Below are 137,973 nucleotides of genomic sequence, written 5' to 3'. Positions count from 1 at the left end.
TTAAGAGGGAAAGGCAGGAGTAAAGCCTAAAACATGCCTATGAAATCCACCCACAGTTTTTGCTTTCTGTAAACTGCACACATATGGGGAGAGCAGCGGGAGCCCAGCAATAAAGCAGCAGCTGGAAACTAAAAGAATGAGCAGAGATTTCAGTTGCTGCCCAACACAAGGGAGACAATCTGGAGTAAGAGTTGAACCAAGCCGTCTGCTAGAACAAAAATCACATTACAGGGGAATACAACAGAACCCAGGATCTCTACAATGTATTAGAATATCCCGTATCCAGTAACAAATCACTAAGTGTAGTAAGAAAAAGTAAAGTGTGACCTATACTAAAAAAAAGTGCAGTCAACAGAAACCAACTCCAAGATGATCTAGATAATGCAATTAGCAACGACAAAGGACCAGTATCCAGACTATAAAAAAAACTTCAAAATAAAAATAACCCAGTTTTTAAAAAGAAGCAGAAGACATGAACAAACACTTCACAACAGAAGATTTACAATGGCCAATAAGTATGTGAAAAAGTGCTCCACATTGGTCATCGAGGAAATGCAAGTTACTACTACAATGACATGACCCTTCACACCCCCAAAATGGCTCCCCCAGAAAAGACCAACAGCCAAGGCTATATATGGGGAGCAACCAGAATTCTCACACTTTGCTGGAGTGAATGCAAATGGTACAAGCACTTTGGGAAAACGTTTGCCCGTTTTTTATAAAGTTGACTATACACTGAGCTGCTCCATTCCTAGATATTTATCCAAATATCTACAAAAAGGCTTACAGCAAATATTAAAAGCGGTTTATTCACAATGGCCAAAACCCCAAAGCCTCCTAACAGGAGAATGATTCAATGAATTGTAATAAATTAATACAATGGGACTCCGAAATAAAAAGGGATGAACTACTAATAGCTGGCACAACATGGGTACATCTCACAGAGTGAAAGAAGCTGGATACAAACAAGTGCACACTTTACGATTCCATTTATATGAAGACTAAGATAACACAAAACTGCCCTAGCCGGGCTGCTCAGTGGACAGAGTGTGGGCCTGTGGACTGAAGGGTCCCAGGTTCGATTCCAGACAAGGGCACATGCCTGGGTTGCAAGCTAAATACACGGCGGGGGCGTGCAGGAGGCAGCTGGTCAGTGATTCTCTCTCATCATTTATGTTTCTCTCCCTCTCTGAATCAGTAAAAAAAAGACAAAACAAAACTAAGATTTTTAAAAATCAGAACAGGTCATACCAAAGATGAGTAACAAAAAAAATATGGTGGGTCAAATAGGAATTTAAACTTGATATGGAAAAGAAATAGAAGTTTGCTTTAATTTTTGAAGCAGGAAACTACTTACAAAGTAAGATTTAATACTTTAAATAAAAACTTCTTTAGGATGTGTCTAACTTGATTAGCCTTAGAGAGCTAGCTTAATACAGGTGAAATGTGTAATAAAATTTTTAGAGCAAACGAAGATAAAGGTATGGATATAGCCTGGTGACCATATAACTTCTTTAAAAGTGGTTCTGACTTCAAGTAAAGAGCAAGAAAACAGATGTTAGAGGAGGACCTAAGGTTTACAATGTGAATAATCTTAACACAGATTAAAAGATAGGATTAATATCTATTAAGGATATTATACATCTGATACAATGTTGGATTTGCTTTAAATATGGGGGTTTTACTTTGCTATTTATTTTTTATTCTGGCTACAGTAAATGCCCTTTGCCAAAGTTTCTATTAAGTTTAAGTTTCTATTAAAAGTTTAAGTTTCTATTAAGTTTCTATTAAAATATGTTTACTGTGTGGGGGAAAAGTTCCTAGTAATAAAATAAGTTCCGGCATGCATTACCTTGTCCTGAAGGGTTTGCTGCCATCTTCCTATTTTCTGTTTCAACTATGTTCAGTGGCAATTGGTCAGCACTTTACAATCACCTGTAAAAAATGTGTACATGCATACAGAATGCACCATACTTTAATAACAAATGAAAAGTTGTCGGGAACAGCTAGCCTTCCTACAATGAAACGTTTGCCACTATCTTCATCTCTTCAGAAACATAAATCTGAAAAGCACACAGACTCCGCAAGGTCAAGTGTTCAATTAGAGCGTGAAGGTTAAATCTCTATTCTTGCAGCTGTTGATATCAACATTAAGCATTGCTGCCTTTAATACGTCATTAGGTTGTTTACCAAACATCACCAAATGTTATCAATCACTTGATAACATCAATATGGTCACAGAAGGAAGAAACATCACTCATCTACGGTGCCTCTCGCTTCCCTTACTACAAAATGTAGCCAGCAACAACTGTGTACACTGAAAGCTAAAAAGGAGATCCCAAATAAGCGACGTCGTGCTCCTGCCCTCTAGGAACACATAATCGGAGGGAAAATAGAGTCTCATTCAAAGCAACCGTGCTAAAATAGGTTAACAAACGCGCTCTTTAAAAGGCGTAAACACTGCTCAGGAAGCAGAGAGCGACTGGCTCTGTGGGCGCGGTGAGGATGCCTTCAGGGGAGCCCGGGAACGTACAAGCGCTAGCAAACAGACGTCGGTTTGGAACAGAACATGGTTAGGTGTCTCCCGTGGCTGGTGCGCAGAGCTAGCGAAGTCCGCTTAGGAAGGCACATCTGCAGAAGGGAAACGTCAATCAGGGAGGTGGCGGGGCTGCACCTGCACCTCAGGAGGGTCCCTGCGTGCGGTCCCGGAGGGCGGGCTGGGCGGGGACAGTGGCGGAGACGAAGGAGAGGAGGGGTGAGAAACTTTGGAAGGCGAGGAAAGCCGAGAGGCCACTGCCCAGTGGCCACAGAGACAACGGCAGCAAGTCAGCCCCGGAGCCATACACCTCCACCCCCCGGAGCCGCCGGGCGGCCCTACTTACCGGGGACGCGAGTGCGCCAGGGACGGCCTCGCCGCGGGACCGCGCTCTCCAAGGGGGCGCGACCACTTAAAGACCGGCAAACCTAGCGCAACGTGCCGCTCTACAACCTTCCCGCCCCCGCCGCACTTCCGCCTCCCGATGACGTAACCCGAGGGAGCGGAAGTCCCGCCTCCCACCCGGGCCCAACAGCCGCTGCCCACGCCGATTCGTGATTTAGCTGCCGCCTCAGCGCCGATGTCACTTTTCTTCCGAAAACTGACAGCCGAAGAGGCTCATGGGAGATGCAGGCTGCGCTTGGGAGGCCCGGGCCGAGTGGGGCGGGACGCGGTGACCTAGCCGGCCGGCTCAGCGAGGTAGGGGCGGGGCGGAGGCCGCCTGGGTCCCCGGTACCGTCCCGCGGCCCCTTTCATTGTCGAGGTCACTGGCCGGAGAAAAGCCGCCACCGAGCCGGTCTTGCGACGGCGGGAATCCTCTTAGACTGAGACTGAGCCTAAGAGGGCGTGTCTTCCTGGGCTGGGTTCGCTTTCAAACTACAACACCTATCTCGGCTGCAGGTCCACACACGCAAATCCCAGGAATATTTTTCTTTTATGTAGTTTGTGTAATTATACACATAAGAAAAGAAGTAGCCATGGGGACGTTTTCAGTACTGTTCAATAATCTGTGTTTAAGAAATGGCTGAGCCACATCTCAGAACTCCTAGTGGGATTTCCACATTTACAGTAAAAGCTAGCCTTCGATGGATGGGTGCCGCCTGGTCTGTGGCCGTTAACCCAGTAGGCACCTTTTCTAGAACTTGAACATATGTTCTTCATAATGGATGTTTTCTCAGCAGTAAACGTTTATGATGTGCTAGTTTGTTGGGCATGGACCCGTGACTGAAGCAATAAGACTAACCAAGCATTTATCGAGTGCCTGGAGCGTGCTAGGTGCTCCCTGTGCGTCAGCTCCAGGCTTGTCATCTCTGGGCTGCAGGAGACTAAGAAATGTTTGAGTTCCTTATTCTATGCTAAGCAGCCAGCTGTTTCTAGAGACTAACGGGTCTGCCAGATACAAAGGCCCAGGTTCTTAAATCTCACACCTGACTTCTCTGGAGGAAGGAATTCCTCTGAGACCAGCTCTTGCTGACTAATCTAGATATAGTGTAACGTGGCGATGTGGTGGTTGGCCAGGATCCCTTTTCAGTTGAAGGCGTCTTTTATTCCTAGCGTGACTAAAAAGATGATCAAGATATACCGTCTATGCTGATAGAACCTTAGGAGAACCTTTGGGTTTTAGGTTGCCTGACTAGACAAAACAGAAACCAGGGCATAAGAAACCTCCCAAAAAAAGTTCCAAACGGACCTTCTGAACAAAGCTTATTTAAGGAGAAAAGGTTCTACCCCCAGAACAACATTTTGCAACTTCCCGGCAAGTTCATCCTCCCAGGGTTGGGAGACTATTACAAGGAGAAAGATCAATTAACTTGCTGCTAATCATTTTGCCCTTTACTTGGTGGGTGTTAGCCCTTGAACCCCTCTATCTTCCTTCTTGAGAGCTTTTTGTAATTTCTGCCTCACAAGAATTTTAACATATTGCTTAATAGTAGGTCAGTTTACTTGAGTTCAAATTCCAGCTCTGGCATTTAGAAGTTGAGCCCGTGTTTAACTTTTTGGTGCTTCAGTTCTGTCATCTGTAAAAGGGAAATAAAAATAAACGAGGAACCACTTCACACCCATTAGATGGCTACTATTTTTAAAAAAACCAACAACACAGAAAATAGCAAGTGTTGGTGAGGATGTGGAGAAAATGGAACCCTTGTGCACTGTTGGTGGGAATGGTACAGCTACTGTGAAACAATATGGCAGTTGCTCCAAAAATTAAAAATAGAATTACTATATAATCCAGCAATTCCATGTCTGGGTAATATCCAAAAGAATTGAAAGCAGGGCCTTAAAGAGATAGTTGCACACCCATATTCATAGCAGCACCATTCATAACACCCAAGAGGTGGGAGCAACCCAAGTGTTCATTGACAGATGAATGGATAAACAAAATGCGGCATATATGTACAATAAAATAGTATTCAGCCTTAAAAAAGTGCATTCTGATATGTTATAGCACACAGGAACCGTGAGGACATTATGCTAAGTGACATAAGCTAGTCACAAAAAGACAAATACTGTGTGTGATATTGCGATTTGTAAGAAATATATATTTCTCATATATATTGGTCTTCGCCACAATTCTGGGCTCACAGCTCCAGAAACCTTGGGTGTTTCCCAAGCGTTGAGAGTGATAAAGGTGTCTTTTGTTATGTTCATGAGGTGGCTTTTGGAAAGCACCTGCAGATGGGAACTGGTTGCCAGGGGAGCCAACCAAGGTTGGGAGCATTCAGTCCCACCCCAGCCTTCCTGGGATGGGGCAGGGAGCTGGAGATTGAATTCAGTCACCAACGGCCAATGATTTAATCAATCATGCTTATATAATGAAGCCTTTATAAAAACCTAAAGAGGGTGTTGGGAGAGCTTCCAAGTTGGGGAGCCAGAAGGCTTCCATGTGCCCCGGTGCGGGTCCTGAGTTCCATGAGGACAGAAGCTCATTTGTTTGGGACCTCGCCCTACGTATCTCTTCATCTGGCTACTGATTCATATCCTTTAATATCCTTTGTAATAAATCAGTAATCTAGTGAGTAAACACATTTTTCCTGAGTTCTGTGAGCCGTTCTAGCCAATAAACTGAACCCAAGGTGGGGTCTTTGGAACCTCCAATCTGTAGCCCGTCAGTCAGAAGCACAGGTAACCTGGGCTTGTGTCTGGCATCTGCAGTGTGTGTGCTGGGGAATGGGAGTCTTATAGGACTGACCCTTTAACCTGTGGAATCTGATGCTTTGGAGTTGGGTTCAGGAACTCTTATTTACTGTGTGATTCCATTCACAGGAAGTACTTAGAGTTGTCAAAGTCATAGGGACAGAAATCAGATCGGTGGTTGCCAGGGGTAGGAGGGAAGAGAAAAATGGAGAATTATTTAATGGTTATAAAGTTTCAGTTTTACAAAATGGAAAGAGTTCTGGGGATAGATGGTGGTGATGGCAGCAACTATGAAAGATCTGTGTTTTACTGGATATCTTGGTACTTGGTCAGTAGGTCTTAGCACCTCCATATCTACCAGGGGCAAGTCCAGGATAAAAGGAATGAATGTTACAGTCCTATGGTTCTGTCAAATGATAAGGAAACTTGAGGAGGTAGCAGTGTGTGAATTACTTCATCCTGAGCCATTATGTTTATTATAGACTTTCAGTATCAAAGTGGAGTTGATAATAGTCCTCAGTTTCCAATTGAAGCCACCCTAATCCTCTTTTGCTATTCTGTGATAAAATATTTATAGGAAATGCATTAGGCTAGACAGCCTTTAAAATCAAGTGTGGAGAGCCCTGGCCGGGTGGCTCAGTTGGTTGGAGCGTCCCTCTACACCAAAAGGTTGTGGGTTTGAATCCTGGTCAGGGCACATACCCAGGTTGTGGGTTTGGTCCCCAGTTGGGGCGCCTACAGGAGGCAACCAATAGATGTTTCTCTCACATCAATGTTTCCCTCTCTCCCTTCTTCTCTATCTAAAAATCAATTTTTAAAAATTAAGTGTGTAGAAATTTGAGACAATTACAGAATGAGTTACCTATTGCTTGTAACAAATTATTCCAAAAGTTCTTGGTTTAAAACAACAAATACATATTTTCTTGCCGTTTTCGAAGGACTGGAATCTAGGCAGTGGGATCTTTAGCTTGGGATCTTTTCTGAGATTGCAGTCAAGATGCCACCTGGAGCTATATGGTCATTGGGAAGCTCAACTGGATGGAAGGATCTGCTTGTAAAACTCACTCACGTGGCTAATGGCAGGAGGTTTCAATCCCTCATCACACAGGCCTTTCCGTAGGGTTGCTCATGATGTGGCAACTCACAGCCAGAGCAAGTAATGTAAGAAGTAAAGAGAGTGCCCAAGGTAGAAGTCACAGTGTCTTTTATAGCCTGAGTGTGGAAGTGACATTGCTTCTGCCGTATACTGTTGATCACACAGACCAACCTTGATACAGTGTGAAAGGGGACTGCAAAGCTGCGGATAACAGGAGGTGGGGTCTTTGGGGACTGCTTTAGTCCATTCAGGCTGCTGTAACAGAATACCATAGACTGGGCATTTTCTATACCACAGAATTTTATTTATCACAGTTCTGGAGGCTGGGAAGTCCAAGATCAAGGTGCCAGCATGACGGTGAGGATGCACTTCCTGGTTTATAGATGGCTGTCTCTTTTATAAAGGCACTCATCCCATTTATCAGAGCTCTGCCCTCCTGACCTAATCACCGGCCAGCAGGTGCAGATTCAGACCCAGTGTGGAGTCAGGTCTTATCCAGCGTTTGCAAGCCCAGTCTGCGTGGCACAGATACCAAAGCACGAAGCCCCTCTGCCTCTTTCCCCGTGGAGGGAGGTAAAGGGGTGCCTCCTGTCGAACATAATAAGAAAGAATCGGGAGGCTTTGGCTACAAATAAACGACAAAGATTTATTCATGGGTCTTAGAGTTTGCAAGCTGTAAACACAGCTAGAGGAAACCCAGAAGGGTTCCACAGAACAAAGAAAAAGTATGCGTTTTTATAATGTAACTATTATCACAAGAGAGAAAGGAGACCTGCAATCTTAGCTATTTGATTGGTTCATAAAGCTGTTTTATTGGTTCAGCCATATGGATCATGAAGATGATGAATTTCGGGTGGGCATCAAGAGGGGCATCAAGCAGTCTGGGCACACAGAGGCTTTCTTTGAGGAGGCCTTACACTGGACTGGAACCCAGGCCCACCAATGTATACTGCACTGATGATGGTCCGTATCATGCCTAACCCAGGGTTGGAGAGTTACAGAAAAGTTTAAAAGTTCAAATGTCAAAGATCAAATACTAGAACAAAAGAATTCTCCTGCTTATCACTTAGGAATTTACAAGAGTTTCAGGAGCTCTGTGCCAGGAATGGGGGTGGGAGGGGTGCGGGGCAAAGACCAATATATATATTTTTTTCTATGATCTCACAAGGTCAGAAATGGACACATTTTTTGGTGCAGGGAATAGGTGAGAAAAAACAAATTATTAACTTCCAAATACTTCCTCTGAGATTAGATGAATTCAATAAATTCTTACAAAACAATAATTAATTCTGGCTAGTGCTGAATGTCCATTCTTTGGCTTTTTTTTTTTTTCTTTCTATCATTTGTGATTCTGGAGTTGCTCATGAATTATTACAGTATCCACAACAGTTGTACTTTTGGCTGAGGAACATTTCTGCAATGTTAAGGAATTGATATTCTTATATTCCTTTGTACGTTGGTTTATATGTACCATGTGTTAAACAATAAAAATTCAGTTGAGTAAATATAAAGATTAAATTGGCTTTATTCAACAATTCATGAATCTGGCAGCAGATTCTCATTTAGCAAACAGAAAGGAGTACCAAAAAGCTGCAGGAAAGGAAAGGTTTTTAAAGGCAGAGAGGGGGGTGGGACAAGGAAGAAAAGGATTATTTCAGGCAAGGTCACCTTCTTTTGGGGGACAAAAAGGATCCATTAGGTGGTTACCCCACTGGTGCTGAACAGGAAATTTCAGACTGACCGATTCAGATTACATTCCTAGGGAAGGTTGAAACTGAAATTAAGTTAGGAACTAAGTTTTGCTTCGGTGATGTGGGCTTAGCAAAAGTGATTCCATTTGGGGTCTGTTGTTTCTTAACACATGAGTGAAGCATGACAGATTATTTGCTGTATGACTCTAGATACTACTTTAAGGGATGGTAAAAATTGCATTCTAAGTGATAATTTAGGATAAAGTTAAAATATAAACGAATATTCTGAGATAATGATTTATCATATGCATCACCATTTCAATGTGGTTTTGTTGTTGTTGTTGTTAATCACCTGAGGATATTTTTCCCTTGATTTTGAGAGAGAGTGGAAGGGAGGGGGAGCGACAGAGAGAGGGAAGCATTAATGTGAAAGAGACACATCGATTGGTTATCCCCCTGCACCTGCCCTGACCAGTGCTGGAGATCAAGCCTGCAATGGAGGTATGTGCCCTTGACCTGAATCGAACCTGGGACCCTTCAGTCCTCAGGCTGATGCTCTATCCACTGAGACAAACTGGCTAAGGCTCAATGTTTTAATATGATATATGAAATTTGTGATTCAGTTTTGAATCTAAGTATTCTACCTAATAAAAGGGTAATATGCAAATTAATTGTCACTCTGTCACAAAGATGGTGGCACCCATAGCCACAAGATGGTGGCACCCAGTCCTCTCAGCCCCGCTGGAGTCCCCCAGTCCCCGGGCGGGGGCGGGGGGGCGGCTGCTGAGAGCGGGCAGCGTGAGTGGCCTGTCGGAATGCTTGCTTCGTCACTGCGGCAATGAGGCAAGTATTCCGCACCGGGCCGCGGATGGGCCTCTGGGCTGCGAAGAGCCTCTGGGCAGCAGGCACAGAGCGGCCAGGCCCCGCAGAGAGCTACTGGCACTCAGATTCATGTGCAAGGCTACTAGTTACTTTAATAATTGGCAATTTCAGTTGCTTCCTTAACAGAGGACATGTTTTATCTAAATTGAAATTAATAAGAAACCACCTAAGAAGTATAACCACTTAAGGAAGTGTGTCCAATTGGACATTACTATTGTTAAATTGATTATACAAAGAGACCACTAGACTGAGGAGGTTCTAATGCTGTAGCAGCCTGCATAAGTGAACCAAAATCTAAGCATGCAAATATCTTAAGGTTATAGAATTGAAGCCTAAGGACAACCAATTACAAACAGCCAACTAGGCTTTAAGCTATACCCAATCAATAATTACCTTTTCTCTATGAAGTGTCTCCCCAGTTCCAAGCTAACCTATCAGTCAGAGCGTCTGCCCCTTGGTGGTCAGTGCACGTCATAGCTACTGGTCAACTGGTCAACTGTTTGCCCCTGGTGGTCAGTGCATGTCATAGCGAGCAGTTGAGTGCCCTAGCATATCATTAGCATATTACACTTTGATTGGTTGAATGGATGACCGGACAACCGGACACTTAGCATATTAGGCTTTTATTTTATAGGATAATAATGTAAATATTATTTTGCTCCTGTAAAAACAAGAAAAAGACATTTTATAAAGTGTTTATGTATGGATTTTATTACTCATATCAAATATCAACAGACCACCTAGACATGAAACATAATAAAGTAAGTTGTCTTTGATATTTAGCCAACTTTCAGTCATTTCGAAGCCATAGCTTTACACACATTTGCAGCCTTATTTATAACTTTCAAATATTTAGACAGACGGAATGTGAGCCTGCATCTGTAGTCTTGCCGCAGGTCCCATAGATGCTCAGATGGGCCTGACTAGGTGTACGTTTACCTGTGCTAAGCCTGTTGCTGTGCTTTCATCAGCAGCATAAGAAAATTAAAGTCAAAATATTTGTTTTTTTAAAATCTTAAGTATACATGTGGGCACTAACACCTATTTCATTAGTCGATTAAATAGTGGTCATCCAGATGGCTCATCATTTGCTATGTTATATTTTATATTCAGAATGTAGTCAGAATATTAAGAAAACTTTTAAGATCATCTTCAAAATAAAGATGCTGAGGACATACCAGCTCCAGTTAAAAACACATTATGTATAAAGTTAACAGCAAAGAGACATAATTCTGAAGCAGGAAAAATTCTAATAAGTAAAATTGAAGTTTTTTAAAAATGGGAAATACTTCTGTAGTACACCTCAAATTGTATGACATGAATTCAACCTTGCTTGTTAACACCTCTCACATCTGATGAAGGTGAGGTAGGATACAGAGGAACATGTCTGTCAAGTGGAAGAGAGGGTTGTGACATGGCCTAGGAAGGTGGAAGCCTAGGACTGAGCCTGGAGGTGTCCTTGGTGCTGCTGAGTATCGTATACTTTTAATTTGAAATAGAAAGCCATACCTGTCATAAGAGTGTTTTTTTTTTAAATGCTATGCACTTTTAATTGGGGTGTAAAAGGGATTTCTTACCGTTCTTTTTATAGTTATATCAATTTAGGAGTGGAAAAAGGCAAGCAAGAGGTCGGCTGACACAAATAATATTGCTTAGCTTTGGAAAAGAAGTAGGGGGCATTGTAAATGTTTAACTCAGATGTCTCATGTTTTGATTTAAAATTTTTTTCTTATTAGAATTTTTAAATTGCAGAAGAAATAAATGCTCATTGTAATGTGTGAAAGTAAACATTATGAAGTTATAGAAAGAAAATGGTAATCTGATCCCTGACTGCCCTGCTGGCCCCTCACCCCAAGTTAAAACCCTTAACAGCTTGGTCCATATCCTATCATGTGTATTCTGTTCTCATTTAAGCACATACTAGTACACATATACATTCACTCATATACAGTAATCCCAGTATACATATGACTTCAGCACTTGCCTTTTTATTTTATTTTTTAAATCTTTTTTTTTGCACTTGCCTTTTTAATTTATCATAGACCTCCCGATACATAAAGCTCTAATTCATTTTTTATTGCTGCATTATATAGTGTGGATGTTAATAGTAATGTCCCAGTGTTGCTCCTTAGTTGTGACAAATGTACCATAATGACCTAGGGTGTTAACTCTGGGTGAGGAGCATATGAGGACACTGTACTATCTTTGCAACTTTTCAGTAAATCTAAAAGTATTCTAAAATAAAAAGTTTAAATTAAGAGGGAGGGGAAGATCCTTTTGCTGGCCACATTCTTCCTGAGGGAGCATATCTAGGCCAAGAAAGCATCCTGTCTTTTGACAATGAGTTGCTTACTTTGAATAAATTATGTAGGTGGGTCAGAGAGGAATTCTGAAAAGTCATTTCCCCTGTCCAAATTCCCCCAGCAAGCTCAGAGAAGCCTTCCAGAACAGCAGATTCTGACTGTCCTGACCATTCCACGCACCCACCCCAGCAAGCACACTGATTCACAGTGGCATCCCGATCCTCCCCTGCCTCAAGACACTGCTCAGGATCATCAGAAGTCTTCTTTGCTGGACATGTTGTCCTGGTTCTTGAACCCTGGCTCTTTTCTTCACCATTGACACTTGCTTTGACCACCCTTTAGTGACCAATTCAGATCCCTTACCCTGTTTTGTTTTGTTTTTAATTTTTTATTTTTAAATCTTGGCTCCCCACTCAACTCTGCACAATCTCTATTTATTTATTTGTGTTTATTATTGACTAGTGGCCCAGTGCACGAATTTCGTGCACTGGAGGGGTGGTCCCGCAGCTCAGCCTGCAACCTCTCACAGTCTGGGAGCCCTCAGGGGATGTTCGACTGACGGCTTAGGCCCACTTCCCCCTTCCCCAGGGACATTTTTAGCGCTGCGTGGAGGCGGGAGAGGCTCCCACCACTGCTGCTGCGCTCGCCAGCCGTGAGCCCTGCTTCTGGCTGAGCAGCGCTCCCCCTGTGGGAGTGCACTGACCACCAGGGGGCAGCTCCTGCATTGAGTGTCTGCCCCCTGGTGGTCAGTATGCATCATAGCGATCAGTCATTCCACTGTTTGGTTGATTTGCATATTAGCCTTTTATTATATAGGATTTTAGAGAGAGAGAGGAAGGGAGAGAGAGAAACCTCAGTTTGTTCTACTTATCTATGCATTCATTGGTTGATTCTTGTATGTGCCCTGACCAGGAATCGAACCCGAAACCTTGGCATATTGGGACAACACTCTAACCAACTGAGCTACCTGGCCAACTGCACTATCTCTTGATTTCTGTACCACCTGAAGCCGTACTGGTAGGTGAGAGATATTCTTTCTACTGCCTTTCACTGCCCAACTAGCCGAAGGCCCCCTGGGTCTCATTTGGAAGGAGTGGACACTGTGTAGCTTCTCTTATCCATGTGATGGGATGCCATCAGCAGCAATATCTCTAATAAAAATACAGGAGCTGTCCAGACAAGAGTAGCTTTAAAGAGATACTATTCTCCTTTATTAGTAATTACACAAATTATGATTTTGTAGCATATGTTCCATTTTGTAAAGAGAGCAGTGACATGCTTTAGTTTCTGGTGTCCTCTTCAGTTTCCTGATCCCCAGACAGTACTGGCCATGTACCAGTGTTTCAACACTCCACAGGGTTCTAGACAGCCCTGGGGCTAATGGATGGAACCAAATCAACAGAGCAGACCTTAATCCTGAGGCTGTACAGAAATCCAGCAGTCGAGGTGAACCTAGAACTCTGCTCTCATTCAGTGTTAAATTACTTTACTTGTATCATCAATCACTTCCCAAGATCCCACTCCAAGGGACTAGATGTGTGGCTTTTCCTAGGAAGAACTTGGGTCTGCCTTGACTTGATGACAAGAAGCAGTTGAATGAGACTAACAACCTTATAAGGAAGGATGTTGACCTGGAGGAGCCAAGAACCACCATAAGCACTAGAAATTTGGCGTTGAATGAACCTCCATTCTGGTGTAGGACAGCATGGTTTAAGAAGTCTTGTAGAGGATGGAGTTTGATTTTGTAGAAAATGAGCGTTCCAACAGATGAAACTTCTAGAAGTTTCTGGGATGTTTTGGCCTAAGCCCAAAGGCTACTATTCTCACAAGCAGAGAGAATCAGATCAATGGGTGTGTAGCGAGTGCAGCTTCCTGAATCTCCCATTTTCTTCACGAGTGGTGGCGACGGTGTGCTGCCTGCCATATCATAAGAGGCCTGAGCGGGGGCACAGAAAACCAATCAGAGAATCCTGAAGCTTCAGCATAATTAATTACCTCAGGGAGCCGGGGGTGTGGGGGAAGCCCCACCTTTAGCAAGTCACCTCGCCTGGATCTATAACCTGGGTCCTGAGGATACTTTTCTTGCTGTGGCCCCAGCACCATCTTGCTACACTGCCCACAGGTTATACAGAAGGACAAGGCCTTTGCCTGAGTCTCACGACCTCTGTGTGACTGGGATGAGCCTGTGGGCCTGCACAGGTCACCCGGTTCACAAAGCGCAGGCAGGGCTGGCCGAGCAGGCTTGGCTGGAGCTGCCACAGTGGTGGAACCTGGGGCAAAGGTGGGGGAAGAGCTGGTGGAATTCACAGGCAGGAGCTCTGTTCCTCTTCTTATAGCTTTTTCTGCATCTTAGAGAGCAGTGTTTCTCACCTTTTTTTTTTTTTTCTTTTCTTTTCTTATCACTGCCTCCACTGGGGAAAAGTTGATTAGGCTTAAATTTTCCCTAATGAGAAAAAGTAAATACTAAGACATAAGATTTTGGCAGGTAACTTTGGAGGGCCACAAGCCATTGTAATATCGGAGAGTTTTTTGCCCCAACCCCACCCCAAGAATCAATTTCCCTTTTCGAGAATGCATGTGATAGAAGGATGGTTCTGCTGCTGAGAACACCACTACCCACAAAGGGAAGCTCGCTTCTCAGCCTCTCTCCTGCCTGCTTGCATTCCTCGTCATCTGAATCTCTAAGGATGAATTCAGCTGCGTGTTACAGGATCCCAATTAAACTGTCTGAGACCACAGTGGTGTTTATGGTTTGCTTATGACGTCTAGGGGTAGGTGCAGTGGCTCACTGATGCCCTCAGAACACAGGCTCTTACCCACTCCGCTATCCTCAGGGTATCGGGTATATCTCCACGCTTGGCCACAAGATGGCTGTAGCAGCTCCAGGCATCAGAACCTCACAAAACGGCATTTGTAGGGAGAGGGAGGAAGAGACAGGACAACAGTGAAAAGGGGCAGATGACTGGTAGGCAAATAAAAGTTGCTGAGCTCTCTCTTTTTCAATTTTAAATCCTCACCTCTCCATGCTTAGAGACAGGAATGGAGAGCGAAACATTGATGTGAGATAGAAACATAGATCGGTTGCCTTCCTTACACACCCCAACTGTTGTACAGGGCGACAATCAACCAACTGAACCACTCCAGCTGGGCCTCTTTCTTTCTTCACTCCTTTACCTTTTGGCTTTATCTGTAGTATTCCCCAAACCCACACGTGGACACGATGCATCCACTTGGAAGGGTGCACTAGCAATAGCACTAGCTGGTTGGCCTTGAACAAGTTACTTAATATCTCTGGGCCTCAGCTTCCTCATTTATGAAGTTAGGATCATGCACTAGATGCCTGATTATGGAAACGTATAAATAGCGCTGATGTGGAGATTCTTGAACCCATCTTTTGATGAATATACACATGCATTTCTGTTGTGGTCTGGGAATGAAACTGCTGGGTCATATGATAGCTGAATGTTCCTCTTCTAGATGCCCTTTAAGGATCATTCCTAGTAATGAACCCAAACACTTTCATGGAGCACATAGTCAGTAAATAGGTGTTTCTATCTTATCCAAAAATTCACGGCTAATAAGATTCAGTGCCAGGACTTGTCAGCGCAGTATCTTCTCCAGCCCAGCCCCTGCTGGGTAGCCACTACAAAAGGACACATGCACACCCCCACACTCCAGAGCCTGCTTGTGAAGGAAGCCAAGTAGCAGGTGTCCCTTGTGATGGGGGTGAATTGCATTTCTCTGGCCAGATGAGGCCCTTGTTACTAGGAGCCCACATGGCCAGCCCTCCAAAAAGAAGTTTCTGGAGCTCTGGAAAATATTCACTCCATCATGAGGCACTTCACAGCCAGCACTAAAAAATGAATGTCAACAGAGAATTTAGTTCATCTGAGCCCCTCCGTACTGGAAGCATCTGGTAGATCCTCAATAAAAATAACCATAAAAGTATAGGGTAAAGTTCGCTGCAATAGCATTTTGTAAGAGAAATTTGTGTTTTGAGCACTTTTCAGGAAACGGGAAATCTCTCCAAAGTAAGCACTTAAAATACTATGTACAAAAGGAGGTTTGGAATGTCAGTTTCTGGTTTAGAGAGAGGGGTGGAGCTCTAAGAACAGCGTCTGTCAAAGTACAGTCTATAGACCAGCATCAACGTGAGCATCAGTTGTTAATAAAAGACTTAGATTTCAGCCCCACCCCAGAATCAGAACCTCTTAGGTGGGGTCTAGAAGTTGGCATGGGAACAAACGCACAGGTAGGTGGTTCTTAGGCACCGAGCCCGTGATCTGTGCTGCATTACCCACTGCAAAGGGTCTCCATGTTTTTTGGGGTCCAGGCATGTCAATATAGAAAGATAAATGTCCTATCCTTTACCCCTAAGCATCTCTGTTGGTTCTGGGGCAAGGTCCAATTTCTTGTTTGCAAAACTCTTCAGATCCTAGCCTCAAGTGGACCTGCTGGCTTTTGCTTTTTCCTGGGATACCATTGGCTGAATTAAATCATCCACACAATTTTGCCTCTGTTGGTGACAGCGCCTTCTGAGTTGTCCCTCTTGTTTGAGACAGCCCTCTGTGGCTTTGTCCATGTCACTTCTGAATGCTCTTTGAAAACCTCCTTTGTCCTCATCAGCCGTCCACTTCAGAAGTGCTGGTGTTATTTTGAGGCAGGGTTTGGGATGCCATGTAGAATAAAGCCATGATTGTATTAAAAACCAGAAGAGGGTGAGCAGCTAACACAAACATGAATACAGCCTAAGCACATGCTGTACCAGGGGAGAGAAAGAGAATGCTCTGTTGTGGCTCTGCTTTGTCTCTGAGGTCTGGGTGCTCATGTAAAGTCCTCACAGACTTGCTAGTGAGATTTACAGGATTCCAGCTTGGCAAGCGTACCAATTTTGGGGCCCAAGGCCCTGGCCCCTGTAAGGCACAAGCCTAAATGCCTAAGATTCCCTATGGATGCGGGAAGGCCCCAGGCTCAGTTCTTGGGTTCTGGTGGCATCTTCCCTGTGCCCCCAAACACACATATCTAGTTTGTTCTTCCTCAGAGCTCAGCCCTCCACAAATTCCACCAAACACAATCATTTTCTGTTCTGATATAAAATTTTCAGGCCCTGGCCAAGTAGCTCAGTTAGTTGGTGTCGTCCAGATGCACCAAGGTTGTGGGGTCGATCCTGGTCAGGGCCCGAAAGAATCAACCAATGAAGGCATAAATGGGAGGAGCAACAAATCGATGTTTCTCTCTCTCCCTTCCTCTCTGTCTCTCAAACCAATCAATAAGAAATAAAATAAAATCTCATAAAAACTTCATATTTCCTCCTCAGCACCATGTTGCTTTGAGAACCTTTAGTAAAAGCATAGTCTTCTACTTTGGGACACTTAACGTTATTTCACTGTCAGTTTTCCACCACAAGGAACACTGCAATACAACAGGAAATGGTGAATATGAATAGGCAGTCCTGGGCTTAAAATGAATGGTGGAAACTTTTACCAAAATGTTTTCTACCGAAGTTCACTTTCTTTAGTTTTGATGACTACCCACTGGGTCATTGTGGCCAGATGCCACTGACCAACCAGGAAATTGAAAAATAAATAAATAAACTGTTTCCATTTTGAATCCAGCCTTTCAGGAACTCTGGTTTTATGTTTTTGTTTTGTTTTAGGGTTTTTTTGGCGGGATGGGAACATAGAAAATGGTACTCTGATCCAAACTGAGCAAATAGAGGAGTTTGGAGTGCAGCATGTTTAATTGTGAAAACGTTGGGATTATTACTTCCTAACAGGAGCAGAGAAAACTTGACAGAGAGGGAAAGGAAGGGAGGTCTATGCCACACCAGTATTTTGCTAGGAATACGATTTCATTCTCACAACACTACCTTGCTCCCTGTGCTCCTCCCTTCAGGTTAGAAAACAGGTTCATTAAGGTTAGGCAACTTGCTCAGGGTCACCCACTTGTGGTGACCAAGCAGGAATTCTAATGTCGATCACATTTTACTCTTCCTTGGTGTCCTTGAAGAGAAAGCTGTGTGGAGTCTTAATAAAATCCCCACTATGGTACGGCAGCCTGGTTGCTAAAATAAATACCGCCATTCAATAAGAAATCCCTATGCTATACATCTATAGAACACTCATTTCTAGTTATATTCATGCTGTGCATTTTAACGCCAATCAGAAGAACCGTGAATAGGGCCTGTGGTAGTTGTCAAGCAGCTGTTGGATATATAGTGTTAATTTTACCCAGTTCCAAGAGGACCAGACCTTGGCATTCCTGTGAAGAAGATGCAGCACTTGAAATTGTTCCCAGTGCCCTCTGAGCCCTAGTCTCCCCACAAGGCAGACACATGCGGAGGAGACAAAAGATGATAACTGAGGACTAAGGCCCAAAGAATCACGCTGGGGAGGATAAGGAAGGTCTTTGAAGCTCATTGAGTCTCTGAGTGATATTTTGGGTCAGCTTCAACTTTCTGCATTCTCCTCCTGCCGAAACATCACTTGTTTCTAGATTAAAGTGTGGTGTAGACCACAGTGAATCCCAGCTTCAAGATTTGTGGTGAAACGGGACAAACCTAGAGTTTGGGAACAGATAGGGGAAAAAACGTGCTCCCTCACAATAAGCCACCCCTACCTGTTACATTGTTAGTATTGATTTGTTCTTGCCTGGACTGATAACCTCTACTGACTTGGCCTAGAGCAAACGCTGCAGAGGCAGGTAAGGTGGGAAAAGGAAGTGAACTTTCACCCCACGTGGCTGAAGCCATGCCTGCCTATCTCCACTCTGCTAGCAAAGAAAGCTGAGAATCCAGCTCAGCCAAAGGCCCGAAAGCACAAAAGCATGAAAAAGAGCTTAAATCTCACTGTTCTTTCAAAAAGCTTCAGTTCAGTCCAGGTGTGAGTTTAAAAGTCGTGTCATTGGTAGCACTCCCTCTCTTTACTTACAGATGTTCACTCATGAGGTTTAACCTTACAGAAACCCAGCTTAGCTGCAGAAGCAAGATGGCACGGGGGTCTCAGCGTGCATTTGAAGAAACCCCAGATCATCTCCTTGAATTGTTTGTTCTCTCCTTCGAGCCTAGTACTAGTCCTTTATGCCATTCCTATTATGGCTCATAATTCCTTCCATTTTGGGTTAAAGGCCAGAAGATCCCGACCCACGTGCGTGCTCCAAAGCCCCCATCTCCAAGCGTGGCTGCCCGGGGGCGCACCAGTAAACGCGGGTGGAATGGAACGGGCTCCTCCAACGTCTTTCCCACCTCCGATTTCCGTTAAACATCTGCGCTGGGCACGGCGCGCAGCCTCCGCAGGGCCGGTCTCTCGGAGGCGAGGTTGGACACTAGGAGGGCCGAGGCCGAGGGCTCCGGGCGCACTTCCTGCGGGGCGGCGGGCGGGGCGGGGCTGCCCGCCTCCCGTCCTCCCTCCTCCGGTTCCCCTTGTCCCCTCCCCTCCTTCCCGGGTGGCCCAGGCGCCGCGGGGGCGGGGCGCGAGCGGGCTGGGCGGCGTGGCGGTGCTGGCCGGCCGCCAGCGGCCAAGGTGCGAGCGGACCGCGGGGCTCGGGCGCGGAGCGGGGGCGCGCAGCGCGGAGCAGCCAGCCCAGCCCAGCCCAGCCCCGCGGGCAGAGAGGTGCCGGCGGGCGGCGGCGGCGGCGGCGGCGGCGGCTTCCAGCCCGGCGGGTGCAGGGCCTCTGACAGAGCGGCGGCCGAGCGGGGCCTCGGCCGCGCGTTCCGGGCGGTGCTCGCCATGTCGGGCGGGCTCCCCAAGGCCCTGCCGTCCACGGGGCCCCACTCCCTTCGCGACATGCCGCACCCGCTGGCCGGCTCCAGCAGCGAGGAGGCCGTGGGCGGCGACAGCACGCCCAGCCCGGACCTGCTGACGGCCCGCAGCTTCGGCGACAAGGTGGGGCGCGCTTAGCTGGGGATCGGGAGGGTCGTGTCTCTCCCCAAGGGGATGATGGTCCCCAGCTCCCGTGGGCACCGGGCCTCGCCCACCCTGGCGCCCCTTCCCTGGGGGTGGGGAGGTGGAGGCGCACGGCCGTACCCTCGCCCCCAGAGCCTTTCCCTTGGAAAAGGCGTTTCCTCTCTGCCGCCCCCGTGGGGTCGCAGCTGCGGGGAAGCGGGCGGAGGGGACGGGCTGGCCGGGCTGTGACTGGTCTGGCGCGCTGGTGATAGCTGGTGGGAGGGGTCCCGCCTGCGGGTCGGGGCCGGAGGCTTGCGGGCAGTGCTCGGCGCCTGTGCCCTGGGATGGGGTCCCAAGTCCCTCCTGGCGCATCCCCGAAGGCTGAGCTGCAAAGTAACTTGTAGGTCCCTCCAGCTGGCTGGGGCTGCCGAGAAGTACGAGCTAATGGTTTTCTGCAGCAGGTCTGGGCAGCTTCGGTCTCACTGCCAGCCCTCTCCCCCCGTCTGTCATGTGGGGAGGGATCTTTGTTTAGGTTTGTTGTGTGCCCGGAGAAGTCACCTGACTCAGACCCCAGCGGCGGGAGGAGACTCAGCTGTGGTTTTCTGTCTGGGCTCCCTTCACCTCTGACGGCCTCCCACACTATTTAGGTTTGGCAGACGCTGGTTTTGTGGTCGAGGGAAAGAGAGCTCGCCCTTTGACCTTCTTTGTGCAAAGAGAGGCTCCTGATTTTCTCTGAGCAGCGAAACCCTCCTGCTGCTTTGAGAGACAGCAGAGTCCAGGGGCGGGTAAGGGGCCGCACCCCCCTCCCCCATCGCCATTTCAGCTGTGACCAGGGCTTGAGCCGCGATTGTACCAGCGCTGCGGTTGACATTTATTACTAGTTGCAGAAATTAGAATTGTTCTCAACCCTGGTGACCAGGATTTCCTTCTCCTAGTAAAATATGAAATGAATTCCTTCTTGTTCTACTACTAAGTGAAATTAGGGAACCTAACTTTCTTTCCCCCTTAGATGGGAGGGCATGTGGTACAATTAAAAGGAGCATGCCTGCACTGAGCACTCAAAATATCTAGGGAGGGTGCTTGATATACCTTCTTGAGAGGGTTTGCAAAAGCAAAGAGTGGGGAGTCAGGGGAAAAGCATTAGGAGCAAGAAGACTTAAAAAGCTAATAAAGCCAGTGGATTGAGCAACTTGAGGTGTGTGTGAATGGCTCTTTGTTTTTCTTTATTTTATAGATTATAAACTATATGAAGGCTTATGCCGGTTGGAAATACCTTCCTCATATTTACCTCTCAATAAGAAATTGTTGAAATGACTGAATAATTTGTTGCTTTCTCATGGAAAGAGTAATTGTCCTATATCAGTGGTCAGCAAACTGCGGCTCGCTAGCCACATGCGGCTCTTTGGCCCCTTGAGTGTGGCTCTTCCACAAAATACCATGGCCTGGGCGAGTCTATTTTGAAGAAGTGGCGTTAGAAGAAGTTTAAGTTTAAAAAATTTGACTCTCAAAAGAAATTTCAATCGTTGTACTGTTGATATTTGGCTCTGTTGACTAATGAGTTTGCCGACCACTGTCCTATATGTATGTTGGTTAGGAACTGAGGTTACATCTTTCGATTTCCATCTCAGGTCTGTGTAGGATAGTGAATTAATTTATCTATTGCTGTGTAATGAATTACCCCAAAATTTAGCACCTGAAAATAGTACCTGTGGGTCAAAAATCAGGGAGCAGGGTAGCTGGGTGGTTCTGACTCAGGTCTTTCATGAGGTTCCCACCGAGCTGTTGACGAGGGTTGTGGTCATCTGAAGGCTGGAATGGGGAGTGAACATCCAAGCTCACTCAGGTGGCTGTTGGCGGCATTGGTTCCTCTCCATTGGGCACAGCAACTGGTTTCTTCCAGCAAGTGATTCCAGCAAGTGAGAGATCCCAAGACTCAATCCCCAATCTTGTATAAGCTAATCTTGGAAGTGACATACATGCCTCTGCCATATTCTGTTGGTCACATAGACCAATGCCGGGACAGTGTGGGAAGAGGGTATGAATGAATATAGGCACTCCTGTTTATATAATTAGCCAATGGCTTCATTATTTGTAGTTTCACTTAAAGTCACAGAACTGATCAGCAACATTAAGTTAGGGGTCATGGGGGCCATCTTGGCGGCTGGCTACTACAGATGGCTATTTTAAATATTTGCTTAATGGTCCACTTTTGGAGGACACCTGACCCAGAAGTGTGGGCATTTCACTAATAAGTACTGGGAGGACATATGCCCTGTACCACCAAGATCTTGTTGATGGACAGGAGGTCAGGATCAAGTCTAATTTCTGCTGGCTGCTTTTACAGAGACAGTTATATGGGAGAGACAGTTTTGAAGGCCTTATTATTAATTATTGATTTTTTTGGTTGATCTTTACCACAGGATATTTTTTCCATTGATTCTTTAAAAAATTTTTTAATTGATTTTTAAAGAGAGAGGAAGGGAGAGAGAGAGAGAGGAAGAGAAACATTGATGAGAGAGAAGCATCAATTGCATGCTCCCACTGGGGATTGAGCCAAAACCCATGTGCCCTTACTAGAAATCAAACTGGGGACGTCTTGGTGCATGGGATGATGCTCAACCAACTGAGCCATACTAGCCAGGCTCCATTGATTTTTTTTTTTTTTTTTTTTTTTTTAGAGAGAGTAGAAGGGTGAGGGGGCGAGAGTGAGAGAGAGAGGAGACACATCGATTGGGCCAGGGATCAAACCTGCAACCTAGGCACGTGCCTTTTACCAGGAATTGAACCTGAGACGCTTCGGTGCATGGGCCGACACTCTAACCACTGAGAACAATGGCCAGGGGTAATTATTGAATATTTAATAAGTCTCCTTAGCGCTGTAAGGAACACCAAAATGACATCATTCCCAAGGGTCTGATTTATAGTAACTCACTTTTCCTTAGAGGCTAAGCAATATAATTTGTTTCTCTGGGAGTCACATTTTCCTTGAATCTTGGCATGTGCATATATGTTTTCATAACTCTGGAGACATTTCTGTAGAGAGAAGCTGACAAGCATGAAAGGTGAACCAGGACCAGTGGAAGGAAGGCTTCCCTTTGCCCTGCTTTTTCTTGCCTGGGCAGCAGGCAGGGCAGGTAGGAACCTTGAGTGCTCCGGTTTGTCTTTAAAAAGAAGCCTATTCTGCCCTAGCTGGTTTGGCTCAGTGGGATAGAGCGTTGGCATGCGGACCGAAGGGTCCTGGGTTCCATTCCCGTCAAGGGCATGTACCTGGGTTGCAGGCTCAATCCCTGGCCCTGGTCAGGGTGCATGCAGGAGGCAACCAATGGATATGTCTTTCTCACATCGATCTTTCTCTCTCCGTCTCTCCACCTCCCTTCCACTCTCTCTAAAAATCAATGAAAAAGTATCATCGGGTGAAGATAAATAAACAAAAAAAAAAGAAGCCTGCTCTCTTGGCTTTTTGGATATTAGGGTTGTGATCCTGGATGCCTGCTTCAGAGTCAGTGCTGGGCTTGGAGAATGAGGATTTGACAGGCTGCTTACAGTGCAGGGTTATTATATCACGCGAGGGGAATTGCTTTCTGTGGGCCCAGGATGGCGCCATGAGCAGGGATGCCTTGTGTCCCGGTCCAGCAGACACGTCTGAATGGCCTCCGGGGTACTAGGAGGAGGGGAAGACCCTGGCCTCTCCACCCACAAGGTCTAAAATCATCCAAACCATGGAGTAATGGGAGGAACCCTTTCTGCCAAGAGTTGCTAAGACTAAGTCTTTTAAAGCCAGCTTAGCTCACCAGGCCTTCTATCGCTACATCCTTCATTTCCAGCTAAAATGTAAGTAAACCACGGGTCCATCTCTCTTTTTTCACTTTCATCTGCAAACCTGGGCTGCTTCTCCCTTGACTTGGTCTCCAACTCCCGTGTGCCTCCCCCAAACTTAACATCAATCCCGCTTAAGCCCCAATGGTGGTTAACACCCCTGCCCACATCCTCAGCCTCTTTACTGAACTCTTCCACCTACTTCCAGCCCCCTTAGGTCACTGCTTCCCCTGAAGTCTTTGAAATGGAGGTGTCTTTTCCTCCTGTACTCCACGTACATCAGGTTTAGGAGATAAAAGTTAGTGTCCTTTCTCTCCACGAGCCACGTTCTGCTCCTTGGATGCCTTTTTATTTGTTCACTCAGCAAATATTTGAGGGCCTGCTAAGAGTCAGGCACTGTTCTAGGAACTTGAGATGAATCAACCAGTTGACTCTCGCCCTCCCTGGGTAAATTTACTGTATCATGTAATAAATGCTATGGAAGGAAGAAGCAGTAGGGCAGGGAGGGGAGTGTTCAGGATCACTGGCCATGGGGGTGGGGATGCAGGTAGGCCTTATTGAGAACTGGAGATCGGAGCAGAGACGTGAAGGAAGTGAGGCAGTTTGTGAGTGGATGTCTGGAGGAGTGTCCAGGTGGAGGGAACAGCCAAAGCAGGGGCCTGAAGGCACATTTTCGGGGTGTCAGGGAATAGCCCAGAGGCCGGTGTGGCTAGAGCACAGTGAGCAATGGAAAGTCATAGGCTGAGGGTGTGGTGCGATGGGGGCAGACTGTGGAGGGCCTGGTAGGCCACCCCGAGAACTTTAGGCTTTACTTTGAGAGCCATTGCAGGGTCTTGAGCAGAAGGAGGGCATGGTTTGGCTTATGTGTTGAAAAGGATCAGGCTGTTGAATTGAGAATCCTTTATTTGACTATACTACTGGGTTAGGTTTCTTTTTCATTAAAAGGTCATAAACCGAAGGCAAATTAGCTCGTGTTGTTGAAGAGCCCCAGGTATCTGGCTTCAGGGATGGCTGGAACTAGGTATTCAAATGATGTCGGGGATCTACCACCTTCCTCTTGTCTCTGCGTTCTTCTGTGTTAGCTTTATTGTTAGGGAAGGGATCTGTTGTACAAACAAGCTTCACAACTACGGCAAGAAAGAGAGCACCTCTTTCCTCATAGTTCCAGCAAGAGCTTGGCCTGGTGTCTCGTGGACCTAAACTGGGTCAGGCGCCAAAGCCAATCTTTGTAACTCAGCTGGCTCTGACCTGACACCGGCCCTTATCTTTAGAGCATGGAGAAAGGAAGTTTTAGTATGTTCGTTTGAACTGTGAAATCTATATCCAAAGTATATAAAATGCATCTCTTTAATCTAAAGAATAAAATGTATCTGTATGGTTTAAAAAATAATAACATGAACACTCATGTTCCTATGCTCCAGGTTAAACTATAGAATATTATGAATATTTTGGAAGTCCTCTTGGTGCCTGAGGAGGAAAGAGGTGGCCTCCAAAGCAAAGTGAAGATGCTGTTATTAGAAATAGGACCGATGGATATTGAACAAGCAGAAACAACCAATGTCCATTGCAGACCTTCCACTACCTTTTTCTTCCCACTCCTGTTCGTTAAACTCTTCAGGCCTCTCCCTCCTCAACTCACTGTCTTCTCAAATCATGCCCTCACCTCACAGAACTCTATCCAAAATTCTCAGGATTTAAAAAAATTTTTTATTTTAGTGTGCATGTTTTTTTACCCTATTTCCAGTCACCTTCACTTCTTTTTTTGAAATCAACTGCCCTCTCCCATGGCTGCACCCTTGTATTATAACATCAAAACTGTTCCTGCTCAGAGATAATGCCATCAGATGCCATTTTTACTTGCCTTAGACCCTCTCCTCAGTCAGTAGTAACTGACTACATCTGCTCTCTGACCGCCTGCGTTCACCTACCTCCTTTATAGTCCATGGCTCATCTGGTCAGTTGCTCCTGCCACTGTCTTTTACTCAGTTTCTTTGCTTTCCTTCTTTTACACCTAATCTGGGTCATCCCATTTGTTCATGTCTTTTGCCTACACCTCGGGCTGAAGATACCTTGAGAATTCCTGCCCAAGTAAAACCACAAATTCCAACTACACTTGGGGCCTCTGGCTGGGGACTCCTATCTTTCCACAGTAGGCCCCCATTCAGCACTGTGGCTGATCTCAAGCTTTTCTCTGCTCCTCACACCCTTCACCCCTCTACTCCACCCTTCCTTCTGCTAATGGCCTCGTTCTCTAGCTCAGAAAAGATAGAAGCCATAGTAAAATAACTTCACCAAAATACAGCATGTTCTGAGTCTGCAGCCATCCTTGCTTTCTGCCCCCTGTTGCAGAAGAAGAGATTCTACGTGGATCCTGGACTCTACAGCCCGCCCCTCTGGCCTCTTGGGGACCAGACCCTGCTCTGTTGTCCTCCTGCCTCACGATTTCAGACTCCCCATCAACTGGCTCAGTCCCGTCAATATTTAAACATTCAAGCTGCTGTCGTTTCTAAAACAAAGCAGGAGTGAAGAAAGCTCTGCTTCTCTTTCATCTCCTGCCTGGTTTTGTGACTCCTCTTCAGAGCCAGACTTCTCGAGAGAAAGGTTTGCTCCTCTTGTCTCTACTTCCTAACCTCTGGCTTACTGGCCAGCCTCATGCTGTCTGGTTTCTGACTTTCCTGTTCTGGGCTTCTCGTGACTTCCTTATTGCTAAATCCAGTAGATGCCTCGCAGCCCTTATCTTACCTGACCTCTTGGTTGCACTTGATCCTGTTGACTACCTCCCTGCTTGAAACACGGCGCTGGGCTTTGTGTTTTGGAGAGTGCACTCTGGAGCCAGGTTGTCTGGATTTGAGTCCCAGTTCTACTACTGACCGTCTTTGGAACAGCAAATTATTTTATCTCTCTGAGCCTCAGTTTCCTCATCTTAAAAGGGGGATAACAGAGGTACCTACATCACAGGGTTGCTATGGTAATCCATTGAGTTCATTTCAAAAACACACGACCGTGAGAGTGTCTGGTATATAGTGAGCCTTTCATAAATGTGAGATGGCGGTGGTTGTTTTTATTCCTAGCTTTTCTGGTGTTTTGTTTTGTTTTTGCCAAGTCTTTTGTCAATTTCTGTATTAGTTGCAGTCCAGTCAGGAAATAAACACCACTGTAGGTATTTCAAACTGAAAGACTATAATGCAGGGAATTAGTTACATAAGGGATGGAAAACATGAGAAATCTGGCAGAGGACAGAGCCGTAACCTGGAGAGCAGCAGTAGCAGATTGAGAAGCAAGTGGAAGCCAAAGGTGTCAAGATGACTAGGATGCAGTTTGAAGTCAGGAGTTCAAGACAGAGTTGCCAGAACCCTGCAAGTTGAAAGCCCACGAAAACGTCAGGGCTTAGCACAAATGGTGCCTCAGGGAAGCTCTTCTTTATTATATACTAGAGGCTCAGCGCGCACGGAAATGTGTGCGAGTAGCTCACTTCTGCTTGCCACAGCTGGCTGCCCCTCCCTCCACCGCTCATAGCTCTCCACTGCTCGTGGCTCTGCTAGTAGCTCGCACCCCGCCCCACCTGCCACGGGGGCCGCTGCTCCTTTGGTCCTGACGGCATGATGGCTACAGGCCTTTTATATAAGAGAGGCAGAGGTCGAGGTCAGAATTTAGACCAAGTAGATATTGACAGTCACATGGAGGGAGGAGGTCATAGCAGTTTGGTGGCTTAGGGGGAAAGACTGATTTGAGGGAAGGTCTTCAGGATAAGGGAGAATTGAGTGTTAGTGGAGTTTATGGAGAAGAAGCCACGTTCTATGATAAATAAGAGTCTCTCAAATGAAAATAAGTACATAAATAACAGCTTGGCAAAAGTGTGCAGATTCATGTATTTGGGTTTGTTTACTTGATATTAGAGGGGTCATTTGCTGTCTGACATCTGCTTTGTCCCAGATGTGAGAATTCCTTGTTTTGACTGCCACAGCAAGGATCGGGAATTCTTGTCCTGTGTGTGTGTGTGTGGTGGCGGGGGAGGGGGGGTAGGAGGGGGGGGGAGGAGAGTGGACAAGGGTGAGAGGGATACACAGAAAAAGTGTTCAGGGCTCCTGTTTGCGAAAAGGCACAGAGGAAGGAAAAGCGCACAGCGTGTTTGAGTAGCAGGGTGCAGGCACTATTCAAAACCCATATTTCTTGAGCATCTGCTACGTGCCTGGCTCTCTGCTAGATGCTGGGAATGTTGAAAAAGATTTTAAAAAGGTCTCCCTTGAGAGGGCCATGGTCCAGTGAAGAAGAATGACATATACACAGATGGTTGTAATAGAATATGGAAGATGCTAAATATATTTACTACCTCTATGGCCGCGGGTGAGTTTCTTAGCCTTGTACAGTAGTCCTCGCCCTTTATGCGAAGATTTGCTTGTCGCAGTTCGTTACCCATGGTCACTGCAGTCTGAAAACATTAAAATTTCTCAGCATCTTCTACTCCTGACATATAACCTATTGACACTGTGATGGCTCCCTGATCTAGGATCACCCAAAGCAGCTGATCCTCCTTCTGATCTGACATGGTCAGGAGGTCATTATAGCCCAGTGGTCGGCAAACCACGGCTCGCGAGCCACATGCGGCTCTTTGGCCCCTTGAGTGTGGCTCGGCGTTAGAACCACTTCTTCAAAATAGACTTGCCCAGGCCGAAAACCGACTTCTGCCCATGGGCCATGAAGTTTCAGTCGCACTGTATGTGCGCGCCCGCACGTGGTATTTTGTGGAAGAGCCACACTCAAGGGGCCAAAGAGCCGCATGTGGCTTGTGAGCCTCGGTTTGCCGACCATTGGTATAGCCTAATGCTATCCCCGTGCCTACGTCATTCACCTCACTTCATCTCATCACGTAGGCAATTTATCTCATATCATCACAAGAAGGGTGAGTGTTGCCCTAACTGGTTTGGCTCACTGGATAGAGCGTCGGCCTGTGGACTGAAGGGTCCCAGGTTCGATTCCGGTCAAGGGCATGTACCTTGGTTGCGGGTCCCCAGAAGGGGATGTGCAGGAGGCAGCTGATTGATGTTTCTCTCTCACCGATGTTTCTGACTCTATCCCTTTCCCTTCCTCTCTGTAAAAAATCAATAAAATATATTTTTTTTAAAAAGAAGAAGGATGAGTGCAGTGCAATAGGATACTTTGAGAGAAAGACCATAGTCTCAACTTTTATTACAGTATATTGTTGTAATTGTTCTATCTTATTAGCTATTGTTAATCTCTTAGTGTGCCTAACCTTTATCATAGGTAAGTATCTATAGGAAGCAACAGAGTATATACAGGGTTTGCTACTAATCGAGGTTTCCGGCACCCCCTGGGGGTCTTGCATCTTATCCCCTGCAGATAAGGGGGGGGACTGCCATAATGCCCAATGTCCACCATCTAAATTTTGGATTATTTTTCAGGGGTGCTCTGAAGATTAAATGAGTGTTTAAAATAGTGTCTGGCACACAGTAAATACTATGGAAATGCTAGGTGTTGTTACCTCCAAAGCAGACCCAGGGAAAACATTTAATTTAACTGCCGGTAGTTTGAGAGATGAAGGGGTGAGACAGGGAAGGGAAGGCAACCAGTGAAAGGTGTTCCAGAGCCGGTGCTCACTGAGCAGAGCTGGAGCTGTACCCCCTGGGGCCCCTGGGAGCCTGTATAGAACGTGCACCTTGGTTATCCCTACCCCAGGTCAGGGAGCTGGGGTTCAAACAGCAACCCTGTCGGTTGTTGGTTGCGCACTGCTAGGTGGGGGTGTTTGGGCATGAATCCCCAAGCACTTTCCATCCTGCCGCATGAGTGAGCAAAGCAGGCTCAGCGGCCAGAGGAAGCAGTCAGGCCAAGAAATGCAGGTGCTGGCAGCTGGAAGTCAGGACTGCGGGCACTGAAGTGGCCAGGCCAAGAGGGTATGGGTGGGACACAGACATCGTCTACGACAGTTGTGAAAATAATACACAGGGAAAGAAGTAAGGAGTGACCGTGCTGAGGAGGATGGTGACTTTTCCAAAGGAGATGATGTTTGAGTTGGAGAATGAAGAAGTAGATGTTTTTACAAATGGGCAGGGAAGGAAGAGTATCTTAAGCAGAAAAACCAGCAGGTGCAAAGCTTGGCAGTGTCCGGTTGCATGAGTGTGTGTGGGGTAGTGGGCAGGTGAGCGATGTGGCTGGAAGGGTAGGTAGTGGGCAGGTTGTAGTCTGAAAGGGCAAGTAGTAAAGGCTTTATCCTGCGTGACTGGGAGGCCAATTGTATTTTAAGCACGGAAGGTGCAGGGCCATACTTGTGATTGGACAGGTCACTGGCTGAGCCTCTAGCCAGGATTGGGTGGGCGGAGCCAACAGGCAAGGACTCCGGGAAGAAGGCTGTTGCAGCAGAAAGTCAGGGAAGACAGTTTCACTAGGGCTGTGACTTACTGGATTCAGGGAGTGGAGCGGTCAGGAGTTTGGTGTGCAAATGATAGAAACCCAACGGCACTACATTGTTCTCAAGGGTCACCAATTGTTGTGGCATGTGACAAAATGTTCTTCTTTTTAAAGACTGAAAAATATTCCATTATGTGTATATACATTTGCTTTATCCACTCATCCGTTGGTTGGCTATTGTGAATAATGCTGCATGAACCTGGGTATGGAAATACCTCTGCCAGATCCTGTTTTCAGTTCTTTTATATATATGCATACCCAGAAGCGGATTGTGGATCATATAGTAAATCTATTTTTTAAGAATTTTTATTGATTGGTTTGAGAGAGAAAGAGAGAAACATAAATTTGTTGTTCCACACATCCATACATTCACTGGTTGAGTCTTATGTGTTCCCTGAACGGGGATCGAACCTGCAACCTTGGCGTATCGGGATGATGTTCTAACTAACTGACCTGGCAGGGCCTAGTAATTCTCTTCTTACTTTTTTGAGGAACTTCCGTATTGCTTTTCATTGTGGCTGCACAATCCCACCAACAGTGCATGAGGATTCCCATTCCGTTCTTACCAACCCTTGTTCTTTTCTAGGCTTTTGATAGTGGCATTTTAATGGATGTGAAGTTATGCAAAGTTTTGTGTCCTTTGCACATAACTTTGAAAGTTTGATGTAGACCTGTTTGTCTTATTTTTGCTTTTGTTGCCTATGTTTTTGGTGTCACATCCAAGAAATCATTGTCAAGTCCAATGTCCTGAAGCTTTTCCCTTGTTTGTTTTTGTTGTTTTTCCCCCAGGAGATTCATAGTTTCCGGTCTTAGGTTTAGGTCTTTAATCCATTTTGAGTTAATTATTGTAAGTGGTATAAGATGAGGGTCCAAGTTCATTGTTTTGCATGTGGAGATCCAATTTTCCCACTTCCACTTGCTGAAAAGACTGTCCTTTCCCCATTGAGGGTGTATATACTTTTAAAGCTCATTTCTTTCCAATATTAATAAACCATGTTATGTTAATATTTGAAGTGCTAAGTGTATGAGCAACTTCTCTGTACTGTGCACTGTATAAGGCCTTACGTTCCTTGGGAGTTAAAATATCCAAATTCCGGAATATATAACCTGGGTATATATATAAAAATTAGCCTGGGACAGGTCAGGTCTCAGACGTTCAGATAAATGACACCTTATTGTAATTAGAACAAAAGTGGTTATGGGAGGGTTGTTCTACGACAGAAATGGAAGCCTAGGCCTTCTTTAGAGCTGTTTAAGCAGGGCAGAGGTGGGTTCTAGGTAATTGGGCTTGTCATTCTGCTGGCATCGGCATCTGTGCTGCAAAAATGCAGCGTCGCAGCCTTTCTGTGCCCCGTCCGGGCAGGAGAATCGGGCTTCTTTCATGGCTCACACCAGCAGTTGTGGAGGACACTTGGTCTTTTCCTTCCTCCCGCAGAGATTTATGTGGGCCTGTCGTGTGCTATGCCTGAAGGGTACATAGATGAACAAGATGACCTCACCTTCCCGGCACCCGAGATCCAGGAAGGGAGACAGAAGAGGTGCAAGTGAATAATTGCACTTTAACATGACGATAAGGGTATATTATGCAAAATGCCATGATGGTAATCAGAGTGATTACTTTGCGTTAAAAGAAATCCTAGAATGAAGCATGTTTGAAGGGGACCTTGGGTTCTCTATAATAGGCAATAGCTACATTTTGTCTTTTAAATTAATGGTCAGTGTAGGATTTTCAATGACAATTTGAATAATTGTTTTCTGGTCCGATTATAATGGGAAGTTCTTTACTACTCAGCCCTTAGATTTTATTCTATGTGTGTTAATCCAATGAATGTTCGTTACCAGTATATCCAGAGTTGGCTACAACATTTGTGGGGCCCAGCACAGAGATAAAATGCTTGTCCCTTGTTAAAAAAGTATTAAGAATTGCATGATAGCAGCAGTAGCCCGTGTGATCACACAAATTGCACAACCATGAGGTTGGCCCGGAGAGTATCCTTTGGAGGTACTGGCCTTCAGGTCCAGTTAAAATCACCCTCACCCATTCGGTGTTCTCGTTCAGGACTGTTTTCATTCTCTGGGTTTGCTTGCAGTGCATCGGGGGTCACAGGGCTTGCTCCTCCATTCTGGATTGACGTGGAGTTTGCTGGGAATACCCATCCTCTGTCAACATTCTAGCAGTCCCTGTTTCTAGAAAAACTTACTGTGGTCTCCTCTACGCTCAGGTTTTCATGTTTAACATGTACTTGGGACTGCTTTTCATTTTTCTAATTGTTGCTGCTTCTCTTTTCCTTTGTTCCGGTCTCTCCCTCATCCAGGGTGTTCAGCACATGGTCCCTCAGTTACCGCCACCCTCACCTACGGTGGAGGCAATAGTACTGTGTCTGTACTCATTACTGACGTTTACAGAACACTTACTTTGGTTGGGAGCACTCTCCTGTGGTGCAGTTACTATCTCATTCCCCTTTGACAGCTGAGAAATGTAGGCTCTGAGAGGTGGAGTATCTTGTTCAAGCTCCCAGAGCTCGAAGAGAGTAAGGCTGGGTCTTTGTAACTTCAGAGCCCACTCTCCTAACCACCACTGCTCCAGAACTGTCATCCTTTCCCTAACCTCTCCTTCCCTTTTTTTTTTTTTTTTTTTTTTGCGCACTTAAATGCATTAGTCACGGTCCTATACAGAAAGCACAGTCCTCAGGCCAACAGGGATGAAACCAGCCTCTACTGCATCTTAGCCTGTGTCTCTTCCCTTATTTCAGTTTCTAGCCTTTTCAGTCTCTTCCTCCTCATTGTATCAGTCTGCCTTGTTAGAGCAGTGTCCTAAGGCTCAGTGCCTTCTGCCCGCTCACTCTTCCCATCCCTGCCAGGCTTCTCGGATGAGAGGTCTCTGTGCACTGCTCCCATCTGCCTCGCCATCTGCCCGCCTCTTGCCTCAGCATCAAGCAAGCCCCCCGGTCCAGGTTCTGCCCCTGCCACTCACTGCTCACAGGCCGTCACAGTGGCTGTAGAATCCCAGGTCCTTGGAGCTGCAGAGGCCTCGAAGTGCCTGCTTAGCATCTGTGGAAATGATCATTGGGCTTTCCTGCACTAATCTTTTAATATAATTAGTTGATCTCTTAATATTGAACCATACTTATGTTTGTAAGTCCTACTACTAGGTTTGCTAATGTTTTATGTGGAATTTTAGATTTATTCTATATTTTCTGTTTATTATGCTATTTTTTTCCTCCCCTTTCTCCATTTCCTAATTTTGGGTGGATTGATCAAGTGTGCTTTGTTCAATTTTATTTTCCTCCAAGTTCTAGTTCCTGTTTCTATTTGACTAATGCTTATAATTGTATTTTTCTACATAGGCATGATTTAATTAGTGTCTGTAACTTTCTCCAGAACAAGAAGAGGCCTTGGGCTTGCTTTTACTTCCACTCCTTTGAAATCATTCAGAATTGGAGTTCCTGATTATGATCACTCTTTTAAAAAAAACTAATGCCCCTTCTATTACATGAAATCTTTCTTAACAGCTGTGTCAAACTTCACAGTAACGTCAGTGCTCCATTAAACTGTTTCTTAAACAGCTTTATTCTGATTTAGTTTTCAGTGTGCTACATTATGCCTGTGAATAACGTAAGGGAAGTAGAAACCCTGGATTATATACATTACATAACAACATTGAGTTGTATGCATTACTCTTTCATTGTCTGAATGGCAGTTTGTCTGAGTCTCCCCCTCCCCCTCCTTTAAGGCTAAATAATATTGTATGTATATACTACACAGACAATTATTTTTTTGGGAAAAAAGGAATAAAAATGTTTTAATTTTGAATTACATCAGTAAGTTGAGTAATTTACATTGTAGTACTATGTGGATACACATGATCATTATCAAATTAAGACCTTTCCAAATACCCCACTAACCCTCACTCATAAGTCCTTGAAAATAGTATAGAATTTAACTTAATGAGATGCATGGTTGCACAAAGGTAGAATGGGGAGACTTAGTGGCTAGAAGTATTTGACGTTATATAAGCCTTTGACTAAAGAAAATAGAACGTTAGTAAAAAATGTGCATATGGCATGTAAATTTAAGTGGTTTATTTAAAAATATTCAATGTGTTGGGGGTGGTGACGGCCAGCAGCCCATCTGAGCCATTGGCCAGGGAAGAGGCAGAGGTGGAGGGTATTGCATCCCAGTGGGAGGCTGGCAGGGGATGTGGGGGTCTTTGGAGGGATTGGGGGTTCCCCGTGGAACCACCCACATATATATTCTTACTAAGAATTCTTGATATATTCTGTATACAAGGCCTTGTCAGATAGATGCATTTTCTCCCAACGTGTGTGTGTGTGTGTGTGTGTGTGTGTGTGTGTGTGTGTGTGTGTAACAGGGAGATGGAGAGGGAGGGAGGGAGATTTTTTTTTTTTTTTTTGGTGTGGGCAGTGCATTCACCTGGCACAGAATTCAGAAGGAACACACACTCATCTGGTGAGGAGTTTCCTTTTGCCCTTCCTCTAGCAGCAGGTCCCTCCCCAGAGGCCACCAGTGTTACCAGTTTCTGAAGAAACTTTCTAGGATGTATGTTATGCATAAATATGACAATGCATAAAGGTAGTCTTTAAAAAAAAACTCGTGGTCCCTTATACAGTGTTTTGTACCTTGCTTTATACAGCCGTAGATCTTGAATATTGGTTGCATATTGGTCCCTAGAAATCTTCCTTCTCCTCCACTCCCTTCCTTTTTAACAATTGCATCGTTTTTCTTTGTTTCAGTTGGTTCAGCACCACAGTCCCAGATGAGAAATCTGTGCCAGTGATTTTTTCCCTTCTTAGTGTACTCTTGCACATATCCCTTGATTTTTCTTCTTAAATTCAGAAAGTTCACCAGCCTGCTGGTATTTAGGTGTATATTTTTCTTAGGTATTTCCACTGAAACCCTTTCATTTTTACTGCTGTGCCTATATTCTATTCATACTTCATTCCCTTTTTCTGGAGAAAAGACTTCTTATGGATATTTGGGTCTTAGTCTCTCCTTTTTTTTTTTGGCTTCATTTTTTGGAGGGCTCATTTATTGCATTATATTTTCATTCTGTATATTGGGAGAATTCCTTGACTTGATCTTCTGGATGGTGGATTTATTTTTCATTCCATTCCATTCCAATATTTCTACTTTTCTATTTAATTGACATTTAACTTCACATGATAAGTTTAGCAATCATATTTTTGGACCTGCTTTCAGAATGTGATGTCCAAGATGGTGATCTTAACTTAGGGCAGGAATTGACCACCTGCCCTAGTGACCTGGACTAAAGAGCCCCGACTTTCTAGTCTGCACATGTGGGGCTCTGTTGCCTCTACCTTCTCGGGGAGGCACATGCTGTTGCTCCCAGCAATGAGACTTGTTCTTGTGCCACCACTGGGTACATGCCTGTGTACATACAAGCATGTATGTACGTGTGCTCAAAGACTACAGTTCGTCGGCCTTTGTCCTGACTGAAGTTTGGGCTGAGTTGGGGTGGGGGCAAGCCCAACCATAGCCCCAACCCCCTTTGGTTAAAAAAAGAAGGTTATGAAAGAAGTTCTGGAGATGGGTGGTACACAGTGTGAATGTACTTAATTAACACTACTGAATTGGACACTGTGCACACGAAAGGGGCCACGTGCTGAACTGAGGAAGTAGGAAAAGAGCTGCCCTGCAGATGGAGAATTTCACAGCTGATCCGAAAATGCTCTTCCTCTTTTGTTATCAAGTTGCAATCAAAACTCAGTGTTTGCTTCTGTTCTCAGCCACTGTCACTCCAGACCCTTCCCACGTTCAGCATTTCTCTCTATGGCCCAGTTAGGTCTTGGTTGCTCAGCTCTGGCTGCATTTGATTTTTTTTGGGGTAAATTTGATCCTATCTGCTGTATCTCTTCCTGAAATTCTTCATAATTTTTTTTTTTTATTGAAGGACAGTAGCCACCTCTGTTTTATGGCTTTTTAAAAATGGATTTATTCTCATTTTGATATTTCTTTTGTCATTTTCTTGGAATTTGGAGTGGCACAAGAGTCAAACCCAGGACTCAGCCCCTCACCGTGTGGACTTAGTGTCCCTCATTCCTGTCTCTGGCAGGGCTGTAGCTGCCTCTCCAGCCAGTCTCTCTCCTCATCTGTGCTCCTTCCACATGACTTTAATAATGGCAGCAGCTATGGAATGGAGTGTTTGCTCTGGGCCGTCTATCATGTCAGAACTGATTGAATTGCTCTTTCATTTTGTACCCGCTGTGTTCCAGGCAGATGTTGTTCTATTTATGCATTGCCACTTAGCAAGCCTCTCCCAAATGAAATAGGTTAAAACACACATTTATTCATATTTCTTATGATTCTGTGCATTGCCTCAGCTGTGTGGTTCTTGTTTGGAGTCTTCATGTGGTCATAAGAGAGCTCAACTGGACTGGATGCCTAAGATGATGCACTCGTGGCTGGCAGTTGACTCAAGTGACATCTCCATGTGGCTCAGGCTGCCCAGAGCATGGTGGGTGGGTCCCTAGAGGACGTGTCCCAAGAATGAGCATCCCAAGAGACAGGAAGTGGAAGCTGCTGGGCCACTCGAGGGCTCTGCCCAGAATTGGCACAGCATCACTTCTGCGTTACCCTTTTGGCCAAAGCATTCACAGGGCCTGCCCAGATTCAGCAGGGTGGATTGATACAGACCCCGTCTCTTGACGGGCAGCAGCCCCGTCACATTGATGGCATGTTCAATAGGGGATATTGTTATGGCCGTCCTTTAAAAATTACAGGCTGACATAGACACCATGCTGGAGAGAGAAAGGTAACTGATACCAGGTCCATAGCACCTCGTACCGTATGTTTCAGTGGCAAAGGCAGGTAGACAAACAGGCAATGGTAGTGCAAATTATAAGTATTAGGAAAGCGGTAGGCACAGGGGCCTGATGAGAGCATTGTAGGGGATATCTAACCCACACTCCATGAGTGTTGGCAGGCTGGGGATGGAGAGGTCTGTTGAGAAGGAAGGCATCTTAGTGGGGATACTTGGAGCTGAGTCTTGAAGCACAAACGGGCAGTAACTAGGTGAACAAGGAGGAAGAAGGCATTCAGAGCTTCCATTTCCTCATCTGTAAAACAGGGATAATTTATCTGCCTGCCTCAGAGAGTAAGTGAGGGAAAATTGGTGCACTGCTCAGTCAAGCCCTGCGCAATGAGTAGGTTCTTCAACTCTCACTCCCATCCGTCTCTTCCCTTGTCTGACCTATCCTTCAGCACTGAACATAATCCTTTCTACATGCTCACTGGTGCTACAGCTGGAGAAACAAAGGCTAGGATAAGTAACAGCAGGGGAAAGAATGATGGAGAATGGACAGAGTCCAGGAAAGGATCCCCGAAATGGAGTTGATGAGGCTGGTTTTGCTACCATCCCCTAAAGCAGCCCATCCATCACTCCATCACTCCTAAGGAGCACCCTACGAGCACACTTGACTCAGAACCAACTGAGGGCCCTCAGAGGCCAGGCCAAGATTTCACAGAATCTGAAGGTAGACCCTACTTTTGCTGTAGTTTCACCTCTCAGCACATGGGCCAGCAGCAACTAATTACTTGCCAAACCTCACTCTCCCAGCAATGCTCCCCAACCCCCATCATGTCTCTGTTGAAAGTATTACATATGTAGCCCTCCCCCTTGGCCCTCCTGTCCCCTCCCCACGCCTTCCTTGCACTATTGTTTGTCCATGGGCTATGCATATAAGCATATAAATTCTTTGGTTAATCTCTTCCCACCTCCCTCTAAACTCTTGACTTGCACTTTTGGAAGCTGTTACCTTCACACCAAAACCCTAGAAGAATGGGTTTCCTGCCTTTTCTGTATGGACTCCTCCCTTGGTGTGGTAACACCATTGTGTTTAGGATTAAGCACAGCGTTTGGCTGACGGCCATTTGTGTCCTTCCCTTCCTTGGGGGATTTTGAGGACTCTGCTTTCCTGGGGCTTGAATTTCATAGTAAGATGAAATTCACTGGGTATAAATATCACCATCTGCTCTTGGTCACAGCCGACAGAGGAAAGGCGCTTGGGTCGTTGAAGACAAATGGTGATATCTCCTGCATTTTTGTCCTTGGCATTGACATTGATGACACTTCAGCATGGATGAAGATGGAGGAAGAGACACCGGTTCTACTGTCAACATTTTCTCTTTAGCTAAGGTTGATCAACCAGTCACAGAGTCCCCTAACTACAGTATTGTCATCCAGCCCACATTCTCTTCTGGGTTACACAGTCCTTCCTTGTTCTTTTGGATCTGAACACAGCTTTGAAAAAGCCATTTTGTTTTGTTTTGTTTTGTTTTGTTTTGTTTTTCTAAGTAAGTTTTAGTATGGTAGAGTAGAAACAGAGTGGCTTTAGAATCAGAGGTAATCTTTTTAATCTTTGCCCATTTGATGGGAGAAGTTTTCATTTTGTTGTTTACTATTGATGTTGAACAATTATTGTTTATTGGCCATATTTATATCATTTGTCCATTTATGTATCAAACTTTTTAAACATTGGTTTTCAAAACCTTTATTATATTAAAGCAATCAACTTATATATGTTTAAATCCTTTTCCTAGTTTGCTGTTATCTTTTCATTTTTACTTAATTGTATCTTTTTGACATAGAGAAAAAAATTGTTTAATCTGTTAGTCTTTTTTTTCTGTATGGATTCTACTTTTGGTTTTGGGTTTATAAAATCCCTTCCAAACACAGGATATTATATACTATTCATGTAAATCAGGACTCATCAAATGAAGGCCAAGAGGTCAAATCTAGCCAGCCAGCGGTTTTGTACAGCCCATGAGTTAATAATTTTTAAAACTTTTCATTTTGAAATAATTATAGATTCATAGGGTGTTATCAAAATATGTGAATAAGAAGGTCCCAGGGGCCTTTTAGCCAGTTTCCTCCAATAGTAATATCTTGTATAACAATACCAGGAAATTGACTTTAATGCAACCCACAGAACTCATTCAGATTTCTCCAGTTCTACGTGCACTCATTGTGTTTGGGTGCATGTGTGTATTTCGTTCTGTGCACTTCTGTCACGTGTGTAGGTTTCCGTATCCATCACCACCACAAACAAGGCACAGTCTGTCCCATCACTACAAGACAAATAGAGCTGTTAATGGTTTCTGGTCCTTCACGTTGGCTCTTCCCTGGAGCTGGCGGGCTCTTGAAATCCCGTGAGTGAAGTGGCTTGATTTCTCTCTCTGACCCTGGCGCAGCAGGAATTGTTGGAAGAGACACATGAAGGATTGCGCATGACCAGGTGCTGGTGAAGATGAGAGATTAATGTGGCGGGTGTGTGTGTGGGGGGGTCTCCTGTCCGGTAGGTGCCTGTTTAATGAAATCTCCTGTGACAAGGGGCCAGGTGGTGGGAGGCCACTGGCCTCTGCTTGGCCACCCTCGAACCTCCCTAGGCCTGTTCTCTTGTAGAAAAATAGGGATAATAAAGGTCATCTCCTTTAACCTCCCCCACCTTCGAGTTATTTTAAGGGTTAAATGAGATGTAATGTGTAATGCTTGCCCAATGCCTGGCAGAGAGTGTGAGCTTAAAACATTTAATTTCTTTTATCTTCCATGACTTTGAGATTGCTGTGAAAAGTATGGGTTTTTGTCCCCAAATTCTTTAGCATTTCTTAGCCCCAATAGTTTGCTTTTTACTTGGGGTTGTGCTGTGTTTTTGAGTTAACTTGGAGCCCAGGCTCCCGAGGCGCTCAGCTGGCCATCTTTTGCTCTCTGCTCTGCGGGTCTTTGGTTCAGATGACCCAAGGAGGACCCTCTGGCCGTGTCGGAGTCCGGCCGTGATGACAGCCGGTGGGCTGTTTGGTCCTCTGGCCTCCTTAAGTGGACGATGGTGCAAAATTCCCGGTGCGAGTTCCCACAGCGAGGGTTGCTGGCTTGTGACAGTGGAAAATGACTCGAGTCAGGTGTCGGTGAAGTGGATGACTGAAGGCGAGGGGGAGGAATCCGCTCAGAGGCAGCTCCCACCTGGGTACGCAGCGACCTTGCTTTAGGCCTTTGCGGAACACGGTCACTTTGACAGGACTTCCCTCTTGTCCTAACCTCGGGCTCTGTGGATTTCAGGACAAGCACATAGGGCTGTTGAATTTGGGTTTACTTCGTTTTGTTAGAACTGCAGCATTTCTTTTTTTTTTTTTTTTTAAATATATTTTATTGATTTTTCACAGAGAGGAAGAGAGAGGGATAGAGAGTTAGAAACATCGATCAGCTGCCTTTTGCACACCCCCCACTGGGGATGTGCCCGCAACCAAGGTACATATCCTTGACCGGAATCGAACCTGGGACCCTTGAGTCCGCAGGCCGACGCTCTATCCACTGAGCCAAACCGGTTTCGGCAGAACTGCAGCATTTCTAATCCTCTGTAATTTACCTGTGTTTGAAACAGATTCCCTGGTATGGCCAGACTTTGTTTTTTTCTACCTAGAAAACATTCCTTAGAGTTTCTCAAGCCAATTTGACATTAATGCTGACCACACTTCTCATCTGTCCTTTCCTCCTCAGGTCCCATGGGGGGAGGGGAGAGGGTGCCTGGACCACTATAATAGCTCCCTTAAAGGATCCCTCTCTTATCTCTAATCTCTCCCCTTTTTATTTGTTCTGTGTACTTTTTCAAAACTCTTTTAATCGAATTTATATATAATTGCCACTTACTTGCTTAAAAGCTAGCCATTGCCCAGGAGGTCCACCTCAGATTCTTCAGATCCCTCAGAGTCTGGAGCTAATCCCCGGTGGCTCAGGTCTGTGGGGATGACGTTCTCCAGCTGTGCCTGCCACAATTCTGGGACAGTTTAGTTTTGCTGATGCAGTTGCCCTCCAGGAACGCCTTTCTCTCCCAGGGAGTGCTTGTCTCTGTTTATAGTGGGCTTTCACAGACACGCTCCAGAATCTCCACACGGCCTACCTCGCCACCTGCCCAGTGCTCTTGGCATTAGACAGCGAACGCTGGTGTGTTCGTTCACCTTGTATTCTGTTTTCTTATGGCTGCAGAGCTGGTAGGAGAGCTGGAATTTAAACCCAGGCCTCTGCCATCCTAGGAAGCCTTCCTCCCAGGGCAGACTTTTTCTAGACTCTAGCACAGCAGGTTTCTCCTTATGCATGTATTTATCACTTTATATCACGTTGCTATTTGTCCTGGGTGAGTGCCACACCCCTAATACTTGATTCCTCCAGTGAATTCCTTATCAGCTTGCATTCCCCTGCATCTAGAATAGTACCTGGCCCTCAGTGGGAACTTGATCGGTGTTTGTTTAGATGAATAGGCGAATGAATAGATATTTTTTTTCCATATCCTCCAATTTGTGGTTTGTGGGAGTATAGCATTCTGGTAATTAGGCTACTTAAATCTCCCATTTGTTGGAAAACATCTGTCTTTTGGTCTAATAGAATAAATAGAAAGTGATCATTACTTTATCACATTTCCTCCGCCATCTCAGAGACATGATCAGGTTTTTCATTACTTGGAGAAAGGTGCTTAAAACGTTTAATTATGTATATTATAGAAATGTTTTTAGAATATTCCTATATATTTTTGTAATACATATATTATTCCTTTGAGCTAAATTTTGTCAAACCAACAGCTAAACCCAGGAGTGGCTTTGAGGAAAGTTAGCTCTCCTCCCACCATAGCAGCCTTAACTAAAAAAATAGTAATATTCTTCACTTTGGACAGTTGACATTTTTCTCTCATATGTGAAGTGTAAATAAAAGCATCTTGAGAAAGGCTTGCTGTTTACTGATCTCTTGTAAATTGGCTTCAAAACAGGCCTCCACGCCTCCCCACATAGATGGGTACCCAGAGCCACCTCCTTTCTGACTCTGTTTTAACCTCATAATTTGTAGGCAAATAAGTTTGTAAGATTTTTTTTTCTTCATCCATTCCTTGACTTCCTTCCTTCATCGGTTTCTGTCCCTTTTCCACCTGTACTTGGTCTGAAATCCTTCCACTTGCCCTTGGGCACAGGGCTGGTTTCTGCCTTTGAGCTCAGGTGAGAGCTCAGACCAACCAGTATTAAGTGTAAGGCCTTTTTCTTCCATGTCCTTCCTGCCTCTTTTCTGCTTTCCCTGTCTGGTTACTTGTTGTGAAACTCTTTTGAGCAGTTCTGTTCTAGAATGTTTTAGTCCTGCTTTTTCTTTTACTTTTTACTGTTTAGACTATGATCAGACTCTTGCTTGTTGAGTGCCTCCTCTCCCCCAACCCCAGTCCCTCCAGCAAGGAATCAAGTAACCATGGAAATAAAAAGGAGTCCCCACATCCAGTCTGAGCCATGTCAGTAGTAACGTGGGAATTCGATCTGGAGCTGCCAGGTAGCCAGGTGGATCTTGAGCCTGGAAACCCATCTGCATTGTGGGCGGGAGGCAGGTACGCCTCAGGCTTCTGAAAAGGATGCCGTGGGGAGACTGTCTCAGGCTTTGAGGAGTTCCACGGAAAACATCTTTGTGGTAAGGCGCGGAATCCAGAATCAATACAACAGTGTTTAATGCCACAAAGCTGGTATTGGGAGAACCCGATGCATCCAGTAGGAGGGAAAAATGAAGGGAAATATTTCTTCAAGCAAGTGTAACCTATTGGGATATAGTCACATATTTCCTTCTAATTTAACAAGTTCTCAGCCCCGGTTAGTTTTAGGTTTGGGTTGAGGGTTTAAGGACATCCCCACCCCCAAAGGTAGGGTGTATGTGTCACACATGATGGAATGGGAGAGTATTCTAGAGGGCACTTTGAATTTGGGCAGCTCATGGAATTGAAATGTATATCTGTTTCCTCTTTTTAGTTTAGAGAGACGGTTAGAATCTGCAGTGTCTAACTTTCTTTCCTCGCAGGTATTTTTAGGACTCTAAAATGACAGGTTCTCTCTGAAGGAAGATTCAAACTTGCATGCTCGCATGCAGAACTTGCACATCATCCTGGTGCGAGGTGCCCATGGACCCCAGGGAAAGAGTCCCTGTTGTAGAGGCGCTTCAGATGATTTCTGAGGCCAGGACACCTTTAGTCTCACTAAATGCACAAGGCTCTTTTGAAGCACAGATGAGTGGTGTGGGAGTTGCTATTGGCAGTTGCTATTTGTGGTCGAGTCCTGCCCTATTCTGTTCCTCACTTGAGTGGTTCCTGTTTCTGAAAAGGTTTGGTCTGGGGTGATGATTCATCAACAGGCATTTGATCACCTCGTACACATTCAGCTTTGTATAGTATAGTCTTTTGCCTAGGTCTTTGTTCTGAACACCAAAAATGCCCTTTCCTTTAATTTTTAAAAATGTATTTTATCTTGTTTTATTTTGTTTTAATCCTGGCACCCAGACTACATCCCAGACCATTCAAGTCAGGGTGGAGCCTAGGCATCAGGATTTTTTTTAAACTATTTTTTTTAAAATCGGTTTTAGAAAGAGAGGGAGGCAGAGGGAGAGGGAGGTTGGGGAGAGAGAGACATTGATGTGTGAGAGAAACATCGATCAGTTGCCTTCTGTATGCACCCCAACCGAGGACTGAACTCACAACCTGGGCATGTGCCCTGATTGAACCAGTGACCTTTCAGTGCATAGTAGATACTCAACTGAGCCACACCGGCCAGAGCCTTCCCTTTAATTTTTCATAGGCATCTTATTTCATCAAACACTGAGTGTGTTTTGTATATTTAGGGCAGTGTCAGAAGGCAGCACAAAAACATGTAAACTAAGACCAGGTATTGTAAGATGAACAAGTAGCACAGTTAAGAGGTATCGGAGACACATTCTCCTTGAATGTGTGTTTTTGGGGAGGTGTAACCCACCTCTTTAGAAAGCTGTCTGCTTGGGGTTTTGAGTCCCCCAGGTGGCATGCACCTACTTAACCAGCAATAGAGGCAGAACCCACGTGTTGTGGGTCTTGGTTACCATTCAGTTAGGGACAAACTTTGGAAATACCTCTCCTCCTTCGGTGGCCGTGATTTCTCAGCCTGGGATATTCATGCCATGGTCTCTGCCTTGCTTTTCCATGTGGCAAATTTACTCCTTCTTCTCAAGTTGCCAGAATCCTTTGTTTGCTTCCTGCATTGTGCCTGGAGCTCTATTATAACCCTTTTGTGTTGCATCATAGTTAGAGGTTTTCGTGTCCACATGCCCGGCTAGGTTGAGTTATTTAGACACAGATGTCATACCTTTTTTGTTTGGTAGCCCTGCATTGGCACTTTGGCTGATGTGTATTAGGTGTTCAATATGTACTTGAAATAGTGGGTCCTCCTTAGAAGGGATGGAAAGGGATCATGTGTAAGTTCAGCTGAGAGTGGGGGGAATCTTTGCTCACAGGAATCACAAGAATGTCTTGAGAAGCGATTGCTAATCTGGAGATTCTTAGAAAAAGCTAGGAACAGACACTGGGTGGACACTTAGCCAAGGAATGTGAACTTGTGCTCTTTCATTTGGACCTCACTGTGATCTCATTGGAGGTGTTGTTTTACATCGGGCCAATGAGTGGATTTTACTTGAATGGCAGGTTTACTAATAGAAAAGTTAGGAAAACATTTTCTGTTCCAAACAACTTTATTAACTTACAAACAAAGCTTTAAAACAGGTGGTCTCTTAACCTGGGTCTAAAGAATAAGAGTCTTCACCTCATAAGAAATGGTCCAGAATCTAAAGCAGGAAAATATGACTTTTCAGGGAAGATGCTAGAAACCACAGACTGCTCAGCCTTGGGAACTTAGAGATACTTGTGCAAGCATCCTTGGAGGTTTTGGAGAATATTTGAGATAGGGATTCCAGAGTGGGGGTGGGAGGGAAGGAGGACTGAACTTCCCACTAATAAGCAAGAAGGGTCCCATAACATAGGACATATCATTATGATGCATTAGGATAATTCTACAGAAATAAATCCCCACACCTTAAAACTTTATACTGTTTATCGAAACTATTTCCTATCTAGATTTTTAAAATGATATAGACATTTAAGTAATTGTATATATTAGTTATCCTTACCGTGGTAATTAGCGACTCCCGAAATTCAAAGGTTTGCAGCAATCATTAATGTCTAAGTCCCCCTACGTGTCGGTGGCTGCAAGTCAGTCGCTGTGGCTCTTTTCCACAAGACTCTCATTCTGAAGGAGCAGCCCTGTTGGGGCCATGCCAGTTTCAAGGCAGAGGAGGGAGAACAAGAGGGCTGGTAGGATCATGCAATGGCTCCCATTGGGTGAATGTCACATTCGCTTACGTGCCTCTGAGAAAGTCACACTGAAAGTCAGTGGAGTGGAGATGTGTCCTGCGGGCAGTCACTGGGCAAGAGAAAGAATGTATAATCCTCTGAAGGGAGTTAATAATTGCAAACAACGATACCGTCTACCAGATAGTTTGTGTCCTCTCCTTGTGTCACTGAATTGTTTAGTATATGATTTAGTAAATACTTTACATCCGTTCACATTTACCATTTTAAAAGTGTTTTGAATCGTTTTCTCCATATTACGTGTATTAAAATTTTAAGTTACTTTGGAGGGAAGCTTACTTGTTAGTAAAAGTTCTCTGACAACAGTTATGTGGCTATTTACTTGTTTAGGTTTTCTATCTCAACTTAACTTCACTTTGGCCATATACTCATATAGACTTCCAAGTTTATTAGCATAGTTATTCATAGCACATTTTTATAATTTATTTATTTTTTAATACACATTTTTATTGATTTCAGAGAGGGAGAGAGAAATAGAAACATCAATGATGAGAGAGAATCATTGAATGGCTGCCTCCTGTACGCCCCACACTGGGGATCAAGCCTGCAACCCAGGCACGTGCCCTTGACCGGAATCGAACCCGGGACCCTTCAGTCCGCAGGCTGATGCTCTATCTACTAAGCCAAACTGGCCAGGGCACATTTTTATAACTTACAGTCAGTCATACAGAGAGGTAACACTTAAGAGTTATTGCCTGCTCTCCCCCACCCCCTTTCTGTATTGATTAGGCTTCCTAAGTTTTCATTGATCTAATTTATCTCTTAGAAGAATAAAATTTTGGTTTTGCTTATAGCTTTTACTCTTCTGTTTTCAATTTGTGCTTTAATTTTTTATTCTTCCACTTTCTTTTAACTTTTAAATTCCCTCTTCCACTTATTTTAAATGTAGATGTAGCCTAAAGTATTCTGTTTCATGGGATAAATCTTTTTCAAATGTACTATATATATGTGCTCTTGAGGACTATGCGTCTTTCTTTATATTTTGGTTTTCTTGTGTCTGAATGATGAGATAGTGCAGCTGGATGTATTTTTCAGTTTACTTGTGTCTGATGAGGTGTAATGTAGGTCTGTGAGTTGCCTCCCATCAGAACAAGTGAATTATTGGGTCCCCTGTGTTTCTACTGGATGTTAGAATTGTCTCCTTGGATCTTAGGTTGAGTTGAGTAATCAGCTGACAGATGGGTAGTGATTTGTCAGTGGAGAAAATGAGTCAGAAGAAAGCAAACCAGGGTCCTGGACAGTTGGTAGGGAAACTTGGCCTGGTTCCTCTCTGTTGGACCCAGTGTAGCCTGGCTTCCTTCTTGTTCTAGGTGCTCTCCCCATCTGCGTAGAGACCACCCCTTCAGGATGTGCAGTCTCACCTGCTTTGCGCTTGGTGGACCTGCCCAGGGCAGCTGACCCAGTTGCCTTCACGTTGCTCCCATCTTTCTGTTAAATCTCTACCCACCATGGTTAGATGAAGCCATGTGGGTAGGGTGCCCTCTGCTGGTGGACCTCACATGGTGTGTCTGCCTGTGCTTGACATCCCCTTGTTGATACAGCGAGCCACTCTGGTGGTCTTGCTCTGCCCCACTGTCCGCCCTTCCACTCTCCCATGCTCCCTAGACCAGGGGTCCTCAAACTTTTTAAACAGGGGGCTAGTTCACTGTCCCTCAGACCGTTGGAGGGCCGGACTATAGTTTTTTTTAAAAAAACTATGAAAAAATTCCTACGCACACTGCACATATCTTATTTTGAAGTAAAAAAACAAAACGGCAAAAACACCCGGCGGGCCGGATAAATGTCCTTGGCGGGCCACATGTGGCCCGCGGGCCGTAGTTTGAGGACGCCTGCCCTAGACAATTGCATTTACAAATTAGAGTGGATGTGAGGAGTTCAGGACATTTGCTACTTCTTAGGCAACCTTGCTAATGTACGTAACCTCAGTGCCATGGGTTAAAGATACCTCTTAGTTCTTTTCTCAGTTGTGTCCCAATCATATCCAGTAGAAAATCTTTGAAAGTTTTGGATTCCACTCTTTCCTAGTTTCCAGTCTGGTACAATTCCAGCCACTGTTTCTCTCTTTTCCATCCTTCCTTCCTTCCTTCCTTCCTTCCTTCCTTCCTTCCTTCCTTCCTTCCTTCCTTCCTTCCCTCTTTCCCTCCCATTTTTTAGGTTGTTAGGTTAGGACCTGGAGGGTGGAAAGAGGGAGAAAGCAAAGGCTTGTGCCCAATTCACTGACTTTATCTAGACGAGAGTCTAAACTTGTGATTTTGAGTGTGTAACATTCTAATTGGTAAACACAATCATTTCCTGGTCATTGTGCCATTGGGGTTTTTCCAGAGTTCACTCTGTGTTCTTTGCTATTAGGAACATCTTTGAACAAAACATTTTTGGGATTTTTCCTTTGAATTTATTCTCCAAAGTGGGCCTAACTATAAAACTTTACGATGAAATCAGCAATCAAGAATGTTCTGTTCAGCTCAGCCAGTGTTGCTCAGTGGTTGAGCGTTGACCTATGAACCAGGAGGTCATGGTTCAATTCCCGGGTTGCCGACTCGATCCCCAGTGGAGGGCATGCAGGAGGCAGCCGATTAATGATTCTCTCTCATCATTGATGTTTCTCTCTCTCTCCCTTCCTCTCTGGAGTCAATTAAAGTATATTTTTAAAAAATAAAAAAGAATGCTCTGTTCTGTTTGTGTAAGATATATTCATTCTTCAAGCATCTCTATGTGCTGGCAGGAGCTGGGGTGGGGTGGGGAGGGGTGGAGGAGGTGAGGCAAGTCAGGTATAGTCTGCACATTCAGAGATCTCTCGTCCTCCATAAGGATGCCTTCAGAGGCTTTTCAAGCTCTTCTGAAGTTATTTTCTTGTGATGACAACTTTTAAGATCTACTCTCTCAACAGATTTCGAATATGCAATACAGTGTCGTTAACTATATTCAACGATGATTAACCTTTTTCAAAGAGCACTCTGGCTGCAGTGGGAGGACGGACTATGGGAGAGCAAAAATAAAACAGGAGGCTTTCGTGCTGAGCCAAGAGGATCTTTCACTTCTCAAATTCTGCCGGTCACAGTGGTCTAAAGGTGCTGCTCCCCACACCACCTGCGCTAGCCTCTGTCTCTCAGCGCAGCAGATCCATTGCTGGGCGACTCTGAGGGCAGGGGAACCGGGCCCCTTCTGTCCACCTCACCCTCTGCCCTCTCCTCCCAAGGTTTTCATCTTTTCTCTCCACACGAGGACCATATTTTGAGGGGAATCCTTTGGGGAACACCTTTAATTAAGACCCCAAGGAAAATGTTAGCTTTTCTTGACTGGCCTCATGTTTCCCCAAATGGATTTATGGCCAGAGAGTGGAGATGAGGGGCCAGGTTGGGTTGGGAAAAGCCACCTTAAGGGGATTCAGTTTGATAAGCACCTAGAACTAGGAACCAGAAACCTGGTTCAACTCTTAGCATAGCAATGACTAGTGTCGATACATTTGAACACGTTACTTAATCTTTTTGGATCTGCTTCCTCATCAGCAGAGACCATGTCTGTCCTGCTAACCTCATGAGGCCCTGTGGGGTGCAATAAAATAAGAATGTGGAAGCACTGTGTCCAGGGGTGCATGGAAACCTGCGCTGGTAGCACCCCTTTTTAGGAAACTACAGATGCTGGTGGCTTGGTGCTGTTTGTATGAGCTCACATAATTGTCTGTGAAACACCCGCAGGAGGAGTGTGAGTGTTTTCCTTGGTCACACAGCCCTCCGAGGAAAGAATGTGCAGTGTGCCACGGATCCCGAGGACTGCCTCTCCCCTCCCTCCCCCACTAACTGCTTTGAGACATAGTTCACGTCCCACTGTCTGGCCAAAACATTTCAGACTTTGTGTGGGCTGTTCCTGGAAGGTTATTGGCTGAAGTCCCCATAGCAAAGGTTAGGGAGGTTGGCTGGGAGTCACCGGGAGACCTGTAAACAGTCATACACACACACACACACACACACACACACACACACACACACACACACGGCACAATTACAGTTGTTGGGGACTCACAGTGTTTGCGGATGTTATACATGTAAATTATTAAAACTGTGACAATTGCTTCAAAGTTTTGAGGAGGGAGTGACTAATTCTGCCAAGGAGTGGGTGAAGAAAGGGTTCCCAGGGGAAGGGGAATTTGAGCAGATGCCTGTGTGATACCTGGAGACCTGTACATAAAAACGAGGAGGGGGCTTTGCAGCAAAGATCAGGGGTGCGAGACAGCCTGGTGGATTCCGGGAGCTGGTGTGGTGAGAAATGAGGCTGCTAAGATGGGTCCAGGCCAGACTTGTGGAAAAATGCTGTGTGAGCTGCTTGGTTTATCAGAGTAAAGATGTTGAATTCTTCTTGTGCAATATTTCGCCACCGATAGAGCCATTCTGGGGCTCGGGCCCTAGTGTTGATGAGATGTCAGGGTGGGTCCCTGCAGTGCCAAGCACAGTGCCTGTTTAAATATTTACTGAAATGGTGAAAACATGACAGTTATCTCAAAGCTTCAGAGAAGGTGTCTCTCTGAGATCCCCAGACACCCCGTGCTCTGTGGTGTCAGCATGCTGAGAAAGCAGGCAGAACCAGCTGGCGGCTGCTGCAGCCGGGCTCGCAGTCACGTCCACAACCAGAGCAGCTGCCGAGGGCGAAGTGGAGGTGGGGTCCATTCTCAGGAGCACCTCCTGTGAAAATGGTACCCTTTCAGTAGCTACAAAATATTTTTGATGTCACGTAATGGAGTGTGTGATTAAATTATCGGAGTTGGTGACATTGCCCTTGACCCCAGGCCTTGCTTCCCTCTGTCTTGTCCAAGCCCTCTCTTCCCAGATGTCCCAGGATTAGCTGGAGCTCATGAATATGATCACTAGGTTGACCTCTAATTTCCTGTGTGTTCTCTAATCTGGAGGCTCATATCCAGCCTGCAGACAAGAACAGGGGTGTCTGTAAAAAAGAAGGAACTTTTACCATTTGCAACAGCGTGGATGGAACTGGAAAGCTTTATGCTAAGCGAAATAAGCCAGTCAGAGAAAGATAAATATCACATGATCTCACTCATTTGTGGGATATAATGATCAACATAATTTGATGAACAAGAATAGATCCAGAGACAAATGGCAGGGGAGGGAGGGGCTTGGAGAGCAACCAAAGGACTTGTATGCATGCATAGCAGCATAACCAATGGATACAGACACAGGCCGTGGGGGCTTGCCTGGGTTGGGAATGGCTGACGGGGGGAGGGTGTCAGGAGAAGGCATCTTCCACCCCCATCCTGGGCTCTGAGACCCGTGGGTCAGGAATGTTTTCTGCATCCCTGATCAAGGCACTTTCCATAGTGCCACCTCGCTTTCTTGCCATGTTCCTTAGTGTTTGTCTCCTGGTGATGATAGCAAAGTGACATTCAGAGGTTTTTACATCTAGGCAAGGCTTTGTTCTGTTGTCAAATCTTAAAACCAAAGAAAACTGTAAGATTGCACCTTTTTGGATATTAGGGACCTAATTTATTCAAATAGTTTCCTACTAGGGCCTAAAGAGAAAGAAGTCCATAATTAAAAAAAATATTTCCTTCTCTTTTTTTCCCCTGGCATTTGCCTACAGCCCCCATTCCACCCCTCCCAATATTATTTGATTGTGGAAAATTTTAAACATTTACAGAAAAGGAGAGAATTGTATAATGGACCTGCAATTACCAGCTTCAACAGTTATCAACAATGGGGCATCTCATAGTATCTATATCCCCACCTACCCATCCTTAATTATTTTGAAGCAAAACCAGACATCCTATCATTTAATCCATGAATATTTTAGTATATATTTCTAAAAGATGAAGACTTTGTAAAATCTTAATATTACTGTTAGCACATCTAATAATTTCTTTTCTTTCTTTTTGATAAAAATTGATTTGAGAGTGAGAGAGAGAGGGGGAGAGGTATTTGCTGTTCTACTTATTCATGCATTCATTGGTTGTTCTTGTATGTGCCCTGATTGGGGATCAAACCTGCATCCTTGACATATCAGGATGATGCTCTAACCAACTGAGTTTCCCAGCCAGGGCCCCTAAAAATTTCCTAATATCATCGAACAACTGACCACTATTCAAATTTTCCTGAGTGTCTCAAAATCTTTTAACATTTTATTTTAATCAGGTTCCATTGTAATTTTTTATAAGTCTCTTAAGTTCTTAAGTTTTTTTACATCTCTAGGTTCTCCTATCTCTATCTCTTTTTTTTTCTTTTTTTTTTATTGAAGAAACTGGGTTTTTAGTTCTATTTAATTTCACATAGTAAGGAGTTTGCTGACTGCATCCTCATAATATTGTTAATATCTTCCTCACTCCTCTGTATTTCCTGTAAATTTTTCTTGTGTACAGAGATTTGTTCAGGACTCAGATTCAGGTTTTTGGCAGTGATACTTCATAGATAGTTTTGTGAATGAGCTTCTTCCAGGAGGTACAAAATATTTAGTTGTCTCTTCGTGTTGGTTAATTGAATTTTTAAATGTGTCAAATATTTTAGAGGGTTCAGGTCCCTTAATGTTTACTTGGGCCCAGGTGGTAGGTGAGAAAGTGGGAAAGAGTTTGTGACGTGCTCACCAAGTTCTTTCGCTGTTGAGGTCTGATGATGGTGGGGGTTTTATATTCTGACTGAATTATTTGCTTCTGTTGGTTCCTCCATTCTTTGCTGGAAGATGAATCAGTGTGAATCTGGTGTAGAACTCAGCCATGGCTTGTTTCTCTTGGTCATAAAAGAACTGTTCACTTAAGAAACGTTATGTAAGGAGAGGCTCAGATTCTTTGAAAGTTTTGTTTGTTTGTATTTAGAGGTGTTTATTGGTTTGGTTAAACTAGCTCCTTTTGCTGATATTCTCCAGATGTATGTTTTCATTTAATTTGTAAGGTGATTTTTTTCTTCTTTCAGGATCTCATTTTGCCCAACGGTGGAACTCCAGCAGGCACTTCGAGTCCAGCTTCTTCATCTTCTCTTCTCAACAGACTTCAGCTTGATGATGACATCGATGGTGAGACCAGAGATCTCTTTGTCACCGTTGATGATCCCAAGAAGCATGTCTGTACAATGGAGACCTATATCACGTATAGAATCACCACCAAAGTAGGTCCCTTTATTATCTTGTGCCCATGTTGATTGGTCTTAGAGAATGAAAGTCCTCCATGATTTCTGCCTTTGCTTTCTCTCTCCTTTCGTACAGTTCTGTTCCCCTTTTATAATTGTGGGTATGGCTTTCTGAGAGAGTAGATATATTCAGAGTAAAAGGATTATATGTAAGTGTTTTTAATCATAAAATGAAGGAGAAATTGTGACTACAGTCTTCCTTTTTTTAAATATATTTTATTGATTTTTTACAGAGAGGAAGGGAGAGGGATAGAGAGTTAGAAACATCGATGAGAGAGAAGCATCGATCAGCTGCCTCCTGCACGTTCCCCCCCCCCCCACCCACTAGGGTTGTGCCTGCAACCAAAATACATGCCCTTGACCGGAATCGAACCTGGGACCATTCAGTCCACAGGCCGATGCTCTATCCACTGAGCCAAACCGGTCAGGGCAGTGACTACAGTCTTTCAAAGAAAACTTTAATCCTTATATAGTTGTTTCTTCAACAACATGGGTTTGAACGATGTAGGTCCACTTATACATGTATTTTTTTTCACTAAATACTGTATAGGTATTTTCTCATAATTTTTGTAATAAAATTTTCTTTTTTTCTAGATTTATTGTAAGAACACAGCATATACTACATGTAACATACAAAATATGTGTTAATTGACTGTTCACATTATTGGTTAACAGTAGGCTATTAGTAGTTAAGTTTTTTGAGAGTCAAAAGTTATATGGATGTGTGTGCGGGGATCAGCACCCCCTACCCCTGTGATTTTCAAGGGTCAACTCCACTTTCACTTATTTTCTATCATGATACTATTTAACGTATTATTATCACATTGCATTTGAAACTTATAAATCATGTGTTAACCTAAATCTCTGTGATGATGTCATGATTATAATTTGGTATAATTAGACTTGATGGTAGGGGGAGAAGGAGTAAGAGAAGGATGGAAACTAATAGTTATGGACTTTCTGCTATGTGCCACTGTGATGTTACTGCCTTGTCCTCTCACACCTGGTTCACATTTGAACATTTGTCACATACACATGCCCTCACTCAGTGTTCCCCCATTGCCATTGCCACTGGGTACCTACTGCCTCCCAGGCACTATGGGCTAGGTGCTTGGGTGTGTATTATCTCCTCAGAAGTCCTAGGTTGATATAATGTATTCCCATGAATTATTTCCAGTTACTTATTTTTTCCCCTCGGGTCAGCTTATTTTTTAACCTGCAGTCAGTGAAATGCAAAACCTGTTTTTCTTGAATTTGTGCTCTGAACAGCTGGATGACAAGGTGATCGCCTTGCTGCACAGCGATGCTTGCCTCCCTGGATGTTTTCCCACCTCCACGTTACTTCTCGGCCCTGCCGTTCACCGCCCACATGCTAATCCTGCAGGGCCTTGTTCCACGGCTACCCCACGAGCTCTCGCTTGTGCCTCTTCTCTTTACTTGCTTCCTTGCCCTTTCTCATTGTGGTCTTATTTCTATTCCTTTTCCTGGGGCTGTTTGATTTCCAGTAAGTCAGATGATGTCTCAGTATAACCTTTTCCAAGTTCCAATCCCACATTTTCATTTGGCTGCGATGTTAACACCTCCAGGTAAACTTGTTGCAATATTAAGTTTTACTTCTTACTGTCAATTCCACTTCTGATCTCAGACCAGAGTCTTTTTCTCTTCCTGTTCCAAATAGCGACACCAGGTTTAATGTCTGGGTGATGCATCTGGAGCCTTCTTTCTGAATGTTGTGTTAAAGGATTCGTAGAGAAGTGCGAGGATGAGAGAGAGAGGACAAACAGGAACACAGGGTCCCAAACACCAGATCTTGTCCCAGGGCCCCTACTTCTACTGAGGTTCTCATGCAAAGTTAATGGTCAGAGGACAAGGTCATACATATACTTACTTACTCTATTACTCTGAGCTTTGATTCCCAGTCCTACTTCAGATCCCTGATGACCAAAGCTGGATAAAGTACAGAGCTGCTTTTGTCTGAGCTAAAATGAGCCTAAGGATTTCGTTGGTTAGAGTGTCGTCCCAATATGGCAAGGTTGCGGGTTCGATCCCAGCTCAGGGCACATACAGGAATCAAACAATGAGTTTGATTAAAAAAGTGGAACAACAAATCTCTCTCTGTCTCTCTCTTTCTCTATCTGTATCTTTCTCTCTTTCTCAAAATAAATACATAAAAATTTAAAAAAGAAATGAGTCTAGGGCTGAGAGACAGTGTAGGCAAAGTGAATCTAAGTCGTGGGTTTCTTATCTCCCTAATGGCGGAGAGATCTTTCCATGGCAGGCTGAATTGGCGATTTTCTCAGCTGGCTCCTAGAAAGTAACATCATCATAATAGTTAATTATTGAGCACTTACCATGTGCTATACTTGTTTGCAATAGAAACGCTTTAAATTTTATTTTATATAAGTAATATATGCTCTTTGTAGAGAAATTGGAAAATTCAAGCAAGCTAAAACAGTGAAATAAATTATCTATAAGCTCTCTAGCCAGAAATAATCACAACTTTAGGAACTATTTGTTTCTATTCATTTACAAAAATGAGTATTTTACATGCTGTCAATTCACTTACTATTTTGCAAATGTCTTTCTTTGCTAACAAATGCCAGTAAACATGCTTTTATGCTGTCATTCCTGAGTCTGCAATAGTGCTCTGCGGTATGGATGAGCTGTCACTTATTTTGTGCTAAGTGCTTTAAATGTATCATCAGTTATCCTCACACGCAATGAAATAGGTACCGGTGGTATTTTTATTTTGCAGATGAGGAATCTGAGTCACAGAGATAGTAAGGAAATTGCTCAGACATGCAACTAATATGTGGTGAAGCTAGAACTTGGATTCAGGACATGACATGATTTTTAAGAGAGGATTCCCTCCCACCCCCACCCCTCACCCCCGACTTCCCCTGCCTACCCAAGCACTGTGGTTTACTACCGCAGCTGTTGACACTGACGATGATGTGGAAGCAGATTGGAGGTTAAAAGCCATCTTCCTCTTGTCTTTTACCCTATCACCAGCCATTACCAACACTTATGCCCCAACTAGTTTTTCTTTTCAAATGCCTCAGTGGTTCAACAGGCTGAATCTTGCTGAAAGATCAGTTATAGAAGAGGATTACAAAATAAACGTAGGATTTAATGGCAAGAAGGTCATTGCTGACTGTGGGAGAGCAGTGCCATTGATGTGGTGGGGTCGAGCCCAGTTTGCAGTGGCTTAGGGTGTGAGAGGAAAGAAAGGCATTGTGAGTGGTGGTAGTTTGGCAATGAAAGCGAGTCTAGGGAAAGAATAATAACTGGAGGGGGATGTGAATTGGAGAGGGGTGGGCTTCTTGTTTGTTTTTAAGGATGGATGAAACTTGTTTAAGTGCCAGGTGGCCAGTGTGGAAGGAGAAGGAGACATTGGGTTGAAGATTGGAGAGGAGAAAGCCACTGAGGAGGTAGTACCCTGAGCAGAAGTGGAGGGGAGGGAGTGGCCTCTAATGAGGGAGGTGGACTTTTTTCATTGTTTCTGGAGCCTTTTTGTGGCAGAAAGTTGAGGGTTCTTTGCTTACAGCTGCAGTTTTCTCTGTGGAGAGGTATGAGGTCTTCTACTGGGAGTGATAGGGAAGTTTTGAAGTGGGGCTTACGAGTTCTCAAAACTTGTACAGGCTTTGTATTAACTGATGTGGAAAATGAGGAAGAGAGTTGATTAAGGGAGTAAAGAAAGATTGCTTGCCAGTGTTGAGGGTCCAGTTGGGGAATTTATTGCGTTGACCGGTGTGTTTGCCTGACTTTGTTTTTCCTTCAGGAATGTGCTCACACGCCCGGGTCCATGTGAGCAAGAAGTGGATGGTTGCATTTCTGCGAGAGTTGTGGGATGGGCAGTGGGGAAGGGGCATATTGGCAAATCAGAGGCCCAGGTGATGGTCCAGGGACTTGACGCTGAGGAAGGAAGGAAGAAAAGACACTCTTGGGGACTGTAGGTCCCAAGAGGCTGAAAACCCAGGGAAATGGAGCCTGCTGGGGGGCTCTTTGGGGTCTCAAAGAACATCCTTTCCAGCCGTCTTCTAACTATGGGGGAGACCCAGGAGGCTTAGTGGTGTTTCGGGACTGCTCATGCGCAGAGTTCCTCAGGCTACCTGCTCTCAATATTTCCATGATCCGTATGCCTGAAAATTTGTGGGCAGTGAGTGATTTGTTCTTCGGATTTAAGTATTCTTCCCCCCACTCCCCACTCCAATTCTACAGTGCTAATTCCTTTGGGGAGTCTTCCAGTAAATCACAAAAACCTAAGTTAAATGAATTTCCCCCATCTTCCTATCCTTATACTCCATCATAGGAGAAGTTTGTGTTTCATGGGCATAAGCTAACGCGAGGGACTCTGAAAAGGGGAAAAGATGCAGAAGGAGTTAGTTGGGGTCCAGTCCAAGGCTGAGTCCGTTAACTGCACGATTTTACCCAGACTGTGTGAGCACAGCTTTCGGGGAGGGTGAAATCATAATTTTCAGTGCCAAAGCCTTTAACAGCTTTTTCTTTGATGAATAACTCTTTCCTATGTGTTTTAAAGATATTCTTGGTGGTGTGGTTAAAACAGACTTTTGGCTTTAAAGGGTAATTTTACAAAATGTAGCTTGAGCCATTTTTATTTCGTACTTTAATACCTGAGAAGTGTGACTGTCATACAGTTGTTACCCCTATAGAGAAGATGGTTTGGCTGAGACAACTTTAGTTTGGGCAAATTAATGTGTAAAAATCTTGTTTTCCTGTAAATTAATTTAATTTCACTTAACATTGATTTCCATTATCAAAATGCTACAATCACATTTCAGAAAAATTAAATTCATGAATGGGGATGAGAGAAATATTTTTATTCCATACAATGACATTTTGGTATTGTTTACTTGTAGATTTTTTTTTTCTTATTATCTGAAATACAATGTAATTTCAAGGTTATGGTTCTGGCCAGAATATGGCAAATGAGGCAAAACCTTTTCTATTTTTATCTAATCTGGCTCCTAAATGAGCTGATGGCCTATTCTTTCTACTTTCTGTTTGTTTCTTTCCCCCCTGCCTTTGGCAAAACTTGTGAACATATTTATCAGAAAGTGGAGATGTAATTCATTTTCACAGATTCCCAGATTCGGATTCAGTAGCAATATCTTCAGTGGAATGATTCGGCTAAAAGAAATTCTCAAACTGAAGCTTGGAGGAAATGAATCAAATGTTTCTGAACACAATTCTGAGGGATAGTTGAGGTCCACTTCCTGAGGGTGAAAAACAAAACAAAACACACTCACAGGTGGACCTTTTCATTCTAGGTCCTTGAATTTTTAACTGGGCCTGTGGCCCAGACCCCCTTCCGTGTTGGTAGACCCTGCCCTTTGGCTGTGTGTTCGGTGGAAGGAAAGTGTGTTCTTGTCCAGTCTAGTTATTCACAGTTTTTTTCCTCCCCTTCTGCCAAGATAGGCTCCTATTCTCTTATGCTTATTTTGCTCCATTCTTCTCATTCGCAGAGTACCCGGGTGGAGTTTGACCTGCCAGAATATTCTGTTCGTCGAAGATACCAGGATTTTGACTGGCTGAGGAACAAACTGGAAGAATCGCAGCCCACTCATCTCATTCCCGTAGGTACTAAGTCACTATAGCTTATTACTCACTTTTCCTGCATTTTCTTCCCTGAGACTGTCCACTCAACTCTCACCCCTTAAATTATGGGCAAACTCTGCCTTACATTTTAGACCAGATTCACCCATCAAATGTTTATGGATACTGTGTAAGTATATATTACCTTTGGGTTTTGGTTTCTTTTTAAAAATATATTTTTATTGATTTTTAGAGAGAGAGGAAGGAAGAAGGAGAGATAGAAACATCAATGTTGAGAGAGAATCATTGATTGGCTGCCTCCTGCACGCGCCCCACCCCCCCTGCCACTGGGGATTGAGCCCAAAACCGGGCATATGCCCTTGACCGGAATTGAACCCTGGACCTTTCAGTCCGCAGGCCAACACTCTATCCACTGAGCCAAACCAGCTAGGGCTGGGTTTTGGTTTCTGATTTGCTATATAGTATGCCGGTTTCTTGAGTGGGATGGGGTAGTTCTTCACTTCCATTATGACAATTTTTAAAAAATAAATCTTTATTGTTGAGAGTATTACACATGCCCCCCTTTTCCCCCCTTTGACCCCCCTCTAGCCCACCCCCAGCCCCTGCCCCAGGTCTTCACCACCCTATTGTCTGTGTCCATGGGTTATGCATCTATGCATTTGTACAAGGTCTATGCTGATTACCTCCCAACTACCCACCCACCCCCGCCTTCCTCCTAGATTCCGCACTCTGTTCCATGCTTCCAGGTCTCTGGATCCACTCCGTTCATCAGTTTATTTTGTTAATTAGATTCCCCATATGAGTGAGATTATGTGATGCTCGTCTTTCTCTAACTGACTTATTTCACTTCCATTATGACAATTTTTGAAGTATGGAGAGTTTTAGTTCCCGTTTGCTGCCCCTATAAAGTCTGCTTCCCCTTCCGAGACACTGTTCCTGAGGTTTGGACAGCTGCCACCAGGTGCAGAATGCTGCCTGCGCTCGCAGCTGCTGGGCTTTCTTTAGACGTGGGTAGTAATTCAGGGAGCAACAATCTGGCACACGATCCACTCCACCAGTTTTCCATTTAAAAACACAAACCCAAAGCCACCTTACTTTTATTTATTTAAGCAGCATAATATTTATCTATTACGTATATCTGCACATTTTAAACCAGAACCAGAGTAAATAAAACAGAAAAGACTACTTAAAATCAGCATACTCATTGAGTGCTTTTCTGACTACATTTATTTTTAGTGTAGAGGTAATAGCTGTTTACATTCCAGATGTTTCTTGGGGTTTTGGTGGCTTCAGGGCCAATTTAGGTCATAAACCTCTTCAGCGGGGCTTTCTCTTTCAGTAATAACCTTGGTTGAATAAGTTCTTAGCCCTACCAATTTTCCTGTTACCACTGCTGCTTCTAACGCTTCTTTTCCACACATGGGTGGGGAGGGCTGAATATACGTGACACTCTGGTGGTTTTCAAGGCAAAAGCAGTCATGTTGCTAGTGCTGTGATGGGAATGATGGGAGATGGCTGGGCCTCTGTTCTTTCTCAGAGACCTACCCCACCCCTACCCCTACCCCCCGCCTCCTCCACCCTTCCGCTCTCCAAGCCTGGAGTTTTGCTTTTCTGTCTTACAATCGCTTAAAAATGTGCCCAAAGAAAAAAACTATAGCTTTGAAACCATTGGAACTATTCCTTAAAATAGAATCTTTAAAAAAAAATCTTAATTTGGCAAAATTGGCAGCTAGCGAATTTTTTTAAAAATAGACTTTATTTTAGAACAGTTTTAGAATTCCAGAATTATTGCAAGGATAGTACAGTGAGTTCTCCTACACCCCACACTGTTTTGCTTATTAACACTTTAATATGGCGCATTTGTCACAGTGAGCGAACCAGTCATGGTGCATTATTGCTTCCCGAAAGCCCTTTATTTCTGGGTTCCCCATTTTTGCCTAATGTCCTTTTTCTGTCCCAGGGTCCCCTCCAGGACACTGCATTACATTTAGTCCTCAGGTCTCCTTAGGCTCCTCTCGACTGTGATGTTTCTCAGGCTTCCCTTGTTTTTGATGACCTTGGGAGTTTGGGGTGTGCTGCTCAGGCATCTTGTACAGTGCCCCTCAGCTGAGATGTAGCTGATGTTTTCCTCATGATTCGACCAGGGTAATGCGTTTTGGGGAGGAAAAAGCACAGAGGTAAAGTGCCTTTCTCCTTGCATCTTATCAAGGGTCCCTACTCTGCACTGTATGTATCACTGCTGATGTTCACCTTGATCCCCTGACTTGAGGTAGTGCTTGTCAGGTTTCTCCACTGCGGTTACTCTAGTTTTCTCCCGCTTTCCATACTGTACCCTTTGGAAGGAAGTCGCTCTTTATGCGGAGCCCACAGTGTGTGCTTTAGGGGAGTTGTGCTCCATCTCCTGGCAGATAGTGCATTTCAGGTTTAGTGCTTAACCATCAAAGGTTAGATAGCAACCCCTGCTGGTGAAATAGTAGCACTCCTGGGCAGGCATTGAAGCCTGAACTGGAAGAGAATGGAAGAGTCTCTGGAATGCTTAGCATGCATGATCCAGAGTATCTTTAAGTATGGTTTCCTATGGTCTGGGTAGAAGCAGTGAGGAGGAAGGGTTTTAGAAGCAAGTGGAAACTTAAATTTCTTCATAAATTCTTAGTACATATCTGGGCTGAAGAGAGATTTTAAAAAAATATTTATTTTTATTGATTTCAGAGAGGTAGGGAGCGGGAGAGAGAGATAGAAGCATCAATGATGAGAGAGAATCATTGATCAGCTGCTTCCTGCATGTCCCCCCTACTGGGGATCGAGCCCACAACCCGGCATGTGCCCCAACTGGGAATCGAACCGTGACCTCCTGGTTCATAGGCTGATGCTCAACCAGTGAGCCACGCCAGCCAGGCTGCAGAGAGATTTAATATAGGAGAGCATCTCTGACTGAAGCAGGTAAGTCAAACTGGAAACAAGAAAAATTTTCCCCTATGGAAATTCATTTTGCAGCAACTTTGCTAGGAGGCGTCTACCTGTTACTAAGCATCATCTTTATACCCTTGGGAAGGCGAGGGCTTATAAGACAGACAAGAGACTCCCACCCTGAAGAGTTTATTGTTAGATGGAGACCCACTAAACTTTACTCAATGTAATCATTGTATAAATTTTTGTTTATTTTTCAAAAATGAGATACAGTTATTATACCATACAATTTACCCATTTAAAATGTACAAGTCATGGGCTTTTAGTGTATTCATAAGTTGTACACCCATCAGCACAATCAATTTTAGAACCATTTTATCATCCCCAAATGAAATCTACTCCTTTCACTTCCAAACCTTGTCTTCCCTAGTGCCTGGCAACCGCTAATCTACTTTCTGTTGCTATAGAATTGCCTAATCGGGACATTTCATATAAGGAGAATTATACGCTATGTAGTATTTTGTGAGTCACTTTTTTCACTTAGCATAATGTTTTTAAGGTTCATCAATGTAGTAGCATGTATCAGTACTGCATTCTTTTTATTGTTGAATAGCGTTCGATTGTGTGGATATGCCACATATTGTCTATCTACTCACCTTTGATGGACATTTGATTTGTTTCCACTTTTTTGCTATTATGAGTAATGTTGCTACGAACATTCACATGCAAGTTTTTGTTTTCTTGGGTGTGTCCCTAGGAGTGTAATTGCTAAATCATGTGTAACTCTATGCTTAACCTTGGGAGGAACTGCCAGACTGTTTTCCAAGGCGGCTGCATCATTTTACATTCCCGCCAACAGTGTGTGAGGATCCCAGTTTCTCCACATCTTCCTCAACATTGGTTATAATCTATTTTTGGTTATTGCCATCCAAGTGGGTGACCAGGGCACGCTTTATTTTTCAAGATGAACTTTAGAATCTTTTGAATCAGTGGGAAGATTAGGGGGGAGAGTGGTGAGTTTCTGATTTTTGTTTGTTTGTGCCAACTTAAGTCAATTGTGATTAAAAACGTGTGAGAGTTCTTGAGCTTTCAGACTCTACTGCTTACGTTAGGAGCCTGGAGATAAAGTTCCCACTCCGCCTGGGCTGCAGTGGGGTCATGTGAAGTTGTAGGTGAACGGTCAGCCAAGTTCTGGGGAGGCACCCAAGTTCTACCCTTTGTCTTTCCCTATTGGCTGCCTTGAGGCCTGCCTTTGTTTCTAGGCTCTGAACTTGGCAGCTTCTGGGGCTCAACTGGAGAAACCCAACCCCTTACTTCCTGAGCCTACCTTTCCTTTGCCTGAGATGGTTGATATCGATTGACTTTTCTCTCCACCCAAGCTTTTCTGCTTTGTGGCTTTAACAAACTCTGTCCTGTTAACAGTATATTTTCTGGTGCTGCAACAGCTTTTTCTCTTTTTTTTTAAAAAAAAAATACTTTATTGATTTTTTTACAGAGAGGAAGGGAGAGGGATAGAGAGTTAGAAACATCAATGAGAGAGAAACATCAATTAGCTGCCTCCTGCACACCTCCTACTGGGGATGTGCCCGCAACCAAGGTACCTGCCCTTGACCAGAATCGAACCTGGGACCGTTCAGTCCGCAGGCCGATGCTCTATCCACTGAGCCAAACCGGTTAGGTTGCTTTTTCTCTTTTTTTATATTGCATTGTGCCTTTGGAATTTTAAAAGCAGAAAGAAATAATCAGACGTTCTTAAAATGCCAACTTAAAACTAGAAGTGTGCTGGATGTGTGTGTTTGTTAGCACGTAATTGCATAGAGAAAAGAAGGGAAGAGAGAGAAAAATGTTGATGTGAGAGAGAAACACTGACCTGTTGTTTCCTTATGCACCTTGACCGGGGATCGAACTCACAACCAGGGTATGTGTCTTAACCTGGGTATGTGTCCTGACTGGGAACCGAACCGTCCGCCTTTTGGTGCACAGGATGACACTCTAACCAAAAGCATTAGCAAGTGTGTGCTGTTTTTTGTTTGTTTTTTTTTAAATATATATATATTTTTATTGATTTCAGAGAGGAAAGGAGAGGGAGAGAGAGATAAAAACATTAATGATGAGAGAGAATCATTGATCATCTGCCTCCTCCATGCCCTACACTGGAGATCGAGCCCACAACCCAGGCATGTGCCCTGACGGGGAATCGAACCATGACCCCCTGGTCATAGGTTGACGCTCCACCAGCTGGGTCAAGCTATATTTTTGTAGACTCAGGGTGTAGAGCTGGATGAGAAGGAGCATGTTCTCCACAGGGATCTGAGGAATGGAGGTGAGGGTGGTGCCCAGTAGATGGGTTTCTGTGGAGGAAGCAAAATGGTTAGGGGATTCCCATGTGCTACTCTTGTACGTTCAGAGAGATGGTAAGCTGCTTAGCATGAAATGTTGGCAGTTGAGTGTAGGGTTTCAGGAGCATGGCTGTCTAAGGGAATGAGAGAAGAATAGAGCAGAGTAAAGGAATTATCCTAAAGGACAACCATACATACGCTATTAAGGCAGCTTCTCTGCTGCCGGAACATTGGGCTGGGTGGCCTCCGTGTCTGAGCTAGTCATGCATTTCTAACGTTCTACCCAAGTGTGGGCCTCTGACTTGGACATGTTATCCCCATGCGACTCCGTCATTTTATTCCTGACTCTCCTCCCCTAAGAGCTCTTCCTTTATTACTAACCTTTCCCACTGTGTTCTCTAGAACTCCTTCTCTGTTAAAAAGAAATCCCTCAATTCTTCGCCTCTTCTCCAAACACTCTTACCGACTCAAGGTTTACCTGAACAGTAGTCCCCTGAAGTTGCAGCCACTCCTACAGCCCCAAACACACAAACTTCTGTCAAGTGTCTGCTCAGTGGCAGGAACTGTTTGAAGCACAGTCAACCTCATAGCTAATTTAATCCTCATGAGGTTGGTACTATTGTTATCTATTTTTTACAGAAGAAAAAACTGAGGTACCAAGAGATTATAGAACTTCACCAAAGTCAAGCACTTTGGCAGAGGTGAAAGATGATCCCAGGAGGCACGGCGCCGGAGTCTTGACTCTCGAGAACTAAAACATTCTGGCTCTGCAAAGCTTTTCCAAGTATTCATTTCCAGGGGTGCTGATGTTGCCAGTTCCTAAGTCTTTCTAAGGTTTCGTGTTATCAATCTGGGTTGCTTCTTGTCTTTCCTGCTCCACTTGAGTGTCTTAGTATTCCCCTTCTTCGGGTTGGCTAAGTCCTTGTTGCTGTATCTTATTTCTGTTGTTGTTTTGTGTGTGTGTGTGTTTTGTTCTCGAGGATTAATAACTTAAAACATCTCGTTATGGCCATATTATGGAGTTTGAACAAGTTGTGGATTTAAATACTGGTTCCAATTTTTTCACATCCTTGAAAGCACTTGGTGTTTTGTTTTGTTTTTTCTTCTTCTTTCTTCTTAAGATTATGGCCATCCTAGTGGGTAGGAAAGCGTATCTCATTGTGGTTTTGGTTTGTATGTCTCTAATGACTAATGATGTTGAGCATCGTTTCATGGGCTCATTGGGCCATTTGTTTATCTTGTTTGGAGAAATATTGACCAGATCACTTGCCCATTTTTTAATGTAAATGCTCTTTTAATATTTCATAACTAGTACATTTCAAATTGTGCATTAGCAAATACTCTCTTTCCCTGTGGTGGCAGTAATGAGGAAGGCCTTTTAATTTGATCAAACTACTACCGAAATAGGTTAAAGCTCAGAGATCCTACAGTGGCCAGGTAGTTTGAAATTACCCACAATATTGGCTCAAAGAAAATATGATAGAGAAATTTGTTTGTGTAAGGGAAGTAAAGGAAGTTACGTTTTAAAGAACCTTTTAGTATAAACCTAAACAAAAAGGGGGAGAAGGAAAGGTATTTTTTAAATAACATGTACTTTTTTCTCTATCCACCAAATTCTTTTACCTCTTGAGCTGGGAGTAGAATCTTATTATATTTAAACTAGAGGCCTGGTGCACGAAATTTGTGCACGGGGGTGGGGTGGGGGGGTGTCCCTCAGGCCAGCCTGCACCCTCTCCAATCTGGGACATCCCTCTCACAATCCAGGACTGCTGGCTCCCAACTGCTCACCTGCCTGCCTTCCTGATTGCCCCTAACCGCTTCTGCCTACCAGCCTGATCACCCCCTAACCACTCCCCTGCCAGCCTGATTGATGCCTAACTGCTCCCCCTGCCAGCGTGTTTGCCCCTAACTGCCCTCCCCTTTAGGCCTGGTCACCCCTAACTGCCCTCCCCTGCAGGCCCGATCACCCCCAACTTTCCTCCTCTGCTGGCCTGGTCACCCCTACTGCCCTCCCCTGCAGGCTTGATTGCCCCCAACTGCCCTCCCTTGCAGGCCTGGTCCCTTCCAACTGGCCTCCCCTGCTGGCCATCTTGTGCTGGCCATCTTGTGTCCACATGGGGGCAGTATCTTTGACCTCATGGGGGCAGCCATCTTGTGTGTTGGAGTGATGGTCAATCTGCATAGTACTCTTTTATTAGATAGGATATATTTCTGTGTGGTTGATGTTATCTGCCTTCTTTCCTTAGACCCGTGGTCGGCAAACTGCGGCTCACGAGCCACATGTGGCTCTTTGGCCCCTTGAGTGTGGCTCTTCCACAAAATACCACAGCCTGGGCGAGTCTATTTTGAAGAAGTGGCGTTAGAAGAAGTTTAAGTTTTAAAAATTTGGCTCTCAAAAGAAATTTCAATCATTGTACTGTTGATATTTGGCTCTGTTGACTAATGAGTTTGCCGACCACTGCCTTCGACTATTTTATATTGTTCTGACTTTCTCATTATATCATTTGTGCATCAAGCAATGTGAAGGTAACTAACTATTGGATTTACTGGATAAATGCTGACTGGCTGTTTTCTGTAATCCAGGAACTATGCTCTAGTGTTTTATTCCTTGCATTTAAAAACTGGACAGGGTAGTTTTGATTAATTCTGTCTATATATTTTTTAAAATGTTTATGTTGATGACTTCTTAAAAATCTGAGCAGTTAAGAAATACTGTTCTTGGGCAGATGGGTCATAGGAATGATTTGCTAGCCTGGTGGTTTTTCTCTGCACAATTTTATCAGTTGCTCTGAATATTTTTCTTCCTGTCTTCATAGCCGCTTCCTGAGAAGTTTGTGGTGAAAGGTGTCGTGGATCGTTTTTCGGAAGAGTTTGTGGAGACGAGAAGAAAAGCTTTGGATAAATTCCTAAAAAGAATTACGGATCATCCTGTACTTTCTTTCAATGAACACTTTAATGTTTTTCTTACTGCTAAGGTAAGGACAGATTTTTTCATATTCCTTCCCCCAAACAGCATTCTCCAGCCCTTTCTGAAAAGCTGTTTCCATTTCTCACAAGCCACCTTCATGAATGGCTCGCTATCATGGGTGTCATTGAATAGCCTGTGTTTTTGGTGCCCTTTGCATTAGCATGGTTACTGTGAGAGAATTTAGGAGAAACAGCCCCTTGCATCAGCAGAGGAAGTTAGAATATTTTCACTTGCCAAAAGCAGGGAGAAATGTTTCTTTAAACACTTCCTATTTCTTTAAACACAAATATTTACAAGTAACATTAGTTAACAATTAACATTTAAACTAATGTTACCTGTAAATATTTCTCAAAAAATTGAGAAATATTTACAGGTAACATTAGTGGACATTAAAGTCTTTAGAGATGGTGTCATTCCAGACAATGGAAATCACATGGGAACGTCCTTTAGTGTTTGAGGTTGTTGTTGTTTTTTTTTAAACCGAAGTTGGCTTTTAGCCTCATCGATGACATTCCCATTCATCTTCTCTCTTTCCAGGCTGCCTTTTCCCCAACGGGTCAAACTTGTGTTATTTTTAAATAAGTATTTTTTGGTGAACTGATCCCCAGATATAGTTCTTTCAGCTTATATACAAAGTAAAATCCATCCTGTTCTCCAAGGTGCAACTCACTGATTCACCCAAATTATAGGTCCACTGGCCAGGCGGGCCCTCAAGCTTAGTCATTTTAATTACACAGAGAGGTAAAGGGGTGGGGAGGGGGTATTTATTCTTTGGGCCCTGGTGATTTATTCTGTGTGAAGAATAAATAGGAAGGTGTGTGTGTGTGTGTGAGGTGAGAGTGTGTGTGTGTGTGTGTGTGTGTGTGTGTGTGTGTAATTTATCTGTGGGTTAGGTGGTATGCAATGATTAAAAAAAATAGTTCTTAAATGTCTTAATCAAAATCCAAATTCATGTGAGTAAGAGGAGTTGGTTTGTTTAAGCAGAACAAAGTCTAGCCCTAATTCAGTGTTACTTATCGAACTACATGCACTAAATGACCCCAATGTTTTCTTTTTAATTATGGAAAAGTACATATAACATAAAATTAACTCTCTTAACCACTTGAAAATGTACAGTTCATTAATGTTACAAATATTCACATTGTTGGACAGCTGATCTCCAGAACTTCTTCATCTTGCAGAACTGAAACACTGTACCCATTAAAGAACAACTCCCCATATTCCCATCCCTTCGTCTCCCCAGCACCCCACCTTTTCTGTTAACACATCAGGAAAAACTTAGTCCTGTTCTTAAATTACCCACTTGCACGTTCTGCCACAGTGAATGCAGAAGCATCCTCCTTGTGATGACATGATCTCATCACAAACTAGAAGCATCTTGAAGCAGCAGCCAGGAATGCTGGGAGTGGTAGGGGACACTCAGTATCAACTATGTTCAAATCCGTGTTTTTATCGTTGGCAGAATGGGTGCAGCAGTCAGAGAGGTTCTATAAATAACTGTTCAGCATGTTAATGAACCCGGATAACTGGGGTTGCCCTTTCAAAGCTCTGCTCGAACCAGAGCGCATGCAGTTCAAGAAGCCCTTTTGGATCTAGCCTTACCCCAAACAATATTGTCTGTGGAAGCAATTCTGAGAATCCCAGGGCTTCACTTACGGTCTTGTGAAAGCCTGGTGCTTATGAGGATATTTTTTGGGAGGTCTAGAATGTCTGAAGTTAGAACAGGTAATGGGTTCTCTAGAACATTCTCTCAGGCAGCCAGACTTTGAAAACAAGGAAAGAAGTAGAGGGTGGGGGCTGGAGGTGGTTTCTGCTGTTTGTAAGATGGGCAAGCCTTGGGTATAGTTTACATGCTGAAGGAATAGAAGTTGAAAATACAGACAGGAGAGGGGAAGGGTAGTTGGGGAGGGGTGGATAAGGAAGGGTGGAATCAAGAGCAAAAGTGAAGGCCCTGGCTGCATGAAGAAGGAGAAGGAAGTGAAATCAGGAGGAGTCTACACTTCAGCCATGGAGATCCAAGCCGACGATTGTGCGTCAAATGGGACAGCTGTGTTCACTGTGATTCCCTGTTCTCTGCCCTGTCCCTACATCAGACTGGGTCACCAGAAAGCAGTGATCCCTTATCTCCCCGTGGACTAGGAATTAACATTCTGTTTGTACTGAGGGTGGGCAGAAGGAACAGACACCTGCATCTTTTTTAAAAAAATATATTTTATTGATTTTTTACAGAGAGGAAGGGAGAGGGAGAGAGAGTTAGAAATATCGATGGGAGAGAAAAGCTGCCTCCTGCACACCCCCTACTGGGGATGTGCCCGCAACCAAGATACATGCCCTTGACCAGGATCGAACCTAGGACCCTTGAGTCCACAGGCCGACGCTCTATCCACTGAGCCAAACCGGTTAGGGCTGACACCTGCATCTTCTATCTTCTTGAACAGGCACCATTCAAGTTAGGGACATAGAACAACCTAAGACACTGCCAGCTCCTCTTAGAGTTCAGCGATAGGAAGAAGCTTGTTTTACCCGGCAGACTGCTGTGATTTTTAAGCCGGGATGCAGTGGTTACGTTGCTCACTGTATTTCCCGTGTGTGCCTTGACCAAGAAGCCCAACGTGAGATGTTTCGTTACAGCAGCCGCCCTTGCCCTGAGTTTTCCAGCCCCGGCTTTTCTGTCCCCATGTCTGGCTTCCCACCCTTTACTCTCTACTTACTTGGCTTTGGTTGAGATATAAATAAAATGAGTGGAATGAATTTCAGTCCTTGAATTTTGGTTCGAAAGACAACTTAGGATATTTTGCAAGGGAGGAAGGGACTTTTTGTTTTTGGTCAAAAGTTTTTAAAAAATGATGTTGGAAACACAGTGTTGTTTAAAGGAGAGCACGCTCAGGTAAGTGAACCTGATTAGAAAGGCAGGCCATGAGCTTGGTGGGAGTGATGGCAAGGAGAGGACACCTTTGTGTATGTGGTTAGGTCCTCTAACTCAGCTCCTTATTTTCCGAGTCCTCCCGTTTCCCAGAGCAACTGCCTGAAGGAGTTGGTTACTGAGTCCTGGCCGTGTGAGTGATTGAGCCCTTTGAGTTTGTCCATCTGTCATCCTTAGGACCTGAATGCCTACAAGAAGCAAGGGATGGCGCTGCTGACCAGAGTGGGCGAGTCGGTCAAGCATGTCACCGGAGGCTACAAGCTGAGGAGTCGGCCTCTGGAGTTTGCAGCCATCGGCGAATACTTAGACACGTTTGCACTTAAACTGGGAACCATAGATCGGATAGCCCAGCGGATCATCAAAGAAGAAATAGGTGAGCTCTTTGTCCCGAGTTTGATCGTGCCCAGGGGCCACATTTGCAGAAATGTCAGTCGTGTGCTAAATAGAATAAAATGCGGAAGTGCTGGAGTGATGGAACGAGGCCAAGTTCTGCTTATAAAACTAATAAGTAAATACAAGGAGGGGAAGAGGTAGTTGTGAGCAGAGTATAACCTTGTGCTCCCTCCTTTGCCCTGTGTTTCAGCCTAGTGTTTGCTTTCCCCGGGGCAAACAACCACCTCTGAGCATCTAGGCTCTCCCACTTCCCCTTCTTAACTTTAGCTTTAGAAGTGGAGATACTGACTCAACTTCCCTTCATTAATAAGAATGGTAGTTTAAAAACAAACTCAGGTATCTTTTCTGGCAGAAAGGTGGTTCAAAAGGACAAAAGGCCCGGCTGGCATGGCTCAGTGGTTGAGCATCGATCTGTGAACCAGGAGGTCACGGTTCAATTTCCAGTCAGGGCACATGCCTGGGTTGCAGGCTTGATCCCCAGTATCGGGAGTGCAGGAGGCAGCCAATCAATGATTCTCTCTCATTGTTGATGTTTCTATCTCTCTCTCCCTCTCCTTTCCTCTCTGAAATTAAAAAAAAAAAAAGGACAGTATGGTGACCTGTGCTTGCCGAAGTTATGATCCGAACGAGCCCTGCTGCATTTCAAACCCGCTCTCCCTGGCCCGGGGAGTTGTGAGGCCTTTCTTTATTCTTCCTTCTGTTCTTCCACTTCCTCCCCACCCTCTCGTGGCCACTTGCTTTTCTGTATCCCACAATGTTGGGGCCTTTTGTCTTACACACATGTGAGCCAAACATACCTGAACAGTATTACTGAACATGCTGGCAGTGATATGAAGCACATTGGAAAGGATTCTCCAATAGTCGCCACCCATTGGTTGCTAAAAAAAAATTAAAAAATGGCAGCAACGTTTTGTTGTCATGGCAAGCATCCTGGTGACAACGATGTGCCAGGTTTTCTTTGTGAGGGGAAATAACATTTTTCTTGGTTCCTGTGATTTAGTTCTCCTTTACCAATGCTAAATGAGAATGGTATCATGTGGGGCCTGCAGGTATCATGGGGATCGATGGTATCATGTGGGGCCTGCAGGTTTGGGATGGTATCATGTGGGGCCTGCAGGTTTGGGAATTAGCTGTAGATACCGTCCACATCTAAGGACCAGGGGGTGGGGTGACCCCTGACTGAAAGACTGAGTCTGCCTATGTGAGACCACATTTCCTGTATCAGATGTTTCCTAAAATTCCATTTTTCCATTGTGACTGATTTAAAAAACACACAACCACACACATCCCCCTAAACCTATAGGAAACTCTGCCACCACTGTTAAAATACTGCTTCACTGTGTGGGTAGGAGAGGGTTATTTTTTTCAGTATTTGATGGATGTAGTTTCTACCACTCCCCCCCCCCCTCCCCCTGCCAAGAAGGCAGTATGATCCCCATTACCCAGAGGCATGGCATGCTCATTTTGGGGTGGAGCTGATTGTAGCATCAGCTTTTAGAGATTAAAAAATTGTTATAAGCGGTGTTGTGTTTAAAGAGGAGCATGCTCAGGTGAGTGAACACGTCTTGGTTACTGAGTCCGTAATACCAGTGATTGCTGCCCAGCCAAGCTTATTGGTTCCTCTTCCCACTTTAGAGTACCTTGTAGAGCTCAGAGAATATGGGCCTGTGTACTCCACGTGGAGCGCGCTAGAGGGGGAGCTGGCCGAACCCCTGGAGGGAGTGTCAGCATGCATCGGCAACTGCTCCACAGCCTTGGAAGAGCTGACAGATGACATGACAGAAGACTTTCTGCCTGTGCTCAGGGAATATATTTTATACTCTGATTCCATGAAGGTAAGCTGGCTCACTTCTTGTGCACTTAGGTACTTTCTTTGTTGTAATTATTGTCAAAAAAGCAATTGATTATTGCCTATTTGCATGTGGTACAGTTTTCCTTTATCCTGGGTGGGCAGGATCAGACATGTGGATGGACATCATGGACATATAAATAGAACACCTGGTGAACCAAGTATGTGAATTAAGTGAAAAAACTAGTTTGGAAGAAATTCTTATTAGTGTTCACTGAGAGTTCAAGGGGTATAAAGTCTGCTAAACAAGAACAGGATGCTGTGGAAAAGGAAAAATTAGATAATTAGAGCTCTTGGAAGTTAAAATATGGTTGGTGAAATAAAATTGAAGAGAAAAGTTGGAAGATATGGATGAAGAAATCTTGGAAAGTAAAACAAAGTTGTTGAAAAGTAGAACAAAAATGCAAAAATACTGAAAATATGAAAGAATGGTAAGAAGGATTACTCTCAGAGTTTCAGCATATCTGACTGATAAGCGTTTCTGATTGAGAGAACAGCAAAAATTGAGGGAAGGAAATTATGAAAGAAATAATGCAAGAAAATCTCCCAAAGCTGAAGGACATGAGTTTTCAGATTAAAAGGACATCTTAATTGCCCTGCAAACGGAATGAACAGAGAACCAACCCAAAGCATATACTTGTGATATTTTAGAAAAAAGTCATAAAGATGAAATACATGATCAAATGCTTTAATGCCCATACTAGAAAGTGCCCCATCCTGTACTTAGGCTGTTTGGAGAGCAAGGATGTTTGTACTTAATATATGTTTGTACTTGAAGCAGGATTTTAAATTCTCATTTAGCAAGGATTTATCTGACGTCTTTATTAAAATATTTTTACACAGTGAGACATAATAAGCTTGTTTGAATAATTGAAGTTATACATTAAAAAAACACTTGTTTGCTCTCTTTCTTCACCCATTGTGTGACACATATGTATTAAGTTCCTTGTTCACTGGAGAAACGTTAATTGGGTTAATCAAGCAGCGATTTTCAACTGCTGTGCCATGGCAGGCATACTGGTGTGCCGCAAGAATTTTTAATACATGCAATACCTGACTATTTAGTCAGGGGCAAAATGACCTCTTTTCCCTTAGGTTGTTCAATAAAAAAATTGATTACAAGGCAACACAATAGCCATCTAGTATGAATGAATCAAAATGACACCTATTTTTTGTCAGACTAGCAAAAAATATATTTTTTGGTGTGCTGCAGAATTTTAGTAATTAGTGTCTGTGTGACATGAGATGAAAAAGGATGAAAATCGCTGGTATACAGTGTTGTCTGGGGAAGGGATGTGGAGGAAGTGTTGATTGGCAGCCTCTGAAATCCTGTCTGCCCCATGGTGAGCTGAGCTAAGTCCATTTAGAAAGAAACAAGGCCTCCTGCTCCCCATCTTTCCAACAGGAAAGTATTTGCAGAGTGGTCTAGGCAAAGCCAAGATTGCATGTAGGGTTGTCAGGGTACATGTGGCCAAGACTAAAGGCCTCAGGAGAGTTAGGTGTCTTCAGTGGCTCCCTGGCCTTTTGACTTTATTGCTTTTTAAGAATTCATATCTACATTTTATTTTTCTAAGAGTGTCATATAATTTTACTTCCAAAATAACATTCTGATTTTTAAGGTATACATGGGACAGACTTTGTTATTCAGCATGAAAATTAAACTTGGAGTAGAGGGCTTGTGAAGGACTGGTGTGAAACCTGTTCTGTATCTATATATATAAAAGGCTAATATGCAAAGTGTCCCCTCGGGAGTTTGACTGGGAGACCAGGAGATCAATCGCTCGCTATGACATGCGCTGACCACCAGGAGGTGGTGTGGAACATGGCGGGCGACCAGCGGCAGTGGCAGGGCACTGAGGGAGCGAGGGAAGGAGAAGGCGGGGAACCTGATTGGCCCTGATCGCCAGCAAGGCCTAGGGACCTTACCCATGCATAAATTTTGTGCACTGGGCTTCTAGTATATACTATATATATATTTCAAGGAGGAAGGGCGAGGAAGACAGAGATAGAAACATCAGTGATGAGAGAGAATCATTGATCAGCTGCCTCCTGCCTGCCCCACACCTGGGCATGTGCACTGACCAGGAATCAAACAGTGACCTCCTGATCCATAGGTCATTGCTCAACCTCTGAGCCATGGCAGCCGGGCGTGAAACCTGTTCTTATCAACCATGGAGTGATCTCCAGACCTGGGGACATCATGGTTTGGTTTTGGTAGGGAGGTAGGTGTTGATGTGGTGACGTTTGTCAGTCTGCAATAGTCTAGAGTGAACCAAAGTGAATATTTGGCCTCATGATTTGGAGTCGGGCCTGAGCCTTAGGAATGGGAAGTAGCTGAGTGTCAGTGGAGCCCCGCGTGGAGAAAATGCTGGCGTTCACTGAAGCCCTCTCCTAATGGGGCTGAGATTAGGGTTCTTCTCTGAGGTCGAAAAGGCCTTTGGGAATCATCTCCTCTAACTTATTTCATAGATGAAGAAACAGGGCCCCACAGGTAAATCTTTCCTCTGTCCTGTGGCCACCATTCTAACAACCAGTGGCCTTGAGTCTGTGTCTTTACATCAACTAAGAAGGAAACCAGATCAGCTCTGCTTTTCAAGGCTGAGTCTCAGTTGTCTCTCTTTGAGCGCAGTTATGTTTGGGGACATTCTGTTCCCTTTGGAGGCAGAGGGAAAGCACAGAAAAAGGAGGGTTGTGTCAGGCCCTGTGGAACAGGTGCACAATGTTCAGGGAACAATGGGGACATCCCGTACTAGAGAGATGGTTGAAGACGAGTATTCTAAGGATGCTGTGAAGCGGGAGTGAACAGTGCCCCTGAAGGAGGGAAAACAAAGTTACCCTGGTGCCCAGGACTACCCTGTAGACATCTGCAGGTGAGCCCTGAGAGGGAATTCACATTCTATACATGGTGAGTGTGTAGAATGTAATTAAGTTAGTGATGGGCTAGGAGAGAATATCTTAAGAGTTTTTACCAAATTTCTGTCAATGCTTTTTAAATACTGGTATCATTATGACCAGGCCAAGAACTGGAGAAGCTTTACTTAAGAAGGTTAGGGCATGGCCATCTTGTTTCCCACACTGTCTAGTTCATAGAAGGTGGTCAGCAAATAGTTAATTGAACTTGACAGTGTGGTGATGTTGAAATATTTACAGATATACAGGGTGGGGCAAAAGTAGGCTTACAGTTGTGAATACATGAAACACAATTATTCTTGTTTTATTATTAATTAATTATTGTTTTATTTTCCATAGGAACAACTGTAGACCTAATTTTGCCCCACCCTGTATAACTATAGCATGCCATGTAACTTGTTATTTTTAAGAGATAGGTGTATGTACAAGTCCAAGAGCATGCTTATCTCAGAGGTGTTGGTGAATGACTAGGGTGAGATGAGAGAAGAGTGGGTGGCAGGGAAAGGCACACAAGGGAAGAGGCTTCAGTTGGAGACTCGAATGACATGTAGGATTGAGCATTTTAGGCAGAAGGAACAGGCAGTGCAAAAGTTCTGAAGCAGAAATGAGCTTCATGTCCTTGCAGGTCAGCGAGGCCAGTGTGAGTAGAGCCCAATGGGCAAGGGAGGAAGTGGGAGGGGTGAGGTAGGGGCCAGGACATACAGTAGTATTTGTATCTTTAAAGGCCATGGTTGGTAAGAGTCAGGGTTTTATTATCCTATCTAATCCTACATAATAAAATGGTAATATGTAAATTACCATCACTCCGCTACGCCCACGATTGGGCCAGCAGGAGGCGCAGGGGGCGGGACTCAGGGTGGCCGGGGTAGCTGATTGGGCCAGCAGGACGCTGAGCTCGCGGCGCCAGTGGCGCCGCGAGCTCAGCGTCTGTGCCATGGCTGCGCCGGAGGCTTTCGGAAGGCCTGGTGCACCGGTGGACAGCCGGCCAGCTCCCCCGCGATCAAAAGCCAAAGCGGGGGAGCTGGCCGGCTGTCTGCTCCGGCACAAGGCCTTTCGAAAGCCTCCGCTGCGCCGGAGGCTTTCGGAAGGCCTGGTGCACCGGCGGACAGCCGGCCAGCTCCCCCGCGATCAAAAGCCAAAGCGGGGGAGCTGGCCGGCTGTCTGCTCCGGCACAAGGCCTTTCGAAAGCCTCCGCCGCGCCGGAGGCTTTCGGAAGGCCTGGTGCACCGGCGGACAGCCGGCCAGCTCCCCCGCGATCAAAAGCCAAAGCGGGGGAGCTGGCCGGCTGTCTGCTCCGGCACAAGGCCTTTCGAAAGCCTCCGCCGCGCCGGAGGCTTTCGGAAGGCCTGGTGCACCGGCGGACAGCCAGCCCGCTGGTGCACCAGGTGCATGATTAAATCATGCACTGGGCCTCTAGTAAATCTAATAAAAGGCTAATATGCAAATTGACCGAATGGTGAAATGACTGGTTGCTATGACATGCACTGACCACTAGGGGGCAGATGCTCAATGCAGGAGCTGCCCCCTGGTGGTCAGTGTGATCCCACAACTGGAGCGCCGGTAAGCTGAGCTTACAGCTGGCGAGCGCAGTGGCTGCGGTGGAGCCTCTCCCACCTCCATGGCATCCCTAAGGATGTCTGACTGATGGTTTGCGGGGAGCAGGCCTAAGCCGTCAGTTGGACATCCCCCAAGGGCTCCCAGACTGTGATAGGGTGCTGGCTGGGCTGAGGGAAACTGCCCCCTCCCCGAGTGCACAAATCTTGTGCACCGGGCCTCTAGTTAGGAATAAAAGGGAAGCTATCTGGTTTTATGCAGGGGATGACAGTATATAGTTCTTCCTTTAAGAAGACAACTAGTGCTGCAGTATGGAGAATGGGTTGTAGAAAGTGGGAGTGGAGGTAGGGACCATTTAGAAGACTGCCACAGGTAGGCAAGTGGCAGACAACCGAGGTGTCAGAGCTTACACTAAATGGTGATGGGGAAGTGAGTGGATTTGGGATATATTTTGGATGAGAGCCAAGTAGACCTGCTGCTGTATTAATGTGAAGTAAGAAAGTCAGGAATTGCCCTGGCTGAATAGCTCAGTTGGTTAGAACATTATCCTGATACAACAAGGTTGTGGGTTCGATTTCTGGGCAGGCTGCATACAACAAGCAGCCAATGAATGCATAAATATGTGGAACAACAAATCGATGTGTTTATTTCTCTCTCTCCCTCTTCCCCTTCCCTCCCTCTTGTTTTTTCTTTTCTCTTCTCTTTCTAAAATCAATTAAAAAAAAAAAGAAAGAAAGAAAGGCTGGAATTGAGAATGACTCCTGGGTTTTGACTTCAGCACCTGGGTGGACAGTGGTACTGTTTATTGATCAGGACAAGTCTGGGAGAAATGGATTGGGCAGTTGGGAATCAAGTTGTTTTGGCCAGGTTGAGTTAAAAATGCCTATTAGTCATTAACATAGTGATGTCAGAGTGGGAATAGAAATGTGGGAGTCATTTGTATATAGATGGCATTTAAATCTGTGAGAGCTGGGAAGATCATCTAGTGATGAGATTGAGGTTAACAGTCTAACCTGTGCCCTGAGGCATGACAATAATTAGGAGGAGGAAGAGTAGCAAACGAGCCTGAGAAGGAACGGTCAGTGTAGTAGGAGGAAAAAAAGTGGAGGATTACCTCTGTAAGGCCAAATGTTTTTAGGAGAAGGACCATGATAGACATCAACCATTGGAATTAATCATATGGACGTCATTAGAGGTCTCATGTGGATGCATAAATTTGGGTTTAAAGACAGAATTCATCTTTGAGTTAGAGATACTCAAATGCCAATTGTTTAATAGTAAGATGATTTCTTCAGCCAGCCGCCTTTCCCCTCATGGGCCTCACGGTGGAGCTAACGAGTCAAGTAATTAGTTGATGCTTTAGGTCAGTGATTTTTCACCCCGTGTGCTGCAAAAATTTGTAAAGCATGCAATATCTGACTGTTTAATCAAGGGCACTGACCTCTTTTCCCTTAGACTGTCAAATTAAAAAATGATAACAGACAACACAATAATAGTTGTCCGGTGTGATTGAATCAAAATTATACCTAGTCTTTTGTCAGATTGGCAAAAAATATATTTTTGATGTGCCACAGAATTTTATTAATTAGTTTATGTGTGCCATGAGGTGAAAAAGGTTGAAAATCGCTGCTTTAGGTTGACTAGCTCTGGTGCTTTTCAAAAACTAAAGAGATTTCCTGGAAGATTGAGTCGGGAGAGAAAAACTCCTTGCTAAACAAAAGTGATTATAGAATGAGGTCCTAATTTCTTGAAAATATGAAAAAGTGAGATATAGAAATGTACATGATCTCAAATTTTTTAAAAAATTAAAAAGTGTAAAATTAAAACTGTGAGATTCCTAGTGATAGCAGATTGAATACATTTTTAAAGTTATTCATGAAATTGCACCAAAATGACACCAGAATGATTTTTTAAAAATATATATCTTTATTGATTTTAGAGAGGAAGGGAGAGGGAAAGAGAGATAGAAACATCAATGACGAGAGAGAATCATTGATTGGCTACCTCCTGCACATCCTCTACTGGAGATTAAGCCTGCAACCCAGGCATGTACCCTTGACTGAAATTGAACCTGGGACCCTTCAGTCCGCAGGCTGACACTCTATCCACTGAGCCAAACCAGCTAGGGCCAGAATGATTAAAAAAGAAAAAAGAAAAAGACAAACACCTGTAAGGACAAAGAGTGATAGAAGGGGAGGCAACATCAGTACAATTGGGGACTAGAAAGCAAATGTAGAGGTGAGGAGGGACTTAGGCAACCCAAACCAGCTGCCTTAGGAGCTCCCTGAGGGGTAAAACTAAGAAGCCACCAAGTTTACACTGTGGAAATTTTCAAAAAGGCCAAGAATTGGGAGCACCAAGAACCTCTAGGACTAACAGAAAGGTGGAGCTGACTAGAAGAATGTTAGGGGCCCCAGAAGCAGTTAGAGCTTCTGATTCTTTTCTCATTCCTCACACCCAAGCCACTGTCCCTTCCCCATATGGCAGAACTGGAGGTAAATTCTCTGGAGGGGGTAAAATAGAGAGTCTGTGGACACCAGGCACAATTGAGGGTAGGAACAAAAATCCTAAAATCAGGATATTAAGTAAAAGGTTACTGAATGTCGAGACTTTGGCTCTCAGCCTTTTATCTTCCCTGCAAGGATTAGAGCCTTTTCTTGAACATCTGGACAGGCCAGGAGAAGAGACTGGGAGATACTGATATTGGAGGGGAGGGCATATCCTCAACAGAATGACCCAGCAGAGTCCCTACAGAGAACTGTCAGCAAGCCCTCGATGTGCAGAGAGCTTTCAATCAGGTTTTCAGTGTTTCCATCTCAGCTTGTTGTACAGACAAAGGCCACCAACTATTTGAGAAGATTCTAATATGAATATGAAGTAAAAACAAAGAAGGAAAAGCATATTGAGTGAAGCATCATTGAGGGAGAAGAAAATTTCCAGGAAAAAAAATCATTAATATCTTCAAAAAGAAAAGAGATATCTTAGCCATAAATCAAGAATTTTGAAACCCAGAGAACAAAGAGCACATGGAAATTAAGATCATAATAGAAATGAAAAAACAAACAAACAATAGAAGAGTTAGAAGAAAAAATTAAGAAAATCACATATAAAGTGAAACAAACAAACAAACAAAAACAGATTGAGGATTGGAGAGAAAATGTATGAAAATGAGAGGACTAGACTATAAAATTCAACATCTGAATAACTAACACAAGTGCCAAAAAGAGAAAATGGACATTGGAGAGCATCAAAGAAGTCATTCAAGATAAGAGATGAGAAGTAAAGACATAATGTGCTACTGCTTGTGCCTGAAAGATGAGATTTAGGGGAGCCTTCCCCTCACCCCCTTCTACATTTTTCTTTAATTTCCAAATTTTCTGTAACAACTATCTTTTAAAATTAGGAGGAAATGAATGGTTCCAATATTACCAACTTTGCCCTAGAACATTGAACTCACAGGTAATCCTGTTTTTAATAGAATAAATGTGTAAAAGGAGCATGTTGAAAGGGGCAACTTAAATTTAATCATCCTATATAATAAAAGCCTAATATGCAAATTGTCCCCTCAACTGGGAGTTTGACCAGAGGGTGGGGTTGGCCGGCCAACCACAGGAAGGGAGGCCCTGGTCGGCACCCGGCATCTGGCAACTGCTAGGGTCCCTACCTGTGCACAAATTTCGTGCACTGGACCTCTAGTTTAATCATAAATGACGTTACCAGTACCAAGTCAGACTCATTTTCTTGCCTGTAGGAAAATGCTCTCCTAGAGAGCCACCCAGAAACAGGCTACAGGGCTGTGTTCGGTATTTGATTTTTATTAGCACTTGAGCTTCTTTCTTTCATACTAAAGACTCATTTTACATGAATTCCTCTGGGGACTTTTGGGCTGTCAGCCCCTGACCAGAGAATGAACCATTCTGTTCTTAATTCTCTACTCATGGCCAAACTGTCCCTGCTGCTTCATATACTTTCTCACCCTGCATCTGAATATTTTGGAGCTTAAAAACCTTCTGGACTTGGGAAGGTTGTGTGTGTGTGTGTGTGTGTGTGTGTGTGTGTGTGTGTGTGTGTTTAATAGCTGCTCACCTTTTGCATTGGGGCTAGTTTTGGACTGCCTATTTCTCCCCCTACAAGTTTGTGAGCCCACAGCTACCCCAGAGGAAGGAAGGTATGAGCATGAGCACTGGGGGTGGACAGGGGAGTGTTGAGCTTTCCTGTTGATACTAACCACTGTGGCACTTTCTTGGAAAGAATCCAGTGGAGATGTTGAAAGCCAAACCACAGACAGCATCTGTAATCCAACTCCCAGACACTTTTGTCATTGCAGTTTAATGACTGTTATTAGTTTCTGATAAACACTTTGGATGACAAGTATTATGTTTCCATTGTTTAACTTCTATTATAGAAAAATTCAAACATATTCAAAGTAGAGTGAAAATATAACAATTCCCCATTGTACCCATCAGCCAGCTCCAGCAGCTGTCCACTCATGGTCCATCTTGTTCTAGCTCTGCTCCCACCCCCTCCCAGCTCCCACCCCTGGGTTGTTTTAAAGCAAATCCCAGATATCATGTTATTTCATGCAAAAACATTTAGTACATATCTCTAAAATATGAGCATTCTTTTGAAAAAGAAAGAGAATCATGTCATCATTAACAATAAAAAGAAATTTATATTCTTATTATCCTCAAATATCCAGTTAGTGTTTAGTTTCCTCAGTTGTCTCAGATGCTGCTTTTATCTATTTTTTCCAAGTTGGGATCCAAATAAAATCCATACATTTTCCAAATATCTTCAAAATCCCTCCCATCTATTTATTTTTCCTTGCAATTTATTTGTTAAAGAAACTGAGTCATTTTCTCTCTATATATTTGAAAATAAGGTAGTGAAATTCCATATTACCAGGAATACTTTGAAATCATGATGAACTGCTCCATATTAAAAAAAAATACAAGGTTAAAAAAAATATAGGGTTCCATGTTGTGAATTAAAAGTCACCTTGCCCCTGAGGCCCTCCCTGGCCACCCAGTGAACAATCCTGCCATCTTCCAAGCCCTGGGCACTTTACACCCCCCCCCCCTTTCCTCTTTCACTTTTCCTCCCGACACCTGGCACTGCCTCAGGGGCTCTGTATGAATATATTTTACTTGTGTACTGTCTACCTACCCTCTAGAGGGTAAGCTCCATGAAGGCAAGGGTTTTGTGGGTTCTGTTCTCTGCTGCATCCCCAGCACCTGGGAGGTGAGTGAGGAAACACTGAGGCAGCACGGAAACGGGGTGCGGAGGGCTGTGGAGAGGAGGTGCCGAGGAAAGTTTCTCCACGCACGCCACCTCTCTGGTTTCTGATGTCACTGGATGTAGAGATCCCTATAAAGGTCTGTGGGAAGCTCAGAGGATGAGTACCTTTTGCTGTCCCTCAGTGATGGGGGCACCTCTCCGCCAATGCTGACTTAGTCTGTGGTCCCTTTCACCCCACTGCAGGCTGAGGCCTCATCTGCCACAGGCTGGTTGACCAGTTTTGTCAGCAGAGCCTGTGGTGGGGTGGGAGACCAGTCCTTTCAGACCATCACCACCAGTCTGAACAGGGATGGTGGTCGTACACAGATTCTCTTGCTTCAAAACGTGTTTCCCCACCTTTCTTGTGGTTGGCCTGCAGTCAGACTGGGAAACCCCGGGTGAGTCAGCACTGCGGTATTAACCAGTGGCTGCCTCAGCCGGCCCCTCCGCTGTACCTTCCCCTTCTCCATATCAAATGGGACAGTACCCTTTCAGCCCCGCAGGGTGGTTGCGGCTTTCATTGTTGTGAGTTTTTCCTGCTGCCCAGTGATGTGGGGGGAAGGGGCGGGTGTCAGCCTGCAGAGGACAGCGCTCTGGCCTTGGGAAAAGCGAGGGTGACAGTGACTGAGCAGACAGAGGGCAGGGAAGGCCCGAGCTAACTGGGGAGGGAGTATGGCTGAATCTTGGGGCCCTCGCCTGCTGTGGGGCAGGGCGAGGAGATGCGCCGGGGCTGTTCAGCTGTGTGGAGCTGACGCATCTCTCACCATCCCTCCCCTTCTTGCCACACCGACAGAGGATGTGTTACAGGGACGACTCATTCACGTGCCCATCCCTCGACTGGATATGTGCGCTTTTTCCCATAAGGTGTGGGGCACCCTGTGAAGGCAGGACGTGGCAGTGATCAGCATTCCAGCGCCCCTCCCTGCTCTCTCATTGCCCCTCAGGGGACCACATGGGCATCTCCAAGGACAGCATCCTGCTTATTTCTCTGGGATGGGGACTTTGACTTTTACTGCTGCTGGTACCAGACTAGTGCATTTAGAATGTTTTCTGGGCTCTATGAAGTCCAGAAAGGACCCCTGATTTTTTTTTTGTGTGTGTTTTTTTTTCCTCTCTAGACTTATGCAGCCACTCGCTACAGTTGACTACGTTTAAATTCAAATCGGATTCAGTTAAATAAAAATTAAACCCAGTTCCTCAGTCATATGAGCCATATTTTAAGAGCTCAGTCAGCACATTAGGTGACTACTGTGTTACATTATAGAACATGGCTTTCGCAGTGGAACATTCTAGAAGGCAGTGCTGGAAATCTTTCTGTCTAAGGTTGATGACTTTGGGGAGGGAACTCCCGAGCACATGGGAGAAAGATGAGTGGCAAACAATGGAAAATTAGCCATTGCAGGTTTGACCTCGTGTTCTCTTCTCACGGTAAAACACATCTCCAATGAGCTCTTACTTTGGGGGAAGACTTAAGGTTCCGGGTGTTGAATTTCCATTCCAAGGCTGTCCCCAGAGTGCTTCAGCCATGGAGCCACTCGCCACCTTTCAGCACGTTGTCAGGGACACAAGCTGCTCCTCCACCCCCCAGCTTAGCCAAGAAGCAGCTCCTTCCCGCCCGACCTCGCACTCTGCTGGAACGTCCCCACACTGGGGAGAAGTGAACGATTGGGAGCTTTTATAGCAACGTGACTTTGGAATTAGTGAGAAAGGACATTCTTACCACTGTTAGTTTGCCATTTGTAATTCTATGAAAAGAAGAAAAGAGAAACGCTTGGGTGAAACAGATGCTTCCCTAGAATGTCAACTGCATGCTTTTCTGGTCTACCTGTTGGTGTCTCAGTCGAAGAGCCAGGCCCTCGTGATCTAGGGAGACACTCACGCTCATGGGTGAGCGTCTCCTTAAATTTTGCATCCTGAGCACCTGGTTTGTCACTTTAGCTCCGTCCTGCTGCCTCGCTTTGGGCCCATTTACCACTCATTCTGGCAGGCTCGCTCTCAGGCATCCTGGCACACAGCTCACCGAGCACCTGCAGCCTCGCACTGTGTCTGCACCTCTCCCCACTCCGGAACCCCTCAGGTAGGGGCTGGACCACTTGGCTCTTTGTATACCTGGCCTAGCCTGGAGGACATGTAAGTAAGTGGCTAATGGATCAGTGAGCAAATCAGCCTGCCAGGAATCAACTCCCGTGGCTTAGACTTTTCCATGAACAGTTCAGAAAACATCGTACATTGTCACCTGCTGAGCTCCACATTTCTGCACAGCGCCATTCTCTCAGCCGAGAGTCCTCTCCGCACCATGGCGATGGATGGGCACCGGTCACCCCACCTGCCCTTCCCCGGAATCCTGTCACTTTCAGAGTCGGGCTGAGCGATCTCCCTAGAAAGCTGTCTCTCAGAATGGTTCTCCTTCTCTCCTTAAAGTGGAAAATCAGTTTGAAAATGATGGATGAGACTGTATTTTATTCAAATATAGTAAAAAATGTTTCTATACATTGTTATTGTTTCCTCCTGGAATTGGTTTGGGGATAAGTCTTTCATCCCTCTCTCACCCAAGCTCATGTCTTAGAAGGCCGCTTGTACCAGCTTTGCCCTCTCTCTTGCCCAGTTGGAAAATGTTGCTTGAATTAATACTAGTAAACAAGTTTACAACAACAACAAAAACTCTGCCTCCTCCGGAGGCCGTGCCACATGTCACGCACGGCCAAGCTGTCCTAGGAGCACGTGGCTGGGCCTGGGGGCCATGGTTTGGGAGGGACGGGGTGAAGACACAGTCCCGGGGCTTGAAGGCCCTGTTGCGAACTCTGTGTGACATGCTCCCCCTTTCTGCCTCCCACAGAGCGTGTTGAAGAAGAGGGACCAAGTGCAAGCGGAGTACGAAGCCAAACTGGAAGCCGTGGCTCTGAGAAAGGAGGACCGCCCCAAGGTCAGGGAGCCCCCAGGGAGGGCGGGCTACTCAGGCTGCACCCTGAAATCCCTGTTGGAGCCCAGGGAATCCTGTCCCTCCATGGGGACCATGGAGGTGCTCGGTGCCAGCTGGGCTGTGTTGCTGCCATTCCCTCTTTTGCCCCCTTTCAGCCTTATTTCTGGGTGTTCCTCATGTGTCCTTGGGATTGAGTTTTCTGCTAACCATGGCCAGTTCCTCTCTCCCTGAATGGGATTGAGGAGAAGGGGGAAGAGCAGTCTAGATCAGGGTTTTCAAAAGTGCGATTTGTGGACCGGTCCACAAACTGTTGCCAATCCATGACGGGAAGGTATAGAAGCTGAGAGGAGTGCTGTGGTTTGTGTTGAACGCTCGGGACGAGTGTGTCACACTAGCGTGGAGAGTTGCACGTGGAGCAAGCCGCACACTGGTTATGCACAGTAGCACTACCGCGTGGTTGGATTGGGGGGAAAAGCCAACAGAAAGTGCTCCTTCAGCACAGTTTGCAAAGCACTGATCTAGTTTCCGATGCCGTCCAGCTCCAGGGCGCTGGGTCTAGATGGAGGCTCACAACTGTTGTATCACCCCCATTTGTTGTCTCTCTCCCCCCCCCCCCCCGAACCAGCCAGGATTCAAAACAAGAGCAATAACAGCCAACAAGCAAGTGCTTACAGTGTGCTTAGCGCTTTATATTTGTATTGTCTCATTTATGCCATACAACAGTCACATGGTTCAGGCACCATCTTTATTCCCACTGGGAGATGAGCAAACCGAGGCCCAAGGTCACACAGCCGGCAGAGGGGTCACACACGGACTTTAGAACCTTGCCAGCTATCGTGATGTCACTCTGCTCCTTTTTGTTTGTAATTGGAAGGTGTATTTGTTTTTGAAAAAGGGGTGGAGTAGGGGATGTTATTAGATTAATAGCAGGGGCCCCGTTTCAGGGAAATAGTTTGACAACAGAACCGTTTGTTTGGGTTTCCTCCTCTGCCTTGGTTCTCATTGCCTAGAAAGAACTGGCTTTGGGAATTTGAAACCCAAACCTCAGAAATGGCACACCTGACTCTATATGTTTACTAGAGTCCCGGTGCACGAATTCATGCACCAGTGGGGTCCCTCGGCTTGGCCTGCGGAATCGGGCTGAAACTGGCTCTCTGACATCCCCTGAGGGGTCCTAGATTGCAAGAGGGCTCAGGCCAGGCCGAGGCACCCCACCAGTGCACAATCGGGGCCAGGGAGGGACATAGGAGATTGGCCAGCCAGGGAGGGGCCACCAGAGAGCTCCAGGGCATGTCCGGCCCATCTCACTCAGTACCCATCAGCCAACCCCAGCAGCAAGCTAACCTACCAGTCAGAGCGTCTTCCCCCGATGGTTAGTGCATGTCATAGCGACTGGTCGACCGGTTGACTGTCTGCCCCCTGGTGGTCAGTGCACATCATAGTGAGCAGTTGAGCATCCTTAGCATATCATTAGCATATTATGCTTTGATTGGTTGAACAGACGACCGGACAACTAGGCACTTAGCATATTAGGCTTTTATTATATAGGATTGCTTCACATGATCACCCCAGCAGTCACCAGAGGGAAGGCACTGTTCTTTCCCCATTTCAGGGAACAAGGAAACAAGGCACAAAACATCTCAATAAATTGCCTATTTTTGTTTGTGCCAAAGATCTTTATCCAGTGTGCTCGACACAGCAGGCAGGCAACACACTTGTGGCATTGAGCCCTGTGTCACCCATAGTGTCTACACAAGAGAGTGAAGGCTGCGTACGGAGAGTACAACCATAAAGACGGGGACTCTTATCATTGGCCCGGTGTTTGCAGCTGGAACTTGGCCAGAGAGCGAGGTACCCTCTTCCATACTGTGTGTCACGAGGGAGGAGATGATGGGAATACAGCTGTGCTCATGGCTGTCCTCTACCTCTCAGCTGCCTGTCCCATTGGCCAGTCTGGTTGGCCCTGTGACATTCTGGAACATGGTGCTGTCTGCTGAGCCCATGTCTCAGTCTCATTTAAAGGAATGACACAGAGCCCTGGCCCGGTGGCTCAGGTAGTTGGAGCAAAAGGTTACAAGTTCAGTCCCCAGTCAGGGCAGGTACCTAGGTTGCAGGTTTGACCCCTGGCCCGGGGATGTAAGGGAGGCAACCAGTCGATGTTTCTCTCAGGTCAATGTTTCTCTCTTTCTTTCTGTCACTTTCTCTCACTCTCAAAATCAGTAAAAACATCCTCTGCTGAGGATGAAAAAACAAAAAACAAAAAAGGAATGACACAGAATACTGTGTTTATATATTTTAAATGTTCATTCTTATAATTTAGCTCCCAAATATAAATATAGATGTTACTTTTCCTGGCCAGGGAGGAAAAGGGAGATGGCAAGTCCCGCCACTGGCCTGGTTTGCAAGCTGAGGACCCTATATTTAAAAGATGCCACTTAAATAGTTCTGTCAGCAGCCGTGCCTGCTCAGCCCTGAATACAAGCTTTCTTAGAGGCTGGTTTTGTCATTTAGTATATGTCCGGTCCTGTGTGGGACAGTTTCTTTCTAAAGGCAGGAGCCAAAGGGTGTGAATAATAGGCCCATTTAAATCTTGATTATGCCCTGGCTTGCTGGCTGCAGAAGTTCACACCCGTCTCGGGGCAGATGGAGCAGCGGGAACAGCTGTTTCCGGTTCCTGAGTTCTAGCTAGCCAAGCTGCGGGGCTCCTGCCTCATGCTCTCCCCCTTTCTTGCTGGCCTGGGTGACTTCTCTTCTCCTCCCAGTGGGCGTTGAAATCTTCCTGCTGCTGCTGTTCTCACTTTCCTGGAGCATCACTGACCCATCCGACTCATGCTGTCGGCCTCAGGAGTTTACAGAGGAGCAGGTTTCTTTTCAGCGCGTGAGATGAACCAGCAGGGTCCAGACATAGCTACGTCCTCTTAGCAGCTACATCAGGCGGTCTTCATCACCCCTCTTTCTGGTGGCATGCTGAGCCCTGCCAAAGTTAACTTTGCTACCTAGTTAGAATTGTGATATTTAGCCCGATGGAGGTTGTAACAGGGGGGCAGCACAAATTGTACCACCAGTTTGGATCTGGGGCAGCAGCTCCATTGGTGGGCAGAGGAGGGCAGTCAGTCCAAGTCGACTATGGTTTGGGAGAAAGAGCACAGGATTTTGAATCAGATGGCCCTGGCTGCAAATCCCAGCTTTGCCCGGCTTGGACTGGGTTGCTCATCAGCCTTGGTGGGGTTCAGATCTGTGAGTGCTGTGCGGGTGCAGAGATGGGCACAGTGTTGGATGTGGTCCCAAGTGCTCCATTGGTGGAGTCTCTGTTGCCCATTCGAGTTCCATTTGTCGCTAGTAGGAATGCTGAACGTATTTGCTGAGTTTGTTGTCATGATTAAAAAATACTCTTTTGTCTAAGCATATTTTTTAGGCATTATTTCTTTGTGTCCTAAGGTTTCTGCTTTCCCACTCCTCCCGACCACCTATCCTCCCGACCACCCTTCAGCAGTAGAAAGACATCTGGGAAGTGAATGGCTAAAGCTTTTGCTGTGCTTTGTTTTATATGTTTGTTTGTTTTTAAATATATTTTTATTGATTTCAGAGAGGAAGGGAGAGGGAGAAGGAGAGAGAGATTGAAGCATCAATGATGAGAGAGAATCATTGACCTGCTGTCTCCTGCATGCCCTCTACTGGGAATCGAGCCTGCAACCCAGGCATGTGCCCTTGACCAGAATCGAATCAGTCCGCAGGCTGACACTCTATCCACTGAGCCAAATTGGCCAGGACATGTGTTATGTGTTGTTTTTTTTAAATGTGTTTTTATTGATTTTCTTAGAGAGAGAGGAAGGGAGAGAGATAGAAACATAGATGAGACAGAAACATCATCAACTGGCTGCCTTCTGCATGCCCCCCATGGGTATCGAGCCTGCAACAGGGCATGTGCCCTGACCAGGAATCGAACCGGCAGCCTGTTGGTTACTGGGTTGATGCTCAACCGCTGAGCTACACAAGCTGGGCTGCTTTATGTGGTTTTGAGCTTCACTCTCCAGAGCTCCTGTTGGTGAGATGAAAGTCAAGATATCAGGAATGGGTCAGGGCTGACTTTACCCCAGGTCTCGATGAGTTCTGCTGTAAATACGTTATAGAGGGAGTAAGATTGTTCACAGGCCCATCACAGGGATGAGGGAAGGAGAGGAACGATGGGGAGTTTTCCCAGGGGAGGGTCCAGGTCTGAGAAGTCCTGAGCGGGGCTAGGGCCTTCTTGTTTTGAAGTAAAGTCTTGAAAAGTTGCTCTGAAGACTGAGGAAGTTGATTTTTGTGAAGCCACAACTAGTAGCAAAATCTGCCCACTTCCCCATCACCCAGAAGAAGGAAATGGCCTCGTGGGCCTCCATGACCTTCACTGCGAATTTCACACTGGAGTGGATGTCCGGAGGATGAAGGAGGAAGCCCTGTGGCTCCAGCTTCTGGAAGGCCTCTGCAGTGAGGGGAAATGTTAGTGTCAGAGAATGTCAAGTTTTGCTTTGTGTTTAGGTTGAGGAAACTCACCAGACTCTGCAGTGGTTTGTTCTCAGGCGGATGGAGCATGGAGCTTTGGATGGCATATACTTGGCTTTCCTCATCTTAATTTTGAATTTGGAGAAATTACAGGCTCTTAGTCGTGGCTGCTGCCTTGGGCTGGATCTGTCAGAACCACAGGCGTGTGTGAACCTGCGAATCTGACCCTCCTTACCAGCCACGGACGATACCAAAGCTACTGCTGGAAACACAGAGGGGCGGGAATTGCATTTAAAATGGGGCAGGAAGCATACCTAACCTAATGTGAACATGAGGGTGGGCCACGGAGGAAACGTGCAGTTTATTCTGCATTTGACTTTTCAATGCTAATATTGTCAAGTGTAGCTAGTTTAAAAAAGAATAAAGAAGGGATGCCAAGAGAGAAGGCTTTATAAAAACCTTACATTTATCTTCGAAAGGTAAAAGGGAGGAGGGGGTGCTCTTTTAGGCCCTGAACCATTGGTGGCCTTGAATTGGGTATTGCCAGGTGTAGGAGCTTTGGGAATGGTCGTGTCAGTGTGGCGGTGAGACGGTGTGTCCCGTGGAGGGGTGTGTGTGCAGAAAACAGGAGGGACTGAGCTGTTGCCTCTCAGGTTAAGCACAAGTAGCGAGAACTAGGGGTCACTTGGACAGACCTCGCCAAGGCTGTGGACAAAGCTCTTAGAAGTACAGAATGGTTAACGTTCTGGGTGAGCGGAGATGTGCCAGGAACAAGAACTCCAGCTCTGAGGTGGCAGATGGGAGCGAGGAGACTCTGGTCTGGAGCTTCTGCAGACCTGGGAGTTAGTTACGTGAGTGTCCTTGTTTCCAGGCATTTCTGCCAAGTGAGGACAGACAGGCCTGAGGTTTCCCAGCTCTCCCCGCAGCAGCCTTGATCTCAGCCTAGGTTTGAAAGCCAGACTAATGAGGCAGAGGTCACCTCAGCCAAAGAAGGCGGGCTCTGTCACCTCCCTTATCTTATGTAATTCCTGCCTCAACCTCTATGGGTGTGGTTGTTCTCATCTTACAGATGGAGAGCCAGGACTCAGGGGAATTACATACATAGTGTATGTGCCAAAGCTAACAAGTGGTGGAGCAGGAATTGGCCCTCACATGTGTCTTGCTCCAGAGTTGGAGCCCTTTATTCCTACTGCTCGGGCTCCCAGCAGTCTTTGGGGAGGAGGGGCCTGGCTTTTGTAAGCATGTATAGATGAGTGCTAGAGGGACTGAGGGAGAGAAAGAACATGGACCTTCTCCTGAGTCTTCATTCTCTGTGTCTGCTCACTCCTTTCAGCCATGATCAGGTGATCTGAGGGCTCCTCTGTTCTCAGTGTATCTGCTCTTGACTCACCTGTGCCCTTTCTTCGCTCTCCTCACCTGCCATTCTCTGAAGTTTGTTTCTTTTTCTCCCTTAAAAAAAAAAAAAAGCCATATCCGTTTTGACTCTGTGGATAGAGTGTTGGCCTGCAGACTGAAGAGTCCCGGGTTCAATTCTGGTCAAGGGCACATGCCCAGGTTGTGGGCTCAATCCCCAGTGGGGGGTGTGCAGGAGGCAGCCGATCAATGATTCTCTCTCATCATTGATGTTTCTGTCTCTCTCTCCCTCTCCCTCTCCCTTCCTCTCTGAAATCAATAAAAATATATATTTTTTAAAAAGCATTCTTTCAGGGCACCCATGGCTTCTCAATCTTGACCCTATCTCAGTGTTTTCTCAACATTTTTTCATCTCACAGCTCACATAGAAAATGAAAATGTTTGTGTGGCACGCTGGGGTAAACAGACCGGGTTGCTTGAAGCTGGAGGTGAGCAGCCTGGGACTCTGGCTTCCCCGAGGGCTGGGGTCAATGTTGCTGTCATTCACACAGAACCCGTTAGGAAGCTCTGCCCCGCCTCTCACCCGGCAGCATGCGGCCGAGAAGATTCCCATCTTGAATTGCTTCTGTCATTGGTCCTGGCACCTGTCCCATGGCAGCCATGCGTCCCCTCTCCCCCAGGTCTTGGGATCATGTCTGCTTTATATAACCTTTGGGGACTTTTCAATCTACCGTCATCGTGGGAGCAGATAATATGACATCTGCAGCCTACCTCCAAGAAGGTCACTTGGGTAGGGATTTATATCAGGGCCTAGAAATCCAGGTACATGGAAAGGACTCAGTCATACATTTAAAAGTGAACATTGTGTGATCTTACATTACCACCTGCTTTCCAACACACACAAGTGCTTTAGCCCCATGTGACCCTTCTCTCATCACTTCAGTAACCCATATTCTGTAGTGGATGTTCTCATGAGAGATAAGGAACCCGATAAGAAAAAGCAGTCTTGTTCTCTGTTTAGAAGTTTTTCTTGCCTTTTGAGGTTTAATCTGGTGATTTTTTTTTTCTTGGTGGCTTGTGATAAGCAGCACCCAACCATTAGCATTGGATATTGCCATCTCAGCATCCTTCAGACACAAGATAGCACAACTCTAACAATACCTCAGTCAGAAAATTAAAACATTGCGATAAAAAGGAATGCTGGATGTTTCTGGTCAGTGAACTGATTGTCACAAAAACGCTGCCCTAACAGAAACAAAAGCGAGAAGAATGTGATCCTGAGCGTCTGCTGCCAGCGGCCCTCCTCTTGATGAAGTTGGACAACTTCAGTAGTCATTTCAGGCTGCCCACCCCAATTCCTCTTATTCTCGTCTCTGTAAACCCTCCTCTTCCCCCTCATCTAACCCCTCTCTCCATCCCTGTGTTTCTAGGGCTCTGTTCTCTCTGACTCACTTCCTGCTTCTGTGCCCATCTTTTCTAGTGACCTTTGCTGGTTCCTTTATTAGCCCTATAAATGTAGGCTTCTCCACGAGTTCTACCCATCGGCCCTCCCTTCCTCAGCCCCCTCTTCTATTCCCTCATATATTGAAAATTTTAAATCATGGCAAAATACACATAACATAAGATTTATCATCTTAACCATTTTTAAGTGCACAGTTCAAATGTGTTAAGTAAATTCACATTGTTGTGCAACCAGTCTCTAGAACTCTTGTCATCTTCCAGACCAGAAATTCTCCCCACACTGAACAACAACTCTGCATGTCCCCCCTTCCTCCGGTCCCTGGAAACCACCATTCTACCTTCTGTCCCTATGAATTTGACTACTCTAGGTACCTCATATCAATCAGACAGTACTTGTTCTTTTGTGATTGGCTTATTTCACATAACATAATGTCCTTAAGGTTCATTCATGTTGTAGCATGTGTCAAAATTTACTTCCTTGCCCTGGCCTGTTGGCCCAGTTGGTTGGAGTGTCATCCTGTACACCAAAAGATTGCTGGTTCAATTCCCGGTCAGGGCATATACCTAGCTTGTGGTTGGGTGTGTATGGGAAGCAACCATTGATGTTTCTCTCTTATATCCATTTTCTTTCTCTCTCCTTTCCTCTCTCTCTAAAATCAATAAACATATCCTTGAGTGAGGATAAAAAAATTTATTTCCTTCTTAAGGCTGAATAATATTCCATTGTATGTATATTTTGCTTATTCACTCATCTGTGGCTGGGCACTTGAGATGCTTCCACCTTTTGGCTGTTGTGAATAATGTTGCTATGAACGTGGGTGTTCAATATATATCTTTGAGACCCTGCTTTCAGGTTTTTTTTGGGTATATACCCATAAGTAGGATTGTTGTATCATATTATAATTATTATTTTTTTGTTGAGGAACTATCACACTGTTTTCCATGATTGTGCCATTTTTCATTCCCACTAACAGTGCCCAAAGGTTCCAATCTCTCTACATTCTCGACAACACTTTTTATTTTCTGTGTGTGTGTGTGTGTGTGTGTGTGTGTGTTTTAAATAATAACCATCCTAACGGGTGTGAAGTGGTCTCATTGTGGTTTTGTTTTGCATTTCCCTAATGATTAGTGATGTGGAACATCATTTCATGTGCTTGTTAGCCATTTGTGTGTCTTCTTTGGAGAAATGTCTATTCAGGTCCTTTGCTCTTTTTAAAATCAGGTTATTATTGTTGTTTAGTTGTTTCAGCCCCCTCTTGTGGAGGGCAGGTCTCACTCTTCCTGTGGCTGCAGCTACTGCCTTTATCGGGTCTGTGGTCCTGTCCTTTATCCTGAGCCCTACCGTGGACTATTGCTACCCTAGTCACCCAGACTAGAAAGAAACTTCAGGCTCTTCTCTGACTTTCTATATCTTATATCTCACGTGCAATTGGCTGCCAAGTCTGTCAGTTCTGTCTGCACCAGGTTGGTCTAAACCAGTGGTCGGCAAACTCATTAGTCAACAGAGCCAAATATCAACAGTACAACGATTGAAATTTCTTTTGAGAGCCAAATTTTTTAAACTTAAACTTCTTCTTAACGCCACTTCTTCAAAATAGACTCACCCAGGCCATGGTATTTTGTGGAAGAGCCACACGCAAGGGGCCAAAGAGCCGCATGTGGCTCGCGAGCCACAGTTTGCCGACCACGGTTCTAAACTATCCCCTCCCTCCTGGAGTTACAGCCACTGCCCCAGTTCCAGGGTGCCAAGGATGATCTATGACAGTAGAGTTTGATGTTGACTCATCTCCAATCTCTGGAGAAATCTTGGGTTGGGTAGCAAGGGTGAAGAGTGACATGAAGTTTGAAAGACTATATTTGCTTATATTATAATAGTTTATATTTAGAAAACAAAAAAGTACATTTTTTATAAGACATGGAATAAAGCTCAATAAAATATTCTGACCTAAGGAACTATGCAAATGAGAGTTTATCTTTTATGAACTTCAATTATAATGTTGATAATTGACCAGAATGAGCAAATATTTGTGGTAAAAAATAAATGATTGTTTAATATATGCCAGGCACCAAGTGTTTTATACATTCTATCTCATTTAACCTCATAACAACCTTGTAAGGTGGAGAGTATTATCCAGAAAAAGAAGTTGAGGCATAGAGAAGCCCAAAGTTACCCGTCTAGCAAGTGGTAGATGTCGTATTTGACTCTGGAAATCCGGCCCCATAACTGACAATACAGTTGGAGGAAGCACAAGGCTTTCAATTTTCAAAAAAAAGGGGCATGAGGGAAATGGACCCCAGAAAACCTGGCCTTCAGGAAGAGCCCCAGGCTTATGCCCCGTCCCCACCAATCTCACCAGCCGGGGTTCTCTCTCTGTGCCTTTGTGGGCACTGTGGCCTGTGAGCTCTTCCAAGGTAGGTGTAGGTGCTGCCTCACTTCTGTCATTTGTACGTACTGTCACTAGTCTAGAGTGCCCTCTCCCCAATCGTCACACTTCTCTGCAGAGTGGCCTCAGTGGAATGTCTTCAAGGAAGCCTGATCCCTCATCCCAGTTGGACTCGCTTTCTAGTTCCGCCTTACATTTTGCTCATCACAGGGCTCTGAATGCAGAGAGAGCATCTTCCCAGGTAGATTGTAGGCAACTTGAGACAAGTTTGCCTGTAGAGACCTAAGCACTTTCATATTCCTCACTGCCAACTGGGGAGTATGTTGTGAGAATGATGAACTAAAAATACTTCCCAAAGCCAGGCTGGGGCAATCATAAACTCCAGAGCTGTAGTACTGACTCTTGATTTTTTGTGGGTCAACCAGAGCTTCCACCCCCATGAGCAGCTCCCCTTTCATTTGAAGGAACTCCTCTGAGTCAGAGAGCTGAGCCTTCCTCTTCTCCCTGTGCCCCCCGACGAGGTTCTCTTTTCAGAGCTTTACTTTTCCTCTTTGCTGAAGTAGTTTTGCTAAGCAAACAGGAAGTTGCTCCCATGCACTCACTCACCCACATGCTAAAATGAGCATGCTAAAATGAGCAGTGCCCACGAGAGGAATAAGGGAACTGGACTGTGCCTGCAGGGAGCTGAGGCCTGGCCAGAGACCCTGGCCCCCTGGGTGTCCGTGGGGCCGGTTGACTGGACATTTATGGGGGAATGGCTCCGGTGCAGCAAAGTCAGGACACTCTTGTTTTGTTTCAGTTTCCCCCGAGGTGGTCAACAGTAATGGGTGAGTCAGCAGGGAAAGGCAAGGGTGACTTCAGGCATGGCACCAGAAGAAAAAGTCAAGTTTGTTTGTAATTCCAGAAGCTTCAGTGCTTTGAGGAAGGCTCCTTTTCCCCTCTAAAGACCAAAGTTCTTTCCTTTCGCGTTGCCTAGGATGCCTTGCTGTCTCTTTCTCTCCGACTCATCCTTGTCTCACCCAGGTTTCGTTTCCATGCCACACACTCTCAGCTCCCCTCACCTAGGCTGCTTTCCTTTCCTTGCTCCTGTGTACTGCAGCCATCTCCAAGCGCTCTGGGTGGCAGATGGCCAGTGCCCTCGGCACTTGTAGAAGCCCTGAAGGTGTCCGGCTTCCTCAGGCTTGGCCTCACCATTATTGCTGTTTCTGGGTTGGCTCCTTGCCCATAAGGCCTGAGTATAAAAATTCCTTGGTTGGTAAAGATTGACCCTGAAGATGACCCACAGCTTGGAGACATTGGGGTTCACGGGACCCAGCACACACAATGTATAAGGCCTTACTTGTTGTTGGGAAGGAAGCTTTTGGCAGGTGGGCGTGGACCCAGCTTTGGGCACCTTGAACCCCTGGCCACCATCAGGGCCCAGTGGAGCTCTTGAGTTAGGAGAGAATCTAGCTTTGTGCTTTGTAATAATTTCCTGTTACCTTTTCATAATATTGGGCTCTCTGTCTAGATGTGTAGGACGGACAAAACTCACCAAAGCAAAATGAAAGTTGTGAAATTCAGGTTTTGTTCCATTTTGAGAAAGTCTTCTTTCAGAAAAACTTGAATTTGTATTTCATATTCGTTTGACATGCATGCATAATTTTTCTCCTACTTCCCCAGAATTGCCTAACTTTAACTTTTCTTTTTTTGGAAATCTGTTATCTTGGGGAGCATAGACAAGTCTCCAGATTATATGTAATGTAGGGTTTAAAAGAGGGAGCTGGCCAACAGTAATATTATTGCAATTAATTCTCTGATTAATGAGGATAGACATTGTCAAGCATGAGAACTAATGGAATAGTTCACTTGATATGTGAGAACCTTTTCTAGTTCTGTTATTGGACGTGGGAAACTCGCAGTGCAATACCAAATCCTGCTGGCTATTTGCAAAATCTACACACATTTTTACATGTTTTTAAAAAAGGAACCAAAGATATATGACTCTGATTACAATGTTTCTTCTTTCTGTTTGTAAATGGGGTGGGTGTTTCCCACAAGTCCCTTATGCTTGGATGGGTTTGAAGATTTGGGTCAGGATGGTCTTTCAGAGTTCCTTCTTAGACCTGAAAACAATGGGCTCTGCCTTCAGGTAAATGCCTCCAGAGGGGAGAGTGGGTTTATGGCATTTTAATGTAGTGATTTGGTGCTTCACAAATGTGTGAGCAGAGCAGTTTGGGGCATGAGAGACCAGTTACACCCACTTCTGCATCGCCCTTCAGGTGCCCACGGATGTTGAGAAATGTCAGGATCGGATGGAGTGCTTCAATGCTGACCTGAAAGCCGACATGGAGAGGTGGCAGAACAACAAGAGGCAGGACTTCCGGCAGCTGCTCATGGGAATGGCTGACAAGAACATCCAATATTATGAGAAGGTAAGGGCACGCCGAAGGACCACAGCCCTCTCATTAAGGAAGTATTTCCCATAGGCAGAGCCTTTCAGTTCTGCTGCGTCAAACCCAGAATTAGGGATCCTGCCAGTTCCAGCTCCTTCCCTATTTTACTTTATTCTTAGCAACCCCTGCATGTCTATGTCCAGCTGTGCTTGATGTGGTCCTGATTTTGGGAGCAGAACCCCCACTGGGGTTTCAGTTGCAGTCACTGCTGATGGAAGTGGTTTTCTCTTCCGTGCCCTTTGGCCCTGACAGCACGACGCTTCCCAGAATCAGTCAGGCCTTCAGCACAGGGATGCCCCCAGTCATTGGAGGTTTGGGGCTACATTAATGTGGTTTTGGGGTTACTTTAATGGAGGCTTTGGGGTTACAGCTTAAAGGAATCACCTGCTGTGGTTCTACCTCTAGGGGTTCCTCACTTCCATTGTGCCATGGATCCCTTTGGTCATTTGCTGAAGCTTGTGGACCCCTTATCAAAATACTGTTTTGTTTTGTTTTAAAACAGACCCAAATACCTTTTAAAAAGGCATGTAGAATTACAAGGGAAAACAATTAAAAACAGCTTTTTTCATCAATTCCCTTCTATCAAATAGGGTCACTGTCTTGGGACCTCATCTTGGCTCCTACGTACATTTAACAAATGCTTTCTGTGTATCTGCTGTGTGCAAGGGGTGGGTACACATTAATAAACAAAACAGCAGGACTCCTGCCATTAAGGAGCCCTCAGTCTGGTGGAGGATATGCATTGGTACAATAATTCCACCACTGCAGAGTGAGGGAAAGAACAGGAAACTGGGAGAAAGTACTGGGGGCATAATTCAGACCAGGGACAGGAAGGGGCAAGTGGAGTGGGCAGGAAAGGCCGAACTGAGGAAATTGCATTTAATCTGATTCTCAGAGACAAGGACTTGGGGAGTAAGTATTCCAGGCAAAGGGAACAACATGTGCAACATATGCAAGGTCGGAAAAAGCTTAAGCATTTGAGGATTAAAAGGAAACTGGTGTGACCTTGGACCCATTGCTGACATAGAAGGATCCTTAAGGGAGAGAGCCTTGGACCCCTCCCTGGTCTCTGGTTTTGAAAGTAAGCTCAGCGTCTGGCTTCCTCTCCAACCTCAGAGTCACCAAGAAAGAGTAGCAGGGAGTGATTTCACTACTCTTGGCCTAAGGATGCCTCTTTCCTCCCATCTCCTCTGAATTCATCCCCAAATGACTCAGCACAAATTCCTGCTTCTAAGAAAGGCCTTGTGTGATTCCTCTGCCCGTCCCTCTTTGCAAAAGACTTGTCAAAGGGAAAGTCAGTTCTGCTGAGTAGCGTGGTCTTAGAGGAGCGTGCCCAAGTTGTCTACGGACCTGGGGTGCAGGGGGGTTGGTATAGTCGGAAGAACTCTTTTTTTAAATTTAATAAATCTTAATTGTCCAGATTAGTACAATTGTACCTCTTTTTTCCCCCCATAGCTCCCCACGACCTGTTTCCCACCCCACCCTCTGCCCTTACCCCGCCCCACTGTCCTCATCCATAGGTGTACGATTTTTGTCCAGTCTCTTTCCGCACCCCCCACATCCCTTTCCCCCCCGAGAATTGTCAGTCCACTCCCTTTCTATGCCCCTGATTCTATTATATTCACCAGTTTATTCTTTTCATCAGATTTTTTATTCACTTGATTTTTAGATTCACTTGTTGATATGTATTTGTTGTTTATAATTTTTATCTTTATCTTTTTCTTCTTCTTCCTCTTCTTAAAGAATACCTTTCAGCATTTCATATAATACTGGTTTGGTGGTGATGAACTCCTTTAGCTTTTTCTTATCTGTGAAGCTCTTTATCTGCCCTTCAATTCTGAATGATAGCTTTGCTGGGTAGAGTAATCTTGGTTGTAGGTTCTTGCTATTCATCACTTTGCATATTTCTTGCCACTCCCGTCTGGTCTGCATAGTTTCTGTTGAGAAATCAGCTGACAATCATATGGGTGCTCCCTTGTAGGTAACTAACTGTTTTTCTCTTGCTGCTTTTAATATTCTCTCTTTGTCTTTTGCTCTTGACATTTTAATTATGATGTGTCTTGGTGTGGTCCCCTTTGGATTCCTTTTGTTTGGGGTTCTCTGCACTTCCTGGACTTGTAAGTCTATTTCTTGCACCAGGTGGGGGAAGTTTTCAGTCATTATTTCTTCAAATAGGTTTTCAGTATCTTGCTCTCTCTCTTCTTCTGGCACCCCCATAATTCGGATGTTGATATGCTTGAGGTTGTCCCAGAGGCTCCTTATACTATCTTCATATTTTTGGATTCTTTTTTCTTTTTGCTTTTCCAGTCAGGTGCTTTTGTTTTTTTGTATTTCAAATCTTTTACTTGATTCTTGCGATCCTCTTGTATGCTGTTGTATCTCTGTATATTATTTTTTATTTCAGTCAGTGTATGCTTAATTTCTAGTTGGTCCTTTTTCATATCCTCGAGGGTCTCGCTAAATTTATTGGCCTTTTCTAGAAAATTCTTGAAAAACCTTATAACCATGGTTTTGAACTTTATATCCAGTTGTTTGCTTTCCTCCATTTCTTTCATTTGTGACCTCTTTCTTTGTCTCCACACTTTGGCTGCTTCCCTGAGTTGATAGAGTGGCTTTGTGTACTAGGTGTCCTATAGGGCCCAGTGGCTCAGCCTCCCCAGGTCCTGAGGTGGACACTCTTGGTGCACTCTTTTGTGTGCACAGTCTTGTTGTAGTTAAGCCTTGATTGTTGTTGGTATCACTGGGAGGAATTGACCTCCAGGCCAATTGGCTGTGAGGATCAGCTGTGTCTACGCTGGGAGAACTTCTGTGCTGGAGACACCTTTATGAGACAAGACTTGCAAAAGCCTCTGTGCTCAGCTTGGATGGGGCGGAGTCTCAGAGTGGAGGAGACAGCATTGGCTTCCTGTCAGCCCTGCCCTAAGAGACCCCTGGGTCTCAGTGTCCCTCAGTAATTGCTGCAAGCACCTCTGAGAGAAAGCCGCCCTCGAGTTTTGCCCACTGCCAGACAGTCCAGTTACTCCCTGAATGAGTCTGGGTCCCCAGAGTCTCGCCCGGAATTGGAGTTCAGAGCATTTGGGAGCTTCTGTTTCCCTCCCACTTGAGAAAGCCAGACGCGTACTCAGTTGCCCACCCTCTCCGCGCGTGCGCGCACCTCCGTACCTCTGCCTTCTGCAGTTCCTCTGAGTCTCAGTGTGCTTTTCTTTCCTGAAAGTCCAGTTTCTCCCTGTATGAGTCTGGATACCCAGAGTCTCACCCGGAACTGGAGTTCAGTACAGTCGGGAGCTTTTGTCTCCCTCCCAATTGAGAAAGCCAGCGGCGTATTCAGTTGCCAGCCCTCTCCACGCGCGTGTCTCCATACCTCTGCCTTCTGCAGCTCCTTTGAGTCTCAGTGTGCTTTTCTCTTTCCTTCTAGTTGTAGAATTTCCACTCAGCCAGCCTTCCTGTGGTTCTGGATGATGTCCGTTTTGTCTTTTAGTTGTAGTTTTGAAATTGTTGTGTGAGGCAGCAGTTTAGGTGTTTACCTATGCCACCATCTTGGTTTCCCTCCCAGAAGAACTCTTATTTTGGAGTTATGAGCTCTGCCATTTACTAGCAGTGTGTCTTGGGCAAGTTACTTAACTTCCTGGGTCTCATTTTCCTCATCTATGAAGTGTGTGTGTGTGTGTGTGTGTGTGTGTGTGTGAGATGAGGACTACTGATAGTGAATGTAAAATACATGGCAGTGTTTGGACATGATGAAACAATAAATACAGAGTTCCCTCCCACCATTGTCCCAGTTGGGAGCTCCTGGAGCCGCCATACAAGCAAAAGTGAGGCTGGTGAGGAAGAGCGGGTTTCCGCCCCCTCGGAGCCAGGTGGCTGACTCATTCCAGTGTGACTTACAGCCTTACACAGGCACCACCCATACCTGGAGCCATGTCCCCATCCTGGCTGAGAACCTAGGGCCTCATCAAGGGTTTGCAGCCTGGCCTCTTCTCTGCTTTTTGAAGGGAAGGAATTTCTTTCAGTGACTCCATTTCCACTCACCGGATGTGAGCATTTAGTATGGACAGTGCATTGCGACCTTGTACAGACGCTGTGTATCTTTCATAGAAATGGGGGTCAAATATTCAAAACCAGCACCTGTTACCTCCTCCCTTGCTAGTAGTTATGGATAACACATGTGGGCATCATTAGATAAGGTCACCCAGCAGGATCAGCAGGATTAGAGCAGAACTAAGAAGCTGACCCCGAAATCTGAAACCCGATGCTGATACTCCGTGCCCCGTGTTGTTGTTTCAGTGCCTCATGGCGTGGGAGTCGATTATTCCACTTCTACAGGAGAAGCAGGAGGCCAAGTGAGTTCCTTCTGGGGACAGAGGCTCTTCTACCTACACAGGGCACGCACGCCATCCCGGAATGTCCCTGCTGTACCAGAGAGCAGGCACGAGCAAGCAACCACGGAAACATCTCTCCTCGTGTATTTCTTTCCCTTCCCCACCTGCCTTTGTCTGACAGTTGTTTTCACTTAGTATTTATTCCCTGGCGGAGGTGTAAGGCTATAATCATCTCTCAGCAAAAGCCGCAGACCTCCGTGCTGTGAAGGAACCTATGACACGGAACACTACGAAGATTCAAAAGTGAGGGACCAGACATCCTCAGTTGACACTCTGACATCTTGTCACAGTTTCCTGTTCTGGGACAGCGGAGCTGCCTGTTGCGGAAGAGAACCTGGGCCCCGCTTTCCAGGGATGTGAGAAAGGTACAAACAGGAGGCCATTCTTGCTTCCCATGGACACACAGCAGCTCTGGACTGACCTCTGTGGGCAACGACATGTCCCAGCCTGGCAGGAGGTGTTGGCACCTCCGTGGAAGGTCCTTAATGTACAGTGGCCTGCTCGTGATGAGTGGTGCCCGTTTGATGGTTTCTGGTTCCCGTGGGGCCATTTAAATCAGTGTCTAAATGCATCCGAACTAGAGCCAGCCAACCAGCGTCCTTGTCCTTACGCGATGCCTCGGGGAGCTGGAGGACAGGGCTCCCCAAACTTGTTTCTGACACTAGAATGCAGAAGATTGGAAACTGTTTTTGTGTAAAATGAAAAAAAAAAAAGGTGCATTTTTCTCTGTGACGTCCTTCCATGTTGTTGTTTTGTTTGTGAAATGTCATCAAAGTAGAGAGTAGGCCTGTGGGGGAGTAGCTATAGTCTCGAAGTCAGGGTAGCTCCCCCTGTTGTTGAGATCATGGGGCCGATACAAGCCCCGCCTCCCACATCTGCTTTGTGCAATTGCCTTTACCTCACCAAAAAGTCCTAGTTTAATGTTTCCTATTACGTCCACTGAGTGCTCGGGCAACGTGTTGGTGAGAGGCTGGTGTGTGGTTATAACCCAGTCGAGATTCTGCAAACTCAGTGTGAGTGTCCTACAGGAAGTGCTTTAACCCCTACTGTTTCTGAGCAGGAGGAAAGTCAGTCCCGGTCACACCTGCACTGTGACACGGGTGGCAGTGGACTCTGCTTCTGGTTGAGCTAAGGTCAGTTTGTAGCCAAGTTCCTGGGGCCTGCTGGCTGCATCTAGTCTTTATTCCAAACTATTACCAGGTTTCCTTTTAAAATCAACATCAAACAAACAGATGGGGGAAAAAAGATCTATCTTCCAACCAGGTTTTTTCTTCTCCTGAAAGGAAGCTACATGTCACGTTTGTGTTCTTTCTTCTGTGGCTCATCCTTATAAAATTATAAATCTGAGCCTCAACTACGTGGTAGTTTTCTCTTTTTTTTTTAACGAAGCAGCTGTGCGGAGACAGCGCTGCACGTGGAAGGTAACCTGCAGACGCCGCCAGCCAGCGCGCGGCATGTGGAAGTCCCTCCACTCCACTTCCGACGGCGGAGCTGACCTGGTGTCAGCCACGCTGTGATGCTGCCGGGGCAGCAGCTGGACGGCACAGGACAGTTGGTTCTGTTTCATCATGTTTGAAAAAGTCGCGGTTTAAATTATATAATTTTTATATCAATGGGTACTTCACTGCACTGTTAGACCCTGTTTGTGCTATGCTCAAATCCTTTGATGTGAATTTTCAGTTTGGTACGATTAGAAGTGACTCATTGAAGTGGATGGATAAGAACAGTCCATCTACCCCGAGGGGTGATTCAGTGCTTCATTCTACCTCTAAACCATCACGTTGGTGTGGGCTTGGGTGCCCGGGTCCAGCCTGACCGCTTGCTGGTAGAATCAGGGCGGGTTGATGGCTCTCTGTTGATATTTGATAGGAGACACCAGACTGGCCCAGCAGAGAACACTCATCTTTGGGAATGTGGGAAGCCTTGCCTTATGGAATGTGTGCTTTTAAAATGTTGCCCAGTGTAATGAATACTCAGAAAGAACGACGGCAGGAGTTACAGGAAAACTAGACGGTAGTCTGCTAGGTTCATCAGTGGGACATTTGGCGAAGGGAGCCGGGTCTGCAGTGATCTCTGAACATTTCTGGAGGTGAAAGACTAGCTCTGAAAGGGTTTGGGCATCTTGGGATTTTGTCTTCCTCTCTTTGGCCCCCATGTGATGTTCCTGTGCCGTAAGACACCAGCAAAAGCTGAACACGGCAAGCTGCCTTCCAGCATGCTACTGGTGGCAGATCTGGGGAAAGCTGTGTATAGTACAGGCTTCCTTGGAGAAATGGCCTGGGCTGGCATCTTAAGGCGAGGAGGCAGGGCCAGAAGGAAAGGGACAGTAGGCAGTGAGGGAGGCTCTCCAGTCCTCCCAGGGCTCCCCTGAGGGTCAGCAGGCCCAAGCATTCACCTCTTCACCTCGATCAGCACGAAGGCGGTTGGTCCCCGAGGAGAGATGTGTGATCCAGAGACTTCTGTGCCAAAGACTGCCTCATCGAGGCTTCGTCGCCCCATCCTCCTCGTCTCCACAAAGCCGTGGTGCTGAGAGCACCGCCTCCTGTCTTGTATTTATTTTCCAGGAGATTTTTGCTTGCAGATGCGCCTTACCTCGGGCAGGCAGACATGGGCAGGTTGTGAGGCTTGAAAGCACATGGCAGGGGGATGGACAGTCATCCCGTCCGCGCCCCCGGGCCTGGGAAACAACAGGTCTCATTTACCAGGTCAAAAATGCAGGCCAAGGCAGAAGAGAGGGTTCCTAGAAACTGAGCAGGTTTTGGAGAGCAGGTGGTGCTGAAGATAAGATGGCAGCAGCTGCGGACATGGCTCTTCCTTATCGTGGGCTGGGCCGACAAGAAGATCCGAGCCTACTCTGCAAGGAACCACTGGCCCTGATGGAGGAGGCCTGTCCTGCAGGCTTTCTCCTGTTGTAAGGCTTAATGACGATTCCCAATGAGCTCAGATAAGTGCGATTTGGGAGGCGACCAGCTTGTATTTCACTGGGCGGCTCCTTGAACTCACCAGACACCTTTCTTTAGTTGAAATAACACAACCCGGCACCACGCTGGGATCCTGGGGAATGTAACATAAGCTTGTCTTCATGCCAAATTTCAGCCACCCCGGAGCGTGGTCTGCATGTTGTTGAGTGTTTTCTCAGTCGCCGTCCATGCACACTTGCTGCTCATTTCCTGGGAGGCCGCCTTTGGTGACGGAACGACAGGAAGCTCTGCTTTAGAGGAGGGCGTGATGGCCCCGCGGCAGTCGGCCAGTGGAGTTTCTCTCGGGACGGCATCAGTCCAAGAAACCCAGTTTGTGTGACTTGACCCTGAGATTGGGAGCAGTGAAACCATGGGCACCAGTGGCTCTTTTGATGCCATTCATGGGATTGCAGAACAGTCGTTCTCTGTACTGTGCCCTGACGGGTGAGACAGGAGGGACAGCGAGGTCCAGAGCCACCTCCTGGGTTCATGTTGGCCTCGTCTGTTTGAGTCTTGGGATGGGTCAGAGCTGGGCTCCGCTCTGGCTGCGCTAAAAGGTGCTTCTGCTGAGCAAATGGGCTGCCTGTGGTGAGGGCGGGCATACCATCCTGGACCCCGCCTTCCTAGACGCCTACTCTAAAGGGCTGTGGAAACTGGTTGATCTAATTATGAGGCTGGGGTAACACCGCTTTGTTCATCTCCGTTTACAAAATGATGTTGGGAATGGGGGTTTGCCTCTTACTTTCAAACGTCCTCAAGATGACTAAATCAGAAACCCGGTTTTTGCTCAATCTACCCAGTAGGTGGTTAGCTTTTTGTTTGAGGGATGTCTGGTCTCCCCATAGCTGCACGGATTAGGGCATGCGCAGGGCTGGCTACATTAGAAAAGGTGGGGAGGGACTTTGTTACAGGGGGTTTGACTGTTCTTTCCTAATCGTATGTATTTGAACTGCTTTCTGGGTACGGCTGTCTGATTCCTTCTGTGTGGCAGAAAAATGCATTATCCAGGTAGTTTTTACTACTATAGAGAGCCTGTAAATAAGGGCTTTGAAAAAATAACTTTAACAAACCAGTAAGATTCTGTGTCTCATACATAAACATTATGTGTACTTAGCACTTGAAAATAAACCAACCCAGACTTTTTAAAATGCCACATACTGTTAAAAGCCTGACTCTACTTTTTGAGAATTTGTCAACACCTGTTAAAATGCCTTATTCTTCAATGGGTGTTTTTTAGATTCTGGATTAAAAAAAAAGAAAAAAAGAATTTTTTAGAAATGTAATCAGTTGTCCAGCTTAAATACAAGAGGTCTAACATAGTCAGTCCTCAGTCCTCTTAAAGAAACAAATAAGAAAGTAGGGTTCATAATTAGGGCTGCCTTTTGGGAGGAGAGAGCTAAGTATTGCTATTGCCAAATGATGTTTTTGATAATGTAAGGAAACCCAGGGACCACAAGACCTTTTTGCTTTAGAGTGTGAAAGACTAACTTAGTGCCTTTGGGCACACTTTTGATTGTAGAGGAAAAATGGCATCAGCATCGACAAATCACATAGATACAAAGAACTCTATAGATTATGACAATATTAAAGATTTACCCTGATTCTGCAGAGCAGCTTTTTAAGAGATACTGTGGGGGCCCCAGACCAGCACATTTCAGGAAGAAATGCTCCACAGGTGGAAATGCCAAAAACAGAAAACATATTGTGTTGACTCACGTAATTTAGTCAATTTTACTAGGGCTTTTTCGATGAAAACCAGTGACTGAGTATTGTACGTGCTATGCTCTCACTGGGGAGTTCTGGCTCCCTGCAGGCCGGGTGAGAGCAGGCAACAGCCGTCATCACCCCTGTTTGACAGGCTGGCTCACTGTCCCAGGCCAGCCCTCCAGCCACACACTGGAAAGAAGAAGGGGGGATGCTTTTTCCTCGGTGTGGAAACGGAGCGGTGAACGTAGATTGTAAACAAAAACGTGACTCAGCATGTTGAAATGGTGCCCCTGCCAGCTGGGCCTTCACCGAATAACAAGCCAGCGGCTCTGAACAGTCCACCCCATTCACCTGCTCACCCTGAGGTTCGGGTCCGGCCACCAGATGCCCTGTCCGCTGTATTTCTGTGTGCCTGCTCCCTTGAGGTCTATGAGTTGGGAATGCATGGGGAAACGATGTATACCTGATAGTATTCCCATGACATAAACTGCCAGCAGACTTTCTACTTGTATTTTAACTGTTGAAAAAGACAAAACAAAAACAAACAAACAAAAACAACCCTTTGCTTAGGTCATGTCCAAATTATGGACCGTATTTCTTATGTTTAGAAGTCATTCTTTACGTTTAATTTTTTTAAAGAAAAAAAACACCTTCTGAGGTGTTGATCAAGTCCTCTGTGTAAATGTGTTCTCTCTCCATGCTGCCATTAAGCCAAATCAAAAGCTGTGAATAAAAATAAAAAATGTATTCAAGAATGTGTGTTGATGAGAAAGTGATTTATTTACAGATCAAAGTCTTTGTGTCATGAAGGTACCAAATCTTAAAAAGAATGTCGCCTTTTTTCCCCTGTTGTGGAACCCAGAGATTGTAAAAAGAAAAAAAAAGACCTTTTGTTGCATTTTTTATGTTGGCACGAGGTTTTTGTCCACTTTTTTTCCCCATATGTTTGTGTATAAAAAAATCTGTCCATTGTTTACTATGGGATTAGTATTACATTTTGAGGTAAACAAAAGAATTTGTATTGCTCGATAAACTGTTAGCCTGTAAATTTCCAAGGTTTCTTTACCTCAATTAAAGTAATGGACCAATAAATCTATAAAAGATGCTTTCTTTACCTTGAGTCTTGTTCTCATTTGTACCCCTTTATCAGAGCAAAAACATGCACGTCTCTCTCTTTTCTTCTTCTCTAAAGCTTGCTTGCAAAAATCAGGATATATAGAGCAACAGCAACAAAATATACTTGACCAGTTTTTATTCTTCACTTCTTTATAGACTCCTCCTCAGTGTACCGTCTCCTACATTGACATGTTGGCACTGGCTTGGGGAGATGAAGAAACTACTTAGTGTCTGCAGTTTCGTACGAAACCATGTACGAAACCAGGATTGGCGGGGATGCTGGCAGCCAGCCCCGGAGTTCCAGGAAGGACTTCTTCCTACTCCATCCACAGCAAAGCACAGCATCATTTCCGGGGACAGGGCCAGTCATTTCCGGATTTCTCTTTGACTGCGTGGATGTTATTCAAAAATCCACAAGGAAAGAAGAAATGTCTGTGGTTCATTAGTGTGTTACACAGTGTGTTGCAAATCAGAGGCCAGAAAGCTAGGTTAAGCTTTCCTAATGAAGACAGTGACCTGGAAGTGGACTTAAGCTGGTGTTAAATTTGGCTTACTGATAGTAGATGTCATTAATATAATGTAGCCATACAAAATGAGGCAGCAAGGTGGATGGGGAAGAGAGATTTGGCATTAAATTGCAATGTAGCTTTAGGCAAGCCACATCTCCGAACTCTCACCACAGCGTTGTTGTGATTTTTTAAATATATAGAATGCAATTTATTTCTGCATGTGGTTTGTATCGCGAAATTCAGTTTGAGCATTCAGACCAGAAGCACATCTTAGTTACTCCTTGACAATGACCTGGGCATGGACTGAATCAACCTGATTTGACCTCCTCAAATGTCCCATTGGGAAAATTTTATCGCTCAGCCAGGGAATTCTGCTTGTAGGAAACATGAACAGAGTGAGAATTTTGAGCAATAAATCAATCTAATAGTTGAAATGAAGACAAGGATGTGACATTGTCCAAGGAAAGGTAGATGCAATGGAGATCTGACAACAAGAGGCATGGCTGAGCTAGGCAGACTTGCTATGGACACCAGCAGGGCTGACTGCACCAGGCTAGAAGAGCAGAGAGGCTTGCAGGCTCCTCACACTTCCGGGGGCCAGGCTGGCACCCTCAGGAGCTAGGCCTGTGTATGCCAGTGTTGTGATTTGTGAATGAAGACATGCCTCCCCTGAAGGGTTGCTGATTGGACTAGCATAATGTATACAAAGCACCTAGTGTCTGCTGGGCGTCCATTATAGGATAGCCCTTATGGGAAGACTCTTCCTAGAACTTGTTTAAATATGGCCAACCTAGATATTAAGGATATTCCTATGACCATCCTTTCTGGATGCTCTGTCATTGAAAATTAAGAAGTGGGGTATACCTTTTTTTCGGGGGGGGGGGGTTAATACCTTTTTCAACTGGTTTCTTTTAAAAGGACGATGGAAGTAGTATGTGGAGGATTTGATGGGAATAGATTGCACAAGTGGCAAGAAGTGATAGAAAGGGAGCTGATTGAAGAGATTTCTGTGGTGAGAGAAGGGCCCAGAGATGACTTGGAGACCTCCAGCCTAGGAGCTGGGAGGTGAACTGTGAAATCAATCAGGAGGAGAATATAAAAGATATTAGAGGATAGGGTGGGAGAAGAGGAATTTGGTTTGGATTTACGTTTGAGGAGATCCAGGTGGAGGTGTTGAAAGAGAGTTCTGGAGTCCGTGGAAGTAAACTAGATTACTTGGGAAGAGGAACAAGGACACGGATTTGAGGGACTCAAGAATTCAGGATGCAGGGAGAGGAGGAGGGGGACTCAAGGACAGATTTTAAGGAGAAAAAGTCAGGGCCACAGATTAGAACCCTGGTTTTTAAGCAGAAAGGCTTGTGAAAGCAGCAATTGTTGGGCCCCACCCATAGAGTGTGATTCTGATGGGGCCCAAGAATTGGCATTTTCACAGGTTTCCAGGGACTGCTGATGCTGCTGGCCCAGGAACCACACTCTGAGAACCCCTGGGTTAGAACATCTGTTAGAAGAAACAATGACCTGGGAGAATAGAAAAACTTGGAAACTGCTACCCTAGTGACAGGTGGGGTTGAAAAGGAGCCACTACTGGGGCTTTGAGAGCCCTACTCAGGTTAAACCCCACAGTGTATGGCAGGATCAATGTGGACAAATAAGGAGATTGTTCTAGATGTTCAGAGCAAGCTTTTCAGGAGCAGGAATGAAGAAGCCAATGATTAGATTCATTCAGGTTGGGGGAATCATTCACCACTGGGGTGGGAGGCAAAGGGTCAAGAGGAGTGAGCATATTGGTGAGAGTTTAGATGGGAGCATGGCCTTGAACTCACCTTCCCCATCCCACCTCCTGGGTTTATGTTGCTTGTCTCAGTGAGGGGCTCTACTTTCTTCCTAGTTGCCTGAAACCCAAATCCGAATCATTCTTGCCTCCATCTGTCTCACTCTCTACAGCCCATCTATCACCACCTCCTGTTGACCTCTCACTTCCAAATATTTCTTTAAGTCCACCTACTTTTCTCCATCCTCATAGCTTCTTACCCAATATCAGCCCACCGTTATCCTTCACCTGGGCTACTGCAAGGGTCTCCCTGCTTGTCTCCTTTCCGAAAATCTTGCTCACTCCTTCCCCTATCGATTCATCCTCGGTGCTGCCAGAGTGCTCTTTCGGAGATGTGAAGGGAAGCATTCCGTGTTCCTGCTTAAGACCTTCCAACAGCTAGCCCCGTTTCTCTAGAGTGAAATTGTTTTTAGTTGGAAATACACTTTGTTAGGACAGTACACTCTGTTGGGGCAGGAGCAGTCATATTCTCGCTATATCTCAGCACTTAGCATGGTGCTGGGACCTCAGTAGATGCACCAAGACGTTTTGTTCCTTCCCTGCAAAGGATCAGAGACACAAAGCCTCTGAGCCCAGATGCTGGGCGAGGTAAGTGCGTTCTCTAGCTCTAAGTTTTACCCCAGTATAAGAATGCCGTGTCTGTGGTTACAGAGGGAATCTGACCTGGGAAAGACTGTGTCACATACTTAATATGAATGTTGATTTTACGAGGAGGCGAGTGTGCTTTTATATGTGTAAATAAAATAGGCAATAAAAGTACCTTAAATTAAAATGGCTCTTCCTGTACTTCCTCTCCCCCTCCCTTCACATCACTCACTTTGGGAAGTATTGTTGACTGAAAGTATTCAATTTAATATTCTGTTAAAGAAAAGGCCTTGAAAATTGCTTCTTAAAAACAAGAACAATGACAACAAAACTATCCCAAAGCCAAGCACCAGAGCTCGGAATCTTTCCTGAGAGTTCACAGCTAACAAGGCCGCAGGAAAAAAACAAAACTAACTTTTATCCAAGGTTTTATTTTCATTTAAAAAAATATTGACTGATGTTCACTATTGGCAGCTCTTACAAAGCATCCCTTCGACATTCCCCTCAGGCTGTTGAAAATGCATGCTTTGGTTTGAGGAGTTGCTGGAAGCTGTTTGGTTTGAATTCTCACAGGGGACTCCTAGCACCGCACCCAGGTGACTAGTAAGCCATACCTTGGAGCCCGGAAGACAATTTCTGGAAGAAAAGAGGCTGCTGCCTGAAGCTCCTTGCAGAGTCTGGTATGGCTGTGTGTGCAGCTTGCATGTAACATTGAAGTTCATGCTCTACTGCCCGCAGAACCTACCCTCTGCCTGTCAGGGGTGTCTGAAAGCTGAGACAGGTCTTCCATCACCAGGAAAGCGCTTTTCCCACCCACCAGGGACCCCTGAGCCAGAGCAGGCCATCCGAGGCTGACTGGCTGGAACTCAGTTTTCTCAGCAGTAGGTTGCTTTGGTAACAGTTCCTGGTCCCGCCCTCTGTCTTCAGAGGGACCTGGCCATTGCTGGTGTTTGCAGCTCCCGTGGGTCAGCACCTTCATGTCTCTGTGATGTCTGCATGTTTCAACCATGAGGCTTGTTTATAGGCCATGATGCTGTAAGAATTTACAAGAGAAAATTAGAAGAGCTGGACTGGGGCAAAGATGTGCTTTTTCCTCCTCACCGATGGTGGGGAGGGCTCTGGTCATCTCTTTATCACCGATAGACTGAGAGGCTATATCCTCTGTCCATCTTACATCTTCTGCGTGAGGATGAACTTCCACATGGATCTCAAGACCAAGGGTCGATAATCCCAAGTAGAATTAGCTGCCTCATCTTCTGCCTTTCCACAGCCTCTGTATCTCTTCCATGAGTCATCGCATTGATTAAACGTATTTTTAGGTAAATGAATGTGTAGGACTGCATAGCTCTAAGTTGAACTCTTGGATCTGTGTGACTTTTGGTGTGTCCATCAGCGTCTGGAGTCCTCGGTTTTCTCATCTGTTTGAGCTCTAGGTACTGGCGGAAACCGACTATTGTCCCCACTGGCAGAGAGGTGTGGACAAGGAACCCGGAAGGCTGGTTAACCTTGGAAGCTCTGAAAGGTCAGAGCCAATCACTCACTGTCTAGTTGAGACAACGGTAGCTAAAGCAACTTCCACCTGTCAATCTTATGTAAATCCTTGCTGATTGGCTATTACTGGAATTGCCTGCCTCTATGGGTGGATCCCAAACCTTAATCAAAGGGGTAGCAAGGCCGGAGTGGGCTGTAGTCCTCCAACTAGAGTTGGGCTGCCGCCTGGCCCCTTTTATTGCCAAATTAATATTTTTCTAGTCTCTTCATTTGTGTGCGGCCTCCTCCAGAACCCCAACCCTGAACCTGAACCCTGAACCACGTGGGACATGAAAGGGGTTCCCGCAAGGTACCTCAGGTTCTAAGCTCTTCCTGGATGATATGGGACACTTGGAGCTGCTGGATGGGGTAGGAGTTTAAATCCAAACCTCAAAGGGAAAGCTTTGTGGAAAGTTCCAGTCTCTCTGATTTCCCACCTTCCATGAGCCCCAGGATTCTACAGAGAGGGACATTTACTGTCCTTAAAACTTATTATTATAAAACTGGCAAGAGGACAGCTAAGACTTGGAGGCAGCCAGCCCAGGACCATCTGATCTCTGGGTTGAGCCCTGACTCTGCAGCTGACCCCTCTGGTGGACCACTATAGCACAGCCACATGGTGATGGCCAGCCCCTGACTTCAAGGTCAGCCAACAGGCAGCACAGGGATGTGGATGGTCAGCAGTGCAGGTAGTAGGTTCCACACCCTTTGACAGATCATTCATTCATTAAACAAATGTACTTGAGTACTTCTTTTATGCCAGGCTGGCTACTGGACACAGAGGACACCTGGCAATCCAGTCATGATCCCTCCAGGGAGCTGTACTCTAGTGGGCAAGTACATGAAACAGATAATCACTAAATAATCATCATCTGTCATGCTATGAAGAAAAAGTGTAGGAGGCTTGGGCAGCATATAATAGAAGGGTCTATTTCAGATTGAGAAGGAGATTTTTCTCAAATCCTCTTTGAGAAAATGGTGTTTAAGACCACAGTGAGTTGGGTTAAGAAAGATGTGTGGGAGAAGAAGGGGAAGAGCATGAGGGGAGGCTACTGGAGCTGAAGCATAGAGTTGGCGGGGGGGGGGGGGGGGGGGGGGGGAGGAGGTGGTTAGTGGCAGGAATAGGAGCCTAGAGAGATTGGCAAGGCCAGATGTCACAGGACCTTGTGGTCCATGGTGAGATGTTTGGGTCTTATCCTAAGAACATTGAAAGCCAAGTGCAGAGTTTTGAGCAAGAGATGACATGATCTGATATACCCTCCCAGGAAATTGCTCCGGCCACCTGGTGAAGAAAAGACGGGAGGCGAACAAGAGTGGATGTGGGGAGAATGGCTCAGAGGCTAATTCGGTCATGAGTGCTTTGGACTATGAGTGGCAGCAGAAAGATAAAAAGAAAAGGATGAAGTTAAGGTATATTTTGGAGGTAGAATCAATGAGGCCTGATGGATTGCAGGTAGAGGGAGGAAGAAGAGGGAGGACTTTGGTGACTGATTTCTGCCCTGGGTGAGTGGTGGAAACGAGATGGGAAAGACTGGAGGGAGAACAGACTTAGGAAGGTGTCAAGAATCCAGTTTTAGAAATTTAAATGATAATTTGGAAATTTGAGAGTACTTTAGATGACTTAGAAAACATGAAGTGAGAAGACAACCCAGAGCAGAGCCCCAAAGATTCTTCCATTTGGAGGCTTGTGGAGAAGCAATCACAGAGGTGGGAGAACAGCCAGGAGAGTGAGGTGTTGAGAAAGGTGAGTGACAGTGACAAGTGCCACCCAAGGAAAGAGTGATCAACAGTGTTGGGGGCCACTGAGAAATCATGTGGGGCGAGATTGCAGCGCGTCCACTGGATTCAGCTTTGCGGAAGTCATATCTTAGTCTTGGTGAGAGCAGCTCGGGGGCGTTGAGCTGGGCACATAAGTCTGTTGAGGGTGGCAAAGTGAATGGGAGGGGGGACATGAGACAGCATGTGCAGACCGGCCTTTGGAGAACTTGGCTATAAAACAGAGGAGGAGGAGTGGGGAAAGGAGGAGAAGGAGAAAGGGCGGTGGATCATGTGTCAGTTCTGGTAGGAAGAAATCAGGAGCGAGACAGCAGCTAACTAGTAGTGATCTCTCTGAGGAGATGGGAGAGGTGGCACCCGGACACCTGGTGACATTTCTAAGAAGCAATGTCATGTAGTAGGTAAGGGAGACTGCCTGGGTTCAAAGCCTGTCTCTGCCACTTATTAGCTGTGTAACCTTTGGCAAGTTACATAATGCCTTAGAGTCTGTTTCCTGACCTGCAAAATGGGGATAGAAATAATAGAAGTTACATAGGAGGACTGCTTGAGGGTATTAAACTAATTAAAATATATAAAATAATTAAAGTAGTGCCTGGTACATATTAAGAACACTTACGTGTTTGCAATTATTATCATTTTTTAAAGGGCGGGGGAGGAGAAGAATAGGATGGATGCAAATGAAGGTAGGTTTGTAGATTAACTTTGGGGAAGATGGGACCCTTCTCCTCTGATGGCTTCTATTTTCTCTATGAAGCACAAGGCAGTAGCCGAGTGCGTGTGTTGGGTGAGCAGTGGGCGGCAGATAGGCAGGCCCAGATGTTTGTTTCCTCCCTATTGCATATAAAGAAGAGCAAGCAGGAGAGGGCAGGTTCTACGGTAACGTGAAATTGGTACCAGGAACTGCTGGGGCCAAAGTCCCTTCTTGCAAATGGGCTGTTGGCAGCTGTAGCCAGGGACCTCCACTCCCAGCCTTCCGTCCTCCACGGCTCCTCGGCTCTCCTGCTCTGACGTGTCCTCCTGGGTTCTTATGTCCTTGGAATGTAGCTGTTCTTTCTGCGGTTAGAGTTCTACTGGTCTTTCCTGTTGATGTCACTTAATGATTAATGGTACAGCCTTGGCCTGTTCTAGCTGTAAAAAGCCTTAATGATGGATGGCCTCTGTCTCAGAAGGCCCGACTTCCTATGCAGGCAGGGACATACGTTGTGATGTGATGTGAGAATTCAAAACAGGGCCACTTCCTACTTCTCCCACCTGCCTTCACTTGTTTTCTGCCCTGCTGCCTATAATGCCATCGTTACTGATAGGCGCCGCTCTCGTGTGCTCCTAGGCAGGTCCCTTTAAAATGCAACTCTACATCAAATCCCTTGCACCTTGTTGTGGATATTTTCATTGCATTCCTTTCTCTTCTGCTGGAATTGATACAAGCCTGAGAGAACCGTGCTTTAGGGGGAGGGGAGAAAGGGCTTAAACAGTCCAAGCTGTGCTGCCCCTAGTCTCCCTGGCTCCTAACCACTTGAAATGTGACTAGTCCAAATGGAGACGCGCTGTCAGCATGAAATCCATACCAGATTTCAAAGACTCCGTAAAAAAAAAAAAATTTCATTGATTAATTTTGTAAACGTGAAAATGATAGTTTGGATATAGTGGGTTAAATCAAATATGTCATCAAATTGATTTCACTTTTATCATTGTTAAATGTGACTACTGGAAAGTTCAACATCACCGACATGGCTTGCATGTATGGCTCATTCTGTATTTTCATTGGACAGGGATGGGGTCAAAGACCAGACAATTCCGTGTGGTTCAGTTTGGTGATGACTCGGGCTGGCACTCTGGCCAAGGGCCTGGAATGCCTCTCCTTTGCTTTTCCAGCTTTTCTCCAGCCTGTTATCTCCCAGACTTGAGTGCTCTTGTTTTACAAATGAGACAATTTCCCCAAAAGACATCCAGGGAATTGTCCAGGTCTTCCAGGGACCTCACACGTCCAGTGGCCATGACATTTCAGGGGCACTGAGCACAGGGGCTGCCAGGTGCCAAGCCCTGGGAGGGCACAGAAGTGAGGAGGGAGTACTCTCCATTAAATGGGCTAAAACAAAGAAGGCTGAGAGGTTCAAGAGACTTTCTAATCCCGGCTTCTGGTGACAAGAAGTGTATGAGGCCCCTATAAATAAACTGCATTACAAAACGGCCAGGAAGTGAGCCAGCTGGTTGGGGCCTTCTGCTCATTACTTATGACTATGGGGAATTCCCAAATAATTAATTTGGGGGAACAGCAGCACTTTTTTCTTTCTGAGAGAACCTGCTGAGAACCCACTGAAAATAAGCAGTGCTTTATGGAAATGGGTTGGAGACTGTCCAACAGCCCTTGACCTACGTCCCAGGGTCCCAACCCAAACAGCGGACGCTGCTCCTGTCTTACCCAATTGGAACGATGGCCAGGAAGGAGAGAAAGGAGGAGAGAGCAAAGCAGGTACCGACAAACTTTTCCATGGTGACCTGATAGATCTCATTATACATCGTGGATGTCACCACCCAGGTCAGAGTCAGGAACAGCTGCAGGATGACAAACACCTTTCCTGTGGAAGGAACAGAGGTTACCAAGAAGATAGGCTGCTCTCCCTCCCTGTTCCCAGCTGGCTGGGTCCCTGGGAGCTCTCAGGAGACCCCTCCCACTTCCCAGGATTCCCTCTCAGTCTTCATGGCTCATCTCAGCAGGACTCCTGCCTCCCTCCTGTGGCTCTCCCTGTGGCCTGTGGAGAGCAGTGTCTGCCTTTGACTGTGGCTCTCCGGTGACTGATTTTCTGAGTCTGCCCCACCCTCCTGTTTTCACTCCCGCTGCCCTGGACGGACATCAGTGTGTTCCTGACGTATTTGAGATTGCTCCTGGTGCTCTCTCCGTGTGTCTTCTGGGAGTCCAGACCCTGTGCCTCAAGCCAAAGAGCGCTGAAACAGCCCGGGCAGAGAATCCCAGAGGGATTCATGTTACTCACCATATGAGGAGTCCTTGATGAGTTTGGACATTGCTGATCGAATGGTTGTGATGGGGATGAGAGCAAACAGCATGACGGCTCGAGCTGGAAAGAAATCACACAAGAACACTTCTCACTATAGCCCAGCCTTGGCCAAGGTGTAAATTAGAATACAGCCAAGGTCTCACTTAGAATTCCCCCTCCCCATAGCTCCTGTGTGGCTTGCTCTGGAAGACGCATGCCCTCTTGGTAACTAGTTTAAGTTGTTCCTTCTAATATGTTAGCCACTAGCCATGTGTGGCTATTTAAATAGATTAAAATGAAATAAAATGTTAAGCGATGTTCTTTACTCGCACCAGCTACATTTCAAGTGCTCAATAGCCACCTGTGGCTCGTGACTACTATCTTGGACAAAACAGAGAGAGAGCATTTTTATCATTGGAGAAAGCTCTTCTGGAGCCTTGGTCTGGAGCTGTCTGCTTGTGGTTGTTGGAGCTGTGTCCTCTCGTGGAAACTACATTCTGCTTCCTTGAAGGCATTTATTACATTGGGTGTAGAAAGCATTTACGGAGAATTTTTTGTAAATCCATTTTTAGAAAGCTCTTGCTTAGCCCGAAATGATTTTAATTAAAGGATCTTTTCAGGTGAATTATTCAATGTTTTATCTCTTTAAAATTGGGGAGAAGAAACCAAACCCCATCTCCTCCATCCAAAGCCACTCTAGGCACCCCTGATCATTCCTCCCATGACCTCCTGGAGCCATGGATACCACTCTGGTAGCATTTCAGTGGGCAATACAGATAACACAATACCCAATACAACACAGATAAACTCAAGTGCACATAATCCTGCCTCCCTTGAACGTCCTAGGTAGCAGATAGAATCCCTGGTGCTGAGCTGGGACACCTAGACCACAGCATCCCTGGTGTCAGCCCCATGACTCAGGGGAGCAGCAGTGTCTTTGTCCTGCCTCCCCAAGAAGGTCAGACTCACCAATGTAGAACATGTACGTCTCCTTCACAAAACTCAACAGGAGGGCTCCTGATCCAAAGGAGACCATCCCAATCATGATCATGGTGGTGTCCCGGAAGCAGCGGGAGAAGACCAGGACGCCCAGGAAACTGGTGATGAAGATGATGTACCCGGCGGCCATACCATAGCCCACCTGCACCTGGTTCCAACTGAGAGGCGCCCTTAGCACAAACAGGGGCATCACGTCCACTGTGCCCACCACGGCCAGGTCGTAGATGATGGCACCCAGAAAGAGCAGGACAATCATGGTTTTGGGGGGCTTTGCTTTCCCAGGAGAGAGAGGATGCCCCACCACACTCTGCATGTCTGGCTGATCAGGATCCAGGGTGCGATAGGTGCCAATCGTGCCAGACACCGTGTCCACAGCGGGGAGTGCCTTTCTGGGCTTGGCCACCGACTTGGGGACCTTCAGGACCAAGAGGCTGTAGAAGAGGGCAAAGGAGGCACAGCTCACGCTGCAGGCCGTCAGCACCAGGCCCTGCCAGGCTTTCTCAGACATCTGTTGGAAGAGATGCCCGGAGGCCATGCTCCCACAGAATCCCCCCAGGCCCAGGATCAGGTCAATAAAGATGAGGCGCACCGAGCGGCCGCCCTCCGAGGAGCCGAGGGAGCCCAGCGATATAACCCCGGCCCAGTACGCGGAGAGGCCTCCGCAGAGTCCATTCAGCGCCACGGCCCAGTACATCACCTCCACGGGCCAGTCCCACAGCACCTTGAACAGCAGCGCGAGGCGGCAGAGCAGGATGCCCAGCAGGGCCACGCAAATTGAGATCTTGCGGTGGTAGCGGTCGCTGAGCCAGCCCAGGAGGTAGGCAGGCAGCAGGGGCGTCAGGCCCGTCACCACGTTGTAGATGATGTAGAAGTTGGAGATGGCCTTCTGCTGTTGGTCCTCTAGAGCCCCCCGGGGCGACGGGCTGGCGCTGTGGTTGGAGACTCGGGCCCCCAAGGATTCCTTCAGCACTAGGAGCAGCCCCGCATCGTAGAGGGAGCTGGCCACCTGAGTGGAGGCCACCACGGGCTCGATCCAGGTCCTCACCTGGAGGCGAGACAGGTAGCCCCAGCAAGGGCAGGTGGCCTGGAGACCCATGGGATCTCTGATGGGGAATAGAGGAGCTTGCTCAGTGCCCGCTGCTCCAGAGCGCAAATGCGAGCCGCGCGTTGGGGTGAGCGGGTGAGCCTGGAGAAGGCAGAACCACTGAGCTGGGCGCCGGGCGCGGGGCGCGTGTGACAGCAGCTAGCCGGCGGCCAAGTGACCTTCCCGGCCGCGGCCACGCCTCCCCAGCCCGAAAAGGCCGCGCTCCGCCCTCGCCTCCGCCCCCCGACCCGGGAGCCCGGCTGGCGGCCGCCCAGGGCAGCCAGGCGCACAGGAGCGCACAGCGCGTCTTGGCCCCCCGCGTCCCCACCCGCGGCCGCGCATCACGCTGTTCCAGTGAGCGCGGCCGCCCGACCAGGCGCCGATTTCGGATTTCCCCACAGCCAGGCTTGCGGGGACCTCCCGCAGGTCGCTGAGCATCTCCTAGGGCTTGTCACTGCACGAGCTGAGAGCCCCCAGGCTGTCTCGCTTCCGTCTCGCTTCCGCCTTTAAGCACACACTTCTGCAAAGAGGACCAGGGTGGTGGGTGGTGCAGGGGTAACAGTATGTGCGAGGGGTGCGATATGTGCCAATCGTGGAGAGCTGCCCAGGGATGGAGAGTCAAAATGCAAACTTCTGTCCCTGTGGGCTTAGCCCTGACGCAGCCAGGCAGCGTGGATGAGCCGGAACCCAGAGTCGCACATGGGAAGCTCAAGTCTGCAGGGAGAGTTTATAAAGCCACATGGATAATGTTCTTCTGGGTGTAGGGACTAAATCTAAACGGGTTTCTATAGAAATGTGTCCTTTAGGTAGTTTTTAGGTGAGCCATAATCTTCTCTACCCCTCCCTGTCCTTAGGCAGCCCCCCGTGTCCAGGCCCAGACAACTGTGCCTCCTGCAAAGAGAGAGACCCACTTAGTCACACCCCCTTCAAGATGTGCCCGGTGGAGCTGGCCTGGCAGTCCCCTCAAAGCTCCCTTCCTTCCTTCCCTCTGCCTCCCCCTCACCTGGGCCCACCTTGGGAGGAACTGGTTTCACCTAAGCCATGCCTGGCTCTCCCACTCCATTCCTAACCCTGTTTTTCCAGAGGCTGCAGCAAGTAGTCCAACCAGCCTGTTCCTGTGAGGGGCAGAGGCTCCAGGGGATGGGTAGGCGATGGGGGAAGGTGGTACTCAGCAGTCAGATATGGCCATGAGAGCAAGCAGCCTGGACCAGAGAGCCCACTTTGCTCATTTTAATCAAGGAGTCTGGCTATTCTTGGGGCTGCAGACACTAGAGGGCAGCCTTCCTCCTCTCTGGGAGGGTCTGTGGTGTCTCAGTTCTTCCCATCTCTGAGAGTCACAGGAGATACAGGACAAGTCTAGTGGGATAGTGGGAGCGGCTCATCATGATGCTAGCCAGCCCTGGGACCCTCCAAGCCCGAATCCTCTGACCCAGAAATGAACTAGACCCAGGCAGTGGATGTCTCTCCCAGTGTAGGCTACTCTGGTTTGGAGTGTTTTTTCATCATGTCTCTACTACCCCCTCCGTCTCTGAATGCAGGTCCCAACTGAGTTAGTACTTGGCCATCCTCTGTGGCTTAGGGTGCTGGCAGGGTATATATAGCCCATGAGCCAAGTTGAACCCTGACTCTATTGCTTTGGTCTTCTAGCTCAAGGTTGACTTTATTAAAATGCAAAGGTTAAACTCTCTTATCTTTTACATTGATGAAGTCACATATTTGAAGCTAAAGAAACAAAAAATAATGTTTTTAAGCAGCTAACATTTACTGAACCCTTAATATGTACTAGCAAACTGATTTAATCCTCCTGAGAAGTCTTATTTTATTTTTAGAGAGAGAAAAAGGGAGAGGGAGAGGGAGTGGGAGAAAGAGAGAAACATCAATTGGCTATCTCCTGCATGACCCCTAACAGGGATCAGGCCCAAAATCTGGGCATTTGCCCTGACCGGAAATTGAACCAGCAACCTTTCTGTGCACAGGATGATACTCAACCAACTGAGCCCCACCCAAGCAGTCTTTAAGCTAGTCCATCCTCTCATCTTCTGGGTGGAGAAACTGGAGCCAGTAAGGTTAAGTAATTTGCACAAGATCACAAAGCCAGTAAATTGGGGAGCCAGTATTTGGCACCAGTCTTTAAATGCCTGTGGCTATTGGAAATTTTATTTAAGGGTGTCCTCTCAACCAACATAGGAATGTGGAAAGGAGCAGAGACATCTTCGTCATTTTGAAATTATCATTGAGCAACAATGTGTTGCATAAATGGAGAGGAACAAGAGGAGTGGATGGAAGCTTGTTTATTGAATGTACATCCCAGGCACTTTACATACGTTTATTTTATTAACAGCTGGCCCCCAAATTCAATTTAGAAAGGAGTAGTCTTTGTTGGGAAAATACCTTTGATCAGTTAGAAGGTGAAATGCCCTGGCCTGGATTTCAGCTGTGGAGGAGGCTCCAGAGAGGGGGTGGAACCTCTGTTTCTGAGTCAAAGAGAGGAAGTTGTCTGATGTGTTGGAGAGGGAGGGGTGGGAGAGAGAGCAGAGGAGGGAGAAGGGAGAGAGAGAGGGAAAGAGGTGTGGGGAGGAGGACTGTTGGTGGGAAGGGCCAGGACAGGAACCCTGGGATCAGAGTGCTCAGAGGGACCTTAGAAGGATAAGAATGTCGCATATGGGCTTTGAACAGCTGGTGGAGTCATGTGTAGAGGCATCCTTCCCGAGACTTCTCCCTGCCTCCTCAGTTCTTTAGCAGAGTCTGCTCAGGAGAGGTTTGTGTGAGTGGGATTTTTTTATTTGTCATTTTGGAGGATGTCAGTGAAGCAGCTGTGATTCGTGTCTGGATTGACATATGCTGAGCAGAGACCATGAGGAAACAAATGGAAGAGGAGTCCACAGGAACACAAGGATTGGCTGAGATCTTAGATGGGCTCAGGACTGCCTCAGCGGTGGACCTGGGGAGTTAAGCCATCTGAGCCAGATCTTAACGGCCAAAGAAACCCCTACCGCTGAGGTGCAGGCTGCACTGATCAAGAAGGTGTTGTTCTTTTTATTGTTAATATTTTAGGAGTTGGGATCAGCCTTTCCCTGAGACACTGCAATGAGAGGAAAATAAGATACCTTCCGAAACATAAATATGTACTAGAACAAAGCAAAGACATAAAACTCATCCTAGGACATGGGGACAAACCCTGTCAGTCACCACTTCTGAGGGTTTCCCAGTGGCTGGCCCGTCACCACAGCAAGCGGCTGCCCAAGTCCCGCTGCCTGATCACAACAATCTTCTGGTTATGATTTTCCTTCCCAAATACAGTTGCGCACACACAGGGAGAAAATGTGATAGTTACTTGGATACGCCAAAAAAATTTCTCATGGTAAATTAGTAAGTTGGCATTCTGATTATATTGCATCTACCTGTCTGATTTGGTTAATGTCATGTGAGCCTCTGTCTGGAAAATGGCTTCCCTCTCCATGTGATGATGAAATGAAATTGTTGTTGTTTTTATTTTGCTAGACTGAGAATGAGTCCCTATCTATAAATTAATCAAACTGATTAATGTTACATATGGATACTCTTGGGAGATTGTTTCATTGGCCTTTCCCCCTTGAGGTGGCACCCTAACATTACCCAATTTTATAGATGAGGAAACTAAGACTCAGGGTAGCTAAATAACTTGCACAAGGTTCACACAGAGCCAAGATTCAAATCGAGGTTTGTGACTTCCGAGTGTATGTTATTTTCACAATGCTCCACTTTTTATGTAAGTGAACAGAAGAGATATGTTTTATAAAGTCATTTGTTTGTTAAATACTTTCCATCAAATACTGTGAGCTTATTTCTAAGATATATTCAAATAAAGTGGTTCATTCATTCATTCATCTATAATTTACTATCCATTTATCTATCCATCTATTTACAGGAATATTTTGAGTATCAGGCCTACTAGTAGGTACCAGGGATACAAACTTCTTTGCCCTCAAAGATCTTACAGTCTGCCCTAGCTGGTGTTGCTCAGTGGTTAAATTGTCGGCCTGAGCACCAAAAGGTCACTGGTTCGATTATCAGGCAAGGGCATATACCTGGGTTGCTGTTTTGATCCTCGACCCCAATTAGGTGCGTGGGGTAGGCAACCAATTAATGTGACTCTCTCACATCAATGTCTCTCTCAACCTCTCTCTCTCTCGCCCTCCCTTACTCCCTTCTACTCTTTCTAAAAGTCAATGAAAAAAAAAACATCCTCCAGTGAGGATTAACAACACAAAAAGTTATCAAAAGGCACTTGTACTAACACTCCAACTTCTGTTCTACATGTGAAGTCACTGACGCCAGGCCATGCCTCCTCTTGCATCAAAGACTGGCTTTGTGGGATTCCTCTCCACCCCAGTCTCTGCTACCAACTTGAATAACCTCATGAACAACCTGCTCAGCACTGTAGAAGAAGAAAGACATCTGTTGTTTTCGATGGCCAGCATGCATTGACTCTTCTGGTAATAACACCCCATTTTTGTTTTGATGAACATCCTCCAAGTGGATATGAGACTCAGGTCTGACCAATTCCAGCGATGGGTGCCTGTGATCACAGTGATTGGTTCAAAGATGGGAATGTGACCCAAATTTGGACCAGTTCGAATAAGGCCCAGTATTTAAGCTTAGTTAGGCTTATTCTTTTCTACTCTGACTTGGACTGATGAGGATGAAAGCCTGGAGTTGCTGGAAGCTGTTTTGCTACCACTAGAGAGGAGCTTACCAGATCGGAGAGCACACAGAGAACAGAGGAGCTGAAAGATGGAGAGAGTCCAGATCCTAATGACATCGTGAGAGCTGTGCCTAAAGCTAAATTATCCCTTGACTTTTTAATAACAAAGCCTTCTACATTCCCTTTCCACGTTTGATTTGGGTTTTCTATCAATTGCAAATAAAAGAGATTTGATGGAGTCAAACCCAAGGCCTTTCATCTTTAGTGACTTCCACCCTTGTTCAGCCACAGACTCCCTTGGATACTGTATCTGATCAACTGTACTGCGCCAACTCCAAAGTCATGAATTCAAACACCCCACTCTCTGCCTACAGCATCCTCTCCTTCTGTGTTGCTTGTTCAACTACTCCCACTTTAATGATTCTTTGATGTTATCAGGATCCATGTACTCCTACACTAATATATGATTTTCCAAACAAGTCGTTTTTCCTTTCTTCTCTTCCTCCAAATTAGATTTTATGGTACATCATTTTAGCATCATCCTTCTCAGTAGATCAAACTCTCTGGTTCTTCTATGTTTTCAATGCATGTCAACCTTGGATGAACCCAATTATGGGCTGGCATTCTAGTAGCTGAGGACTGCTGGGGGAAGTCTCACAATAGGGCAGATATTAACTATAAATTTACAAACTCTAATCTCAAATGAGCCCTCGAAGCTACCCAGCAGTCCTGTGATGTTTCTCCAGCCACCTCTCACTCTTTACTTCTCCAAAATGACGAGTTCAGAAATTAGTGATTCCCTTCAAACTTTCAAACTCTTCTACTATTTTCTATTTTATTTCTAGCTCTATCATGTCACTAAAATGGATTTTTTTTTCGGAGGTCATCAGTCATTCTGTGTCGTTAAATTCAATGGACATTTTCAGTCCTCGTCTTACTTGACTCTGAGCAACCTTTGAGAGTTTTGACCTCTTTCCTAAACCGCTGAGAGTTTATTCTCTTGCTTTGGTAGCACCACACCTCCTGGCTTATCTCCTTTCTCTCTGGCCCCTCCTCTCATCTTTGGAGACTCTTCAAACTCTAACCAGTCTTTAAAGTTAGAATTCATATGGCTCAACCATGGGCTTTCTTCTTAGTGTCTTATGTAAACATATAGTTTCAACTACTGTTTATATGTAATTGACTCATTAAGTTGTGTCTACATTTCAGACCTTTCTCTGAGCTCCTGACTCACATATCAATAACCCACTTGTTATCTTTTCAATATATACAAGACCAAACTCATAGTCTCCTTTCCTCACCCCCATTACAGTGTTCTCTATCATTGTGAATGGCACTACATACATACAGATGTGTAAGCTAGAAAGGTTATCTTTGATATCTTTCTCTCTCTTGCCTTTTTTTACACAATTCCTTATCAAATCATGTTTATTTAACCTCTTAAATATCTCTGGAACTCATAAATTTGTTTCCATTTCCATAGCAGCACCCTAGTTCAAAGAATCATTTTCTCTTGCTTGGCCCACACAATAAACTGCTAATATTTTAGATGTATCCACTTCATTCCTCTCCAATACTGAAACCAGATTTATCTTTTCAAAATACATATCTTATTCTAAAGCCAAATCCTCTTACCATGGTCTGCCAGCCTTGCACAGTCTGGTAATTAGCTAACTTTGCACCTTCATCTTGTACCAGGCTGTCTCTTATTTCTACTCGAGCCATATTGGCTTCCTATTTCTCAGATGATCTTTGCTCCTTCTACACAGGCCTTTGCACATGCTATTCCTTCTAGCTACAACCTGCTAAAGTTCTGTTTTGCCTAGTTAACATCTAGTTATCCTTTGGGTCTCAGCGTACATGCCACTTCCTTGGGAAAAAATTTCCTGACTTTTCTGGCTAAGTCATTTATTCCACCCCATCCCCATTATAGGGTTCCTTAGCACCTCATAAGACCCCTTCTTATCACAGTTGAACTTTTCACATCTGTTTTCGTGATAAATTTGATTCATGTATTTTGGCTGTAACATTAGACTGTAAAATCAGTGAGGGCTGGGCCCATATTTTGGTTGACATCAAAGCCCCAGAGCCCAACACATTGTCTGGCGCTTAGATGGCATGCAGTCAATATTTGATAAATAATGAATAAAGATCTATTTTATTCCATTGTCTGGGGAACCCATGGGTTTAGACTTCCAGAAAAATTAAATGTCAGTCATAATTTAGAACAGTCTCCTAAAGAACCTGAGGCCCCAAGCTATAGTTAGTAAGGACGAGTTTTCAATTCCATGACTCAGACCTCCCACAGAACCACTCTTCCTTCCATGCAGTGGTGATGGGTCACACTAAACTAAACCCTCCAACGTCTTGCATGGATTCGCAGCAGAGTAGCACGTGACCATGGCTGTAGGTTTAACTCACAGTTACCTCTGGGATGAGACTCTTAGTTTCATCAGCACTACACTTTGGACAAACTGTCACCACTAAATCAAATCTACAAAGTGATCTCAGAATCCTGCTGTTCCTCCAAGCCATGATTTATCGAAAGCTTTGCAGCCACTGAAACTGGATTTAGAGCTAGAAGCTATAGCCCATGTTTCCATATTTCCTGTCTCATTACCTTCTGGCAGCTCCTGATATAATACACCAGGAATGTTTTTGGCAAAGGAGCATTTAGAAATACTTTAATCCCCACTAACCAGCCCTCCTCAGTTCTCCTTGGCCAGGATATAGCAACTCTTAACACACGCATCTGTGCTTCTCACTCTCTCCTCAGAAACTAATTCCCTGCTCTCTCCACTCAGGAGCTTCACCATGGGGAGCTGATGGATACTTGTTCCCTAGTTTAGGGAGTAGGGGCTCTGAGCTACACTCCTTCCCCAACATGTGATCAGCAGCCTCAAAGTGAAAGTCTCCACATTAAAAATAAATTAAGAAATGAAAATTATGTTTCTGTTCCTCAAAAAAAAAAAGTTTCTCTTTCTGAATACTTAAGTTTTGTCTTAAATTCCTCATTGTGTAATCAGGGAGGGGCAGAGAGGGAAAGGGCAATATATCTGCTATCACCCTGACTCAGTATTTACATGTCTGCACTGTCATTTTATCAGTCAGATTTTGCTTTATGAAACAGAAAAAAGTAGATCTTGGAGAGATGTGGCCAGTACAGGTCAGAAAACACTTCTGTAATGAGCTACATTAAGTTAGGCACATAATCGCTTTCTGATTTCAGGGAATAAAAGTGTTGGGAAAACACGAATCTTGTGGAAAATTCGTAACCTTGTCCAGAGAGAGAAAAGGGACAGTCAAGACCACACCCCACATGTAGACATCACCACATTTGCAGAACCATAGAGGGCCGAGGAAAAAATACATCTGCTCGCCCTAGCTGGTTTGGCTTAGTGGCAGGCGTCCTCAAACTACGGCCCGCGGGCCACATGCGGGTGTTTTTGCCGTTTTGTTTTTTTACTTCAAAATAAGATATGTGCAGTGTGCATAGGAATTTGTTCATAGTTTTTTTTTAAACTATAGTCCGGCCCTCCAACAGTCTGAGGGACAGTGAACTGGCCCCCTGTTGAAAAAGTTTGAGGACCCCTGGTGGATAGAGTGTCGGCCTGCGGACTAAAAGGTCCCAGGTTCGATTCCACTCAAGGGCACATGCCCAGGTTGTGGGCTCAATCCCCAGTGGGGGGCCTGCAGGAGGCAGCCAATCAATGATTCTTTCATCATTGATGTTTCTATCTCTCCCTCTCCTTTCCTCTCTGAAATCAATAAAAATATATTTAAAAAAAAATACACCTGCTTCCCCCTCCAGAAAGCAAGTTAATGTTTTGAAGATTTAGGTTGAGTCATCACATATCTGGGTTAGGGTTTATTTCATGTCACTTCCCTTTAACGAGGAAGGAGAACAATGCCCTCTCCCCTTCTGACCAGCTTTTGGGTGTCTCTGTTCTATGGATTTCATTCTGGCTCTATCTGCCTAGCATCTTCCTGATGTTTCTGGTTCACTGATGGCATCTGTCCTGTTTGCCTTTGGCTCAATCGAGTTATTCTTATTTATACTTTAAATATTCCTTTTGAATTCAATAATACTTCGAGAGGAAGGAGAGGTAATGCATATATCCTCCCACCATCTTGAGATAAAAGCCATATTATATCTTGAAGTGTCCAGGCTCTTATAGAATAATCATAGCTTGTAGCTCATTTGAATAAACCTGTATTTGAGAGTAGAATACTTAACTCCTGAATCCAGAAATTACATGAAAGACATGAAATTTGTGTGGTCTATTGTACTGATATTCAGTGCATGTAAAATGGTGTTCTTTTGGCTAATCACTTATTCCACAACAGAAGGAATGAAGTGCTGATACTGAAGGATCCATCTTATATAAAAACTGCTGTTTGAAATTTTAACCCTGCTATTTGGCTTCTGTAAATGCTTGCTTGCTTAAATAATAAGGAAAATAAGACTTCTCCTACTTCAGAGAGGCCATTGGACCTTCCCCGGACGAAATTATCAGTGCTGGCACCAGGCCAAGCCTTTGGTTGAGGTCTCAAGGCCCCAGCACATAGGGGCTCTTTAAGAACTTGCAAAGGGGGCCGGAAACACCCCATATTTGGGAGACCAAGAAGGTGAAAATATATAAATAGGAAAAATTCCTCCATGTTGGGGCCCAGAATTTGAGAGACATTTTCCTCTGGACCTGCGCGTAATAAATGTAACTCCATCTCTCTAAGTATTGCTTGGTTCTTCTCCGGTTTTCTGTAACAATACAGGCTTCGACATGGATGAACCTTGGAAACATCCCAAGTGAAAGAAAGAAGGCAGACACGAAAGGCCCTATATTCTATAATTCCGTTTATACAAAATGTCCAAATTAGGCAAATCCATAGGAACAGAAAATAGATGTATTTCCAGGGACCGCAGGGAGAGGGCAATGGGGAAAGACTGCTAGTGGATATGGGCTTTCTCTTTGGGTGATGAAGATATTCTGGAATTAGACAGTGGAGATGGTTGCACAACCTTGTGACTATACTAAATCCACTGAATTGTACACTTTAAAAGCCTAACTTTTATGGCATATGAATTATATATATCAAGAGATTTAAAAAATTGACTCAAAGCAGATTCCTCAATTTCATTTTTATTAAGATTTTAATGGTGTTTCAATGATTTATATAATTTTACAAACTTTGCATTCTAATTTAAGGCATAATCTTACTGTAAGACTATGATCAAACTTTTAAATCACTGAAAGATTTTTAATATGTTTTTTCCCATTGTGTAAATGTCATTAAAATATAGAAAGAAGAGTCATTTGCATTCTTGCTTGTCACTAAAATATTAGAAACTGCTCTGGAAGAAAATTCTTAAATAATTATAGCAGGTGACTCAGCCTATAATTATGGCCACTCATGAAATTATTATGTCAGTAATGATATTCCCCATGAGGGTAAGAACCCTGGCTATTTTGACTCTTCAGCACCTAGCAGTCTGCGTGGCATGTAGCAGATATTCTTTAATATTTGTGAACAAACAAGTAGATGATTAGTTAAAGGAGCCAGAATTTCAAAGCCTTCTCTAAAGTCATCTTCCTGGTTGATGATAAAATATATTAATACAGAAGTGAGGTAAGACAGAGAGAAAGTACATCAATTTCCTAAAATTGACCCTTTAAAAAAAAATCACAAAGTTCTTCAGAAGAGCTCATAAAGAACCGCACTGGCTTCCTTACTCATCCAGTGACAGGAAGTTTAACAAGATTAAAAACAAAACAAAACAAAACAAAACAAAAAAACAAGAAAAATGACCTTTGCACTCTAAAAGTCTCAAAAGAGAAATTCTCCCACAAAAATCTCTTGGATCAAGAAAGGCCCAGAATTTGAATTCCTATTGGGTGGGTGTGGAGTGAAGAGGTTATGGAAAAGCCTTTGAAACTGCAACAATGCTGCCAGCTTTGGGGCGTTTTTTCAAAAATAGACTGGAATGTCTCATCCCCTTCCATCTGATACACTTTTGTAACTTGTCTTAAAGGGGGAAGGAAAAGTCATTGTTCACAGTTGTACTAACATTGAGGCCATAGCTAGCACCTTGTTTTGTATTCTGGACTAAAACTCATTAAAAATAGTGCTACTCTTTAAAAAAAAATTTTTGTCTTTTTAATGTGTTGGTCATCACCCAATATTTCTTAAAGATGACCAACTGTTATTTTGGGTTCATATCTCACCGTGTCTTAATATACTTTTCATCTGGGCTTTAGATTAAAATTAAATCAAGAAGCCTCTAGTTGGTTTGGCTCAGTGGATAGAGCGTCGGCCTGCGGACTGAAGGGTGCCAGGTTCTATTCCGGTCAAGGGCATGTACCTTGGTTGCGGGCACATCCCCAGTAGGGGGTGTGCAGGAGGCAGCTGATCGATGTTTCTAACTTTCTATCCCTCTCCCTTCCTGTCTGTAAAAATCAATAAAATATATTTTTTAAAAATAAAGTAAAAATAAAATTAAATCAAGAAGTTGCGAGTTCCTCTGGTTATCTTCTCTTTTTTTGGGGGGGGGGGGGGGCTTTAACTCTTTTTTATTGTGTGTGTTTTCTTCTGAGTATGAAGATCATTTTCCTTGCCCTTGAAGGTAGTGTAGTATAGTGGCTACGAGCACTTGTCCTGAAGTCAGATTAGTGCCTGGGTCCTGGTTCTGATGCTTCCTGACTGTGTGACCTTAGTCTTTCATACCTTGTTTTTCTCATCTGTAAGATGGGAATAATATTAGGGCCTACCTCAAGGTTTGTTGAGAGGACAAAAGGACTTAATGCATGTTATATGTTTAAAATAGTCTCAATATATGTTAATTTCTATTATTACCAGCCTGATAGAGAAGTCAGATGTTAATTTATAATGTTCTAGCTTCTGGTGGTAGGTTTAACTCTTCCTTGTTTTTTTTCATACTGTAATCAGGGTTTAGCATATCAGTCCTGTCTTTATGTTCATCTTAACCTCCAGAAGCTTTGGCTCATTGAGGGCTTCAGTCTTTATTGGCCAACTAAGACTGTTCTGAGATGGGTAGTGAGGCTGGCAAAGAGAATTCATAGTCAGGCCATGTGAGGACCTGTTAAAAGAACTGTGTTTTCAACAAGAAGAAAGGAGGATGAAGTGATGAGGTCAAGAAGGGGTAGAGTGGAAGAGGTTGCGGTGCAGTGTATTCTTAATCTACTTGAAGGTTTGCCAGGTTGATGTGGAGTTGACTTGGTCTTTGTGGTCTCAGAAGAAAGAGCTGGGACAAATTTTGCTTTGATATAAGGAAGGAATTTCTAATAGCCAGAGCTTTTGAAACCTACCTCAGTATAAACCACCAGTGTCTCTCTCCTGCTCTACCACAGTAATCTCCTACACCTCTAAAGCCCTCCAATACATTATTCAGCCTAAGTGATCCTTTTAAGGTACAGATATAATCATGTCATATGTCTGCTTACAACCTTTTAATTACTTCCAGTTATTCTTGGAATAAGGACCACAGTTCATCACTTCTTGGCTAAGATCAAGTATAGGAACACAATTCATATTATAGCCTATAAGACTTACCAGGTCTGGCCCACCCTACCTCTCCAGCCTCATCTCACTTGAAACTCCCAATTGCTCACACTGGTCCAGCCACACTGGTCTTCAACATTCACTCATCTCTTCAAATGCCCCATAGGGCCCTAGATCATGCTTTTATTTCTGCTTATGACATTCCATTTCCATTTTATCTAATCAACACCTACTCTCTTTAGATATTAACTCAACCATCCTGTTCTCAAGTAAACCTTCCTTGAACTTCCTGTCTTGGTCTATTAGATGTTCCCACAGCATCATGTACCTTTCATTTGCAGGTCTTTCCACTGTTATAATTTAATGGTATTTGTATGAATTTTTAATGAATGCCTGAAAGGTCCATGAGATCATGTTGTTGTCCCCCACTTTCTTTCTTTTTATCCTCAGCTGAATCATCAGCATGGAGCACAGTGCCTGATATGTAGTAGGTGCTCAATAAATGCTTCTTCAATGAATGCATGAACAGCTGACTGAGTTCTTTAAGGGGGAATTATATACTCCTTCCACTGGAGATATTTTAAGTTAAGGATACACAAACCCAAAGCTTTCTTTAGGATGTGAGTCTATAATCCCAGGATCCATATAATAAAAGTTTACTTAGCTAAGACAATAGTAGTGAGTTTGCCAAAATGCTATAGTGAATCTCTGAGCTGTTGACACATCACAGAGTTGAACATTGCCTGAGCGCCACCTAGTGAACAGAGGAAATGCTCCTTTCCCCCTTCATCACTGTTCATTCGTTCTATTAAGTGCACAATGTTCAGCTCCAGGGGGCACCATTCACATAGACTATGATTCATTGGTGCCTTCCACAGTTGTGCAACATGTCATCCCTGGCCTTCAAGTGTGGTTATTGGGAAGGGTTTTAGGCAGAGGGAAAAGAGCCAGTGGGAAGGAATTGGTTGAAGAATTAGGGTGGAGAGGGCAGTGATGGATCTAGATCCTACTGTAGAGAGGAGGGGCTGGCCTCTCTTTGGACTAGAGAAGGTCACAGGGAGGTAGGGAAGATAGGCCAGAGAGATGTACATGAGATATTATGGGAAGAAGGCACCCTACGGGAGAACAGCTTGTTTTCTACACAGTTCTGAGCTTTTACAGTACTTAAACATGAATACTTTCCATTGAACATGTCTTGGGAAATATATAACATACGTTTTCTCAAACTTATCACTTTTCACTAAGAAAATGATACCTGCTCTCACTGATTTCTGAAATTAAAGATTCTTGGCTCTATCCCTCAGTCACGTAAGAGACCAGCATGTGCAAGCCTAGACTTTTTATAAGATTTGGGCCCAGAGGACAAACAATCACTCATTCTTTCCCAGTATTGGAGAGTGTTTTATATTGGCTCATTTCCTTCAGTGTGGGATTTATCTCCCAATCCCCTATTAGTTCACAGTCCCTCTTTTTCCAGAACCCCAAGTTTATGCCACCCAGATTTGGTATCCTTGTACCTCAACCCTATTTAGCTGAGGCCTAAATTTTTCTTTAGCGATAAGAGAGTAGGGCTCAGTCTCTCACCATCTTACCACCTCTGAGGACTGGGACACCTATTGTGTGTTGAGAGAAGGGATCAGACACTGGATCCCCCAGTTCAGGAGTTTGCTAGTGACCTCAGTTAGGGCCAACAATCCTTCCATATCAAACATGAAGTTCTTGTCTCAGAAGAGAAAGATGGGGAAGGAGGGTGAGGAGAGTCCGATTATAAAGGAAAGGAGAGGAGCAATCATTTCTGTGACGATCAGGGACAGTAGGCCAGGGAGGGCACCCACATGTCACTGTTGAGGCTAGGGAAAGAACAATGATGGTGTGTGTGTGTGTGTGTGTGTGTGTGTGTGTGTGTGTGTGTGGTGGTGGTGACAGAGATGTTTAAGCCGGGAATAGAAGTTGATTTCAAGGGTGAAGGCCTCCGTCATCAGCGGGCAGGCCAAGGCCTCCGTCATCAGCTACCTGAGTGTTGGTACAATGAGTGCATTAACAGAGTAACGAAAGATGGAGGCTATGCATTGGTCTAACAGCTGATCTTGCTTCTTTTTAAAGTCCAGCCTGTTAGCAGCAAAGACCAACACTGAACCTCTGACACAGCATCATCCCCTAAGGAAACTAACCAGTCACTTGGCTGTAACTTGATTCTGTTGGATCTCTTGCACACTAGATGGGGCAGTTACCATCTTGACCAGGACAAATACATATTCTTTATATGCGTTTATCTTTCCTAATATGGTTCATTGAACCCAATGGCACCAAAATAGTTCTTTATGAGATGAAGAAAAACATTTTAATTGTTTAAAAAATTTCTTTTGATAAAAATTTGGGGTTCAGGAGCAAGAACTCTGCTGCGATAAAGGTATTTGTTTGGAGAGGCTTGAGGAGAAAAAATGGAGAGAGATGGTATGATTAGATGGGGTGTTTTAAGTAGTAGGTAGTTAAAGGATATTTCTTAAGAATTGTGATAATTCGAAGAAAGGCAGCCCAAGGAGGCTGAGCGTGGAAACTGAGTGAACATAAGAACATACCCCCTGAGAACTTGTAGTAAGTGCTTAAAAAGCTTTGGATTTCCACAGACTGTAGAAGGGAGGTTCAAGCCAATGTTCTATAGAACTTAAAGGCTAGGAGGCACCACCTAATATTTGGATTCTATTAATGCAGAATTGACCCACTAGGGAAGTGTACAAATGGAAGTTGACTCTAAATTCCTAGGATGGAAGTAAGAATTCTTGCAGAGAGACTATGGACATTTGAACCAAAATTTTGCATCACCCGAGGATCTCTGATCAAAACTTTACCGCTCGGTTGGGAATCTAAAAGTTAAAAGGGCAGTGACCCCAGGTCTGGATAATGTAGCCGATATTTCTTTGGTGATTTCTGAGGCCAGAATTGGCTCCTGGGCAAAAAATCACATACCAGGCCATCCAGAAGCTGATAGGAATTAGGAATCTGAAGTTCTTTTTGAGCTCTGCTGGGCCTCATTCTCATACTATCTGAACGTACTCTCTGTTCTCTGATAATGAGTATATGGCAACTGCCTCACAGCAATTCACTCTTGAAAAAACAGTGTGGGAGGAAAAAGCAGCCCTGAAATACTTATGGAAAGTAACCTGTTAATGGGTTGTTTCTGTCCCTGAGGTCGAAGGTGCCAAAGAAGTCAGAGAAGACCTTCCCTGGGTCTCCAAAGGAGGGAGAACAGGGAGGAAGCCCTCGATGTTGCATCTACAGGCTTTATCCTTCCCCAGGGACATACATAGCATGGTCTCTCACTGAGGGGAGACCTCATTTTGTCCATGGACAGCAGTTTAGGGAGTGTGCTGTGTCCCTGAGGTTTCTTAGAGTGGTCATTCCTGACTGTGAAGCTTTTGCCAGCTCTGGGTGGAGGGTGTGTCCTGCGGCCAGCTGTCCTCCTTTGTCCATATTGAAGGAGCTCTGGAGAAAGGTACAATGGGCAATAGTTCAAACCCTGCATATACTTAGTAAAAAGCTTCATACCAATGCTATTATTCCCACTCTTCAGGCAGAAATCTGCTTAATGTTTCGTCTTTGAAGTAGTGTGGCTATTGAAATGTGTTTAAGGTATGACCAGGAAAGTCCAAGTGTACTTGGGGAGAAAACTCACAGCATTAAAAAGTCTAATTTTGTCATACAAAATGTGAGCACAACCTAGCCAGTTTTGCTCAGTGGATACAGCATCTGCCTGCGGATTAAAGGGTCCCAGGTTCAATTCCAGTCAAGGGCACGTACCTCGGTTGCAGGCTCAATCCCTGGCCCTGGTTGGGCATGTGGGGAGGCAACCAATTGATGTGTCTCTCTCACATTGATGTTTCTTTCTCTGTGTCTTCCCCCCTCTCTCCCACTCTCTCTAAAAAATCAATGGAAAAATATCCTCAGGTGAGGATTAACAACAACAAAAAAAATTAATTAAAAGCATACACACACACACACACACACACACACACACACACACACACGGAAAAAAACCAACAGTCCCTGGTTGGGGCGCATGCAGGAGACAACCAATCAATGTGTTTATCTCACATCAAAGTTCCTTTCTTTCTGTCTTTCCCTCTCTCTTCCACTCTCTCTAAAAAAATCAATGGAAAATTATCGTTGGGTGGGGATTAACAAACAACAACAACAACATGAGCATAAACCTTATCATGCTGCATTTGAGAAAACACTACCCTTAGGTAACTGGCATGGCTTCTTCTGCTGGTATATACAAATTCCTTCATCCTTTCTTTCATTCCGTGAACACTTATTCGACATCTGCTTGTTTAAGACACTTGCCATGTTGGGGAGACCATCTACAAGACCACCCTCACTTTTGACAGCGATGGCAAGTTAGGAGGGTTCCCAAGATGACCCTCAGGTTTAATAATTAATTCAAAGAACTCACGCTGGAAGCTGTTAAACTCTCAGTGATGCTTTGACAGTAAAAAGATATGGATTAAAATCAGCCCAGGAAAGAGATGCATAGGGCAGAGTCAGGAAGGTCCCAAGAATGGAGCCTGCAGTGGTCCTCTCCTAATGGACTCATGGATGGTGCTACTCTCCTGGCAACAACGTGTGACAGTATGCACGGAGAATTGCCAACCAGAGAAGCTCGCCTGAGCCTTGGCGTCGAGTTTTTATTAGAGCTCCATCATGTAGACTTCAACATTACAGGGTTGACAACCTGTGTGCTGAGCTGATCCTGCATGGCCCAAAGCCCCCATCATAAATCCCACTGTTAGACTATTTGGTGTGGCCCAAAACCCCTAGGTACACAAAGGCATTCAGGTAGGATATTTTAAAGAGATACCTCTCCATAACTGAGGACAAAGGCCATAATTCTCAGAAATGTTTGCAGAAAATGTTGGCCAGGCTTAAAAAGACATTTTCCCAAGAGGATGGACTTCCAGAGGAGATTCTGGGATATATTATAGAAAGATGCTGGATGGCGGTTGGGAGGGGGCAGAAGACACCAGTCAAAGGAGCACTGTATTGGGGGTGGGGATAGTCAGAGAAACCTTTCAGGGGAACACATATGAGTAAGGGTCATCTTTAAACACCTGCCAAGTCCAGAGAGCACAAAGCCATCTTATGATAGTTCCAGCCAGTTTTCACTCCCTGTTCCTTCTCCCTCTCTGCACTCTAATCTCTTATAGGCCAGAAGCTGCCCTTAGGAATCTAAGAGTGAAGAAGTGGGGAAAAGAGAAAAAGACACTCCCCTGAAGTCTGCAGTAGCCTTAGCCTTAGGAGAAGGGAGAAGGCCTCTCTTCACAATGAATATCAAAATGTTGATTAATAAATTAAAGTGGACACTCTAATTTCAGAATGAAATCTATGTTTGTGACTTAAAGTGACCCCTGGCATATAAAGACATGTTTTATGAAATGACCTACTGTTCGTGAGGATGCCCTGTGCAGACAAAAGAGGGGGAGAGATTGAGTGCTGGCTCTTGTCCTTCTTGCATCAAGTTTTGATCTTATCGCCCTTGGCCTGCAGCCATCCCTGTCCCTCACATGCTTTTGAGATCCTGGACCAGGGGGCCCAGCCTGATCAATCAGGAGCACTAAAAAAGCAGCCCTGTTAGCCATACTGAGCCTTTACTAGAAACTTCGAGTAACAGATCAATGATCAATAGCATCTTGGGAACCATCCTCTCACTTTTTTCCTACATCATTGATTCCTGCCTCCCCACCTCACCCCATGATATTGAGTTAAAAAAATTTAATTACAGTTGACATACAATATGATATTGATGTTTTGCAGAGACTAAGCCAGTTGTATGTTGTTGTTGTTTTTTAATGTCCTATCTTTGGGTTTGTCTGGGTTCTCATACTGCTATCTAACCTGTTCCGATATCCCTTTAATTTCCTGTAAACTATAGATTAGGGCTAAAGACTTGATTAACTTCAAGTTAAGCATTTAGGGCAACAATCTGTCATAGGTGATGCAGTGTACTGCGTATTGCATCACACAAGGAGACACATAGTCTCAGGTGGCCCCATTAGTGGTGATGCTTAATTTAGTCACCTGGTTAAGAGGGTGACTACCAGATGTCACTGTTGTAAAGTATGTTTTTTATTCTGCAATTGTAAGGTGACCCATGGGACCTCTTGAAAAATATTCTCATTGACAGATATTCTGGTTTAGGCTTTTAAGCACCCCCATGTTTAACTGGATTTAGGGCTGTATTTGTGGATGGTCCTTGTTTATATGCTCAGTCCATTGCAGTCACCACTCCTTTTGGTGTTCCTCAGTGACCCATTATTTTTTAAGATCATTGAAGCTTTATTATTACAAAAACAACGACAAAAAAGAGAAAATGGTAAAGTGTGTGCACATGTGACTTTCTTAAGTGACCGAGTCATGTGACAATGGAAAAAATTATAAATCAGGCGATGGTTTTAGTTAGAGGAAAGTGATTAAAATTTTAGAAAATTAAAATTCAGTTAAAACAATTGAAATGGCTTAATAGTCATGTTACCTCCAGTGATTTGAAGGAGAGGGGAAAAGAAAATTCTCAAATCCTTTCTACCAGTTCCCAGAGCCATATAAAGTGTTTCAACTTTGAAGAAAAAGAACATCTGCCTGTTTATGGATGTTGTAATAGGTGGTTCAGAGCAAGGCCCCTGAACACCAGCAGCAGCTTTGAGACCATCTACCTACAGCATCTCCAACACAGCAGGTTGTTAGACTTGGAATTTTTGCCAATGTGATGGGTAAGAGCTTGCATGTCAGTATAATTTTAATGTGCATTTCTCTCCTGAGTGAGGTAGAACATCTCATATTTAAGGGCCATTTGTATTTATTCTTTGGTGGCCCCATTATTGGTGATGCTTAATTTTTAACATTTTTATTAATATGTTTATTTTTTCCTATCATATCATTGATTTTTTTCTTCTCAAATTTTCAAAACTTTTTATAATATTGGTGACACTGAAACTTTGTAATATGTTAGTAAAATTTTTCTCTCAGCTAGTGCCTTAATTTTTCTCATGTAGTATATTTTGTTATGCAAAAGTTTTCTGGGTTTGCGTACTCAATTTTATCACTATATTTTATTGGTCTTTTTTGAATCATAATTAGGAACATTTCCCTCAAGACCAGTATGTAAAGGAATTCACTCAGATTTCCCTCCAGTTCTCCTATTTTTTCCTTTACATATCTGTTTGCAATTTATCCTAAATGTTATCTTTTTTCATGGGCCTAATTACTTATGATAACTTACTAAAGGTTTATGCTTTCCCCATTGACTGGATATGCTGCCTTATTTTATGTGATATTTCCATAGGCAATTGGTTATATATCTGGATTTTCTATTTTTCAAATTCCCATTTTGGGGCGGGTCATAATGACTCAGGTTTAACAGAAACCTGGGAAACTGAAGGTGGCGGTGGGAATCCTGGCAGCCATGTCCTCGAGGTCAGTGCCGCCGCTCAGCTTCTGCCTGGGCCAGGCTCTCCTCAGCAAGCTGGCTCTCCAGGCCTCTGTGTTTCCTTACCAAGGGGTCACCCAGCAATCGCCTGTTCTAGTAACCAAACAGAGCTTTCATACATGTTTTTTTTAAGCAACAGAACAATGTTTCAGAAGAGCTAACTTTTAAGAATGGCCACTGGTGTCTTGATGGGCCTACTTCCAAGAACAGACAGGTCCAACTAAAGTCTGTCCTGAGACCAGAGACTCATATGGCAAAGTCCCCTCAGCTGGGACAGGAGAATTGGAGTCTTCACTGTTGCTTTTGGAACCCCAAATAACCTCAGGGTGTCCTGGTTTGACATTGACTCTGGAAGTTTATTTGACATTTATCTGCATTTCCTCTGTTCAGCTTTAAGTCATTCAAGGGGAGCAGTAAGAGGACAACTTAAAAATATCTCCTGGATCCCACGATTAGATAATGTAATGCCCATTTTATTGGAGGCACTCTGAGGGGTTTGTTTTGACAAAATTGTGCAGTTGGGGGTCAGTGCATAACCAATAGCAGTCAGGGGAGAGGCCCTGGTACAGACAAGGGACTAGCAAATTTTTTCTCTAAAGGGCAGGAGAGGACACATGTTAAGTCTTGCAGGCCAAGAGGCAAAATCAAAGATATTGTGTAGGTACTAATAGAATAATGGAGAAAACACATTTCCACATTTTTTGATGAAATTCAAAATTGAATATAATTTGTTTTGAAAATACAAATCTATTTGTGAGAGGAATTGATTCTTTTTTAAAATAAAATGATTGGAAATTTGCATCATTGGGTTGAAAATGGTGTTTTCACTATTGCATTGATTACACATCTCTTGGCTCACGGGCAATACAAAAAATAGGCAGTGGGCAGGATTTGGCCTATGGGCCATAGTTCCAAACCAACTTCTGGTATAGAAAACATGGTTTCAATATTTAAGTGCCCTGAGGGGTTCTGGCTAAAGTTATAAG

At 45.0% G+C, this 137,973-nt stretch overlaps 3 protein-coding genes across 6 annotated transcripts in view; 1 reads left to right on the top strand and 2 right to left on the bottom strand.

Moving 5' to 3' along the window:
• Window positions 1–3,015, bottom strand: part of INIP (INTS3 and NABP interacting protein) — a 14,579-nt gene extending 11,564 nt beyond the window's left edge. The window contains exons 1-2 of one of the 4 annotated variants that reach the window (XM_079791095.1): window positions 2,883–3,015; window positions 1,853–1,935 (exon numbers count right to left, since the gene is read on the bottom strand). In XM_079791095.1, coding sequence (XP_079647221.1) covers window positions 1,853–1,877 — 25 coding nt within the window. In that variant the 5' untranslated portion in view covers window positions 1,878–1,935; window positions 2,883–3,015. Of the gene's footprint in view, window positions 1–1,852; window positions 1,936–2,882 lie in introns of those variants that run through there. The other 3 variants (XM_079791096.1, XM_079791098.1, XM_079791097.1) reach the window with 3 other exon arrangements.
• A 16,113-nt stretch (window positions 3,016–19,128) lies between these two features.
• On the top strand, window positions 19,129–105,996 carry SNX30 (sorting nexin family member 30). Its single transcript, XM_079791057.1, has 9 exons — window positions 19,129–19,526; window positions 51,892–52,083; window positions 57,591–57,701; window positions 65,744–65,902; window positions 68,996–69,191; window positions 70,847–71,046; window positions 83,638–83,724; window positions 95,663–95,815; window positions 100,121–105,996. The coding sequence occupies exons 1-9, from the start codon at window positions 19,371–19,373 to the stop codon at window positions 100,178–100,180; spliced, it is 1,314 nt and encodes a 437-aa protein (XP_079647183.1). The 5' UTR covers window positions 19,129–19,370; the 3' UTR covers window positions 100,181–105,996.
• Window positions 105,997–109,375: 3,379 nt separating this feature from the next.
• SLC46A2 (solute carrier family 46 member 2) lies at window positions 109,376–117,420 on the bottom strand. Its single transcript, XM_079789929.1, has 4 exons — window positions 116,192–117,420; window positions 115,220–115,303; window positions 114,649–114,805; window positions 109,376–109,956 (listed from the first exon to the last, which is right to left on the bottom strand). Exons 1-4 carry the CDS (start codon window positions 117,315–117,317, stop codon window positions 109,899–109,901), a joined length of 1,425 nt encoding a protein of 474 aa, XP_079646055.1. The 5' UTR covers window positions 117,318–117,420; the 3' UTR covers window positions 109,376–109,898.
• Between the last annotated feature and the right edge of the window lie 20,553 nt (window positions 117,421–137,973).

The sequence above is a fragment of the Cnephaeus nilssonii genome (genome assembly GCF_951640355.1).
Source record: "Cnephaeus nilssonii genome assembly, chromosome: 14".
In the NCBI taxonomy this organism is placed as follows: Eukaryota; Metazoa; Chordata; class Mammalia; order Chiroptera; family Vespertilionidae; genus Cnephaeus; species Cnephaeus nilssonii.
This window is presented reverse-complemented; position numbering and strand designations above follow the sequence as displayed.

Coding starts and splice junctions, on each gene's coding strand:
- SNX30 (XM_079791057.1), top strand. CDS start 19,371: ATGTCGGGCGGGCTCCCCAAGGCCCTGCCGTCCACGGGGCCCCACTCC. Junction 19,527..51,891: donor CCCGCAGCTTCGGCGACAAG/GTGGGGCGCGCT, acceptor TTCTTCTTTCAG/GATCTCATTTTGCCCAACGG. Junction 69,192..70,846: donor GATCATCAAAGAAGAAATAG/GTGAGCTCTTTG, acceptor TTCCCACTTTAG/AGTACCTTGTAGAGCTCAGA.
- SLC46A2 (XM_079789929.1), bottom strand. CDS start 117,317: ATGGGTCTCCAGGCCACCTGCCCTTGCTGGGGCTACCTGTCTCGCCTC. Junction 114,806..115,219: donor CATCAAGGACTCCTCATATG/GTGAGTAACATG, acceptor TTCCTTCCACAG/GAAAGGTGTTTGTCATCCTG. Junction 109,957..114,648: donor CTGGCCATCGTTCCAATTGG/GTAAGACAGGAG, acceptor AAATTCTTACAG/CATCATGGCCTATAAACAAG.